Source organism: Phaethon aethereus, assembly GCF_964289735.1.
Source record: "Phaethon aethereus genome assembly, chromosome: 4".
Classification (NCBI taxonomy): Eukaryota; Metazoa; Chordata; class Aves; order Phaethontiformes; family Phaethontidae; genus Phaethon; species Phaethon aethereus.
Window position 1 is genome coordinate 30028566 of NC_138578.1, and position 127371 is coordinate 30155936.

The following is a 127371-nucleotide window of genomic DNA, read 5'->3' on the forward strand; positions in this document are numbered from 1 at the left end:
GCAGCGGTAGCCCAGGTGCTTCACTGAGATAAGAAGGATGGACACACATCCCCCTCGCAGAGTCATAGAAAAGGACAAGATGCTTCTGCTGAAATCCTTTCAAACCGTTTAACTCTCTCTCTGCTGAATACTTCTCTTCCTTCAGGCTGCTCCTACGTGTTGCAATTTGACAAACTTGTATGTTTGACAAAATTTTTTTATTTGACAAACTTGAAGTTTTTTTCTTTCTGCTTTTCACGTGAGAAGGAAAGTGCTTCACAAGAAATGATAACGCTACCCACCGCTGCAAAGGTTCAGTATCTTGTTATTTCAATTGCATGGCCTCCACAGGCACGTGGGGTCTGATACGTTGGATTTTGGACAAATGCAAGAACATGCAGGCCCAGCCCCAGGTGAGAAAATTAGAAAAGGTGTCCCATCCCTGGGAACATTCAAGGCCAGGTTGGACAGGGCTCTGAGCAACCTGATCTAGTTGAAGATGTCCCTGCTCATTGCAGGGGGGTTGGACTAGATGACCTTAAAGGTCCCTTCAAACCCAAACTATTCTATGATTCTATGTATAATCAGGAAATTACCAGAACATACAAAATCCCCACAAAACTTGACAAGATGGGATTTTTTTTTTTTAAGCTAGAAAAGAGCTTACTTGTTAAAGGCAGTCATTTTATAGCTGTATAATTATGCCTCTATTCATCTGCAGTAACTCCACCTAGTGACTTTCAGACACTCAATTCCATTTTGCCTTCACATCTAAGAAAACATTTCTTTTTAACACAAGATCCCTAATGCATGTTACCTTTCCCACTTTGAAGTCCTAGCAGAGGATCTTAACCAGATGGCTGTCAGACAAGGTCCATCATGTGGGAAGTGCTGACCTTGCCTGACTGCCTGACAGTAAAAAATAAAATGTTTTTCTTTCCAATTTTACAGCAAGAAAAGCGCCATGTTTTGGTTTTAAAGGTACCCCCACCCCCAAAGAACAAGGATATCTCTTTGGCAGTGATGACTCAGCCTAAAAACCTGACTGAAGAAGAAACGCTTCATAACTTTGTATTTTATTTCTTATGTTATGCTGCCACCATTGGGCCAATTTCATTTGCTCAGTCACAGCCCCATTACAGTTGAAGAGATCCATCTTTATGCCCCAAAGTATGAACCATTTTCACAGTATATCAAATTTAATTGGACATTAATAGTCATACTGCAGGATCAATTGCTTCCAAGTGCAAACCTCTGCATTAAAGAAAATAGAATAACTCAGAAATTGCTAACACAAGTTCAGAGCAGAAGGACCTTCACTGCAGCAAAGAGCAAGGAAGAGATGAAAGGTAAGGAGTCTAATACCTATTTACCTTTCCTTTTTTTTTTTTTTCCCCCAGCTACAATTATTAGAATTTAAAGATAAAAAAACCCCAACCTCTCAGGGAGTCATTCTTCTTGGGAATGAGCCACCCTACAGCTGCAATCACAAATTTTGGCAAAACTGAGCTCCTGAGTTATTCTTACCATTGTTTGTAAAGGCCTATTGGTAATAGTTACATTTGTACTGACACCTTGCCTAGCTCTGTGAAATCAGTACTTGTCAAAACAGACCCTGGGGCTTGCAGTTCTTTGTTGCAGATGACTAAAAATGAGAACATGTTATTATTAATTATGCATTATTCAGCAAGGGCTATGCCGTCTCTGTTACAAGCCAGGTGCAGTACGAAGTCTCATTCCAGTTCTGAGCTTGAGTTACTTCTCTGCAAAAATCAACTTATACCACGAGGAAGAAGTAAACCAGGTTGTCAGTCTAGAAACAAATGATGGCTCTATTAGCTGCCTCCTACCAACAAAGAAGAATTGGATCCCTTCTTCCTGCAACGACTTCGGCAAGGAAAGGACAAGCCCCCCAGTAAATTTTCTCTCAGCTTTTCTTCATAGGCAGATGGCATTTGTATTTTCCCTTTCATCTTCACAGAACAAGTTGTGAAGAACTGTTTCCAGCTCCTGCAAAGGAGCATTTTGATTGAAAACCTGGAAATTTTGATTGAAAACCAATCACATTCAGGAAAACACAATTTTCTTCCCATTTCTTTTTCACATCAAGGATTTCTATAATCACATGGTTTCCCTGTCCCTCCTTGCTGCATTGGCATGGTCAGGGCTAGAAGCACTGAGATACTCCACTTCAACTGAAAGGTGGATGTCAAGTGCTGGAAAAAGAATGGATGGCTGTGAATGTAAAGAGAGTTAACAGGACAAAGTTGCTGTTTGGGAGAGCAAAGTCTCTCGCAAAAAGACCTAAGTCTCAGAGAGTTCCGTTCTTCTCAAAGAGTTACACTGAGCCAGATGTGAAACACTGCCTTCATCCCGTCTCATTTGGTTTTTAACGTTTGCTACTCTCTGTTCCAAATTAACTGAAATCTTTTAGTAAGCAGACTGATTGAAGAAACACACAATTATTAAAAGAATTATATAATATATATTATTGAAAGAATGAACAGAACTAAGACATGCTCATAGCACACTGCCAGCTGAGATCAAACGCAGTGACTTCACCACCTCGGACGCAGACTGTTTACAATCTAGGCTTAGTGTAGGAGTGACGGTGGATTAAACAACAAGAAGCGATTAGCCCAAAAAGGTTTTTCCAGGCTGCTTTCTTTGGAAAAGAAATGGTATAACCAAATTGCTACAACTGGTACAAGCCTATTTAATTACAATGTCCTCTGGGCATAGGTATCACAGGGCAAATTAGATTCACCCTGAGAGTACTGCAACTTGAACACATTTGGAGTAGGTGCTTGCCTATGGCTTTATAGCACAACACAAAATATTGTGTAAATATTACTTCAGTTACTATATTGAATGGAGCTTTAACATGTGTAACGGGGAGGACCAAGGCACACAGCAACAAGAAGAGAGTGGCGGAGGATAAGTTTCTGTGTCAGATGATGGGAAGGATGAGGGTAAGGATGGCTGGCACTGTCTCTGACAGACTCTCGTTTCATTTTGCCTAACTAGCTATAGCTTCCTTTCACAGCTAGCTAAACAAGAACAAGATAAAAATCTATTCAGATTAGTAATTATGACACTATTAATAGCTGACAGATGAGTGTACAATGAACACCAGCATAGATATAAGGGCATTTCAAGTCTCTCTGAAATCAGCATGCAAGTGTTATCTGCAGATCTATTATGGAGACATGTCTGAAGCTGTTTCCAGATACCAGATTAATAAATGTATCTGTTAAACGGAACAGTTGCATTCATTCATCACTACGCACAACACAACAGGGCAACCGGAGAGGATGTGATTTTCCTGAACCAAAACACAGCAAAAACTGGCAGAGACACCCACCCCAGCAGAACTCTGTTATTTGATAGAGGCCCTGCAAAAGGGCAGCAGGGAAGCCCTCTGCAAGGGGGGAGGACCCCAGGGGCAAATACAAGCCATATTGTAATTGATGTCACTGCAAAAATAGCCCTAAATGAATGCAGGCAGTGGTTACAGACTTAAAAAAAACAAACAACAAACGACACATCAAAGGGGGACTTAGGTCAAAGTTAGGCATACTAAAACCTCTGACTGAAAACTGTATATTAAAACTAAGCTGTCTCTGCTTTGCTGTCTCCTAAAAAATTAATTCCTCTCATGCCTTGTCCTGTGTGGCTTTGAAGTCCCCCAGATACTCAGAACTGTACCCTGAGAACACCACAGCAGGGCTGAGCACCTAGACGTGTATCTCCCACATAAACTCATTCAGGATCCAGAAACTGCAAAGTTCCCTGAGGGATGTGATACAAAGAGCTTTCTGGGAGCACTTCATCCATCAGTCTACTAACAAAGATGATCTCCACCATTTCCACAGAAACTAAAACCCTGCAAGAAATTAAATCAAGAGAGAGCCCAAATAATACCGTGTTCATAGCCTAGTAGTTAGTGAAGCGTGAGAAGTGGTCCCTGCTGTAGAGAACGCCTCCATATTTTGGAGGCAAGTGAAAATGACTGTTAGTCTCCAAGGAAATTATATTAAGTACTAGACAGAGTAGAAAGCAAAGTGGCACTACACCCCAATTCTCCTAAGATGTCTTGAAAAACGTGCTCTGAGAATGTAGCCAGGCGACTGACTGTCTCTCAGCTACACCTCTCTGCCTCCGAAGAAGAGGTAATCTTTACCCAAAAGATACCCCAGCACACCTCGCCACTGAGACCACAGGGCATGAATACCATTACACAAACTCAGCTATGAGCAATTCCCTTTCTAAACCCACTGCATCTTTCCTCACCAGGTTCCCCATAACCTTTCCTTTTAAAGGGATTTTTCACCTTCTTAAAGGGACCTATTAATGTTAATTGGACCAATAAAAGCCAATTACTCTGCTCTGCCCCCCTTAAAGCATGTATTCCTTCTCCCCTGTGAGGTGGTTACATCATAAAAAGTGGATAAGACACTTGTGGGTAGGCTTGGGATACTGATTTCATTAGGAAGATGGAGGTGGGAAGTGCTCCCTTTGTGTGTGCAGGATTGATGTTGAGTTATTCGTGCTCACAACTGGGTCTGAAGTTGCTTTGGGGTCATTCCTGGTGTACCTACGTTAGTTTTAATTTCTCTCTTTAAATATCGGGGCAGGGGAGTTCAGGTTGTGCTTGTTAGAGTGGCTTGTTAGCTAGCGTAGGGTGATCTGAGGCTAGTTTCATGTATTCTACCTGACATATCCCTAGCCTGATCTGTTTGGTAAATATACATCCTTGCATTAGTTTAACCTTCAGTGTTAGGCTGCCTTGCCTGTGTAATCCCAGCCGCAAGGAGCCCCAAGCAGCTGAAAGCATGCAGCCAAAGCGAGCTGTCGGGGAGGCTCACGTGGAAGTGGAGAACATCTGTGGCAGGGATTATCTCCATCTGGTAAGAGGCTGTTTCGTCCTGCTTCCTAGCACTTCTGTGGACAGAAACCAGGGAGAAAAATTAATTTTTCTCCTACATCTCAAATGCCGTTTCCAGAGGGCCTTATGGCCTGCAACTTGACTTCTCTTCCCTGTAAGGAAAAGGGCAAATGGATCCTTGCTATAGGCACTTTGGACAGAAATAATTTTTAAAACAGCAAATTGGATGAAATCTTAACTTCTGCAGGCTTCTGCAAAATCTTGAGGTTTGTTTTTAAACTTTAAAAAAAATCAAACCCTCTTACCTTCCTGCTTGCTGAAGGACAGCATAAACAACTAATGCTTCAAATAGACAGAGGCACCAGACAGTTACATAAACCCAAACCGCCAGATTCCTGCATGTAGGAGTGTCTGCTCTCAATTCAGTCCTGCCTCTCTGCGCGTGTGCTGGGAAGTAGGTCTCCCTACCCTGAAGCGGTAGCAGCTAGCACAAAATGCCTGAACTTAAACTCGGGTGTTGAAGGCATTGAACAACGCGGCCTTGGGCTGTCTGGAGGCTTGAGCAAAGGGTCCTTTGTAACCAGGGGACCAAGTACTTGGGGTCAGCTGTGGATGAGGAAGAGCCACAAAGTTTTAAATCTTTACTATTTCAGTGAGCAGCTGGAAAGACCTTGAAGTGGAGCTCTAGGGATCAGCACGTACTCTCCTATCTTAGAGCTCTGAGTACTTCACTTGTAGACCTGAAGAAAGTGGAAAATTTATGGGGGGGAGTGTATCCTCATGACCTTAGGACAATTTTATGCCCTCAGCTCTATCTCTCATTAAACATCTGTCTGTAAGAGTACTCATCATGCTTGGGACTCTTTGATATCAAGGCAGAGGAAATACACACATTAACACCTACTGAAGTGGTGGTTTTGTGATTAGATTGGTGAAGCACATGACAGATCAAGCTAGTCTTCCCCCTAAAGAGCTATTCAGCCATTGAAGGGCCAGGGTTTCTCCCTGAGACCACTGCATACTCACAAATGAATGGGGTATCTCTCAGATTACAGAGATTTATGGTGTTCTGGAAGAGCACAATGAATTTTTACTTTTTTGGAGTTGAAGGATGTGGATTAACTGAGAAGACCCCTAGCTGAGCTCTGAGGTTAAATGGCTAGGCTGCTTTTTTCTGAAGTAGAAATAATGCTGCTGTTCTGAAAATGGCACCTGGAAAAAAAAAAAGAAAAAGAAACGGTGCTAAGGCTTCATTTCAGGAAATACAGGCAGGGATTAGAAGTGTCCAAGCTGAGGACATCTGCACTGCATTAATTAAATGGTACACCTGGAACCAAATTAATAGTGAAATATCTAGTGAGACAAACAGGTCTGAGGCAGGGTTGCCCTTCGTAATCATGTTTCTCTTGCATAAGATTGAGTTAAAAATAAAAACCAGTGCACATGTGTGGAGTTATCGGCCATGCTGGCACTTCCATGCCTGTAGCATCATGAAAAGTAGATGCGACTTCATCCCCTTTCAAACGGCACTGGGTGGCCTCGTGTCTTTGCTAATGCAGTGTAATAACACCTCATCCCAAGCTTGGGACGCAATCTCCTTCAGGCTGCTTCTGAGGTGCTTTGTATGCCAAGTCAGTTAACTTTACTGGGGAAGGCTTCAACCGGCAGGCACGGCGGATCTAAAGCAACTTGTGTAAAAGGCGATGCAGAGCTCGGCATGGGACCTGGCAACCAATAACCCCTAGTAAATGCGTTGGGGCGGTCAGTGACTTCAGGCAACCACCTCCTGCCGGTGACCCCACCGAGCGCAAACAGCCCATCCCCTGCCTGCACAGACGGGGCCATCGCTGTGTTTCCCTGAAACGACAGCCGGCTCTTTCCCCCTTCAGAAGGCCCTGGGCGGGGGCTGGCCGGCAGGACCAGGCCCTCACGCCTCGGTTTGCGGCGAAGCGGGTGGGGGCCGGGCGGCTCTGGGGCTGGGCGGCCGCGGGCGCGCAGGGGCGTTCGGCTGATGGAAGGCCGAGGCCGCGGCCTGTGTACAGTGCCGCCCGCCACCTGAGGCGACGACCAGGCGCCTGCCCCTCGGGCGGCAGTTTCGGCTCCCAGCCCGCTCCAGGTACGACTGGTTTTCATTTTACTTTATTTCAGCCAGACTTGAGCTCTCAAAGGGTGAGGCCCGCTATCGAGGACTCGGGAAGCAACTCCTCCGCCCGGCGGCAGCCTAAAAGCCCACCCTGGTCGCAGGCGGCCCGCTTCTTCCCGGGAGGTGCCTCTCGCTACCCCAGGCAGCACCGGGCGCCGCGGGAGCGCGTCCGCGGGCTGGGACGTGCGGAGACCGCGCCTCCCGAAATAACGGCGGGGGCGGAAGAGAGCCGGGAGGTTGGGACGGACGGACCTCCGGGTCGGGCAGGTCGACCGGGGGACGCCAAGCAGGGCCCTAGCGTTGGCCGGCGGCGCCGCGGCCACCACAGCCGGGATGTGCGGCGCCCCCCCAAACTGGCGGCCCCCGGCTCCGGACTCAGCCCCCGGCCCCCCAGTCCCGTCACCATGCCCCCCCAACAGGCGGCTGTCCCTTTAAATAGGGGCAGGGCCTTTCCGCCGCTCCGCATCGTGAGGCCGACACCGCCCCGCCCCGCCATTGGTTGTCGCTGGGGGAAAGCGGGCCGCCCCTGCCCGCAGCCATTGGCTGGGGGCGAAGCTGGGGTTCCCGGATGTAGGCACGTTCGGCGGTTATAAAGCGCCGGGGGAAGGCGGGAGCGGGCGCAGTTTGAATCGCGGCGGGTTGAGACAGGTCGGTGTTGTTGCTCGGCCTCCGTGCGTGAGGGACGTTCTCTTCCTCTGTCTGCCCCTGCGCGGCGCTGCGGTCCGTTTTGCGATGGTGAGGAGCCGCGGGGACCGGGGGCTGCTGGCGTGGCGGCGGGCGGCCTTGCCGCTGGTGGGGGTGGGGTGGTACGGATCGGGGTGGTGCGGCCGTTGGGGTGAGGTGGGAGCGCGCGCAAGGGAGGGGAGCGCGGCTGGCGCGCGCCGTTAGGTGCGTTACCTGCCGGGGGGGGGGGGGGGGGTCGTGGTCGCACGCGCACTGGTGCCGCCGGGGAGAGGGAGTGGCGGCCGCGCATGCGCCCGGGGAGCGGCCTGTGCCGCTAGGTGTAGCGGGCAGCGCGCACGCGCCCTGGTGTCGCCCGTGCCACCCAGCGGGAGGGAGGGGGAGGAGGGGAGCGCATGCGTGGCTGGAGCGCTGCCGCCGCGCGGGGCCGGCACGGGCCCCGAGCCGCCGTACCCCCTAGGTACGGCGCCTAGGAGGGACGGTGGCGGGCGTAGTGCCATTGGCGGCTGCTTCAGCGCTTCCGCACTTATTCTCTTTGCTAGGCTGGTGGTAAAGCTGGGAAGGACTCTGGAAAGACCAAGACCAAAGCAGTGTCCCGTTCTCAGCGGGCTGGGTTGCAGGTGAGCAGGGACTGGGGCATGGGCAAACGAAAGTCAGGTTGGCCTTCCATCTCTTGGTTGGTTGTACCTTGTGAAACCTGCACAGTCTGTCTTCTGTTGTCCAGAATGGTGTAGGGATCTGTTTGATCCTTGAGTGCCTTAATGTCTGGCTTGGCTCTTTTTAGACCTCTTGTATATCTGTGCAGGAGGGAAGAGAATTCCCTTGGGCTGTTGCTACTGCTTGTGGTTAGAACTGGGCATGTAAGTCGTTTGGATTCTCAAATGTTGGAATGTAGTTTAGTACCAGTTGTACTTCTGCCACTGGGATTCTGTTGCCCAGCATGTAGTTTACAGTAGTGGCTTTCTTTTTCTGTCTCTGTTGTCACAGCCTATTCATACTTCTATTATTTTCCAGTTCCCTGTTGGCCGCATCCACAGGCATCTGAAGTCTAGGACTACCAGCCATGGGCGTGTAGGAGCCACAGCTGCTGTGTATAGTGCTGCAATCCTGGAGTATTTGACAGCTGAGGTAAAGCTCCTGCAAGGGGTGCAAGCAAGTTGATGAACTCTGAAATGGCATAATGACCAGAACCTGCTGTATTTTGTGAGCTTGGACTGGGCTGTGAGCTCTTCACTTGCTTTGAGCTAGTTTTAAGTGCGTGCATCACTGGGAGACCATGAAATACGCATGGGACCTGCATTTTGTGCAGGTCAAGTAGTTGTTGCTTACAAGAAGGATGAAAGTGTGAAGTATTTTATAAAATGTGCCATTACAGCATGTCGTATCTGCTGTAAAACACTCTGGGGCGGGGGGTGACTAGATGCAGAGGTCCAAAGGAGAAACCCTCTCAAAAGAGGCATTGCTTGCTGTTTTGGTGTCACTAATATGGTGTTTGCTTGTAGAGAATAAAATAGCTACGGCCCTATGCAGCTGGTCTCACTTGACTTGTGTAACTGAGTTTAAAAATGGTCTTGTCCTCAGGTTCTTGAGCTGGCAGGAAATGCATCCAAAGACCTGAAGGTGAAACGTATCACTCCCCGTCACTTGCAGCTTGCAATTAGAGGAGATGAAGAATTGGACTCTCTCATTAAGGCAACAATTGCTGGTGGTGGTATGTAAATTGCTTACTGTTTGTGATGAGTTGGGTGGCAGGAATTCAAACAGGTGTAGAGGTTGCTTGATGCTGTCATTTTATTTGAAGTGCAAAGTTTAGGAAAATGGTTGATGAGAAATAACGTGGTCTTAATTGCTGCTCTTTCTTAGGTGTAATACCGCATATCCACAAGTCTCTCATTGGAAAGAAAGGACAACAGAAGACTGTCTAAAGCATACCAGGATTCCTTGTTATCTCAGGACTCTTAAGTACTTAATTGTCCAGTGTTGGTGATTCCAGTGGACTGTATCTGTGAAACACAATTTTGCCTTTTTGTAACTTTGAGAAGCTAAAGCTCCCTTGAGCTTTCTAACAAACCAAATTTCTGCATTGAAGTCTTAACCGTATTTAAGTGTTACCATGGCTTCAAAGAAGCTATTGTATTTGTAGTGGGTTTTGATTGAGCTGACTGTTTTTAGATTGGTTTAAGTAAAGGAAATGTTTGGTTTTGTACAGACTTTTCATCCACTAGAGTGGAAATATTCAATAAATGTTATATGAAGACTGATCTGTCTCTTGTCCACTAACTGAAAAAAGAGTTGTTCCCAGAATGTGACTGACAATCTTACCAGCTGTGCTTGGGCTACCTGGGAACAGAGTCCTGGAATACTGCAGTTAGTAAATACCATCAAGCGAAATGATGCATGGGCTTTTATCATGCAATGTTATGTTCCTTTAGCAGGGCAGGTGTAAGGCTGGTGCTATTCAAGTTGTACCTGATCTCAGCCTTTGTAGAGGGAAGGGATCTATCATATGGAAGGAAGAAGGTAATGGATGTTGAAAATCAACAACTTCAGCTGATTGTCTTTATGATAGAGCCTGACCCCTCTCACCCTTTCTTTTTCTAAAAGATCAGGGAGAGACACCTGTGAAAGCAGGGGCTATACTGCAGCAGCCTCTTGGCTCATGGTGCATGAACTTCAAGGAAGAGTCTAAAACCTGCTTCTAAAGAAGCAAATAGCTCGGTCCTGGTATAGTGCTTTCATGGGTGGGCTTCACCTCTGCTGGCTGCAGGGGTCTGTGTTGGCTTTCTGTTAGTCCAAAGCCCTGCAGTGATGAGGGGCCAAACTACACCATCAGGGTCAAGGATAGAGATGTGCCACACTGTAATCTGCTGCTATGAGGACACTAAAGGGGGTTCTGGTTACATCTCCACATCTTGTCTCTGCAAACCCATTCCTTGTGGAGAAGGCTTGCCCCTTGTGGTAAGGGAAACATCAGTGCTTGGGTGAGGCAAAACGTGCTGTCAAGCGTGCTCCCTGTGGCTGGGGGCAGCAAGCTCCATCCTCTCAGACCTGCTTCCCCAGTAGTGAAACACTTCAGATAAGGATGCTTCTGCACTGAACAAGCTCATGTGTCTCTGCAGCCTCTCAGGTAACAATCTCTGCTGCGGTGCTGGTGCTGGAAGGTGTTGGCCTAGATCCTAAACGTGGGTTAGGCCTGTGTTAACTGTGCTTGTCCCCTGGAGCTGTGGTGCTTTACTGGGGCAGCACCTGAGTGCTCTCCTCCTAGCAACACAGTCCTTGGCAGGATGTAATTGATGCTGCTAATTACAGCGAGCAGTTACAAGGTGCTAACAAGTACCTCAAAGCATAGGTAATGCACCGTAAAGAATGACAACGCGTGGGCTCTTCTCGCTTCTGGCGGGGTCCATACCGGCCGCCGCAGGCTGGGCCGGTGCGGTGCTCCCCGGGCCGCAGTGCAGCGTTAACACGCGGCCAGCCGCCCGCCCGGTACTTTTCCATCGCAGCCGGCTTCCCTCGGGCTGCTGCCAGGCGGCGGCGGGACCCCGCGGGGGAGCGGCGGCGCTCCCGGCCGGGACGAGCCCTACGCTGGCTGCTACGCGGCCCCTCGCCGGGACAGCGGCTGGAGCCCCGGGGCTGGCGGCGGGGCGGGCGGGGGCTCCCCGTGGCTGGGGCGGCGGCGCATGCGCGGCGGCGCCCCGGAAGCAGGCGCCTGGCCGGGCTGGCTGCCGGGGCCGAGGGCCGTGCTGGGGCTGCGGGTACTGCCGGCGCGGAGCGGCACGGCGGGATGAGCCTTGCGGAGTGAGGGAATCCTCCGCCCGCCCTCCGGCCCGCTCCGTTCCTCTCGCTGCCCCTCTGCCCCGCCCGGCTCCGCTCTGGCTTCAGGCCCATTCTCTCTGCGGTGCGGCGGGCGGAGGCGGCGGAAGGAGAAGCCCATGGAGGGGAACCGGGACGAGGCTGAGAAGTGTATCGGGATCGCGCGGGAGGCGCTGGAGGCCGGCAACCGCGACCGCGCCCTCCGCTTCCTCGGCAAGGCCCAGAAGCTCTACCCGACCGAGACGGCCCGAGGTGAAGCCCGGCCCACTCCCCGCGCCCTGCTGCCGCGGCCGCCCCTCCTCCCCTCTCCCGCTTGCCCGCTGCGCCCTCGGGACAAAGGGGGACCGCGGGGCGGGTGGGCGGGGGAGGGTCTCTTCACACTGGGGCGGCTGTTAGCCCGCGCGGCGGCCCCCGCAGGCTGAGGCGCTGAGGCGCGGGGAACCCAGCGGCGCGTCCTCGGCGCCGTGCGGGGACGGTGCTGCCCCTAAACCAGCCCGGGCTGGGGTCGCTGGCGGTGTGCGGGACTCGTCTGGGAAGCGATGGTTGAAGTGCCCAGGGGAGCGGCTGGGGCAGGCGGATTTCCACTGCCAGCGTATGCCTCCGGCGTCAGGCGCGGGGAGGAATGGGGTTACCTCCCTCCTCGGCAAAGGGGTTCGCTCTGGGCGAACCCCTCGCCTGCGGTTCCCCCCTCCCTTTGGCCATCAATGTCAGCGTAGCCATACAAGCATAGACCCGATTAACTGCAGGACTCCGCAGGCCCCAGGCCGAGACAGGCTGGTTTGGCCTCTCTTCTGTCACAGTGGATTACCCCTCGCTAACAGCTTGCAAGAAGAGCTGCTGCTCAAGACTGGGCAGTGTCTTCATCCTCTAACTTACTTGTGGTTTGGGTTTTCTCTTGTTTCATTTCCCGTCTGGTTGTATGGTAGCTACATAGGAATTGGCATACGGGTTTAACTTTCCTGGAGAAAATGGGATAGGTGGCTCGCCCTATGATTTAATTGGCCCTTCAGACACTGCTGTGGTAAAACTTGAAAAGCAATTAGCATCTTTCTAGCAAAATATGTTTAGAAATTATTTTTTAAAGGTACAATAGTAAGGTTTCAGTGTACGCAGAGCTGGTACCTTGTCGTGGAGTCTGTCACATAGTGTCAGAAGTCGGCTCGAAATACTTGAACGCAGCAGTGACTTGTTGCGTTCCTCTGGTTCTTGCTTACATTGGCTATACCATGGAAGGAATAGGAAAGACTTAAGTGCTCTGTACTGACTTGAAGGCCTCAGCATTTAGCATTTTTGGAAAATGACTTTGGGGTGAAAGCCTGACTGGAAGTGTTCTGTGCTGTGTTTTATTCTGTAGTGAAGCCCTCAAGTGAGGTGAGCAGATTCAGTGAACGTTTTCTGTCCTCTCTTATCTCCTGGCTACTTTTTAAATACGAACAATAAGTGAAGTTCTCATCAGTGCTTTTCTTTTTTATAGTATATAGTTTTTTGGGTGTGGGTTTTTTTTTTCTCCTGCAAGACAGGATGGATGTTACTGGTAAATCACCTGGAAGAAGGTAGTCATTGCTTTGGATCGAGAATGTGGCACTGTTTATATTCTTGCCATGTTAGATACCTATCTGAAATAAAAACAAGCAGAACTTTGCTGTATTCCCCTGAATTTCTGTGGGTTAAGAAGATGACATGCATGAAAATGAGCTTTTTGGAAGCTGTGTTGGTCAATATGCGGGAAGGCTGAGGGTTTCGACTCAGCTTCTTGCACCAAAGAGAGTGAAAATAGCTTTGTCTGTTTCACATAGCTTATAACCGTCTTATACCTCCAAGGTAAGAGTTACAGTAGCTCTCAGGAAAAAAAAAAATTTCCATCTGATTTATGGTTTGAGTGTTTGGGGTTCTTTTAAGTAGGACTGCTGCTACATAACTAGGATTGTAAAGTATTCAGTGCAAGAAATAGGTGGCTAATTAGGCTATTGTCTGTAGGACACTTGTTTCATTCACGGTGGAAATTAGCAAAGTATGTCACAAATGAGGTACAGATCTGGTGGAAAGAAGATGGTCTTGTGGTTATGGTAGTGGACTGTAATCTGGGGAATTGTGTACTGAAACTAAATGCTTCACAGAATTTCTCTGTGATGTTAAATAAGTCACTTCACTTGGTTTCCATTAGTGACGGCTAATTGTTTGTGTTTCATTTTTCAGGTATTCAGCTTGAAACAAGGGCCTGATTTGTGGAACTGGTGGGCAGTTAAAGCTCCATCTGAAGCTAATGAGAATTGCAGATGCCCTAATACCACTGAAAAAAATCAGGCCCTAGGCCTGATTTGAACTAGGTACTTAGAAATTAGGGGACTCTGTAAACTTGTAATATTTCTGTGCTTCAGTTTTCTAGCTGTGGAGGTTGGTAATTCTTTTCAACTCATCCCATTTCCTTCCAAAACACACAAACTCATTTAATATATTTTTTTGTTGTTGTTTTTTAAGTTTGAGGCTCTTAAATAGCCCTGTTAAAAGTGCAGTAAGCTGCAAGGACACAGGATTCCCTGTTTTCAGGACAGGAACTAGAAGGTGTGCAGTAGATTGGAACTGGAATTTTACACTGACAAAGAACAAACAAAGTTACTGCTTCATTATCTCATTGTCATCTAGCTAAATTAGTGGGGGGGGGGGGGTGTCGGCTTGGAACAAAACCAACCAGTAATTCACTAGATAATTAAAAATGTCATAGCACATAGCCAAGAGAAGGAAACAGTTAAGGTTGTGTGAACTCTCTTAGTTCTAACACAAATTCTTATTTTACAGTCATAATGTGTTGGGTTTATATGATGATGATAGGACAATATGGTGCAGCCCCAGTTGTCACTGTGCTTGCTTATTTTCTCTTCGAGGGGTGTGTTAGAAGGTAGTTTGTACCAATTTGTCACTGAAGACACAGATGCTTCATAGGTTGTATCTTTAGTATCAATTTGGGAACAATTGCCCACCATTTCACAAATGATGTTCCATCAGTAATGAAAGCAATGAGAACTGTAGCGCTGAATCTTTTACTGATGGGAGCTTCCTCCTCCTGATGTTATAGCGGGTTGTAAAAGGACAGAGAGCAGGTTTTAACTATTGTCTCTAAAACAATACCGTGTGTGGTTTGATTTTGGCGACATTTGCATTTAAAGTGCATTGAGGCTAGTTCAGTCCTCAGTGATGTTTAGTTTTGCTAAACAAAGCTTCTGCCTGAAATACGCTGACTGCAGCAGTGCTATTTTAAGGTTTTACTAGTGCGAAATGTAAGGTCAGTGCTTATTTAATGATACTTAGCTAGTGACTTCATAATAGCAGTGTTCATGTTGACATCACTCTTTGCTAGAAAATTGGTTTACAGTTCAGCTGCTGAAAATAATATTTGATTATGATTTTTGCTAATGATTCATCTTGCAACTGAATGGAAACTAATTGCTTGTCTGGAAAAGATTTGTAAGAGAGGATTTAAAGATAACAAAGGACAATATCTCCTTTTCAAACTTAGGTGTCATTCTTTTTGGAGTTGAATGCAGAACATGACGTTGACAGCTTTATTTTTCAGTGCTGCTTAAGATTTTCCTGCACTGTTTCTGATGTGGCCTGTAAAAATAAACTTTTCTTTTCAGGAGTATGTGAACTTAGTTTTTTAGGGTGGTGTTAGTGTGAGTTCTGAATTCTACAGTTCTTCCATTAGTGAAAGTGGGAGTCATGTTCAGTTCATAATGGAATGAAATGCAGTAGCTACACACAAGAGAGCCTTCAGACACATTTGGAGATAAGATTTGTTGTCTCACCTGCTAACAAAATAAGTCTTTGGTTCCTTGTATGTCCTATTTTAAAATACCTAGATGCACAGTGAAAGTTTTCTTTAATATGCTGTTAGTACTAGCAGCTCTAACAGCTGGTTTTACCACCAGCAGTTCATGGAAGAGTCAGTTGTTTCTGAATATCTGAACTGTATCTCTGATTTGAAGAGAACGATGGCCGCAGACCCTTTGTATGGTTTTCTTTTTCAACACAGAACAGTAGCATGTTTGTATATTCTGTGTCCTGCTATCTTAAGAAGTAAACACTTACGGATTTGAATTTTTTTTTTTTTGCAAGTGTCCTGCTCTGTGTTCTCAGGAGCGCAGCGCTGTTATGAGGATAGGAGGGCTGAGGAGGTAATTAAGGAGTAGTAATGTTGAGAGTATAGTGCAGCCAGACTGATTCATGAAAAGACTTACCAGCTAACCTTGCTATGAAACAGACACTGGATGTTAAAAATGCAAACTGTTGTCTATACCCATTTCTACCCATTTCTACCATTATTCTTACTACTGATTTTGCATAAGCATTACTGCAGGGATGGAAAATTTCTAGACTAGTACCAATATAAAGGCAGGATTTTCAAGACTGTTGAGTAAGCATTATTTCTAGAGGGTAAGTCAGGGTCACATGTTCAATAGGATGCCACATGATACCATTATTAAATATCTAATGTCACAGAACAGAAAAAGAATAATTTTGGGTTTTATTATCACTTGTCTGGAGCATGTTTGGACTGAAAATGCCTCATTCCGAGGGCACTGTCTGTTTAGATCTCTGTTCTTGGTTAGTTCTTAGCCTGCAGACACAGTCACCTTGTTGGAGTTGTTGATTACTTCATTTACCTCAGAACTTTGAATGCCATAACGGGTGGTATTAGAATAAACTGTTGCAAATATTTGGATATGTGCTTCAGCCATAATCCATAATGCAACTATAGCTCTCCTGTTTTCAGGACCTTAATTTCATTTGTAGTGAAAACATCTCCTAGATATACAACTCAGCATCTAAATGTTAGCCTTTTCTTTATTTCTGCAGTAAAAAGCTTGATGTGATCAATTGATGAATCTTGCTGAGGCAGGCATGAGCACAGGACCGGCACTGAAGTCAGCTGACTTTCTTGTTCAGACTGAGTTCTATTCATCTGCAGTACCTCAGACTGCTCTGGCCAGTGGGTCATAAGTGAATTAAGTAAAAGCAAATACTGGAGAGTTTTAAGAAGCATGTCTTAGGCAAGTGGTGGTTCTCCTTTTAAACAAAGCTCTGCTTTCTTTTCTTTCCTGTGCTCCTCTCAGATACAAGCTATGATGTGTAGAATCCCAGTTTGCTGCTGCTCTAAGAGGTACCATACTAGTCAGAGGAGAAATTTTTTAACTGGATTTAGGAGAAAATCCTTCAGGCTTCTTCTCACAACTTCTAGAAGAAAATGTTTTTTAACAGTAGAGCTATAACATGCTTTCACACTGAGTGGGATGTTTTTCTTTGGGAATTCTTATTAGGGCATTTTTTTAATGCAGATAGTAACTTTCAGTTGTTTGTGAAACAAATTTGGCTGATGTAGTTTGCCATCTTGCTCTGAAGAGATATCTTTTCAGGAAAGATAGATTATTTAATAATCTCTGATCCACATTATGCTTTGCGTGCAGTTCTTTAAGTTAGGATGGTAGTGTTTCTAATTTATTGTTAAGACGGATACCCCCAAAATACAGGCTTATATCCAGAAAGAAAAAGAAAATTTAGTGTCTGATTTATTAAAACTACTAAATTTGAGATCTGTTGGAACATGTAAGGAAAGAGGATTTCAAGATCTAGCTAAAGCATGCTAGCTTTCAAGATCCAAGTCTCAAGAGCTGGGTGTAGTTGGCTGGTCCTGACTTATCTGTGGCATTTAGCGGTAGTTTGAATTCCAGCTGGTATTGCCTCGAAGGGGTATAGAGCATCAGTTTGTGACCACTAATGGCTCAGGTTACAAATAGCTATGTACTGTAGCTACTGAAATCTGCTAGACATGGGCTTGGTCTCTGTATGGAATAATTTGCAGAACATTTAGAGTGTTAGATTAGTTCTTCTTTTCTATTTACAGTTGCTTATTCAGGTATTCTGATGTTTTCACCCCAAAGAATGGGTTCAGTGCCTCTAAAAATCGTCTAGAAATGAAGGACCTGGACAAATTCTCTCCAGTATTAAATCACCATGGCAGAGGTGGAGGAGAATCCACCACTACTTTTGAAACACTTTTCCATAGTTTTGCCACAAAAAGCTGTTCCTAGACTGGCTTCAGAAACGTTTGTGGTACAAAGAGGCGATCAATACGGAAGGAGGATGTAGCAGCTAGTCTTTTATAATGTGGTGCTCCCATTTAAGATACTTGAGAGCCCCAACTTAATTGCTAATGCCTATAATGATACCATGATTTACTGTTGTTTTATAGTTTTGTTGGAAGCTATTACGAAGAATGGAAGTACTGCTGGGGGAGGCGCTTACTGCCGAAAACCAGCCAGTAGCAATGATCAAAGTAAGCCCAATAGCACGAAGGAGAGCAATGCATCTGCTGCAGGTGAAAGTGGAAAAGGCTACACCAAAGACCAAATGGAAGGAGTATTCAGGTATGGACATGCTCAAATACATCATTTTTAATACATCTTTTCATTCTGTGTGTTGCGTACTTATGCTTTCAGCTTTAGCATCTAAAGCAACAGAAGATTCAAGGTTAGCTGGGAGGGGTTACTGGTACTGAACTGCGACTAAAAGGAAGAGGAGAGTTTCGCTGTTTTTAAACACAGCATAAGACACTGGCATTTTCTGTGAGAAGGATGATACTTATCTTTTATATAAAGTAACCTTGATGGTTTAAAAAGAAAATACTCAAAATAGGTATTACGTAAATATCATGCTAAATGGAAGGAGTGATGAAAATTCTATAGTACAACTTGTAGGACTGTGTTTCTGTTCTTAAATGTGTTTACACTCGTGACATCTAAGTTTACATTGCATGCTTGCTCCCAAAGTTTATTTTCAAGCTAATCTTGCTGTACAGGCTGGTCTTAGACCAGTGCGAAAACTGTTTCGTTCTGGAAGTACAAGTATCCGAGAAGCACTGAAGCACAGTCTAAGTTGCATTATAAACTCTGTCTAGACTTCACGCAGCGTGATAGTGTTAAGATGGGGTGACAATCAGGAAAGGAGGATGTGCGAAAAGAAACAAAAATCAATAAAAATGTCCTTTTGAGATGAGTGACTCCTAAGTCATGCTGTCATTACACACTTTTTGCTGTAGGAGTGAGAAAAATGTTGTTTGATATGTGCCTTGATGTCTGCTAAAGAAGTACAAATACAGCCACTCTAAAATTGCACACCCCAAAACTCACCTGTGTTTTCAGATAAGCCTGGCCCAAATATTTTCAAGGAGATCAAAGAAGGGAAATCAAGAGGTCCTCGTCTCCTAGTTTGTGTAGATTGGATGAACCGTTGTGCGAAACAGAAATTTGTGTGTGAATTTTGTTGTGTGAAATGTCTGTTGCTGTTGATATTATCTTGAGATCTTCTCCTGAAGTTCAAGAATCTGTTCAGCTGTGCTAACAGTAAGGAAAAGGCAGCTTTTCTTTGTTGATACAGCAGCTTTGCATTCAGGCAGGTAGACAGCAGCATCTCTGGCATGGTTATCCTCCTGGTGTTGCTATTTAGTATAGCTTTTCATTTACCATCATCTCTGCTTCATTAATGTTATTGCCCTTCATGATATATCTAAAGTAAAACCTGAACAAGTGTGTACACTTTTGGCCACCTTGAAATACTAGCTGTTAAAATCAATGCAAAATGTCTGTGTGCACACACGTGAGACAAAATATCCAGAAAGAAGTCCTCTGTAAAACGAGGCTTAGATCAAATTAAGACATGTAACACATTCTCAGAAAGCTGCTACAAGGAAGGCTGTATTACTGCCAGTATTCACTCACCTGTGACGTGCTGTTTTGAGCTGCAGTCTGCTTTGACATCAGGCTCCCTGCAAGTTCTCTTTTTTGTTTGTTTTACCAGAAAGTAATGTTGCCTACTTTTTCTTGAGTAAAATGATGCTGTAGAGCCAACTTTTCTCCATGATATGCTTTCATGATGTTTGGTATTGCTTCCTTGAAGGGATTCAATAGGTATCAGGTAAAATTAACCCAGTTTGAGATCAGAACCAGAGTTAGGGGTATTCATGGAAGTTGCACATTGATGATAATTTTGATGCAACATTGCTTCTTAATACCTATTTCAACAGTCTTTGTGAATATAAAATTTGGGTTTTTAAGGAGTACCCAGCTTTTGCAAATAAGCAGTTGAAACCAGGACAGTTTTACATACAACTTAAAAAATCAGCTCTTAAAACAGTATCTTGACCTTAGCTTGAGTGTAACTGCCATCCTTTAGTATAGCAGTTTATAAACCTTTGGAGAGAGACTGTGTTTTGGTTTAGATGTGCAGTAATCAACAGAGCAAGTCACCAGTTCTTGTTGGAAGTTTTGAAAAGTTTGTCATGTTGTCAGTTAGTGATATCAACACGCTACTTAGAAAATTTGTGGTTAAGAATTAAAAAATTTGTGCTTTTTGCCAAGGAGAACAAGATTAAATACAAACAGTGGGCTAAAACTTAATAGAAAAATATAACACATTTAGTGATGATAGCTGAGGGAAAGTTCATGTTTAAACCACAGTGAGAATGAGCTTTCTAGTTGGAAACATGACAGGCTGCATATGTTACTGCTTCAGTCAGGCCCCAGACTTTTCCAATTAAATGAAACACGCCCCTCTGGGGAGAGTGTACTTCAGAACAGAGCTTGTCACCACTGTATGCTTCTGCCATACCACAGTGAAATGGTTTTTGGACCTTTGGATTAGTTAAAGACATGCTGCGTGAAAAGAGGTGGTTTTAAATAGTGTTTCATGCCTGATTTTTAATTTTTTTTTTTCCTATAAGGAAAGAGATTTCTAGATAGCAAGGTAGCAAAATCTTAAATTTAAAAAAAAATCAGAATTCTACCATGAGTTTGACTCTGTCAAACAAGTTGGTTTTCTATACTTATGATTTGAAAGGTGGTCATTATCCTCAAGTATTCTTCCCTCTAGGAGTTCTTGGTTCTGTATTAGTAATTTAATATAGACTGAGGGAAAGCATTGCTGGTTTAACTACATATGCCGTTTCCAACCCTTTTTTGTAACCTCTACTGAGCAGTCAGGCAGGGGGACTGACCATGAGCTCTCTGACTTGATCACTGATTAGTATTCCTGGAGTTGTCCAGCTATCTTGAATTTGCTTGTGACAATACATTTAAGAAGCATAGGGAAGACATACTTGGAGCAGTATAACTAATTTTAACTGCATTAATTTTCATCAGGGTTACTCTAGTAATGTGGGTAGGTATGAGTACAAGCAAGCACCTCTGTGCTGTTTTTATTTTTTCCACATACACAGGGGACACTGATCACTAGCAAGCAACCATAACACTCCTGTAGAGCATTACATGAGCTTGCAAACAAGTTGCTCGACAGGGAGAAGCATAAGATGCAATGTCTTTCCACTGATTGCATAAGTGCTGGGTGATGCTCTGTTCTTTGTGGGAACTGTGCTAACTTTCAGTGTGACAGTTTGAAGCTTGAGATATCCAAAAGCACTTTGTTACTTTTGAATGTAAATGCTTTGAGAATACCATCTGTAGTACACGCATCTTTTTCTTCATGATGCTTATGTTGTCAGTGAGGGCTGGATCAAGTTGCCTTAACACTTTAGGTGACCTGCATATCAGAGATGTTGACAGGAGTCTAGCAGAAATAGATTAGGACCCAGAGTAGATTTACGTCTTTTTAGAGCAAGTGCCCTAGAAGTCTCTAGGCAATTGAAAACTGTCTGAGCAATGTCAACTTAAGATAGGTGCATGAGAATCATGCGCGTGACATGAAAGGAAGGTTTTGCTTTTGGATACTGTCGTCTTTGCTTTAAAGCAATTCCTTCACTGTTTGATGTAGGTTATTCGCATTTTTTGCTGAGATAAAGAAATAGAACATTTGTGTAAGAAAATTTCAACTTTTTTTCTTCTAACTCACTTAAAACAACTGAAGAAGTGCTGATTAGGATGACAGTTATCAGAGTTCTTAATTACTTTCAAACAAATTCTGTTCATCATATCTGCCTATTCATACCAAGTGTGCAGACCCTTTGGAAAGGCTTTGTGGACTAGCATGAAATTTTAAAAAAAAAAAAGGATGCTGTGTGTTAATCTTTCCCATTTCTTTTTATGCTGTGAAGTGTTTGTTATCTGTTGTCTACTATATGATTTTAAAAAAAAAAGTTTTGGAGATACAGATAGGTTGTACACTTTATACAGACTCCCTTTAAATGATCCTAACATTCATATGGTGTCTGATGTCTCTTAGTAAATAAGTGCTAGCATATGTTCCATATTACCTTTTTGACATCTGAAAGATAACTGCCATGATTACTAGTATGCTAAAGTTGGATTGCTGTCTTGAGAAAACTGTGGTGGAATACTGCTTTTCCTGCCTTGCCAATGCCTGCCCCTCGGAAGAGAGCACAAGAATGAAATTTTGTATTTGGATTTTTGAGCTAGAACCAAAACAAACCAATAGAGGCATGAGTTCTGTAGGAACCTTGCAAGGCAGGATTATATGACATCCAGTAGTGGTGAAGAATAATCAGCAACTTGATTTGAATTCACAGAGTAAACCAAAAAATTGCTTCTCTGCATTTCATGGATCAAACTAGAAGGAATGTAAGTTGTGTGACTGACTTTTCCCAGGCTGCCTGCTGAGACTTTTGCGATTTCAGCAAAGAGATAGAGCATTACTTTTTTAACATGGGGTCAAGAAGATAATTAACTGAAAGTGGAATAATAAAAGCAATCAACATGTGCTAAAATGAAAAAAAAAAAAAAAAGAAAAAAAGAAAAAAAAACAAAGCAAAGAAATCGGGGCATGCTGTTAATTAGGCTGATAGAACTACTGTGAACTGTGGAAATACCCAGTTGAATGGCTGAGAAAGTCAAGGTGGAAATCACAGTCATAGAGCCTGTCATGGAAAAACGGCACAGAAGATACGGTGGACTTTGTCAGAAAGCTTCTGCCTTTAATGTACAATTTTTATAGCTAAAATACAAGCTTAAACAAAATCTGGAGAAAAGTATGCTGATGTAAACACAGCCTTGACTATTTTATGTAATACATACAGGATAAACAAACTGACCAGGTACATCCAAGAGCAAGGTACTAAGACGAGCACCCTAATGTGTTGTTGAATCTATCAGTAAAACAGAGACCTGAAACTTCTGGTGCATTCATTTCAGAAACTAGGGGTATGCTGGTACCAGCTTGGGTTCCTCGACAACACTAGGACCTTCTCTTCCCAATCTAGAGCACTTTTTGCAGACCACACTTATGTCATCCAAACTGTGACTGGCACATTCCTAATTCAGCTGCAGGATGCCATTTGCATCAGGCCCTCTGGCATCTTTGGAAGCTTGACTTATGTAGGGAATGGTCTTCATTTTACTGTGCTTTTCTGCCAAACTCTGGGATCAGAAGTCAGTGTAGCTTCCTCTTGCTCAGTTCTTTGTCGCTAACATTCACGTTGCTGCTCACCGTGCTGCTCAGTTCAGATTGCCATTGGGAGAAATAATTGTGGCTCAAATCACAAGCTTTTGGAGATTGCAGTCGAAGTATTTGTCTTTTGGGCCATCCCTGTGCATGTAGACAGAGGCTTTGAAAGGCCCTTTGAAATACCTAGTTGTACTCAAAACTTCATGATTATGGATCACTACAGGTATTTGATACAGAAGTGCAAGCATCTCTGATAGGTTTTGTTAACCTGATAAAAGCTGTTGATGCTGACTTAATCTAAATTGTAGATTTGAAAAGTGAAACAAGAAGCACAGCAGAAGGATCACATTATTTTGTAGTCACAGGAGAACCAGTGGTGGTAGCCCCAGAATTTCTGCAGGTGAGAGCAGATGTTTCAGGACCTTCAGCCATCAGAGCATGGAGAGGAGCCCAGCATCAGGCAGAATGGGCTGTTACTGCAATTTGAAGCTGGCTGACCAAATGTACTGCGGTGGCTTGTCAGCTGCAAACTGGGATAGTGGAGCTTTGCAGGTTGTGACGAGATACGTCGTGTGGATGAATGTAGGCCATCATTTGCCCTCATGCTGTTTGAGAAGTCTATTCTCTAAAAGTCAGATATTATTTCAGGAACATCCAGCAATGTGCCTTCCTAAACAACCAGTAAATCTGTTAACCGGATGGACGGTGCCAATGTGCTGGCAGGGGACTAACAATTCAGTGAGGACAGAAATTAGCTAAACAACAGAAATAATTTGATAGTAATTCAGATACAGAAGTGATCCAGCCAGGAATGAAAAATGCAAGAAAAGCAGTTCACTGTCCTGGTTTCAGCTGGGATAGAGTTAATTTTCTTCCTAGTAGCTGGTATAGTGCTGTGTTTGGATTTAGGATGAGAATAGTGTTGATAACACACTGATGTTTTAGTTGTTGCTAAGCAGTGTTTACACCAAGTCAAGGACTTTTCAGCTTCTTATACTGCTGTACCAGCGAGGAGGCTGGGGGGGGGGCACAAGAGGCTGGGAGAGGACACAGCCAGGACAGCTGACCCAAACTGGCCAAAGGGATATTCCATACCATATGATGTCGTGCTCAGTAGATAAAACTAGGGGGAAGGCTGGCTGGGTGCCACTGCTTGGGAACTGGCTGGGCATCGATCGGCAGGTGGTGAGCAATTGCATTATTCATCACTTATTTTGTATATTATTATTTATTTTCCCTTCCTTTTCTGTCCTATTAAACTGTCTTTATCTCAACCCGTGAATTTTATACTTTTTTTTCCGATTCACTCACCCGTCTTACTGCAGGGGATTGGAGCAAGCTATTGGAGTTGTGTGCTATTTAGCTGCCTGATGGGATAAACCACAACATTCACAAAAAATATCATTCCACACCCCCCTGCCCCCCCCATTCTCTCCTCCCCCAATTAACAGTGAAAGCACCAAACTTCAAATAGGCCAGAAATAAACAACAACAACAAAAACAACTCAATACAAAAAGTCCATAAGCAAGTGATATGTAAATTGCAATTTTGAAAAGAAACATCTGTGTGGAGCTTACATACGCAAGAAAATTATCACTAGGGTCTACAGTGCCTTAAGTGCAGCAAAACCTAACACACAACAATTTGAAATGCAGCTTTCAGAAAGTTAGTTGTTCATGCTGCAAGACAGGGATTTCAGATTCGGTTAAAAGCGGTAAGTAACATCAATGATCGGTCTTTTCCAAAACCTCCACTGGTTTTACTCTTAATTTTTCCCAGCCTCTGCTGGCTGATGATGTGCAGCCTGCAAGAGGAGGCAAGTGGGAAGGGGATGGTTCCTTCTGTCCATCTGCCCTCCTGTGACAAATCTCCACAGGACAGTTCAGTGCTCCAGGCAAGGGAATCTGCTAGAGTGAGGATTGTCAGACATCAATCTGCTAGAGGCAAGGGTTGAGGAATATGTCCAAAAAGGCCTGCTTCTGCTGAGGGATGAGGATCAGGTTGTCTGGGGCTTCCAAGAGCTCCCAGCAGCTTGAGAAAAATCTCTCATCAGGACAGTGGTAGTTTGGAGGAAGAGGACTTAAGTCTTGAAGAATCTCTGTGCAAAGCCCATGATCCTCATCTCTTTAAGGTGGAGGCGGGATGTGGTACTCCAGTAGTGTTTGAGAAGCCTGGTGACTGCACAGCACATGTATGACCTGAGTATCTGGTGGGTTGCTCTGGTGATCCTGTACTGTTTGTCCTGCTATAAATTGACTTACCAGGTTGAGTTTGTGATGCATTAAAGTTTTGCCTCTCAGGAGTGCACCAAAAACACTGATAATTTTAATTGGAAAGCACCTTCTCACTGTTTGTCCCATCATCCCCAGTACAAAGCTGCTGCAGTACAAGTTTTAGTTAAAAACTTGCATAGACTTTGCTGAGGAGGGGAAAACTGAGTCTTTACCCTGTAATGATTGCCATGAATTGTGCTTGGTAAGGGACCTCCTAGCAGAAGGCAGTACCTCCCTCCCTGTAGGAAACTGCATTAACTAGATGCTAGCTGCTTCCAGTCCAGATGCTTTTTGCCTTGAAGTGGCAAAGCAATCTTATAAAACTATTGGCAGGGTGTAGCAAGGGCTTCATAGCACAAGGTCATTGCTGCAAATTCCAGGTTTAGGTATGGGGTTTGGCCCCCATGCATTTGTACAATCATTTCATGTATTTTCGCTTTAAAGCTTGATCTGCCTAATCCCAAGTCCTGCTGAACTCCGCAATGTATGTGCGTATTCCACATGATTCACCATGAAGTCACATGCAACAGTGCTCCTGAGGTTGCACATCAGAGTATTTGCAGCTTACGTTTGCTGCTGAGGTCTGTAAGAGCCAGCACTGACTTGGTTGAGATCTGAAGATGACAACAGGCTAAACAGTGGTTTAACAGCGCTGATCCTGTGCAGTAGAAAGGAGGGTAATGTAAATGATGTGGAGGATCGGTTACAGCTCTGTCGCAGGTGATGATGCTGTGAGCATGCCCATCCTGACCGGAACACACAAGGGAGAATAAAAGCCAGGGGTGGCTGTCACAAATTCACAAAGTGTTCTTTGAGACAGGACATTTAGCCTAGGGTAGTAGGTCAGTATGAGGGTGGTTTGGTATAAGATGTGCTTGAAAGATTAAATCATAGCTTCATACATTCAAACCAGGAATGTTGGAAGAGAGATGCTTGTGCATTTGTAGAATTTATTGTTTAACAAAGTAATCACTAGCAAAGCTTGCTAAGAGAAAGTAGAACTCTGTTATACCTCGGCTGAACACTTGTTTCTTGATAAAGAACAATAGCTCATTTGTGGGCAGGGTAGCTGTTGCAGGGAGGGTGATTACATTCATCCCTTGGGAGGGCAAGTGCTATATGACCCACCAGGCAGGTTTCTCCCTGTGCTTTCTCATCAGGAAGTAGCTCTGCTTTGATGCACTGGCTCTAAACAGATCATGGTGTTAGAAGCTGGTGGGTCATGTGCTGACTTGAACATCTTCTGATTGATACCCACTATTCCTTCTTTTCCCATGAAAGTTTCCCACTGGGAGACTTTCACTGGTTGTGAATGGGAAAAAAATTCTGGGCTGAGTTTTTGAGGGTTAGAAGAACAGGTTGGCATTTCTTGAGTTGCTGATTTTTTTTCCATTTTTCTCCTCTCTGCATCCTAGAGTTGTGAAATAAATGCATATCAGGTCTGCAAAGAAGTAAACTTTCATGTTTTGGGGGGTGGGGGTGTTCATGTTCATTACTTCCATGAGAAATGACCACATGTTGTTGGGGGAAAAAGTTGTTGAGGATGCATGATGCTTAAAAACACTTGAACAAACGTTTAACGCTACAGTTTTAACACTCATAAAATAACAACTTTGCTAGACATTGATGACTCACTACCTGATTTTATATCAACCAAAGTTCTGAAGAGTCTGGTCCACAAACAGGTAATTCAGATACTGAATTATTGAAGAGAACTTAGATTTGATGCCAAGATAGCAATTTATTGAAATAAAAACTTGATTTGATACTGTTACACTTTTAAATAAAGCTATCTGTTCTTGATACAGGTCATAAGTAATCCAAGTCTTGAGGCTAAGGATGAAGGAATCTGTACACTACCGAATTTTTTTCTTATTATACAAATTAGCAAACAAAAATTTCCAGTATTCAGAGTATAATTTAATGTATTTTCTTTCCATTCTTTCTTGATGATGGATTTACTGTGTTCTTTTTAGTTAGTTTTATCAGCTTCTTAACTGGAGCTTATTAAATGTTCCTTCAATATAATTAGCTATATTTATTTCACAGGATGTTCGTGTTGGCAGCTGCCTGCATACGTTCAATTCAGTGCTCTTGTGAGCATTACACCGAGACTTCCATAAAAGCTTGTGTTACTTGAACACAGGAAAAGAGATCCCTCAAATGAAACTTGATTTGATCAATCTGTGAACTATGAAGGACCACACACGATGGTGTGGTTGTGCTTCTGATGCTAGCATTCCCTTAATTACAGGGTACCCATTCTTCTTTCATGAAAATGCCAAAAGCTTGCTTACCCCCTTTTTTTCCACTTGGCTGCCCTGTGTATAGTCTTTGTAATGCTAAACCTATATTTACGTAGAAATCTGTGCATTTAAGAGAATGAGGACACAGTTACAGCCACGTGAAGAGACTCAAACAAAGCTTTTGAAATATTTATAGATGTAATTTCTGTTTCTTGCTCAGACCAGCCCTTTTCTTTTGGTGTGCACCAAATGTCAGCCGTACCTCATTTGTGCAATGCAAGTTTGTGATTTGGCCTTATTTTTCTAAGTTTCTGAATCCTTACCCAAGTAACTTGTTTGATTTTAAGGTGTCTTTATTGGTTTGGTCAGTTCTTCCTGCCCACATAAAATTAATGTTTTCTCTGTCCCCTGTAACTGCTCTTTCTTCTGAGAATTGTAAAAAAGCATACCAAATCATTACATCATTTCCAGATTTTGCTTTTCCTGTCTGGGTGAGAGTGCCTACAGGAAGAATATTTCCGAGTTTTCAGAGTTTTAAAAAATGCTACATTGAACATACTGGAGCTGTTATTCTTTCTTTGAATTTATGTAAACACTTACAGAAAGTTTGTCAAGATCCAGGTGCATTCCCAGCAGCAGAGGTGTTCTCACATGCCTTATTTCCTTGAAAAGGGAATGCTGGAATGGTGTTATAACTTGACTGTTGTTTGGGGAAAGGGAGATATTGTTTGGTTTGTTTTGTATCGTGCGTACCAAAGTGGATTTGCTGTTGACAGTCAAATCAGGCCTTCCTGCCTGCTAGCTCTGCGAAGTAAATTTGGAATCTTCATTTTATGCATTATTAATGGCAATATTCATATGAAATATGAGAAAGTGCTACAGTAATTGTGAACTGAAAACTTTTCTTACAGCTGTAGTAGTTCTACAGTAGAAGTGGTAAAATAAATGTATGTAGTGAGTAATTTTGAATACAGTAGTTTATTGTGCTCATCAGTGAGTTTATTATGAAAAATGGCATTCTTTGTTTCTAGAGTAGAATTTTTTTATATTGAAAGCGAGAGATGTAGTGTATTGCATCAGTGCAATGTATTACCTCATTTGCAGCTGTGTTCTAGTACTACTTTCACATATTTTTGTTTACAACATTTGACTTCATTTTCTTTTGCAGTATAAAGAAATGTAAAAATTATTATGAAGTCCTTGGGGTTTCAAAGGATGCAGGTGAAGATGACCTAAAGAAGGCCTATAGAAAACTTGCTTTGAAATTCCACCCAGACAAAAACCACGCACCTGGAGCAACAGAGGCTTTTAAAAGTAAAATACCATTTTTACTTAAAATTTCTTTTACAATTAAACTTTGTCAGATTAAAAGAAATTCATCTGCATTAGTCACTTGGCTTTTTACAAAATTGTCAGTGTGGTGTTTTATAGCTAATATTAAACTACATTTTTATCCAAGAAAATATTTGACCTTTAATATCTTAGCATATACCTAGAAGTACAGATAAATAATGTGGACTTTTGCAGTAGGGTTTGGTTTTAGAGGATTGACTAATTTTCAAGTACAGGGAATGAATACTTGATCTGTGAAACCAAATTGCACTTTTTTACTGTTGTTGACTTAATGTAGTAAATTGTTTTTTTTCAAGCTCAAGTATAGTAAAGATTCAAGACAGTTAAGATTCAAAGTAATACTTGATAGCAAAATGTGGTGTTTACTGAATCACGTGACATGCTAAGTTACCTTTTTCTTAGAATTCCTTATATGTGTGTAGTTTTACTACTTTTTTTCATACAAACACACTTGGGTTCAAACATGGCCTTATTAATAGTTGCCTTTGACCATTTCTTAGGTAAAATTTACAATCTGGCTTGATCTGATCTAAGGCTGCCAAGCTTAGCCCCTGCACAAGGGAAATTGTTGAGGAAAAGCATTGTAAAGAAAACTACAGCTTCATCTCAGACACAGATGAAGAAAAATGTGAATCTGTAAGAAATGATCATGCATAAATAAAAGATCTGATTGTGGTACATATTTTATTTTTTTTATGTGAGAGGTTTACATGCAGACATTTGAAAAAAATCAATCGGATAAACCTCTTCAATTGGGGGAGGGAAAAAAAAGAAAAAAAACCCTCCTGAGCAAGACTTCTTATACAGACTTTAAGGGGTAATTATAATAATATATTAACAATTCCAGATTAAAAGTTAATAGAACATAGCAGGAAAGTTGATTGCTAATTATTTTAATACAGCTATGTGATGGCTTTATCTAAAAAAGATATTATTCTTATAAACTTGTCTCCAGCCCTATGAATAAAAGAATTCTTCCTTGTTAATAGCATTTTAAATAATATTTAAAATGTTAGAAATCATATTCTTATTTAATCTTTTATTTTACATTAGCACTTTGTACAAGTTTGATTTCTTCAGCTTGATTTCACTTTCTGGTTCTTAACTAGATGAGTAAATGAACAGAAAATTTTGTAGGCCAATCTTGCTGACTAAAAATTATTTAATGAAATCTAGCATTTTTCTTGCATTGAAATTATTGTAGTCTTTTTGTACAGCTGAGTAAATTTATGATTTAGTTTACCTTTAAAAGCATCTGATAAGTTTCTAACATCCAGCTGAGAAAAGGAGTTTCATAATAATAGTTATTATTTCATAATAATGCTTTATTTTAAGGAAAGGTCACATTAGAAAACAGAATTGAATTTGATGTTAGGCAAGGTACTTAGAGCTACGTAGTACTACTCTTCTGTTGTATTCAGCAGTCTCCCTGAGGTTATATTTTAGATTTAAAAGTTTGTGCAAATATAATAACTTTTGATCTCTTGGAATCTCTTTTACCAACTTCATCAAAAGTCTTTCCTTTGAAACTTTTGAGCATTTTTTTTTCATTTTTTATGTCCTTTATTTAAAGAAAATTATATTTTAATCAAATCTGTTGTGAATTAGCACCAAATAATCAAAAACAAATAACAAATAGTCAATAAAGATTGCTGACCATACTGTGACAGTATGGTGTCTTCACTTCATGTGCAGTCAGCTGATTTATGTCTCCCAAAATTCTTAATTTTGGGGAAAATCTAAATTTTTACTATCAATTTTATCTTTGTGCTGAGTAACAGAGGAACCTTGTAGCAATGTTTCGTGTCAGTACTGTATATCATGCTCTCCCTGCAAATTATGAAGCTTCATTTCTTTGTGTTTTCTCCTCCACTTAAAGGAATTACTAATGATTATTTCTAAGGGTATCTTAAAAGGAACATAGCTAAGACTCATTAACTTTTTCTTAGATTGCATAATTAATGTTTTCAACATTATCCAAAGCCATAGTCTTATTCGCCTGTGTTGAGGTTATAGTGTTGCAGCTTTCATGACCTTTTGATGACTGATGGCTTTTTGACACTGAAAAACATAATCCCTGTGCCTTGTGCTGGTTGGCTGCAAAAGAAGCCTTTTGTTGGAGAGGCCTGGAGGAGAAAGAAGAAAGGAAAGCAGAAAGGGTTTCATGAAGATATGACTGAGTGAAGATTGTTCACTGAGTGCCAGCAGAAATTTTCCTTCAGTCTGCGAGAGCTGTATGTCTGTGCGGAGCAGCTAGGGTCAAAGCTTCTAAAGTCAGCAGAACTTGTGCTCTTTTCACACTGATTCTTTCTATGCTCACCTAACTCAGTTCTTCCCTTTCTGCTGTCAAAATTGAAGTTGTTCACTTGTGATAATGTAGCATGAACAGGGACAAGCGTCCCAGGCCAGGCACTCCAAACACTGAGGTCATACTGACAACCTTAGTAACACACATGTTCCTGTCATGCACGCATGTTGTACTCTTCATGTTACATCTTGCAAAACTTTGTTACGAATGTACTCCATAAAATATCTTAAGCAGCATATAAAAAATACATTCACACTCTTGTAGGCAATAAAGTTGATGCATTCAAAGAAGTGACCACGTATTAAATGAAACCAAAGAAACTGTACTGAGTCTATGATGTTTTAAGCTAGGCTGCTAGAGCAGATTGAACTTTGCAATTACCCAACTTCAAAGCTTTCATTGTAATGCTTGATGCTTTTTTGGTAACTGCAGTGAGGGAGAACATTTCCGCAGGTGTAGGTGTTCCCCTAGCAAAAGGAACAAAGCTCTCCTGCCTTCTGAATAGTGTTGGTAGGAAACTTTGTGGAAGCTATGCTAAGAAAAGTAGAGATGTTTCTGGACCTTGTTTTATTCTACTTGGCTAGTAACACACAGTAAAGGACATGATTTGCTGCCTGTTCTTGACTTGGAAATTGCAATTTTCATGCTAGAATAGCTCTTACCTTTCATTTATGGGAGTTGTCTTTTATTCCTTGCTTCAGAAATTGGAAATGCGTATGCTGTGCTGAGTAATCCAGAAAAACGAAAGCAGTATGACCTTACAGGCAGTGAAGAGCAAACATGCAATCACCCTAGCAACGGTAGATTCAACTTCCATAGAGGTTGTGAAGCAGATATTACTCCAGAGGATCTATTCAACATGTTTTTTGGAGGGGCCTTTCCAACAGGTATTTGTATACATCAGTATAATCATCGTGATACAGTGGTACTGCCCAGAGTGGCATCAGAGTTTGTGGCATTATAAAACAGTAAAAGTACTCCAACCTGCCTCTGACCCAACTCTTTAATCTGCATCATGGTTCATTTTTCCCCTAAGTGTTGCTAAATCCCAAAAATGTGAGTTCAGTTCTTTGGGGTTACTATGGTGATTCTGCAGTACATGAAATAACAAATTAGTTGCTTCAGAGCTTAAAATATTTATTTTAAGCAACTTTGAACTTGTAAGATATCCTAAAGTTCAGTTAGTTTATGTGTCATTGTGCAGTAATGTTAAATGCTTTATGTTTGTTGCTTCTATATTGACCTCTAAATAGTTGGGTTTTTTACATGATTTAAGTGTGGATGTTTTTTTCTTAGGTAGTGTACATTCATTTTCTAACGGTCGTGCTGGCTACAGTCATCCTAATCAGCACCGTCAGAGTGGACATGAGAGGGAGGAAGAGAGGGGTGATGTATGTTTAAGTGCCATTGACTTTAAATGGTGGATTGTGAAATTTGCTGGTAGTCGCTTTCAGTGATACGATTGTACAGGAGCTCTGTACTGTAGAGGAGCATTTGAACTTGCCAGTTACATATTTTAAAACTTTGGCGGGTGGTGGTCTTACTGACTGGTAAATAGGCATGCGAATTTGAGAAGATAATAGCCTGGGTTTGTAAATCTTCTGTTGTATGTAACTGTCTTACTAGCAACTGGCACTATTAGCCTAAATATGCCACTAATTCTGGTCGCTAATCCTTGTCTACATTTAGAATTTATTTGGGCTGAGGTAAGAATTGTACCCAAGGCTCAATATTTATCTATATGAATTATATGTAGTCCTGTATAATTATGTATCACTGTATAGATGAGACCAAATCATGGCGTACAACTGAATCCAGCTATTCATTTGGTATTTGCTTGTGGCTACATGTTAACCCATGAACTCTTGCAGCTTGAGTACTCGTAACACCACAGTGTTTGCAGTTACAGTTTTCCTGGCAGCTTTTGGTGCTTAAAACAGAAAGTCACACTTAGCATTACATCTTGTCAAATTTACCTCTTTACTTGATGCTGTTTTATGAAATACCTGAATCTGTTTTGTTCCTTAGGGAGGTTTCTCTATGTTCATTCAGCTGATGCCTATTATTGTGTTGATCCTTGTCTCCTTGTTGAGCCAGTTGATGGTATCTAACCCTCCCTATGCCTTATACCCAAGATCGTAAGTAATGTTTGATTACATTAGCTTCAAACAGGGGGGATGATGTTGTAATCACCCGCTCCCACTTAGAAGCATTTTAGAAAGCCTTCCATTAGTTGGTCCTTGATTTTCCACAGTGAGGAAAGGGAGGGAAGGTATAGACGAAGCAGAACAAAACTTGAAAGTTAGGTACTAAGAACATGCTGTGAGAATGTAATGGAGAAAAGAGGTCAGCAATACCTGGAGTTTAGGAGATCTTCTAATACAAGGCAGTGGGTCTGTGCAACGTAGCATGTTGCAAAGGTGTTTGCATCTCCAACATATTTAATTGAATCCTGAAACCTGCTAAGGCTTGTTATTCTTTTAGGGGTCATCTGTGCTGATAGCAAGTGAAATAATTGAAAGCAACTTTCTCATCCGTATTTACATTTTGAACTAGATGAGGGCTGGGGATATTGTCTATTCTTTGCTTCATTCTAGGTGGTGGTAAAATAGGTATCTCCATTTTCTTGCAAAGAATTCTAATAGTGAAACTTACCTGTTTTGTACAGTAGGGTATATAAATCTTTTTTTCCTTAAGAGAAATAAATAACTCTAATCAAGCATGCACCTAGCTAGTAGACTTACCCTACTCTACTACGTTTTAAGTAAAGGACCTTAGTTCTTTGCAGAGCTCTCAGGCCCACAACAGAAAGGTTTATTTTCTCTTATTTTTCAGAGTTCTGTATTTCCAGAGTGTGATGTTTTTCCCTTCTGCAACTAAGCTGTTGTGATGCATACAAACACTTCTCTGCCAAAATGTTTGTGCACAATCTTTGATTTTTAATCCACAGAATGCAGCAGGAAAATGGATTTGTCAGGGCTGGCAGAAAACACTTTAGAATGGAGATGCCTATACTGAGTTGCTACAGAATAGTGACCTGTTTTTCTTTCTGTAGAGTTTGAATGCAATTTTCTATTACCAAAGCTTACATTTGACTAAAGAGGTATGAAACAGGTGCCAAGTGGTTGTTTTTTTGAGATCAAGGGTTTAAGCAGAAGAAGTTTAATGTTCAGGTGAATGTAGTAATTTTAGTCTCTGGCAGATTATACAGCCATTCATTTCATTACTTCTCTTGAAATAGCAAATTCAGTGATGTGCTGTTGTTCTGTAATAGCAATATTATTTAAAAGTATATGTGGTGTAAAAAAAATCAAATATCTAGTCTCTTTCTCCCTTCTTCCTACTTTTTTGCAGAAGTACAGGGCAGACCATAAAAATGCAGACAGAAAACTTGGGTGTCATTTATTATGTCAACAAGGACTTTAGAAATGAATACAAAGGGGTGTCATTACAGAAAGTGGAAAAGAGTGTGGAAGAGGATTATGTGTCCAACATTCGTAATAACTGTTGGAAGGAGAGGCAACAAAGTAAGTTTGGTAATACGTGTAATTTCATGAAAGCATGCATTACTATAAAAAAAAGATTGCCTCAGGCAAGAATTAAGTGCTTGTATTATTAAAAAGTTTGAATGAGAAACCAAGTGTAAGGTTCCCTACTGTTTCTTACTTTTAAGTGTCCCCAGTGTCACTTAATTATTGTGTTTTACTCAGTGACCATCTGCAAATCATCAGCAATTTTAACCTGCTGCTCTATTATCTGTGACCATTTCTCAGGAAATTAAAGACTACAGTGAATTGATAGTGTAAAAGAAGTTGCTGTATGTTAAGGATGAAAGTTAAGAATTCTAATCTCTTCCACATTAAGTTATCATGGCAATATCTCATTTCCCTAGGTGCTTTTACATAGATAAATGAATAAACCAAAAGCTTTCTGGAGAAGGAAAAAGTAATCTGCCTTGGACCACAGTACATACAAACATTGCTTTTCCAGGTGACCAAGGACATACATGTCCTGTAAAACATCATAAGCTGTAAATCAGTCCTTAATCTTTTGCTAACGCTGAACAATTTTTTTCCTGGACTTGGTACCTTGGCTATATCAGACCTTAAAAACTGGGTTTTTTTTTAGTTTACCGTCTATTTTTCCCATCTAACTTAATATTATGCAAGGAGCTATTTTCTTTCAGAAGCCTAGAATTCACTGTTAACTATAAGGACACTAAATAGGATCGACCGTCTCTAAATCATCATCGATTTTAACCTGTTATTCTATTATCTGTGACTATTTTGTGAGCCTTTCATGTTCTGTCAGAACAGCACTGATAAAATGACATCAGTGTTGAAACCAGGTGGTTTCAACTTTTCACCTGGTAAACTTCAGTAATAGCTTACTGGATAAATAATTCGTTCGTGAACTGTCAGTAAACTGACCAGAAGCAAACAGAGTGCTCTTCTCTGAGTGAAATTGTGTCTTCCTGCACAGCTTTACTCTCTGCACTCCAGTGATGCCAAGCCTTTCAGCTGAGATGGCCCCTTAGCTTCTCCCAGTTGTACAAGACCGCCCGGCATCACAGCTAAGTCAAGTGCCTGAACAGGACTACACACGTTCACTGCAGTTGGTCTGTACCCATATAAATACAAACTGCGTTGCCCATGCAGAGCAGGCCCAATGCTTCTGGAGGCGTTACGCTCCTTACCCGTCGGTACACATTGCTTATGCACAAGTAGATCTCTACAGTTTTACAAATTTCCCACAAGAAAGACCTGTGGGCCAAAAACTCTGCTGGTGGGGTCACAAGTATGCAAGAGAAACACTGGTGCTTTGGGGGAAAACTTATTGCTTGGACTACTAGATTTGATAATTTTTCCCAGATTTTTCAGATAGAGGAAAGCATCAGAGAATTTTGGGGCATAATTCATAAGCAAATATAAAAACCTCTTGTATTTTTCCAAATAGGTTGTCCTTTGATCATCTTGAAATGTTTGAATATGTTCACTCTTTGTGATGGGAATACCTAATTTTTCATGTACAAGCGCTTGCTAGATGAATGATTGGTTATGTAAATATATAACCAAATATAATAAAATAGTTATGTATTATAATAGATTATATAATAAAATATTAAAAATAGTTTATGAAAATGATAGGTGGTTGTTAACAAAAAAATTAAGGCAATATGTCCACAATAAAAAGAGGACATATTATTTGTACTTTTTTTTTTTCAGCAAAGTGTAGATCTGGAAGGATAGTTTGCTTTTATTGACCTAGTCATTACAGTTAGATTTACTGGCATGTTATATTTGTGTTTCCTGTAATACATTTACATATCTTTGAAAAGTTTCAGTTGATACGCAGTTTCCACCTGGGCAAGGAGAGAGGAGAAAGAACACCTTTCCCATTTTTCAGCATTTATTCTTGACATGCTTACTTTTTAAAGCATGAACAGAGTCCTGAACAATGCAGAGAGGCTCACGCTTCTGTATGTACATACTTACTGGGAAAAATGTGATGACTAGAGTAACATCTGACCCTAATATAAAGAAGAAAAATAACCTGAAGATGGTGACTGTTATGTTGTTTGCTATTTGCAATTTATCAGGTTGTGAAACTACCCAAACTTCTTTTGAGAAAGCGGCCCCTAATAGATTTTCTCTATTGACAGAAACAGCTGATTTTGTGGTTTTACGGATTTAAAATATCTGTTGTGTGTTGGATCTCCTTCACAGTTAACATCTTGCCAGCGTTGACTGACATTTAAGAATGCCTTGCTAATCCATTTTGAGTTGAAGGGCTGAAAAAGATTTTATAGAATTAAAACGCTCAGCAATGTCAAGCTATTGAACACCAGTATAATACAGAGAGCTCTTTTATTAATACCTCTGAACACGGAGAGTCTGAAACAGCATCAGTTGAAGTAATGGGCTTAACATTCAGGATGGATTTTTGGGCACAGACAAGACACTAGAGCTGTCAATAATATGCAAGATCACTGAGTGTGGCCTATATTTGTATTGTTTAATGAGATCTGACAGAAGGGGGGGGGTTGTTTGTTTGTTTTTTAATCAGGTAGTGCTGTATGAAATATGAGGGTGCTGGAAGGCTGTTACAACTTCCGCTGCTCAAGAAGATGAAATGTTTGTGAAGATCCAGCAAAGGGAAGCCGAGGCAGTGCTGTTTAGGTGGCGTCTGTGGGTAGTTAGAATAGACAGAAGGAAAAAAGGGGCAAGGATTAAACCTGAGGTGTTTTGGACAGCTCTGAGAAGCATGTGCAAAGTACTCAGTTTTTAACCTGAAAAATTCTTTTCTCTTTTTTCCTTAAAGAAACAGACTTACTTTATACAGCAAAAGTATATCGAGATGACCGTCTCCGAAAGAAAGCAGACGCCATGTCCATGGACAACTGCAAAGAACTAGAACGGCTGACCAGCCTCTATCGAGGGGGATGAACTACAGTTATACACCTACATCTTTACGTATGCTGTTACATCTCTTGTAAATTAAGAAGAGATTTAGTTTTACCATGAATGCTGGAAAAGAGGGGTGGAAGTAAAACTCTACTGTGTAGCTGTTTCCAGAAACCTTATGCTGAAATATCATTTAATGGCTTCTTTACCTACCGTGAAATATAGGTAACCTTAATTGTCTAGATTTTACTTCAAAGCTTCTGTGAATTCTTTCAGCAGAGAGAATAGCTCAGAAAGGATGCTATACTTGTAGAGACTTAGTCATAGTCGTTCTCCTCTTAACATATTTGCCATGTAAATATCTGTGGAAAGAACACTTTGTGTATATACGAGTTAAATGACTTTCTATTTAAAATCCCAGAAATTTAGTTCCATACAACATTTTGTCTCACTGATGGAATAAATAGTATGATTACATCACTCCTATTCAGATGTCAAGTGTGTGGAGTTGAAACAAGAATTTTTAATATTTTATCTTTAACTCTATGTAAAATCTTCTAGGTTTACCAGCTTAGAGGAACTTGGTATTTTTAAATATAATGGCTTATATTCCTAAATATCTGTTGGGGTATATTGATCTAGTGTAGAGTAGCAGTTAGCTGTTGTAGTTTTTTAGCGTTTCTAAGCAGTGCTGAGAAAACGAAGAACTACACTAATGTCTTTTCAAAGTAAATATTTGCAAATGCTGTACAGACCATTATAAGCATTGCTTTTAGTACTTGCAACAGTTTACAGCAGCTCTACCATTTGGTATTCCAGTAGTAGTCAATCCACATGTATGGGTAACATGCATCCATAGCTTCCTTAATTTTAACTGGAAAGGTAGAGGAAAACATGCAATAGTAAAATCTTAATGCTCAAAAAAAGGCAACTATTTTTTCTTCCTGGGAGGCTTCCATTTTCTTACTATTTTTTTATTTCAGGCTAGGTCCCAACACTCATTCCTCAATGGGCACCACAAGTGGAACAGGGAAATATTGCTAAGGACAAGCTATGTGCCTTTCAACATTTTTGCCAACTATTTAAATGCTTTGCTAGTTTGCAGTATGGTCCTATGGTCAGAGCCTAACCACTTGTCCCGGTGCGGAAGAGGTGGGGTATGTATTTCTCTGGACGAGAATGTTGCTGCACTGACTTCCCAGAAAGGAGCAAATATACCGTTCGGCTCCTACATACAATAGCATGTAACTCAGTGGCCTGTACGTGGAAACTATATGTAGCCACACCTGCTGATGCAAAGAGGTGTTTTGAAGCAGCTAAGTACAATGTACTTAAAGTTTATCAAAAGTGGGTTGCAAATGTTTTTAGGTTCAGTAGCTGATGTTTTTACATTTTAACAGTGCTATGCAGAAGAATGTTTCTTGTATTTGAGAATGCCAGGTGGCTCATAATAAAGGCAGTATTTTTTGCTTGAGAAAACTGCTATCTTTGAACAATGCTATCAGTTTATGTAGAAACAAATTCTCCTCCTAAATTGAAAGTTTAAATACTTCACTTCATGGGAATTCCTTCTGATCTAGAGCAGGATTTGACTTTAGAAATACGCTAAATGCTATCGCTCTAAGTGACCCAAAAATCATTTTGCATATATGCCTTTTCTAAACCGTCCCACTGGAAATGTCCTCTGTTGAATTGGTGTGACATGAGAGGGACTAGCTGCAGGCTTTTAACTAAGCAGCTAGACCAGCATTCGAGGTAGACGTCAAAGCCTGAGGTACAAAGCAGAACTAAAAGCTGCTGAAACAAAACCAAAAAAGGGTTGCTGTACTGGATGTCCATACTAAGATTAGGAAAAGTGTGCAGAAGTAATGGAAAGGCACCCAAATGTTTGAAGTTTGCAGTAGAAATTTATGGAGAAAACATGATTCCCCAGATTTTGTAACTGTCCAGAATGTATTGTAATTATACTAATGAAAACAAGCTATCAAAGTACATACTGGTACTCCTGTGTTGTCGTCTTAATAGAAGAAAATTGTTCCAAAGGCTTTAACAAGTACTTAGCCTTCCCATTCACAAATGAATCTGAGCTTGCAGGTGATCTTTTTAGTTATGAGGAAGAAGGATATATAACACATTGTAAAATATCAGAACAGTGGAGTCAGTGAAGAGATGGTCTTAGCAAAGCTGCTTATAAGAATCGGATGGGTTACGTCTGCTCTGCGGTTACTTCTGCTGCGGCTGAGAAGCGGGTAAGGGGACGGGTGTTGAGCTGTGTTAGGTTGGCTAGATTGCTGTCAGTACCTCAGCAAACTGGAATAATGCAGTGGCTGTGCCCTGTGGCGACGTCCCAGCAGCTTAAAAGTGAGGCCTAGGCTGGATTGGATCATCTATTGCAATTGCCATTTTCAAAGAAGGAAACAGTATGTTTATACTGGTGGAAAAAATGCTACTTAGCGTTTAACAGATTAAATAGTTGCACGCTTTGGAGCATGCAGTAGTGTGCAGAAGGATGCTATTATTTCCTGTATCACGAAGATTAACCTGCTGTAAATACGGCCTGCAAATATTCTTTTAATATTCCAAGTGAGGGTTTCTCTGCTCATGATTGTTACTTTTTTCTCAAGTCTGAAGGTTTTTTCTTCAGAAATTTCATTCCTTCAAAAAAAACAGGGAAGATAATCTGCTGGAAAGTTCAGAACAAATTTTTTTACAAGCAAGATGCTAATTGAAGAGGGTGCAGTCCTTGAATCTTTTCAGATGACCTTTCTTCAGAAGGTAAAGTTCTCATTAAAGTAAGATATTGAAAAGAGGAGGGAAAACAAAACTGGTTTTGAACAGCCTGACTAAAAATCCCTCAACTTGTCTAGCTACCTAGAATTAGCTCCTTACTCTTTTTATTTAATTCTAGATTAAACACAGGTCATAACTATAAGTTCTGCAAAAAGTGAAAAATCTTAGCATGACACGTTGACATAGCATAACGATAAAGGGATATCTGCTGAAATACAACATTGATGTGTGTACTATTTATGGAGCATCCTGAGTCACAAGTGAATTCAGTGTTGAAATCTGATGAACACTTCCCTACAAAGTTCTCTTAACTGTTTAGGTAAAACAAGATTAAATTTGGATTTTTAACTTTTTTTTAGAGTCTTGATTCTTTTACGAGTTTCCAAGAAAAGGTAGAACATTATAGTCACTAAAATGTAACATATGCATTTAAATAGGCAGCAGAAACAAATTATATACATATTAAATATAATTTTGTAATGGATGCTGTAAAAAAACAGGAGGGCAATAATATGTTTTTTAAGGTTGGTTGTTCCATAAATTTCATTCATCCCCTAAACAGTTCTTATTCTTTCTTCTCATAGACCTGTCATAGAGAGCAGAAGGAAAAGGTAATAATAAAAATAAACGTTTTTGTTTTTAAAAAATCAGTTAATATACAAATTCCTGAAGCTGCAACTTTTGAAAGTGCTAGCTTCCCAGTTGTCTAAATCTGATTGATCGAGCGCAGGCAGTTTTGCCAGTGGAAGCTTGGTCATAATGATTCATGGTGAATGAATTCACCAGGAGCCCTGGTGCTGTGTCCCCCACCTACTGACAATTCACTATCACCTTGCACGTGCCGCTGATCTCGGTGCGTTGCTTTCCCCGTGCTCCTTTGTAAAGTGCTGTGTAGAGCCTGGAGAAAAAATACCGTGTAACAAATGTAAAATTTTGTGCCATATTGGGCGTATGATTGAGATACTTTTGGGAGCAAACAAGAGAAATGTAATACAGGAAAGAACTATGCCACTATAAACCCTCCTTCCCATACTGCTCCAGGATAACTGCGAGACTTCTCAGTCTGGCAGGAACTAGGTCTGAGTGTCAGATTTCTCCGGGTTTTTAGAAATAATATTAAAATACAACGTGTAGTTACGATGTTATCCTTAGCGCAGAATATACTTCTCCCATCAGTACTGGTTTGCGCTGCGTATAGAAAGGCTGTCATTGGAACTGGAGACAAACTTCCCATTCATATTAGCAATACAGAGGCCGTCTCATAGATGCTTTTGCATAGCTTTCAGTCATAGCCAGTGTGACAGGGAAGCAAGGAAAATCCATCCTTGACCATTATGCCTACAAATGATAAAAAGCCAGTTGCATTTTTAAACATTTGTAGTGTATGGTAGGGAATATTTTAATAAATGAGTGGCCCGAGGTTGTCCCAGGTAGCGTTTTCAAAATACTACCAGAAGCTCACACATGTGAATTCTATGGGAATCCCTTTAGGTAGCTCTCTAGTATGACCAAGTCCTTATCAAATTGCTGTGTCTGCATGGCTTGGATTGAGAAGGAGGTATGGATTCTCAATATTCAAATAAATGTGCCTTTCTGGATGAGCTTTTCCTCTGTTACTTGCAAAAAGGTGGCTTATCTCTGGTTGCTTTGGGCTTTTTTAAAACTTCATCAGACCTATACGTTCAGAAACATGAGCGATTTTCAGGTGAGCTTTTTTTTTTTTTTTTAATTCCAATATTGGCATCCAAACAAAACTTTCAGTCATCAACAGTGCTAGGCATGTAGCAGCTTTTTTAAGAGAAAAGGCACTTTGGAGGCTGAGCAGGGTGGGTTTGGGTTTTTTTAGATCTACCACTAGCGTCCTAAATTCTGATACAAGACTTCAAAAACAGATGCACGGTTACCATCGTTACACCGTGGGCATTTACTGGCCCAATCTGTTTTATTTCTACACCTTCGCTGTTAACAAATTACTGGCCTGCAGGCCCGTGGCTCGCCGGGCTAGATCCAAAAGCACGGGTACGCTTACGGGAAGGCGAGCATCACTGGAGGGGTAGAACTCGGTGTAACCGCACTCAGCAGAAACGGGCCGCGTTGGAAAAATTCCGTTCCTTTAACTTAAATTCTGTGCGTTTTGGTTTCGTTTTTTGTCTTGTTTCCCTCCAAGACCGTACTGCCGTTGCCAGTGGTGCCCGAAACCGAATCAGCCGCCGCCTCACCCGTCGGAGGGGGGAAGCCCGAGGGGCTGCAGCCGCGGGACAAGGCTCCCTTCCCCTCCCCAGCTCTGCCCTCGCCACTGACACCCCTTTTTCGCCCCGGCCCGGCGCCCGCCCTTTCCCCCCGCCGCCCAGCCGCAGCAGCGCATGCTCGGCGGCCGCCAGCGGGACCAATCCGGCGCTGCCTGGAGCGGGGCGGTGGCAGGGAAGCGTTTCCGGGGTGGGGAGGGCGGTGCGGCGTCATGTGATGGAGGCTTAAAGGGGAAGCGGCGGCTGCGGTGGAGCCGTGCGGGCGGGCGCCGAAAGTAGTGCCAGTGCAGGGTGCGCCGGCCGCGTGGACAGGTAGGGTAGGGTAGAGTAGGGTGGGGCGGGAAGTGCCCCCCACCCCCTGCGCGACGGTGGTCTCGGCACAGCCGCTGTCCCCTCCCGGGGCGGGTGGGGGCGGCCTCTACCATGGCAGCGGGGTGGGGGGAGGCGGCCGGGCCTCAGGGAGGGAGCGCTCCCGCCTGCCGCTCCCCTCCTTCGAGGCGGGGGCCACTCCCGCCGCGTCGCGGGTGACCGGACGCCCTCTCGTCTCGCAGGCCCGCGGAGGCGGTGGCGGCGCCGGCAGGCCCCCAGCCATGGCCGACGTGAGTGCGGCTCCCGCAGGGCGGTTGGGCGGCGGTTGGGGCGCGGGCGGCGGCCTGGGGCGGGGAAGGTGAGGTGCGGCCGAGCGTCGGGCCGGGTGCGTCCGGGGCGGCGGGGCGGGGGGAGCTGGGGCCCGGTGGGAAGGGAGAGCCGCGGGGGAGGGAGCCGCGGGACTGCACCCGGTGCCGCGGGGCGCAGGCAGCTCCTTCCGCCTGGTGCCTGTGGGAGACCAGTAACGTGCCGCCCGTCTCTGCCCGCAGGACCTGAAGAGGTTTCTGTACAAGAAGCTGCCGAGGTAACTGGCGCGGGGGCGCGGCGGGCCCGGCCCGGCGCGGGGGGTGTGGCGGCGGCGGCCCCTGCGCGCTGCAGCCGCCCACCGTAGCGGAGCCCACCGGGGCCGGCCGTCGGGCCGCTTTCAAATTCCGAAGGCGGTTATTATCTGAGCCCCGCCAGGCTGCGGGGAGCCGTTGGTTGCCAGCCCCATCCGCTGCTGGAGGGAGGCGGCGAACTCGGCGCACGGTTTTTGTCGTTCCAGTGAGCTGGAAGTAACTTGAGGTGAAGCCAGCTTAACCTTTCCCTCGCTCGTTTGGACTGACCTGAAGCGTGCTCCTCGCGTCGCGAAGAGGAGCGGAAAAACGCATTCCCCGTGACTCGATTGCCTAATGCTTGATAATTCCCTTTTTGGCAATTGCCGGTTATTAGCATAACGAAGCGGCTGCCGTCTGAGGTTATGTGCAAATACGGCAGAACTGGCACTCGTTAAGTGAGGGGTAACATACAGAGACTCCTGCGTGACTAATGGAATTTGATGAGGAGCATTACTCCTCTTTCTGAAGCTAAAAGTTCCATGCAATTTTCAGTGTTTTTATTTTATAGTTCTCTTTTTACTGCTCTGAGAGACCACCTGTACTAAAGAGAACAAGTCCCTTTCAATGAAATATTAAATTAGTGAAGGCATCATTTTTTTTCCATATTTTCCCCTTCCTTGCATATTTGTTCAGGAAGAAAGATCTTTGCTACTAATGGTTCTGTTTTTAAAATGGTGCCTCCTTTTCTTTTTTTTTTTTTTTCAGCATTGAAGGTCTTCATGCTATCGTAGTCTCAGATAGAGATGGTGTGCCTGTTATCAAAGGTAACTTCCAGCTCCTCGCTCTGCACTGTGACTGAAATCCTGGTTGAACAGCAGGGGGTGGAAAAGTGCAGCAGAACCTTCTCAGGTTATGCTCCATAGCTGAATATCCAAAACTGAAGAATTAAATTAGACTTCAAGTTTAATAGTTGGTTATATACCTCTTGAAGTTTATCCCTGTGTTTGTGTATATGCAATGTCCTCAATAATTGTGGGCCACAGAAATTTGCATCAGTGAATAGGGTTGGAGTGGTGTAAGGTGCTTGTATCTTCAAGTCACTCATGGGCTGATACAAAGTGCTAGAGGGAGCTTGCTGGTATTTTGTTGGCTTGGCTGGTCTGCGCTCAGAAGCACCTGCATCCAACTTTTACACGTTACTTAATTTAGTTTGCTTTTTGGTACTGTAATTTCTGTCGTATCTCTGCAGTCTTTGTTTAAGATGTTTTTATGTTGTAGGCAAACTTGTTGGAGAGTACTGATTAAAGTACTGCAGGTTTGTTTTGTTTGTTTTTAACATCCCAAAGTACTTAAATGCCTAGTAGAACTTGCACATCTTCACTTGTTTTCATTCAAGTGACTCTGTGCCAGTAATCAGTTCAAAGGCTGGAACTGGTGGAAACAGTGAGGGATGCAGAGCCAAAGTGACATAAGCACGGGCTGTGCATCGTAAAGGAAAAGACTGTTTCTTAGGCATGCTAGGGAGGACACTGGTATAATGAGCATTGATCACGAACAGAGTATTAAATGATGTACCGCTCACAAAAATTACCCTGTACTTGCTGCGGAAGGATGCAAGATATGTTATGTGTTCCCCAACACCAGCTCTGCTTTTGGCAGAGCACTGGGCTGGATAAGGAGTTGTGATGCAGTCACAGATACCATGTAAGAATAAGAATCTTCTTGTTTGTTCCAGTTGCCAACGATAATGCTCCAGAACATGCACTGCGACCTGGCTTTCTGTCCACCTTTGCCCTTGCCACAGATCAGGGCAGTAAACTAGGACTTTCTAAAAACAAAAGTATCATCTGCTATTACAACACGTACCAGGTGAGTAACCTAAGTGTGGCCTCTTCTCAGTGATCTGAGCTGTTCCTGAGCAAGGGAGAGGTGGTTTGAATTCTGCTAGATTTCCATTTGGCTGCTGTTGAAGTATCTGTGTTTTATTTCTCACACCGCTTAAATGGCTAAGCTGAACTTTCGCACTGTTTGTTAAGCTTCTCTTATAGTTCTCAAAACTGAGATTTACTGGTTGAAAATGGTGAATTTTTCTGAATGGGTAGTAATCGGGAATTTGCAGCAGGTGCTGCTCATATGCTCATCTGCCTTCAGAATCTGTTACAAAGGGTTTATGACAGTATTTGTTTGTCATTGGTGACACCTAAATTTAAATACACACATGCAGCCTGCTTCATAGCTGATCTTGCTGCTAGCATGACTTTGAGGTAAGAAAGCTTTGAAATGCCACTTGTATTTTTCACAAACTGGTTGTGTCCTGAAAGCCGTCATCTACTAAGTTTCTGCTGTGTCTCAATTTCTAGTGGTCTTGAGAGGTTTTTTTTATTGTGACTGCAGTAAACTGGCCAGCTGTTTAGCCTACAAAATCTAGCTTTGTTTGGAAAATAAATGGGTGAATGAGTTGGTTTACACACATTGAGTACATTGCTTTAATTCTCTTGATGCTACTAGTGTATTGTTGTGCTCAGGATTCCAGTTCTCAATTAATGGAAGAGGAGATACTGCTATATGCTGAAGAGTGTTTTAAAACAATAAACCTGCCTGCCCCTGTGTTGCCTGCGGAGAGCGTGGTTTTCGCAGGGTTTGTAGTAGGGTTGGATTTTGGGTAGATAACACTACAGGACATGGGAGGGAAATGCCAGGCTTTCCACGTGTGGCTTTCTGTACTGTGGTGTGAATTCTGTTGGTGTTTGTAACCATGAACCTGAAAAGTCAGTTCTGTGGCTCTTGCTCCTCCTTACCCTTTAAAGTGAAGAGGAGGCTTATTCCAGAAAGAATTCATGTGTCAGAGCTCAGACATCCAATGTGTTGGTTGCTGGCTGAAGGCTGTTCTCTCTCCTTGCAGGTGGTGCAGTTCAATCGCTTACCTTTGGTAGTAAGTTTCATTGCTAGCAGCAATGCCAATACTGGTATGTCTTCATGTGTGTTTGAAATGTTGCAGTATTTTAAGGCCCAGGTGTTTAAATAATTACCCAAATTATTATAAATAATTTTATATAATATATTTATAAAATACTATATAAAAGTATATTATTATATAGCACACAATAATAATATTATGATATAGTATATGTATACAATATATTATTATATATTTATAAATATATCTTTTATATAATATATATTTATAAAATATTATATTATTATATAATATAATAATATTATATATTATATACATACAGTATGTGTATATAATAATGTAGAAAATACATATTTATAAAATAAATATAAATAAAAAATAAATTACCCAAATTTACTTCAAGATATATTAACTTTGCTCCTGCTATGAATTTTGTCAGCATATTGTGAAGGGGAGAAGGAAGAGGTGTAAGCAAAAATTCATAGATTTCAGGTGACTTGCTGAAGTTGTTACTCTGTTAGAAGCCTTATTTCTCCAGTGATTATCCTTACCCTTGCTATGTGAGAGTGTTTGCTGCACTGGCAATGATTGTACTGCACAAACCAGTTGTCCAGTTTCTTTCCCTCAGTTCCAAGTTACGTTCCACAGTTAGGTGTGCAGCTTGGTCTTGCTACTTCTGTGGGGTGGGGAGATCCTTCAGGGAGGCACCCGGCCTTGTTCGTGAGAGTGTCCGCTGATGAGAGCGCAAGCAAAAGGAATTTAATTCTTGCCCAGCTGCTTGGGACTTGGTAGCCATGGGAGGCGAGCAGCAGCACGGAGGAGAGCTGCGCTGCACGGCCGTGCTGCTGTTGGTGCCGGGGGTGCAGGCACCCTGCCTGGGGGTGCTGCCCGCTGTTCCCATGGAGAGTGAGCACCTCAAGTGAAACATTTCATGTTTTGGAAAATGCTGCCTGTGACTTGGGGGCGGGGGCAGTTGCAAGGGTTTGGAGAGAGGCTTGTTAATTGTGTCGTTTGATGGGATGTTCTCTTTTCTCTTTCCAGGGTTGATTGTAAGTTTAGAGAAGGAGCTCACACCCCTGTTTGAAGAACTGAGGCAGGTTGTTGAAGTTTCTTAACCTGATGGTATAGCCAGAGTGCAGCATCCCTCTGCAGCCCAGTGGACACAAAGATTCAATAATCCTCAGTCAAATAACACGTCTCAGAAGAAATACCAGAGCTCCTTAGTATACTAAGTAAGAGTAAATTGTACATAGTACTGAATCTGAAATGATCTACTAGTGTGTTGTAGGTGGATGTTACTTTAGGCCACGCTTCTTGTATTGTGCAGTACTGGAGAGACCACCAAAATAGCTCCCATGGAGTTTAGCTCAGCCAGCTGAGCCACATCGGCATGATGCTGTTGGCTCAAATGAGCAACCCACAGATCTCTTGCTTTACAGGGAACCTGGCATGTGGTGGGGCTTATCCTCAGGCCAGCTACTATGTTGTATTGGAAAGCAGATCGTTGTGTAGTGTTATTAAAGATATGGTTGAAAGAAGATTGTGAGAGAAAGCTTACTAGCAGTGATGTGTCGGTACAATCAATAAATATCCCGACTGTCTTATGTGAGTGATACTTTGGCAAGGGGAATGCTACTAATCTGGACGCTAGCTGCATCCTGCTTCTATTAAGAAGAAAGCTATTTCTACGAAAGCTGTTGCTTTAGGGGTTTTCCTGATGCCCAGATAAAAGCACCCGAACAATGTCTCACTTCTTCATGGGTTTTTTGTGTAATATGGTTGTGAAAATCTCATGTCTTATAGTCTTTGTGTGGGTTCATCACTGGTGACACTCTCAGCTCATTTACCCTTAGGTTTTCCTAAGTAAATAAGTATAAATAAAATACAGTATTTTTAAATGACAGAGCCTGGTCCACTCTTCTGTTGCACCATGATACTCCACAGCACATCAGCTGTCCTGTGGAGAGAACAGGTCTCTTTAATGTTTTGTATATGTACAAAATCCAGGAGATGATTTACAGGCTGAAAACTAACCAGTAAGTCTCTCGATTGGGCAAGAGTCAATGCAGAGATGCAGAGGCTAGTGCTGACTGGCTTCCTGTTGCTGGGGTTCAACCCCATGCTCTCTGCCTCTCCTTGTTCCCTCCCCCATTCCCCTTGTGCTGGCTGCACCGAAGACCTCCAGCACTGAAACCAAAGCGCTGCTGGTATAAGGGAGAGGTCTTGGCAGGTCTCTGCCTCAGGCTGGGAAAGGGGGTGCCACTGCCCCCTCATTTATACCTTGCCCACCTTCAGCATCAGGCAGGATGGGAGGAGATGGTGGTGCTGGAAATGAGGGCTGGGAATTCTTGTCTCAAAAGTTCTCACAGAGATTTTGAAGTTGTCAGTCATCACTTTCCCATTTAAACTGAGCTCCTGTCTTGAGCTTTCCATTGCTGGTCATTACAGAAGCAGCTGGAAACAGAGCCCTGCGGTGTCTCGGTGTGTATTTCTGGCAAAAAGCATTTGTGTTCCACCATGGGCCTGACTCTTGCTGTTAGCTTCTGTTCCACTCGTCCCTTTGTAACTCTGCTTCCTAGGCCAGCCAAGCACCATTTTGTTTACTGCCTTCAGTTCGTGGCATCGCGTGCTGAACTTGCTTCTAATGGTTTGTAACAGCCTGTTCATGTGAAAAAGGGAAGGCTGCTTTTCTGGTTACACAGTGACACAGTTGCTGGAGAGTATCTGCTCTCTCTTCCCCTTATGCTGCTTCTCTCTTGCTCTCACAAACTCATCAAAGCTTCTTAACGAAATGGGAGATGCCAATTTCTTAAATGACTTCTTTAAGGGAAAAGAGAGGCTAGAGCTTTAACAGTACAGTATGGGAATACAGAAGACCTTTGGTAGTTTTGTAATGACATTTTATTCAGAAAACAGTCTGTATAAAAATATTTACAAATATTTTGAATTTCTAAGTTGCAATAAAATGCTATTGCCATGTTCAATTCTAGATTTTCTTTCTTCTTCCAGTATGTTTCCTCTCCAGTTTTCTCACAGTAGAGGCGTCTATTGAACACTGACCTGTGTCAGCAGTACTCAGCCCTGTGCCACACCCTTTTGCATAGTGGGAGAGGTTTGCTTACGCAGGAAGAGGCGCCCCTGCCCCAGCTCTTTCCCTCCCTCTCCAGAAGAATTAGGATTGTGCAGAGGGTCTTGCAGCTGGGTCAGCCTTGAGGTCAGGCCAAGCTGGTCTTGGGACCCTCCAGCGTGTCAAACCTTGCTTCCACAATGTAACATCTTTTTTGACTACAGCACCAAAGTACTGTGCTTCTGCTTCCCAACTCCATAGCAAGCTGCAATGCTGTTACACCTGTACGAGTCTTCCAAAATATAGATGGAAATTTACCTCAGGTTATGTAGAAGATGTATTATTTGAAATCCCTATTTTTAATGTACATGGTGCTTTTCTTTTACTGACCTTGTTTAATACAAAGCAAGCAGGGCTTAATTCTAGAACACAGTTCTGGGCAGAACCTTGTTCTGAGTTCTCCATGTGAAGTAGTACAAAATCCAGCCCATTTTCAAGGGGGACTTGTGAGGGGCCCACCATGGAATGTTACTAACCATGCTGGTGGCTGCCACAGGCAAAGGCACCCTGATGCCCAGGGCTCCTTGCTCCTTAGGGTCCCGTGGCTGCTCCATCATATGTGCACTGGGAACCAGCTGCCTGTTTCTCATCATCCTAGTTTGTGAACAGGTGTGCTTGCATGACGCTGCTCGCTGTTGCCTACATATGCCATTTGAAACAACTGTTCATGTGTAGCCATCACTGTGGTATAAACCTGAACCGTACAAAACCACATTTGACCAGAACTAAGTGTTACTCATCCATCACCTTGAAAAGGGCCTTGAAATATTCTCTGGATTGTAATATAGATCCTATTTACAAAAAGGTAATTACCTCTGTAATTTTTCTTTTGATTTAGAGCCTAAACAAAAGAAATATTTAATATTTTCAGAAAGGTGTGGTTTTAAATAACAGGTTCAAGGTTACAGAATATGCTGCTAATGGTTAGTTGTGATGGAGCTTGCAATAAATTATCAAGAGAGTGCTCTGAATGACCACAAAAGTTTTACACAGTGACTACTGTGATTAGTTAACAGGTGTTTGAATTGTGTGCATGACAGACCATGCATTTCAAACCAATGCTGATTTTGCAACCATCTCCACACGTGACTCAACAGCTCGAGAGCATTCAGTGGTACAAGTCCTTCGTGTGCAGAGCTGGAAGCAAGCGTCCATGTGCAAGTGTACACGTGTGCACGTGCCCTCTGTGAGTGATGGAGATGTGAAACCATCTTCTCATAAGCAATGCCTTCCTCTTGGCAAAGAGGCAATTCCTGCCAAGGGAGCAGAAGGACTGGGGGCACAGCTAGGAACTGAGGGTGGCGTTACGCTGCTCCAGTTGCTTCCGTATTTGTGACTAGAACAGAAAAAACATCCATTACTGTTTGTCTGCACGCATGGGGATGTGAGCGAGTATGACCAACCCAAATACCAATGTTTTTAAGGAAGTAACACTGTCAAGACTTTACATCATCTTCTCATTGCTTCCTTTGTGACCCAACACATGTGGTCTGTGCTGATGCTCCATATTGTTTAGCATCTACACAAATGACATCCTTAAAGATGGAAGTCATTTCTTCTTCTTAACGTGTATCTGTGTAGCATCCTGAAAATGCTAAAGTGGGTTTGCAGGCATATACATTATCTGAAAACTACATATTCCCGTCTAGTTGGCCTGGAAGCCAGAACAAGTACTCCCTTCTTGCAGATACTGGGAACTGTAGCACATGGGTCCTACAGCATTGGGGGGTTTATGATGGCAGTACCAAGGGTACTGCTGCCGGAGGCATACTGTCATGTAACACCGCACGTCATCTTACCACTTACCAGTTTCCATCGCAATATTTTAATCCACTCATCAGCTTCTATTCCAGTTTTTGCGCACAGGTAGTATGTCCTTAGTGGGAACACTAAGCTGCAAGTAAACAATTAAAACTATTCCTTAAATTGCAAGAACAACTGGTAGTTCTTCCTAGAACTGAACCCAGCTGGCCTGCTCCAGCAGGGCAGGGAGGCTGTGCTCCCATTCAGTCACCAGGCTTACAGCCAAGAACGGTTTAGTCATTTACAGCTCAGGGGGATGCTGCCCCAGGCCCATACGGACAAAAGACCCATATTTGGGCACAGAGGCAGTTACTGTGTCACCTGTAGCAATACCTGAACTGAGCGCCAGAAGTTCCATGGGTCTAGGTGACAACTACATGCTCTTACAGAATTAGGAAAATAAATGCCTACTACACATAGGCCTACTCCCTCCCTCCTCTCCAAGAAAAAACCCTTTTGCCAGCTGTAATTTGGCAAAGCCATGCAGGACTGACAGAGGCTGGCTGACAGAAAGAGACTCATGAATCAGAGGAAGATCAGGGTCGCAACCAGCAAAGCAGCCTTCAAAAGCACCCAGCCATTGCATTTCAAACTTCCCCGGCTATTGTGACCCTCCCAGCAAGGTGGAGAAAGCACAGCAACTTACCAGAAACAATTGACTCTTTCCTGGGAATAGTCAAATTGCACAGCTGAGCATTCAGTTAAGTCAAGTGCCCGAATCGGTTCTGTGGCCTCGAAAATAAAATGGTTTTAAAATGGGAACACATGAAAACAGAAGATAAGGCTAGCTTGGTTCCTCTAGACCTTTACAGGCACACTAGTTTTTTCCAGGCAGAGGTAAAATAGCTGTAACACTATAAACCCAAACTAGCAAATGTAACATCAGTGCTAATGTGAGATGAATTGAGCTAAATATAAAAAAAAAAAACAACAGGACAGATCAGATCTGGACAAACAACAGAGGAAAGCTCTACTGTGGGTAAGTCTGAGCTAGATGCAGACTGCCGAGGGTTTGGCTGATGCATTAGAATGTAACTGACACAGCAGCAAATCCAGTATTGTTTCCAGCGAAGGTTTATAGAGATAAGGGGATGATTGTAAGTCTTATCAGCCTAGCCAGCTGTTGGAGATTTAATTAATTCCTAAGTAAGTGCTTTAAAAGGATGAAGCTGGGTAGGGAGAAATGCAGAAAGAGTATTAAAGCAGTGCTTGTTGCAGTAGGAATGATGGCTCTGACTGTATGAGCAGTGTGTATATATCTAGGTTTCTTGAGACAGGCCCAGGAGTGCAAAGGTGTAGACTATCTGTGTTTAACTGTGACTCATCTCCCTTAAGAGTCTCATTCTCCCTCGGTGAGAGAGTCCTCCTTTGGTTTGTTTCAGCCACACACTGTTGAGCACCTCGGAAGAGGGAGCTGAAGTAGAACGGCTTGCTCTCTGCCCAGTCACCCTTAGCTGTTTCCCATGACCCTTCATCAGGTGTACGGAGCTGTTGGTTGCTTTCTCACCTTTCCTTATGTTTTCCTCTGTCTCAGAGGCTGTTAGTTATATACCATGTTAGCAGAAAGCCACTTGTGCTGAGGTGTGCTAACGAACACCATGCCAGGGCCAGAGGCAAGTTGCTTGCCTGTAGGTATCTGCAACCCCACAGCAACAACGGGAACACCAGGAAATGCTGGAGCTGCTGCCTAGGAAGAGGCCATATTCCTGACAAAGACACCTTCTTGCCTGGTAAGTCACAAATGCTACTCAAATGTTTGGAGTGCTGCCCTTTGAAATGTTATCTTGGAAACTTAATTCAAGTTGGCTTGAACTGAAATGAAAACTGATGGAAGGTCCCATAAACACATAACTGTTTATAAATGGTAACATTTGATGAGAGAGGGCAGTTGTGTCTGCTGTTGTATTAGAATCTGTTAGACACTTGAAATTGGGCTTGGCAGAGGTCCAGAGGTAAACAGTTTGGCTGTGTTTATAAAGGAACCTGAATGGAGGTATTGCCAAGAGTTGAGAAAATCTAGAGGTATTTCTTATCTTTACTCAGTTTAAGATAGAAATGGAACAGCAACTGTAAGGACACTGTTTTTCCCAGATGCAGCAGCTTAATCTATGGTAGAGTGCTAGGAAGGAAGACTTTTTTAAATGAATGGTTTTCTATCTATCTGTACTGTGTGACCAGTTGAAATAAAAGGATGAAATCAAGGAACGCAAAATATCCTACTAGTATTTGCAGAAATATTTTAATAGCACTGCTATCTGTTAGGTTGTGTGTCAAAGCTACCAATAAAAGCTGTGTTGTGCTGGTAGCTTAAAATTCACTGAACAAAGCAACCAAAAAATGCACCATAAACAACAATTCTGTCTAGTAGGCAAGACTGACAGAACACAGTAAATATTTTCCAGCTCTAAAACTTACTAGCTTTCTCTTGCTGAAGTCATCAGCAAAACTCTGACTTTATTTGAAAGGTTCAAGCCCTCTGACAGTATGGGAAGCTTTATCTTGGGAAGCTGCGATACAGATGCTAGAAGCCAGAGATAAGAGGAGGCTGCAGCTGCCTCTGTAAAGGTTTAAAGAGTAGAACTGATGTTTGCTACTTACTGTCTGGTCTTTGAAATACTTAAGTTCATTCCTATGCAGTGTAAACCACCTTGTCTTCCAATTCTGAAAGATCAAGAATGGATGGTAATTGTCTTGTGAGAATTTAGTGTAATGCTTCTTAAGAAGGAAAAATGTTTAAAGCTGTTGACTTGCTCCGATTTACAGTTGTGCTTTGCTGTTCCTCAAAACACAAATTGTTCCTCTCTGCAGGGGAATGCAGGTGGAGCTATTTCAGCTCTGCATTGTCTCTAGCTTCTGTGGGTGGTTGCAGAGTGGAAGCAAGGAGTAAGAGTTTTCCTTACCTTGACTATTTTGCCTTGTTTTATCAAATAGCCTTCTTTTGTACCAAGCTGTGAAGTAACAAGGAAAGGGATCGGGGTTAGACCGAGCTCTGCTTCTATTTCCCACATTCCCCTCTTTGCCTACATCAAAAATGGAAGAGCAGCTTGTTCTTGGGGAAACTTCCTAGGGCTGCTTGCCCTGTCCTCACTCTTGTGCTCCCCTCACACAGCTGGATCCACCACTAGGGTAAACACGGACCTACGCTCGCTCTAAAGGCAATCTCTTAGACCGCACCTCCCTCAGCAAGCTTCTGGCCTGCATCTTCTCAACAAAACGCAGCAAAACACTTGCAGTAACAGTTTATTTAGTGAAGTTAGATGGTTGCCTCAGTGCGTGTTGTAACCAGAAGCACCACCTGGGGTTTAGCTGACAGTGGAATTATCCACAGAAATCTCTCTTGAAATGGAAGCAGGGCGGAAAGTACTGTTTTACTTAGGCATACTCTTCTCTCAGCCACATGCTTTAGAGGAAAAACCTGTTACATTCAATGTGTTTACGGAAAAATTGTTTTTTGAACTGTTTCTTTGCCACTGTGAGTGACGCTGGGACCTTAGGACTCCTCAGATACTGAAACTCTGGGTAGGAACCTAGTGGTGGTGTGAGACTGCAGACTGCTGAAAACCAAATTCTTCCCAAGTTAATTACTACTTGCTCTTGAAAAAATATTGCCCTTCTGTTGGTTGTATGTGGAAGTAAAGTTTCTCTGGAGGTTAAATTGGAACTCAGCCATGAAGGGTTGGCTGTGAGACACATCAGAAGTGGTTCTTTTATCAACCTCATTAACCCATATTAATGTAACTCTTCCTTTTTCTCAAAAAATATAGTATGTAATTAAAATACTTTCCCCTCTGTTCTGGAGAAACCACCTGTCTTACTTAGCTGTAAGTTACTAGGGGTTTAAAGTCTCTAATTACTGTGAAAGTGAGTCACAGATGTCAGAACAGGTGGCCCAAATGGATATGAAAGATGTTCTCTTGTTTCTCACACCAGTAAGGCATAGCTTTTAACATGACACAGCTTTTTACTGTGCTCAAAATTACTAGGGCTGAAAGAGTGGAGGCTCTTTCATATCGCTCTATTTTGGGTTTAAGTCTGTGTCAGAATACAGCAAGCCATCTTCCTGCTTTAAGACAAGGTGATTCTAAAATAATAAAATCCAAGTGTGAAAATGTAAAAAAAATCTTTTGAATAATGTACCTATCAGGATGTAGATACTTCTATTAACTTGGCTGTAACTGCACTTCAGTTTGGGGTTTCTTTTTCCAAATGTGCCCCTGCCTGTCATGTACATTTTCAAATATTTTTTTCAAAAGGCCCCTTTTTAACCAACTTCGAAAGTCAGACATGCTCTTTCCTTCCTTCCAGTTAGGAAGGAGGCTGTATATTGCTAACCAGGCAAAATAATTCTAACAAACAAAGAAGACTGCAAAACTACTAAGTAGTAATGAGTTTATTTCTGTCAGGACTATTACCAGTTAGTAGTACCTAACCTAATCCTGTTATCCAATCCTCATATTCACTGAGTAAGACAATGTGGTAAATCCTGTAGCTGTTACTTGGTTTTGCTATTTGGTGTATTCCTCTCCTCACCTGTGGGGGGAGAGAGACAGACTTCCCACTGGCTGTAAAGGATGTTTGGCAAAACAAGGGCTTACTGTGCAACCTGGCATATGTATTGTTGCATACAAGCCTGACAAGTGCTGTCAGAAAGATGTGAAAAGTGTCGTGTTTGTTTTGTGTTCTGTGTGGTGTGAGGGTGGGGGGGGGAATGTTTGTTTGGGTGTTTTTATTTTTTATTGTTTTTAAATTCCTGATAATTCCTAGTTACTGCTAGGATGGTATCCTAAAAGGAAGGTAACAGGCGAATGAAAACCTTTCATGCATTCTTTGGATGGTCAGGCTCACCTAGGTCAGCTGCAGACAATGATTCCCCAGTGACAGCATTGATGGTCTCAGTAACAACAATTGTAAAAGGCTTTATTTGTCATGGGACTGTACTTAGCATGTCTGTGCGTGTTTTGCCTTGGTTGGCAAAGACTTTCTGTATTTACGAAGGGATGAATTACTGGTGTTATTCCACAGCTCGCTCCAGCAATTGCTTCTAAGCTCGAGCCAGGAGAAGCATCCCTCCCACCAGAACACAACACTTACTGAGGGAGCATTTGGAACAAGATCACTTTCGGTCCTTCCCGTCTGCATTGCCGTGTGAACGCGGACAGACTCATAAATGGAAGGTTCTTCCACTTTCCGTGGGTAGGGATGCTTCAACACAATTAAGGTTCCTGGAGAAAAAAAGAGCACGAGTAAGTCATCTGGCAAGACGGTCTCAGAAAATAACTGGCAGTAGCTGCCTGTTTGTTGAATGGTTAACTTTACCTTTTCTTAAAATAAAAAAGGCTTAAGAGCTAATAACCTCCCCAAGATCTCTGCAACACTCCCTGTAAGGGGTTTTCCTTGGAAGGGGGCAGGACTCAGGCCACACCGTGAGAAAACAATCAGATGCTATAAATGACTCTCCCATACTGACAAAACTAGACCAATATTTCTAACATGCATCATCTGAATAGTGTAGACTTTGTGAAGGGTATTTTCTACAAAAATACACACACAAACTACAGCGGGGCACTTGCTGCTGGATTCACTTGCCCAGTCTCACTTCTTTGTCTGTGTTGCTCAGAAGCCTCAATACCTTGGGCACCTGGACCTTGCCTAAATCCATTCCCTCATCCCTGTACTGTGGGAGTCAAATTTGTTCTCACATCTCTGAAAACAAGAGTGAAATCCCTTTTCACTTCTAAGCAGTAGGTAATTAAACCCCTTCTGCAATGCATGCTAAGTGCTAAGAGAGCAACAGAACAGGACCATCAGACAACCCTCAAAGGCAGGTGCCTCCCGTCCTGCTTGAACCTTCTTTCCAGTCGGGGAGTAACAGGTAATACAGAGCAAACTGAAACACAGATTTCACAGTCACAGCTGAAATGCTGACCTACACGTGACCTATGCTTCCATTGCATTCATGACTACAGACATTATCAGGCCTGTTTACATGCAACTGTGAAAACTGTAAAAATATGGTACCTTTTTAACACCTTTGAAGTTACTAGTGCTTGCACGGAACACATTTAATTCCCTTCCTGCGCAGGAGTCTGGCTGGGCGGGTAAGCAGTATGCTAGACTAGATACGAGGTCATAACAGTCATCCTGGTTTTGCCAACAATTCTTGCTGCATAAATCACTTAATCTGTCGGAGCTTTAGATACAGACTTCCTAACAGTAAGCCCACATTACCATCGCCTTTAACGGTTTTACCATAGCTCCTCCCAGTTAGTAACATTTTGGTTATAGCCATTCTTTGTTCTCCAAGTAAGCTCACATTTCTTGCACGTTCTCCACAAAAAGTGGCATTCTCAATAGTGAATCTATTACACTATTCACGACAGTGAAGAACCTACTTAAAATAGTAATTGCTACACCATCTACTCTCATTTTTTAAAAATAACGTCGCAGCATACCAAATGCTGCTCCATTTGCATTTGACGCTGATATTGTCAGCTCTTAAAGAGGAGGGATGCTAGGATTGGTAAGAACTTGGACTTGAAACCTACAGGTGATCAAGTAATTTAAAAGTGAAATAAATTTTAAAGTATGTTTTGTAATGGGAAGGGAAAAGGGAAGTGGAAAAATTGTATTTGAAATAGTCAACTGAAATCTGTTTGCAGGCATAAGGTATATATGCAAATGTGATATATTCAACTTGCAGTGAGTGAAAAGTCAAAATCAGTTTAATTCTCTCTGGCCTTGCATAAAATTAATGCTTTATAATGTAAAATGAAATTGAGAACAGGCCCATCACCAGTCTACAGAAACTACTCTTAACCTATTGCATAGAGTCAGAGTACCATCGTCTGTATGCCATGGATAAAGAGCCCTGTTGCAAAACCGGGAGGACTAGTTTAACATTTTGTACAATATTTATTTTCTAGTAAGTTCTCCATGTTTTTTTCTCCACAAAAGACACTTGTAGAGAATTATCTGGTAACTGTACAAAAGAACTAGTAAAAGCTGCACTATAACATGATTCTTCTTGCATGTTTGTACATGATATCTATTTCTAAGGAAGAATGAAAATTAGTCCCATTGTTGGAAATGTTAGCTTCAAGTGACTTTGGCTTTTTTGTCTGGGTAATGACTTAAAGTTTTTATAGGTTTTCAAAATAATTTAGGTAAAAACTGATAAACAAAGCAAACGGATAAGAATAACATGTTGACCTTGTCACTTTGAATAAAGATAAAAATATAGGAATGTGACAGTATATTGTTTTAACCTTGCTACTGAATAGATTCAGCTTGCCTGTTCGATAAACCATCTCACAGAACAAAGTAGCCCCAATTTCCTTTTAATTATCTGTAGTTCAGAAGGAAGTGTACACATGATTCTGTGATTACACTGCAGAAAAATAGATGTGAGTCCACGTAGCAATTTGGAGTGGTAAATTAAGCTGTAGTAAGACCGGATTTTCAGGGCTTGAAGCACAAACCCACAGCTGTCCCACTACAAAAGAACCACGGTGCTCCATGGACCAATTTGCAGGGGTGCAGGCCTGTGTGTTCAAGTACTGATCACAGAGAGTCTGGCGTGCCTCTTCAGAGACAAAGGCAGCTACAGTGAGACAAAGTTAAATGGAAGATAGTGGAAACCGTTATACATTGTATCTCGTGGGTCTCTGTCTTATAAAATCCTGTCCATAAGCAAGGAGATGAAAAATGCTATTTTGCTTTACGCTTTCATTCCTGATCTCACAGTGTTTCTACAGCAAATTGTTTGTAAGTATAACAAGGAACAAGGAAAACTGGTCCAACTGCTTTCTACTAATGCCCAAGCTAAACGTCGCTTGCTGCTTTTCATTGAAAGGAAGTGTGGCCTAAGAAATCAGACTCTGTTGCTGGCCTTTCTGCCAACCTGTTATGTGACCCTGTGTTGGGACGGTCATTCTGCCATGCTGACCAGTGGCTTAGAGTGGGCTCTGATGAGCCCCTGCCCGCTTTTTGGTGTAAATTGGTTACGATCCAGGAGAACTCTGACACCTGTGTCTGAAGGAGCTTTGCCTGAGTGCTAACTCCCTCTCTACTGCTAGCCATAGTAAGGTAAGGTGGAAAGTTTCTTGATGTGATGTTCAAATGGCTTTTCTTATTCTGTAGCATGTCCAACTTAAAGAGGTTTCACAGAGCCAGCAGAATCTGATTAGGGAGCTTTAAGGCGAGAAGTGAGCCCATCATTCAGCAGTGTTGATCCTGTCCACAGAGATCACATAACACCAATGTCTTGATTACTAATGTCTGTAACACATGCAGTGAAGACATGGGGAAATACAAGTTTTATGTCATCTGAAATCTTTACAGTGGTAGGCCTGTGAGTGCATGTCTGACTTCACAGGAAAAATACATTACCGGCACAAAAGATACATGCAGGAACTCTGTGTTTGAACCATGCTTAAAAGCAATTTAAAAAGCGAATGCTTTGAAAGATACAAGTGCCATATTAAGTGTACCACTGCATTTTTCTTGGGAAAAAAAAATTTGAAAAACAACCCTTGAATTCTCAAGTTAAAAGAGCACTGGTGCATATTTAGTGTGTGACGTATTAGTTATTGCATGTGCCAACTATCCTTTAACTGATCTCTTGCATACACATTTAGTACTACTCTACAAGTTATTTGCATACCCTTTCTACACAGGATACTGAACTTTTTGGCACTAACTTCTACTGACACATCTTCAACTCTTACATTTGAAGCTAAACCTAAAACTGGCATTATCATGATAACATGCATCTGTTTCTCCAGCAATTCTGGTCTGGTGGTGTTCAACTCACTTGTAGGAATCAAGTGGGCAGCATGTTGGCTGCTAAAGAAGCCTGTGCTTTTTCTCTCTTTTTCCTAAAACCAAGATAAATCACTGTGATGGCAGATGGCATCAGCAGGTTGATCCACTGTATACAGAAAGGGAGAAGTAATACAGGCCATGTTCCCTACAGGAAAGAGGAACATATCACCATAGACTTCTTCCTTGGATGAAGAATAGTGGTGCTAAACAACTTCAAGTCCCTCTCCATTTACTCTTACTGGGGTATTTCAACTTCATATACGAACATTTATTTCCTCACTAAACACCCTGCTTTGGATTTGCCCTTTTTGAGAAGGTGCTGTTCGTCTCAGTACATGTGTATTTTGAAATGCTTCCTTCCTTCTCTGAGAAATCAAAAGGAGATCATGTCCCTGGTTGGGAAAAACCCAGTAAGCTTACGTGTAGTTTGCCTTCAAAAACTTTCAAGTACTCTGAAGAGGAACATCTTAGATACCTGAGATTAATACGGATGTGAATTTCTGAAGAGGAACACTTCAGCAGTAGATCCATTTGATAACACATCGGAAGCTCCTTTTACTTAGATCACTGTGCAACATGACTACAAACATATTCATACAAACATATGGCTCTCCTTACCTGTTTCGCTTCCAATTAAAGGCTGATTTGCAAAATGCATGACTAATTCCTTCAAGCAAGAAAATTCATTAAATCCAAATTTGAATGAAGTTCCTGTATGTTCAACGTGGAAGTGTTTCACAGAATCTTTTCCCCTAAAATAAAAAAGGAAAATTTGTCAAGACATAAATGCCAAAGGCATTTGGTATGTACAACCCTGAAACAGCAGCTTCCGCTATAGGAAATCTGCCCGAGATCACAGGCTGACAATCACTGTCCTAGCAGTAATACCACTGCCATTACTGTCCCTCACTAATACTCAACACATCTGAGACTTGGATTTATTAAGAAAAATCTAGAGATGATAAAAGACTAGAAAGGCCAAATAAGTCAAATTAACTCTTGCGGCAATCAGTAAAAAGACTCACAAAGAAGGTTTCAGCCTTTTATCTAAGCAGGATGATATCCCTTCACTTGATGATGTCTTGATGGTGTACCTATATTACTCAGTATATGTCTTACTTTTCAGTTAACATCCCAATCTCATTGAAAATGTCTTCTGTTTCTATTTCAAAAATAGGCTGCCTCCTTTTTGCACCCAAACAGGGATTTAATAACCTAATTTTAGATACCTAAAGCTTTAGAATTTGTCTCCTTTGTCTCTGTACTCCAATGAATAGTTCCTCCATGGTGGGCACTGTCAAACATGAACCAGGGTCCTTTGTCTGTCAGGGAAGTAATAGCATTTGTTTATGAAAGCTGACGGTATTTAGAGAAGTGTGCAAGGCAATTATTTTGACTTCACAAGACAGTGAAACACTTTATTGCAAGTATCTCTTCTGTGAAAAAGTTACTTCTATTAAAGTTATTAGCATCCGAAATAGTCCAGAGAAAACTTTGCCTCAGTAAAAAAGTACGTAGCAAAAATACTGAAAATATGGTGAAGGGATTTATAATGTGTTTTCCATTTTTTTTTATTGCCACTTCCACAGGAGATTGTTATTTCAAATAGGTATTTAAACAAATATTTATTTTTGAACAGTACTTGTGTTATTGTAGAACATGCCTCTATTGACCTCCTGCATGTTTTGTGCTGCAGTCAGCCAAGACACAAGGTGTGCAAGCCAAGTGCAGGTGCCCTACAACAGCAAATAACTGCTATGACTCTGCTGCAGTGGCAGGGTTTTCACCTTTTCATCTAATTTCACAAGAAATACAATGTTGCAATGAGAGCAACTTCTACTCATTTCTTTTTTAAAGTTAACTAATTTATCTGGGAGATGGGTTTTCAGGCAATATGTGATCTCTCTTCTTACAGGTGTCAATAAAAAACTCAAGTGATATCTAAGCATTGTTTCCTTTTAAAACAAACTATAATAATGACTAAAGTTCCTTGTGGGGCAGAGGCAGAAAGTACAGTAAAAGCTATAGAAGACATTTTAGGAGACAAAGAAAATGGCAGCTAGAATTGCTGGAGTTATCCTTTCTACAAGGATAACTTGTATAACTTTGTATCAGAACAAAATTTAATTACTTATTCTAAAATTAAGTTTCAATAGTAGTCAAAAAATGGAAAGTAAAACTTAAAACAGTTGAAAATTATTAAAACATTTTAAAATCAAAATCAGTATTTCAAGGGAGCTGTACCACCAAAAAAATAATGCAACAGAAGAAAAGATCAAATTTCAGGCTGGGATATTCAGTTCATATAGTTTCTACATGGAGACAAAAGATTGGAATTGGTCTGAAGTAGACTTTTCTAGGTCTCCTAAGGCTAGAATTTATTAAAGCAGCAAATTTATTTTCATTAACTCACATTTAGCTTTTTTTCCCCATTAAAAGAACAACTATTTAAATATTATTACAGTAAGTTGTTTCCCAAGTACCCTTCAGGACACTTTATTTTTAAAAAAAATATACTTTTTAAAGATTGTCTGAGGTAGATTAATAATATGTTTACTTGTAATGTTTAGTTACATTTTTAAAGTCAAAAATATAAACCAGCAAGACAATGATTCATTTTAAAATTACTTTTTTTAAGGTAAGCTATTCCTTATAAATGCTACTATTATTTTTCCCAAGTTTTCCCACTCACTTTGGTCATTGCTACTCTGAATACTCATTTTCTAATATCACTTTCAGATCTGTCAGGCGTGCCCCCAAGCTCCTTGTATAAATGGCTGTCTATAGTGGTAATAATTTCAGCAGTGTATGTATAGGCACACTTGCTTCTGGGTCTTCTGTGAGAGATGAATGAAGCAATTCGTATTTGCCTTTTATACCTCTAGGCAACAGGGTACGTGCAAATTGCGCTTTCCTCAGTTCCCAGGTGACTACACTTCCAAATTTTAACAGCTCCTGGTATTGAATATGTAGAAAGTCACCATTTCAAGGGCATATGCTGTGTTCTTTACCTATCAGGGTTGTGAATAACTTGCACCATTTTACTGACCAAAGTGACTTTAGCTTAGAAAGTTATTGCGATTCAGCTGAGCTGTGGTCACTAACTGTTCAGAGGCTCAGTTCGAGGCAGAAATGAGCTTGAATGCACTAGCTTTAAAATTTCGCTGTAGAGGCTTAATATATCATACAGTTGCCAACGGCTAAGACCGTTTTTAGAGTCGGTTACCTCCACTCAGCTGACATGCAGATATTACCTTGTGTGTCTAACTGCGTATGTCTTCCATGTTGCCTCTCTAAAATATTGTGGCTTCTCTCCTTCTTGTGAGGTTCTTTAAATGTGATTCAGTAGTGAAGTACCCAGGCCAGGTGACCTGTGCTCTGTATTGGCTGCGTCCTGAACTGATGTAAATTGCTGTAACTGACTTCAAGGGGCCTGATGTCTGCCACTTGCAAAATATTGTTCAAATCAGTCATCCATTACTGGCTAGGACTGAGTCTTAGCCCAGAACGGAGGAGTAAAACCATCCCCAGTCAAATGCTAGATTGTCCCTCAGAGATGACAGTTCCTATACAGTGATCCAGAAAACGGTGAAGTTAGCGCCTATTAGCTGGTATATTTACTACTATCCTCATCACAAAACTTTTCCACTCCCATCAGCTGTTTCTTTAACTCTCACAACTGCCATACAGATTTTTTTTTTTATCATGCAGACTGAAAATCTACAGCCGATCCATGGAATGATGCTTTTCGCCAATAAGATTAATTCATAGTTTGGAAAAATGAGAACAATTTTCAAATCCAATCAAAATTTTTTTTTTTCTTCTTACAAAATGTGATTCAGCAGGATTATACCATTAGGAATATATATTAAAATAGTTTGAGCCCTAGGAAAAAATCAGCAGGTCATCTCAATGCACGAGACATACAAATAAACATGGGAGTAAGTGAAAATTTAAAAGCTGCTAGCTGTGCGGCATTATATAAATTCACTTCTGTCCATACCCTACCTTACAGAGAGGGAGTACAAATCTTCCCTTTCATTACTCTTCCTCAAGAGATAGCTTCCATCCTGCCCGTTGGAAAGCAGCAGCGCTTCTGCTGCATGTCGGGTAAGATTATCATGATACCACCTGGGAAGACACAAGGGGTTAATTCATCATTTGCTCAGCTCTTAACTGATAGCTTCTGCTGTGTTATGGAGCTGGCTTAAAGAAAAGAGGAAGGACTGCAATTAACACTGCTACAATTTTTGAGTTACCGTCCTTCTCACAGGCACACATACAAGAACTGTGCCCCTTTCAACACCCTCCTTTCGACATGCTCAGAAAACTATTTTTTGTTAACTACAAAGTTGGGTACAAACAGATGACGGTTTGCTGAACCTAAAAAACCCTGCAAATTCTACTTGCATGAGCAACCAATTACCAAGGTCTGTGCTGATAAGGTGAAAGCAATTTTGGGGGGTATGCATGAACCTTTGTCTATTTTCAGAATCTGTACTTCCTGACATATCTACATGCTTTGGTACACTTCCTCTTTTGGGGCAAACAAGCAACCCTTAAACTCCTCCCAAACTCTGTATTTCCCGCAACTCAGTTCATCTGCACCGCTAAGATCTGCAATTAAACACATTTGCCTAAGCTTAAAATTTTCACTTGAAGCATAACCTTTTTGGAAGAAGGAACAGGATGGGACAAAATTAACTGACAGAATTTGAAGTGAAAATGTAGGAAATCTTGCCATTGTGGCTGCTCGGCCATACATAGTCTGAGCAATGCAGGAAAACATTTAAAGGCCTGCTTCATTTAACTTCAGTTAAAACAAAGTTCATTAATTTTCTATATGAAAAATTCCACAAGGAATCCACAGAAAAAGATTCTGCAAAGAAAATGATGAAATGATGTTTACGGCTTTGTTTCCACCCAGAATGATTCACAATAAAAACACGTAATTTTTTTCAACAGAAGAGGATGTCATTAGAAATGATCCCAAGACTGAACACAAAAGAGTCACAGCTGTAAAAGGCTGGAGTGCTAATCCTGTAAGACATGCTGTGTGCAGATATTAATGGTAGTTATATACACAGACCAGAACCTCTGGTGCAAAAGGAGGAGGTGATACCATACCCAGGGCACAGCTTTGCAGGGAGCAAGCTTCTCCCTTTGTATGCAGAGTGGTGCCACATCTCCTTCCCTTTCCTTTAAACTATGTGTGCCTGTAGTATTGGGGTCAAAGTCTATTACGGTTTCAGCCACAGTTTGACTGAAAGCAGAAGTGTTGATCGTGGCACTTTCTGCCACTTGTATCATGGCAGTCTTCAACCTGAAATGAGGTGTAACTGTATACTCTTTCTCCTTATCTGTTCATCACAAGTTGCCACTAAACTTGGCATCTCACACAAAGTTTTAACTCTGAATTTAGACAGCTGCCTATTTGAAAGGCCAGCTGGCTGATAAATTGCTTTATGAGAGACTCCAGACTGTTAACCCTGTGGAAGACAAGATCCATGTGAAACTCAATACAGACATGGTATTGCCGCTTTGGTTCTAGAACATGCTCTGTGGACCATCTACACAGTAGAATAAAATAATGAATATTTAAAGATCAAAGTGTCATCCTCTGAAACACCTGTTAGCCAAAACCCACTTTGGGGATTAACTGCCCAAGTAAGTAACAGTCAAAGGTCAGATCTGTCCTGATGCAGTGAGGATCGTGTAAGCATGCACACTTGGCCAGGCATACAGCTGAGAAGACAACCCTGTGGTTGTTACTAGGTTGTTACTACTAGATACACTTCAGTTGAATTTAAGTATTTGTCAGAGGGGGAATATGTCTATTTATCTTGTTTAGAATAAATCTTTTAGGCAGTTCCTTGAAATTTGTGGGTAAATCAAGGTGGGAGACATGGCTTATTCAGCAAGATGCTGTAAAGGGCAGTCACCTTTAGCTTAAGTTTTGATTGTCTTCTGAGAGTTACCTAGGGGAGGAAACTGCTGATAGTTTATCAACATAAACTATCGAACTATAAACTGTAGTATTATCAGACATACTACTATATCTACTTTCTTCCCTTTTTAAAACAAGATATTAAGGAAATCAAAAGGCTTTACAAACACTCATCTGTTTGAAGCCCCTAGCAAGTCCTTCAAAAAGCGTAATTGTCTTAACTCTTTCATTTTGAACCATCTTTCATATTGGGCTGTTTCTGAAGGTCCTTCTAAAAGTCATCTTTATTTGACCCAACTTACAGTCTTGTATTCACCATAAAAAAAAACCAAAAATATGCCCTGTACTTTGACACGGCAGACTGAAAATTGCCAGTAGTGTAGAAATTGCCTGGGGTTCGCAACTCAGATTTCTCTGAAGAAACAGGAGGAAAAAAGGTAGAGGAAAGTCCTTCCCTGCTCCAGAGCCACTTCTGCTGGGTGCCCTTGGCCTTGCATGCCCTCCTGCCTCAAACACATACATAATTCTGGGAGGTTTTTCTTTTCTAATTATTTCATTTCTCATATAAAAAATCCTGCAGACTCCCCTTTTTTGGGTTCCTTATCGCCGCTTTGACTAGCAATCTGAGTTTCACAGTTTATAATTGCTGTCATTTATCCATTCTTGTTACTCTTTGTCCTAAATTACATTAAATCTCTTTATCCCATATGTGTAAGCATGTTTGTGTTGTCAGTGCATGTTGTTGAAGAATCACGCTATTCTTCCTGCTCTTCAGAGTGGAAGAGTCTGCTGGGCCCACAAAAGCATGTCTTAAGATGGGCACTCAGCCCTAGTGAGATTACCTTTGTTTCTCTTTGGAAAATAAAGCATTTTCAGAAATAAGCCTGTTCTTTAGATCAGATTGCACTCATGACAGCGTAGGAAGGGCTTTATTGACATTACTGTTAAAAGAAGGAGGAGAAAGAAATGTGACACACAATGCCCCAGAGAACCAGAACCCATTAGAGCATACAGCCTTGCCCTAAGGATCTGCCCACCCAGTCACCAGTGGGGTTCCCCTGTGGGGTAAACTGCTAGCTGCTGCAGTACAATCCGTGTCTATGCCAGCCAGCTGTACCATGATTAGCAGCTATGCTAATCATCACAACTCGAGAACACGACACATTTGCATTAAAATATCTTCTTTTATTAAGATCTCTGTGTAGTTAATGCAGTGACTAGACCTCCCTACACAGTGGTGATGATCAGGAGTATGTTACAGCAATGTTCAGGGTAGGAAACTCCCTCTTTAGAGAAGAACATCATCCTCAATGTTCATTTGTTCTTTTCCTTAACAACCCAAGATGTTGTTAATGAAATGTTAATGAAACTTCGTTTCTATGCCCTCTGCAGATCAGACAGCACTTAGGTATGGCACCTGTCATTTCTGATAATGCTGCTGACAAAGAAACCATATGGATATTTTCCAAAACATTTCTGCCTGTGTAAATAGGGGCTGATAAATAAATCTGTAGCTGGCATCAGATTAACTTTTTAACAATACCAGAATACACAAAGAACACAAACACTCATCTACAGTTAACACAAGGATGAATGTCGAGTGACTTGGATAATTCTCTTCTCAGCAATTTCTATGTGCAAACAGTGCTAGCGCCCAGTAGAAACACTCGTTTCTCTTCCTCATAAAAATGAAAGACAGCTACCGCCAGAAGAGAGGACAGCTAGAAGTTCTGACTGCCATTTGTTTTTACTGTCTGGAGTGAGAACTTTGAGCTACGCCCAGCTATCAGATAAATGCAGTGGGCAGAAGTCATGCTTATTTTTTGTGTCCTTACCAGATTATGTTCTCGGATAGCTATAGCCTGTATAGATTTAGAAACTGTGTATATGTTTGGCTTGCTTTTGTAAAGAGTCAGGCAATTCAAAGTTCCTTCTCTGAAGCAGGAAGGAGATTCTCAGTATTCAGGTGGGCGATCTCTCCACTCCCTTCCCAGAAGCTCCCTCCCCTGCCGCAGAAGGTGTAATACTGCTTGTGCTCCTCAGTGGGTGACTGTCCCTGTGGAAAGCACCTCGGTTGCCCAAGATGCAGACGCCAAGCAGAAACACAGCAAACCTAATTCATCTCTCGGCCACCTCTGAAAAGGAATGGAGATCCACATTAGGGGGTAGACGGTCCAGATGTGCTCTCAGTAGAACTTCACTCCAGCATTATTCAGAGCAGTTATTTACCCAGCGTTGTTTTGTGGTGTGGCTTTTTTTGTTGTTGTCGTAGATGTTGGCAGATTTTGTACTTTTTTTCATATTTAAAAAAATCTTATACCACGACGAGTTGAATTTTCTTATACTTCAAAGATGTATACTAGCCTCAAGGATGTATTCCCATTCTTAGGTTAGAGTAGCACACTGTACTGCTTGATGGATTGAGCAGGAAAGCACTGACTTACCTCCTTTAGCTGGATGCAATGCTGTTCATGTGCCTGTACCCCAAAAATGACTCTACAAAACAGTCTCATTGGTTCTCTAGTCTCTGCATGCTGGATTTCAGCAACTTCTAGATCGTATCTGTCAAGTTAGGGTTTTTTTTTTTAATTTTAATTTTTTTCCTAATATCAAAGCCTAAAAGCATTACCTATCATCTGAAAGTCACAAAGGGCTCTCTGTACCTCATGTCAGTGAAAGTGAAGTTTTGGTAATGTTTTTAATGGTGCATGAGTCAACAGAGCTCTAGAGAACCTACAAAAGGGTGAGAATGCTAAGACAGAAGTTACAGGTGGCATGCAATCAAAATTGGTATTTATTAGATATCCCTTCAACGTGTCACAGTGAAACACTTAATCACACACCTGTGTAAAGTACTTTCTTGGAATACAAAGGTGCTATTTCAGAGGAAAAATAATTTAAAAATAGAAACACGAGGAAGTAACATCAGTGTATCCAGCCTTAAAGTTCATGTCTTCTAACAGTAGGCTTTCACTAGTTCAGCTTCTGCTTTTCACTTCCATTTTCTCTCCCCCTCTCTCAGCTGCCTTATTCTGATTTTCATCCATTTCTTTTGCCCACTTTCTAGCTGTTGTAATTTTGCCCTTGTTTACACTAGAAATACAGATAAAGAAAAAAAAATTCTTATGACCTTTTGCCCTGTCCCAGTCATGCAAGTTCCACAATTCCACAGTTTTATCATCATCTGATCTAGGCCTGTGGCCTAATTTCTCTTATCTTACTAAAACTAAGCATGAAGTGTATTGTTCAGTCTTACAAATAACATCTGTCATGGTACTGCCAAAGCTGGAGCTGGAGGAAAATAAAAGCTGTGCTGCAAGGGATGACAAAGCGCACTCAGGCTGCAAAAGAAAAAAAGACTACAAAAACTTGTTTCCTCTTGCCCTGTTCCTTTTACCTCCAAAAGACAAACAGTGTCACCCAAGCTATGCTATGTTGGGACGGAAGCTGTGTTATCAGACCAGCCTATAATTAATTTGGATGACAAGATATTCCACATTCTCATCTCTTGCACAAATAACGTGAACTGCAAGGTGGAATTCCCCAATCTCACATTATTCGTCATCAGCTACATGAGTTTCACACTGCAGTGTGCACGCTGTCCTTTTAGCTGTAAAAGCAATAAATGCATATTGGAAAAAGGGTTGAATTCAGGAATAGCCAGAGACCTTCCAACAAGAACCACAATGACATTTTCCTTTTCCTTTAAGCCAAGATGCTTATGTCTCTTGACAAACTTCAGTGTTCCCTGTTAAATATTTTGGTAGATTTAGGGAAGAAGTTAATGAATGAGGTAACATGTTTTTAACAACATGTTCTGATTTTCATTCTCCTTTTCATTAGGCATTAGTTCCACCTATAAACACCTTGACAATAAAGCTGACAATAATCTGAATTTTCACTTTGAACTCTTGACTGTTTGACAAACCAAACTCTCCAAATAAATATAAGCCACCATCTTCCCTCAGACTGAATGAAATAGTTTTTTTTTTAAAAAAAAAAAGCCAAACCCATCACTCTTGCTTTCTTTTGTTGTGATGTAAAAGGTCAGAAAGTCCATCTTTACAAATCCTGAGGCTTTGGGAAAAAAAAAATACAATCTGACAAACAGCTGTAAATATATCTAGACCTTTCAGTGACTGCGATTGTCCCTGATGATAACTAGGATTGTTAAATCTTATTTCTTGATCATTTTTTTGTGACAGATGGGATACCTCTAGAGCAGGGGAAAAATAAAGATGGGGTTTAAATATATATTTTTTTTTTGCTCCCTCCCTCCTGCCTTGATTTCTGCAGCTCCAATATTCTCAGCGTAATTACAGAAGCATTAATCTAGAACAGTCCAGCAAACAGCAGGCCCTCCAAACATAGCAGAGAGTCAGATAGGTTTTATGCTGTACACCCGTCTACATTGCTGTCAACTTTCCATTTTGATGACCAGCTGAGCTTGGTAAGCTATGAGGGTACCCTGGTACCCAACCTCCTTCTTAAAAGTAAAAGGAAAAGTTCTTCCCACTTCATACTTCTTCAAACCTTCTCCAACTTCTTTGATTTTTGCACAGCAAAGCAGAAGCTCTAAAATAACCTGCTTTAAATTCCCCCCAAAGGTATGTGAATGTCAAAGTAGCTCGTCATCTGAATGACCCTTGACTCTGCTGGTCTTTATTATGGCAATGACATATATTCCTCACCAGAATTGGGTCTCAGTTGTGCTAGATACTACATCAGGTGCAAGTTTGAACGCAGCACTGTGGCAGCACCAGGGACTAAGTTTAGGATTAAAAAACCCCATGTGGTGGCTGAGAATTTAATGTTACGGTCTTGAGAGTGACACACTTACTTCTCACAGCTGAAAAAGTATTCACATTAAGTGTTCTTCTAGACTGTGCTACCAGAATGTTTGGTGTGTGAGGACTACTTTTTCATTTTTAGAAAAAAGGAAACAAAAAAAAATGGCTTTAGTACTAGCTGAAAAAAAGTGCTTTCCTTAATGATTTGAAGGGAATCTTTGATTGGCATTGCTTAGTCACCTTTACTGCATTTAACTCAACACGCTACCCTGAAGGAGATGCTTAATATTTTGTGGTAGGGTGAAAAGTTTAGGTTTTGAAATAAAGAAGCTACAGCTTTAAAAATGCGTATTTGTAGCCTTTCCTTCTCACTGGTACCGCATCAGGCTGCAGTCCTACAAGATCACCTGTAACAACAAACTCCTTGCCAACCAGCAAGGCTGTTTATAAGCACAGGTTACTGGCATAAATCAATTCAAGCCATATAGTCTAAATGAATAAAAGTCTGGTAATTGGGAATCATGCTTTCCACAGCAGCTGCAACTCTCCCCCCCCCGCCCCCGCAGATACTATTTTAGGATGAGTGTAATCTTACATCTGTAAGATGTAGTAAGATGTAAGATTAAGTAAAGGAAAAGTATATAATGGCCAGTCTGGGTATCACTGCAAAGTGACTTCATATTTGTTAGATGCTTCAGTAACAGGCATTTCATTAATGTGTTCTTCTAAATATGGGAAAATATCAGCAGTGTGGAGATAGTAATTCAAAGTCTCTTTGTAGCGCTCCAATTTGTTCACTAAGTGAATTAATCACAAAAATAAAAAAATGAGTTGGTCCTTATCCATGAGTACTCAGGAAGCAAAAAACCTTTACTTTTTTCATCTATTCTTTTTGAATGCAGAAGTGACACCAGAGCCTTTTTGCTTTGTCAATATCTTCACTGGCCTTTCTTCTGCTTTGTCTCCCCTTCACTTTGCTGCCAGTGATCCCTTCCTTCCTGGCCTCCCTGTGCCCACCTGTGCTGCTCCTCCAGCCGCATTTCTTCACGCCCACAGCAATGCTGCCGATGAAAAAGTAACCCAAGCCTTCCTCCTGTAGAAAGCAAATCTAACTGGCAGACAAAATGGGCGAGTCACATCAGACAGGGAGTGAAGGTCTGTTGCAACCTTCGGCCTTCCTTTTTGCTCCTTGGGTTTCGCTTTTGAGTGAGGGTGACGTCCTTATAATGGCTGTGAACCGTCCACTGCTCTCACTGCTGGCTGCTGCCTCCCAGGGCCCAGCAAAAAGTGGCCAGCATGGCGGCTGGGCTGGCAGCCCTCTGGGCCAGGGCCCAGGCCAAGCTATGAGGAGATGGCCGAAGGGACGGCACAGGCAGTTCTGAGGACAAGCTCTGGGTTTAGTGCTCCCTTGACAGGCAGGTAAGCGACACGCCACAACCTGACCGAAGTTTCAGTGTCGCAGCGTTTCCCCAAGTGAAGCTGTAGCCCCCTGCCTCTAACTCCGCTATATTTCAAACGCCTGCCTGCACGCTAGTTTTTCTATTATTTATTTCTCCCACTCACCTGTGGCACGCCAGCACCTTCTGTACACGGGAGCCTGCCGGCCTCTCAAAACCCGCCACAGGGACGAGGCGCTGGGCTTCTCTGAGGGGCTGCACACCATGCACGCAGCCCTTCGGCGGGCTCGTCAAAACAAACCCCAGTTTATCTTATTCCTCCCTTCATTACCAAACTCAGCAGCAAGAACCAGCAGCTCCCACCCTGTCAGCTCCCGTCGGAGTGGTCCGGCACCCCCCGACGGCGGCCATTTCGCGCGGGGGCCCCCGCGCCCCTCCGCCACCGCCGGGGTTGGGCGGGGTCCGCCATTTCGCGCGGGGACCCCCCGGCGCTGCCCCGACCGCCGCTTACCCGAGAGCTTCCAGCTCTTCGTCCAGCGGCGCGGCGGGACGCGGCTCCCGGCGCTGGGTCATCGTCCCGCCGCGGCTCTCCGCCTCCGCCCCGCCGGGGGACGACGGCTGCCCGCCGCCGCCTTCGCGGGCCGCTGAGGAAGTGCGCGGACGGGGCGGCGGCGGGGCGGCACCTCCCCGGGCGGCTGCCGTCCCGCCTCGCTGGCCCCGACCCCGACAGCGAGGAAGCGACCTCTCCCCGCGGCTTTTCGGTCATTTCTTTAACGTGCAGGCTTTAAAGAGATCATTCTGTCTCTGAGAAACAGTAAGAGGAACATAGTGTACAAGGTTGCTGAAAAGGTACTGCCAAACAGGGCGTGAGGTTGTGTCAGAGGACTGAGCTCTGCGGATGCCAAATTTCTCAGCGTTCGCTGGTGCCTGTCCTTCCGAGTCTTTAGGCGATCCGCTGCGTTCTACAGTTGTTCTTAGTCCCCAATTATTATATTGGGGCAGTAACTAGTATAGGTCTGGCAAATTCTTTACTAAACTTCTTTGACAAAAAGACAGGGCTCTAATGAAGAAGGAAAAAAAAAACCATATAAATGGCACAATGCTATTTTCCACTCACACACATTGATGTTTTCACCAGGTATCCAGTACTGAAAATAAGTTGTTTCCAGAAAAAACGATATTTAAAGAGGCCGGAGCAGCTACTTGTTTTCTCACAAGCAGTCATATGAACGCCACGCTCAGTATGGAGCCGAGAGTCATTTGGATCAGGCTCGTTAAAAGCCTACTGGTCTCGGGGAATCAGTTTTGGAAGAGCTTTTCTAGCCTCCCAAACGGGAAAAGCTTCACAGTTTCCATCTGTCATATCAAACTGTCCTGCTGTTTGAGCTCCTAATTGTGCTTTCCCTGGCTGCGAGGTGCTCTGCTCCTGCATTTGACTGCTCATCTTGGCAGCCCAACGTTCAGCTGTAGATACAGATTTTGCAAATAAGCTGAGGGTTTTTTTCCTTATTAGGGAACAAAATATTTTTTTTAATTAGGGGGATCTAGTGGTTAGTTTTTGACATCTCCACAGTTTGCTTGTATTTGCTGGATAGATGTTTATTATTATTGTTCTCCTGTTCTGCTTTGTTTTCAGCTCTGTTGAAAGGTTATTTTGTTTGTTTGTGTTATTGAAAGAGATGGAGAAGCAGTCATCAAAATTTCTGGGTTACAGAGGAAAAAGTGGAGAAAGAAAAATTAAGAGAATTCCAAACAATGAAGAGCCACAACTAAATTTTACTGAATTCTATTTACATCACAAGTTGACTTAAAAGTTCAGCATTGCACACTCAAAGGTGGTTTCCAGCCCTTCTGTACCCCATCATGTTTTGTGCACCAGTGTGTTGTGGTGGGAGAGGGTTCCCATCTGGCAGCAGATGCTTCCTCTTACTCTGCACCTGAGAGTGCAACGTTTCCTCTTCGTTCGCAGAAAAAAAAATAAAAGCAGAAATTGTGCTCTCGTGCAGCATGGATCAGCCTTCCCTTTAATGAAGTCTGCTTGATTTGGGTTTTTTAACATGTGACAGAAAGGCTACGGATTGCCAGCTTACATGTCCCAAAAGCCAACATAATTTAGTGTCCGGGTTTTGGTCCTTTTCCCAAGCACAAGCATCCCTGTCGCAGGACTTGGTTTCGTGTCCTTTTTGAGCACTGAGCAGAGCAGACCTGTAGATAGCAGCAGTGCTCTAGTGCTTGCTGCTCAGCCTGGAGCACTGCTGAGCACAAAGCACCCCGAAAGAAAAAGCAGAGTAAGGTGCCTTTCTGAAAATCAGTGGATAGTTTGGTTTTCTTTTCATGTCCTCCCATCTGTTAGTCATCATAAACCAAAGTGGGATTTAATGAAAAAAAAAAAGAAGTCTTGAAGTCTTGCTTAAATAACTGCACCATCTCATGAAAAAAACAAACAAACAAACAACCCACTGCCAAACCCTATTGTTTTAATTTCAGGTCATGACTAAACAGGAGGAAAACCATAGCCATCAAAATGGGGCGGGGATGTCCAATAACAACCGATTATATATGTGATTATCCCTCGTCTCCTCTGTTATTACAGAATGCTGTAATTACCAGCAGAATTTAAATTCCACTAAATGCTTTACATTGCAGCCACCAGGTCTCTCAGACTAGCAGGCGCTTTCTTTTAGGACGTTGCATTTGGAGATGATGTGCCTGTGTTTGGGCAGAAACTGTGAGATCGCCAGGCGAGGTTATGTTGCACGTGTCCTGCAAGTGTCAGGTCCCAGCATCACAATGGTTCTTCCAGGTTTTCAAGTTTTTACAGAGCAATTGCTTAAAACTATTTGAAAGTTTTAATTTTTTCAGATAGGTGCAATTTTGTACATGAGTTTCAAGATATATTAATGTAATAAAGGAGACCTTGGCTTAGATAGCTGTGTGAATAATAAAGCTGGTAAAGAGACATGATTGCTGCCAAAGTGTAGTTAAATAACCCCAGTTACTTGACAGAACTTGTCAGGAAAGAATTGAAACTTTAATTTCTTTCCTTTTACCATTTCACCTCGCTTTCTAATAATCTGAATAGACTCTAGATAGCTGTGAACCACCCAAACCCTAAAGGGAGTGGTTTCATCCAAATGAAAGGAACGGAAATATCACAAACCCAAACCCTATTGGGACGAGGGCCAGGCTTGGGACAGAGCCGTAGCTCATTGTGGGTTTGGAGCTGCGGGACGGGGTTCGTCACTGCACCGAGCAGCAGCGGGTGCGAGGCGACTGCAGGCGCGCTGTGATGGAGAGCCCTCGGCAGCTCCTACAGCTTCACTCTGCGGCCAGCAGGAAAGGTCGGTCTCTAGAGCGGAGTGGTCACCTGCAGGGCGCAGGTTTCCTATACGACACAGAGCTGCCAATTAGTTTGTTCCTTCTAAGGTAATTGCATCTAACAATTTGGCAGGGTCCAAGACCTCTAATCCCTGTCACACTCAGGTATGATCCTAGGGGATACCGCGAAACCCACTAAAACAACTACAGAAATCCTTCCGCTGCATTCACATGTGGTATACACACTAATATAGTCTTCTGCAGTTAACCTGGTTCTTCCCTTCTGAATGTGCCACAGATTGTCTTGGAATGTTTATTAAAATTTTTTTTTTGGTTGGAAAACATTTGACATACTGGATAGCAGCATAGTGATAAGTTTTCTTTGCAGATTTTGAGGCGCCTGAGGCATGTTTATTTAATGTGTTCCAAATTTCTGTGGTCAACACATTTTCAAAACATGCCAGCTGACCCTACATTGTCTGCAATCTATTCCGACAAGAAACACAGAACAGAGGTGAGAAAAGGCACGTGAAATTACCCAGGTTCTTAGGGAAAAGGGGCTTGAAGACAAGTTGGGCAAAAGGAAGGGTTGTTCCTCCCCCATTTTCTCCTACTGCTCGGGCTGGGCAGAGCCTCTGTACCTGAAGATCTCAGTAGTTGTGTTGCTGTGAAGGCTCATTCCCCAGACTTGGACTAGGACCACATCTCCACCTACATACGGCAAGAGATGCAACAGCCATGTCCTTCCAAGCCTTTGTAGAGTTTCCTGCCAAGTAGGATTGGCACAGCCATGTCACGTGCAAATATGATTACGTATGGCATCCCAGGGATATTTATTTAATAATTCAGCTTTATAAGTCTCTTAACTCTGCCCTTAGTAAAAAAACTCACATTTCCCCATACTCTTAAAGATGTGATTTTTGGGACCAAATATAGTTAGCATTTCTAACCATGTAACACTGTCTCCTCTTGTTTGTTCAGCTCTAGGGAATTGAGCTACCCCTTTAGGTGTAAGTAAAGGAAGATTTTTTTTCTGATTTGTGAACTTAAACAGGGACATGGAAATCAATACAGGAAGTTTCCCTTGATGTGTGTTGATTTTTTGCAGTCCTCACTTGCTGTGTACATAACCAAGAGCTGGGGTATGTATATTTTGAGATGATAGTGGGAGATTAAATGCTTCTAGTTAGAACAGCTGTGTTATTGCACGTGGTTCAGTTTTCACAGATTTAATAATGTGGATAATGATGTGAAGATTACGCATTAATGGTTGCAGTCCTACAAGGAAAACTTTCTAGGAACTTCCTCTGTTTAACGTGCGCGTTTGCTTGAAGCCTTCAACATATTTTTCTGGTCTCCTCAGACACAGCCAAAGTCTCTTTTAAAACTTCCTACTTTAGAGAAATTTTGTTCTCTCTAAATAGATGGTGTGTGTTGCAAATGCTTTTTCTATCCAGCCAAACCCCAAGATAATCTCAAGAAATAAACCCTAACATCTAGGAATTATCTTTAAATGAGAAAATGTGAGTTTCAGTGGCTGTTAGTGGCAGCATGCATGGGGAGGTGGAGGAGAGCAGGTCTTGTTGCCAAAGGCCAGGGCGAGGGATGCGGATGGAGCCAGGCAGCTCTTCTTGTAGGCTATGTGGTGCCTTGAGCCAAGTGACCTGCCAGCGGTCAGGTCCCTGTCCAAGACGTATCATGCCTGGCTGGCAAGTCTGTGCACTGCGACTACCTGGTAATTAAAGATGTAGAGAGGAGGAGGCTCTCTGGACTCCCTCAAATCTGGGTCTGTGCTGTAGCTATCTGGGGTAGGGAGCAACATCAGAGTTGGAGACCTGACTAGCCTCACACCTGGAGTCCCACCAGGGATTCCTGCTCCTCTCCCACTTGCTTGCTGAGGCCAACTCATAGCTCTGTCCTGCAGCAGAGCCCAGGGTCCCAGCTCCACATCTGTAACGAGTTGTGGCTCCCACCTGACCACAGGCTCTGGTTCAGATGACACTTGGGATTCCAATACCTATTTGACGTGCTTAAACTAGAGACTGCTAGTGCATCCAGAGCGTAACTGAATCCAGATGCCGGTGTCCAACGATATGCGACAGCATTGATGGAGATACAGCATATGCTTTTAGGCTTAGGAAAAAGTATCTTAAAATACAGAATTAAACTGCTTGAACTAGAAAGGAGGTTAGGGGAAAAAAGCTGAGAATAGTTTTACCTTACTTTAGTTTTGTGAAACTCTGTTTCTTGTGTGATCTTATTACAGCTCATCTACATAAGTTTTTTCTGTTCTCTCTCTTTTTTTTTTGGTCATTTTGAAATTTGCCACGATGTCTTTTTGCAGCTTCAAAGTCTAGGTTCAAATAACATATGAAATGCATGTGTGCACTCTCAAACTTGATAGCCCTGTCACTTTATGCAACTATTTATGGATACAGGGACAAACTTTATGAGTAGCACGGAGAGCTGAGTAGAAAGGAGCTAGGGAGAAAAATTACTTTACCCCAATAAAATTATGTTATGTCAGTAGCTCTACAAACATTTGAAAGTTGCATCATTTTGTGTTTTATGGTACCGTTGCTGCGTAAGCAGGACACTGAGAATCTGGGTCAAAAAGGGGATGTGAATTACTTTCTGAGGACAAGCATTACAATGGTAGTGCCTTTTCCTTGCTGGGGAAACATGGGTTAATACACTGCTCACATCTGTGTAATAGAAACCCAGAAGGCATCTTGCTGGAATGATGCATGCCAGGCATTTTCCAGAGCCCTGTCAAAAGCTCATTTCATTGCCAGTTGCTAATTTAAAGTTACATCCGTGGCAGGACAATTTTTTCTAAAATGGGTAAGTACATAACCTTAGAAAGGGTGCAAGTGCTTTATAATTAATATTTCATAGACACTAATGGGTTTAATTGGTGTTCAATGCACTGTGAATGCCCGGTATTGATGGCTGCTTCTCTTACCAGCGCATGGCATGAATGACCATGTGCAAGCCAGCAGCGGTTTCATCTTCCATTCCGTGTTGAGGCATTTCAGCGACTCTAAAAACCAATACTTTGTCACATTAACACCCAAGACCAGCCACCTATCAGGGTCCAGGTTATAAATAGAGATCCTCTCCAGAAGCCTAGTCTTACCTGAGCCATCCATCTGCGAGCGCGGCCAGGCGTAATCCTTGCATGCTCATGACTGGGCGCTTGCAGTGGATCTCTCCTGCAAAGGCGAGGGAGGAGAGGTCGCACATGTTGCCGTGCACGGTGCGCTCTCCCGGCTTGAAGAGGTGAGAGCATGTGCTCTCTTGGTTTTGCTTAGCAGAAAGTCGTGCTTGGGTCATCTTTGGAAGACTGTGTGAAAGGAGGATGGGGCATGGGAGGCAGGCAACCATGCTATGTTCTCCTCCAGAGCCTTCGAAACACGCCAGCATTATTCTGCCAGAACTGACACTTTTCTGTGTTTAAACTGCAAATATTGCGTGTTTTTTTGCAAGGCAAGTGCGTTCGGCCAAGTAGCATAGTAGGTGGTATTAAAAAATCCCGCATGACCGCGCCGCTTCCCCATAGCTATTTATTGTACCATGGACTACAACAGCTGCACTGGGCTTCCACGTGACATACATGTCTGGTCTGTGCCAACATATCAGTCGGCCCGTCAAGTCCTCTTATTTATATTGCGACTTTCATAGCAGCAATCTCACCCCGCTTCACATGTTATAATTAGACCTTGAAAACCAGTTCAGATAAACATAACTCAAATGTTAAAAATCTCCAAACTGATTGACATAAACAAGTAAGGTAGCGAGGGGCTGGGGAGTTTGGTTTTGATGTGTCCTTGCCAGCATGACTTTGGCATAGTGGTCCAGCTCTGTTTTGAACAAAATGCAGCTTTCATGTAGCGGTTTCACTTGGCAGCAAAAAAAGTTTCCCCCCTTGGCTAAACTGAAGGCAGTTAGCTGTGCAAGGAAGGAATATTGCGTGGTGTATTTGCAGAGTAGTGGTCATCTTCTTTGGTTACGTTGTCTTACAGCAGAGTAGGGTTCACTCGTATTTATCTCTTGCAAAGTTGGTATAGCTCAGACCTTGTCAACACTGTGGATGTGCCCCAAGTATTGCCACTGATCTAACTTCATTGCAGATAGCCAAAACTAATTGAAAGACGGTTTTATCCCACAATATAGATGACTGAAATATAAGCTGTAATTGAACAAAGAGAGAATTTGTGTAGGACCTGAGAATAAACTAGTGAGGATTCTTCTGGTTGAAGAGGAAGAATTGAGGAAATTGAGATGTGAGACGTAGATCTGATACTGTAAAGAAAATGGAGGCACCTCTTAGAAACATGGGGGTTGCGTTGTTATTGTGGCCTGAATTGATTTCAGGAAGTTAAAGAATCTCCCCTTTGGACTCCGAAATTCAATGTGCACATGTATTCAGTAGATAACTCTGCTTTCTTTCCCACTCCTGACAGACTCTAAGATGTAATACCTGGAATTGGAATTTGGGAGCTTTTGTTGGCCACCTTTATTTCTTGGCATTTCTGCAATTTTTACATTTTGTGCATGACACAGGTTGGAGGGGGAGTGAGTTATGAGTGGGCTCCCAGGAAATCCTAACTTTGAGACAAGAAGTTCATGAGGTGCTAGCTCTCAACATCATTATTTTTAAGGACGTTAAAATTTGATGAACTTCTTCCTTGCTTTGAAAGCATTTGATAGTCCAGGAGTCTGTTTGTCAGAGGTGGAATTAAAACAAAAAAATACGGTCTGTAATCTATTGGGAAGCGTAATCATGCATGAAGGTGAAAAAACCCCACTTAGATCCAGGAAATTTTAGTTATTTAAACTATGTTTCTTGTCAATAATAACCCAGATCTCTGCAGCCTTAAAAAAACCATAGGTTGTCACTCCAGCCAGTGCTGGCCAAAGTAAATGTGCTGTACCCAGAGAAAGCATTTTATTAACTGGTGTAAAAAATATATATTGCACACATACAAGTTTACTACAAAAAGTGTAAGAGCCTCATGTACTAAACAGAAGACTTCTCTGCCTTATTTCCGTAGGGATTGTAAGATCCTGCCCGTAGGAATCATCCTGGCAGTCCTGAGAGCCAGATACAAGTCACGCTCTAATATAAGCAACAAACATAGGCAGAAGCAAAGAGGCTCGCTCCAGAGCTGCCGGGGCCCGTAGCACTTCGCCACGTAAATGGTGCTTTTTCACTTGATAGACCCATAAACGTGCCATCCGAGGGTTTCACGGGGTGTGCCAGTGTCAGACCTGGATCTGTGAGCTTTCGTGCTCGTTGAGTGGTTCAAAACTGCGCACACAACGGCACCGAATATTGGAGATACATAGTCAGAAGTCTGGATGAGCTGCGTGCTTTGGTAAGGCCAAGCAACCCGCGCCGCAGCTGGGAGCAGAACCCGGGTACTTTTACAAGCGTATCCCTCTCTGTATTCACTAATGAAAGTTTGCAAAGCACTGGCAATGAGAAGTGTGAATGAGGTTGAAGCTATTTTTAAATTGCTAAAATCAAGCTTAGTTGTTTAGGAAATGCTGCTGAAATTCTTAGGTTTTTTTAGTGCAGGTGTAATAGCAGTCCTGAGGCTGACAGGAATGAAGCTCTGTAAATGAAAAGTCCACTGAATGAAACCGCTCTGAATAAAAAAATGCAGAATCGGTGTAGAGATCTTAGAACAGAACAAAATGTTTATCTGCTTCAAGTAGTGAGGATTTTTTGACTTCTGTATTGGTCGCAAGTCGCGTCAGAGTGTTTCTGGCAAAGCTGCAGACAAAGAATTTATAGCACTTCAATCTGGATATAACAAAAAGTATAGCCCCACGAAGCAGAACAGCATTTAATCTGTGGCATATTTTAAAAGTGATAAAAATTCATTTTAATAACAGATGCGTGTTCATAATCACGTTCGTCAAAGGAGAGCTGCACAGCCAGCATACCTTGGAGATGTCTCAGCTGCGCACAAATAGGGATCACGCTCAGCATCTCCAGAAAAAAAAAACCTGTGGAGTCAGATGCGGGGGCGGAGGTGGGAGTTGGTGCCAAGAAGGAAAATGTCACTTTGATTCTTTGTCTGCTATCATGGTTACAAGAACTAACCTAGGCAGCAGCAGCCCCTCGTTAGCACTGTGAAAAACAAGCTTTTGCTTGGGTGATTCAAGGTGAAAACTTGGAATTCAAGGTGAAAACTGGTTTCGGGGGTTATGAGTGACCAGTTCGGCTCACGTTTTTGTGCTGCGTCGCGCTGTGGTGAGCGGGCTCGACTGGCCGCTCTGTGCTACCAGTGCGGGGTTAAGTACAAGAAGTTTCCTTTAGGATCTAAAGTACAGGGACTGTAAACTATCCTCCTTGCAAACTAAGCAGCCTGAAACCAGAAAACGCCCTATTTTTCTGCCCTGCTCATAAATTCCAGTTTTCTTTAACATTAGAAGTGTATAGAAATAAACTACATTGAAGCTGAGCTGTCTCAGGGATGTCCAAGCACAAACACATATGCCACTGGTGAGCAACAGCAGCAGGGGAGGAAAGAGGAAATCTTAGACATGGGGAAAACTGCAAGGAAAATAAAGCCTGCATCAGTTCTTTCATGATCAAAACCCTTGGCTTCAGGGAGCCCTTGTATTGCCAGGCTGATAAATAGATTTTTCTTATTACAGTTCTTTACCTTGTGAAGAAGTAGAGTCCACAGCAAAGTGGCTGTGAAAATTGCCTTTGAAGCCTGCTGCGAAAATGGGGAGAAGATGACTAGGACTGAGATATTTTGGGAAGATATCCCATACTTCCAGAATATTATTGAACATGCATTGTGATCAAACCAAGGCAAAGCAAGCTGGTGCTGCGGCAGCTTACTTGGAGAAGTGGGCTAAGAAGGTGTCCTTCAGAGAGCTCTTCCCAAAAGCTCTCCCACTGTTTGTACACCGAGAAGCAAGGGCCTCACATGAAACTGGGCTTGATTTTGCCTGCCTTGGTGATCTTCTACTAAAGAGCTTGGAGTGCGAAATTAGCAGGGGAAGAGGGTGCTGTTAAGTGAATCAAGCCAGGAGGCACAGCTTGCAAAATGTCATTCACAAGAAGCAGTGGCCATATGCCCTTCTGAATGAGTGGCCGCGCAGAGAGACGAGTAGCAATTATAGTGCTTTCCAGCGATACCTGAATCTAGTATTGCTTTTGTAAGAGCAGAAATAGCCCAAGTTAGTCAAATGGTAATAATTCCATAAGCCATAGGTAAGTTTTGCACTGTGAGGGCAGTCCCATGCACTCCTCCATGTCCACTGCTGCAGGCGAAAAGGGGCTCCCAAATCCGATCTTACCCTCAAGAACAGTTGACTCTAGCCTTTCCGGCCGTGCGAGGGGCTCTAAAGGCGTGACAAAAAGTAGCTGCAGAGTATTTAATCTGCATGCTGGGGTGCTGCTGAGAAGTCCAGCTCCCTGCAGAGCAGTGGAGTCGGAAAGGAAACTCTTCCTGTGGGAATCGTAGCAAGTAGGTAGGCTGCTGTGTCCGTCGCATGCCTTCAGAAAAAAATACAGTATCCTGGGTGGAAAAAATAGGACAAAGTGCCCTTCCTTCCCTAGCAAGGAGGGCTGCTCAAGCATTACTAGACCAGATGGGAAGAAGCTCCCCTAAGCCAGTTACGTGCTTGCAAATCCCCTGTTTGTATCAGAGATTCTTCCCTGCTTATATTTATTTCAAAGGTTTCATTTGGGAATAGAGAATTGTAATTTATTTATAGGGAAGAAAGAAGTCAACATGCGAAGCTCATATTTCAAATTCTCACTGATTTCACTGCTGAAAAGCCCTATTCAGAGTCAGCTGAAAATACTCGCCTTTAATGTGCGTTGGGAAGAAAATAAACATACGACTGAGCGATGCACATCCAGGAGGTTTTCTCACACAACCATTTCTATTTCCCTCTCATTTGAACAGGAATACGTTTTGAACTGCCATCTTAAAAGCCCTGTGGTTGGATTTTTGGGTGATAACATGAACCACCCCTCTACTTCTGGCACAGCCACGAGCCTTGCCAGGGCAAGGCAGTTTGCCTTTGCGTGGCATTTCCCCATCTGTAAGACAGGGATGCCAACTCCAACCTCATCTGCTGAGTGCTGCGGACTGGCGGGCACTCTATGTGTTTATTACGCTTCATGTAATAATGCAAAATGCTGTGATCGGATACTGAAGCGAAGAACCTTGTGGACTCAAGCAAAACACGAGAAACGGGCTGTAAAGGCGGGGCGGGGGGGAGAGAGAGGGAGAAAAATCGGTTCTTTTAATCTTCCCGACCTCTGCTCCAGGGCAGCCCGCTGCTGAGGACAGCTGAAGGAGATAGACTGAATCAGCACGTCTCTCAGCTGCTTTGGCCACTCGCCCTCCTTGCCCACAATTTGGGCTTCCCTGGCTATCGCTCGGTCCGTATTTATACCGCGCTCCCCAGATACTGCAGTGGTCGCTGTGGTATAAATACTGCTGGACAGCTATATATCACTCTCGTCGCTGAGAGGTCTGAGCATGGTACAAATACGGTGTAGGCATGGCTTTCTGCGGTGGAAGGGAGGGTTTTGGGCTGCTTTCTGAGGCCAAGACTTCTTCCATCACTGAACTCCTGCCTTGGGACTTTGTGCCTGCATGTGCACTGAGGGAGGTTGTGGTAAACTTGGGGCAAACCTCTTTTCTTAAGGACAGCGTTGTTTTGAGCCGTGCCACGGTAGACATGAACCGTAAGGCTTGCTGCTCCCGTAGCATCTCTGCACTGCAGGAGAGCACAGGGCGTCGCGGGCCTGCGACCATAGCTATTTATTTTTCAGGCTGAAACCAGCTCCCCCCCCGGGTGGTGCAGAGCACAGGCTTGGGGCAGTCCTGCTCCGTCCGCCTCTGCAAGCCCACGCCTGGGCTTGAGCGGGGAAACCAGTCGCGGTCAGCCCAGGAGGGAGGTCACAGGCTGCTGGAGGGGCGACGGTGGTGGTCATGGTCAGGATGAGGGGGTTTAAGCAGAAGGTACCCTGCTTTTAGCTGCATGGCCACTGGTTTTCACACTTGGCAGGTTCAGGGTATGGAGAGATCAGTAGCACAGGGAAGTTTAAACAACTAAGGTGCACGCTGTGCTGAGCGTCTCATCTTAATTTGTTTCATTTTCTAGAAAAAAAAAAAACACCATCTTTTTCCATTATGATACGTGTGGGACTTGGAATAGCTTTTTCAAAATGGTTGGGCTACTCTAGGAGTCTCTACATAGGAAAACGTGTAACATTTATAACAGAGTTAGAGGAGAAGAAATAATATAGGGTTCTGCTTTAAATCTTCTGAAGTGTCCCCAAGGGAGGAGAATATGAAATACTGATTTTATTCTGGAAGAAAGTTTCAACATCAGAGCTGTCAGACGTGACAATTCAGGAGGTTGATTCTGCCTTCATCAGCTAAAAGCCTGACGTTCTCCCCTCCCACATCACTAAATTTGTTTGATTGGATCTGTTAATTTAGTTAAGCAATTACACAGTGGAAGCAAGGAACGGAGGCTATTTTTAGTGAAGCTAATTAATTGTTGAAAAAGCTAAAATTTGTTCTGGTGCTTCAATTATGAAGCCAAATGCAAAACTGCAGGAGTAAATCATCCATTTGATTTTGCACTGAGGCGTCTGTGGGGGCAAGTTGGAGAATGGTATTTTAATTTCTGCTCTCTGAGCTCCTTTTGAGGGGACATAATCACCTGCTATTTTGTGAGTAATCCTGAACATAATTTAAGTATAGTTATATGGAATAAACTAAGTCTAAAGGGAGTGGAATGAGAGTAGAGGTAGCAATAACAGTTTGTACTGTCTGTGGGGGGTATGAAAGGGCGCTGAAACTCTTCCAGGCATTACCTAAAGGGTCATCTACTAAGCAATTGCTCTGAACGCCTTCCCTTCTACTTGGGGTAGCATTGCAGCTGTCCAGATGAGCTGTAAAGGTGGTCTGTCACCTAAGTTTAAAGACCAGATTTAAATTTCTGCAGATGAGGTGAGCACATGATACCTGAAGCCAGAGGAGAGGAAAAATGCAATTGTCTGTCTTGGCAGGGATTTGTCCAACAGCAACAGAGTTGCCCGGTTTTTCTTATCACCTAGTCTGGATTTTTCTTATTTTTTAACAAGGAGAGAAACACAGCCAGCAGTTGTGCTCTTTGTGCAGTTCTCATATCACAGCATCCTCGCCTGATCCCAGCATCCTATTAGCGGGAAGAGAAAATAAAGGATGCATACTGCAGACCAAACATACGTAACGTGGCTGATGCTGTTCTTGCCTTTGCATCCAGACCTCCGAGCTGCCTTGCTTCGGGCCATGGGAAGTGAGTGGAAAGAATGAGAGGTTCAGAGGGACTTGGGGACTAGCCAGGGACTTTTGGTTTGCCTTTTTAAGGAAGGGTGAACAGCCCTGCTTGCAGCAGGCTGTGCCCCTAAGTTTTCCACGAAGGCAGGATAAAGCGTACCTTTTGAGTCAAGCCACCCTAAAGTCATTCATCGAAAACAGTGCAAGCACAGCTTTGCCGAGGAGAGGGAAATGCATGACTCTCTTCCTCCTGCACATAAATTTTCTTAGAAGAAACTACCTGACAGGCATTTCAAGAGGGTGTCCAGGAAAGAGCAGCGAGCGGGTGCCAGCGTGGGATTCTCCGCATTGCTTCCCGCCGGTCAGCGGGGCTCGCCGGAGCCTGTCTTTCTCCCTTGCTCCCCAGTAAAGGCTGCACGGGTCGGCATCTACAGAGGGAGCCCAGGAGTTTCCCTCCCGCAGCCCTGCTGAGTTGAGTTGGCCGAAGGGGCCCGTGTTTGGAGAGAAAGAGCAGGAGGAACTGGAATCAAAAAGACTTTTTGGCTCCGTCACAGTTTTACAGTAGAGTACATCTTTTGCTTTTAAAAAAAAGGTGGTAACATTTTTACCTCTTCTACCTTCTATTTTTAGCTTTAAAAATCAGTCTTTTCCCCTAACTGAAAAACATTGAGACTTTTTTTTTTTGGCATTGAAATATTTTCTTCCAAATGTCTTCCCTCTGGCTCTGCTTGCCCTGCGGGCTCACACCTCATCGAGATCCTGCAAACATCTGTGGCCACGCTGGCTTGCACCGACCACATTTTGAACTGTTAGCATAGTCCAGGCCTCCTGAAACCAAGAGTAAGGTGTTCTCCGTGGCTTGTGTGGACACACAGCGTAAAACAACAAAACCAAAACCTTTGAGCATTTTGGTGGCACTAAGAAAATAATAGTAGCATGAGAGGAAGAAAAGGAGGTAAGGGCAGAAAATGCTCTTCCAAACACACTCCTTTTTCTTACTTTTCTAACTTCTTCACCAACTGTTTCACTGTATTTTAAATGCTTTTACCACTTACACTCAAAGCAGTAGCGAAGGAGAAGAATTGTTACTGAAAGAAAAATGCAGGCAATGGCACACTTTTATTTTAACTAAGCATCAGAAAACTAATTTGTTCCTCATTACTTTAGGGTGGATAAAATATATCTAATTCTGAAACTGTTGAATAGAAAAATTATGTGCCATTGATTTGTGCTTTGAGATACCACTGGGGGAAGAAACCTTTGAGATACCACATGGGGAAAGAGCCTTTAAGTCACTGAAGCTTTCTCAGGTGAGGGGCAGAAATTATGTTCCGGAGATGTGTTGCCCTAGATGCCAGCAGAGCAAAGATGGATGAGAGCAGCCCCAGGTACCAAAGCAACGCACCAGCTCGCTCAGGGGGCTTGGGTGCTGGAAGCAGGTTGTGAGCTGGGGGGACACGTGAGGGCAAGGGAAGGCTTGAGTGTTTTCTTCCAGCATAGGACGTGCACCACCAAACTTGCAAGCAAATGTGCAGGAGCCCAGAAGCTAGCGGAAGAGCAATTACAGGTAAGAACTAAAAGTACTGAAGAAGGAATAATGGAAGAAAGAGAAAAACTGGAGTGAAGATATGATAGGCAGACGGCAAAAAAAAGGAAGCTCAGAGCCTAGTTGTAGTCCTAGCAAGTACTTGTCTGGACTATATTTAAATAGCTTTCAGTATCTGTGGGTCACGGTATAAACAGCTGCTCCTCCCCAAGGCTAATGTCGTTGAGGAGAAAAACAAAATGGGAATTTGTAAACGCATGTCAGTCTGGGGGTTCCTAATGCAACCTATATGTTAAGAATATCAGATGGATTTGCTTCTGGGTTTGAGTAGGGGTTAGTATTGCCGTCTCTAGAATGGCAGTGGGGAATATACGTTTTCATTTGAATGAGAATAAAAATCTCAATCTCAGGCTTAGCTAAAATGATATACCCGTTTAATCTTAATGCTAAGCATCTCTGGAGCAGCACAAAGTCTGCAGTAGAGGAACTGGGCCTCCACTGCAAATCTGTAGCTTAAAAAATGACGTTGTTTAACAAAGAAGTGCCCGTGCGGGTGCATACCTGTAAGTGTATCCGAGAGGAGGAAAACACCAGTAGGCAGGGGCCGTGGGAAGCTGTGTGCGGTGGGTACAGGCATACTGGCCTGCCTGCAAGCTGCTGCCTGCATGCCGGGCAGGCAGTAAGCTGGTGGATATTTGGAACATGAGAATTTGCTGGTTTTAAAGTTTACGTGTCCAAAATGGACTGTGCCTTGGAAAACACAGGGACAACACAAAGCTTTCTTGCTTGCATGGTTGGGAAGCAGGACAGGGATGGCGTTGGCTCAACACGACGCAAAAACAGTGCCCGTCATTCTCCACGTCATGCTGCAGAAGGACCGATCTGGGTGGAACGGTCACTTCCAACAGACAGACGTGACCTGACCCTCTTGCTTTTCTCAATAGCCGAAGCGCGAATAGCTCATTTCCAATGTTTTACGGGCTGGAGCGAAAGGTTGAAGGGTTTCAGAAACATGAGGGGGCCAGAGGTACTCAGGCTCTGTCAGCAGTCTGGTCTGGAGGCCACCGACAGCCATGGTGTAAGGGATGCAGAGGGCGAACGCAAGAGGCGTACGATGGCAGCGGGCAAAGCAAGCTGGGAAGACCCTACTCGACGCTTGTTACCCCGAACATCTACCCGTGTTGGAGAATTTTGTCGCAAGTGGGTGCGAGGATGCACAGCAGCACCTCAGCCGAGGTCCTTGCCCCTCAAGGAGAAAGCGAGGCTCGGAGTTTGGAGGAACCAGCTCTCTCTACGGGTCATTTCAACCCAATAGCTGCCAGGTCTGTGCGACCATCCTCCAAGATGCCACTGCCACTGAGCTCCCCGGGGACGGGGCTCGTGTGATATTTAGGGAGCAGAGTATCGCCTTTCCTCGGAGCTCAGTCTGGCAAGGCATAGGAGGTGATCCAAGCAGAGGAATTTCAGCCTCCAAGGCCTGTCTGCCCTGTGGGGGTATTTCTGTTTGGATGAACTGGCGTATAGAAGGGTAATATGTTGGCATATAAGCAGACATGTTACAACGTCGTAGGAAAATTAAGGTCAAAGGGGGCCTCTGGAGATCATCTAGTCCAACCTCCATCCATAAGGCTGTGCAGCTATCAAGGGCCCTTGTATGAGGTTTTCAAAACAGTTTTTGTCAGCGCAGTAACTGCATCGTAATTACCTCATTATATAGCCATAGAAAGCAAGGATGATGATAAAAACTGGGAGGAACAAGAAGACAAAATTACATCAGAGCTCTTAACTCTTAATCCCTGGAAACGTTTGAGTCAAACCAGAACTTTGGATCCCTAAAGTTACCCACCAATATGTGTGGGTTTGCATCTAATCTTTTGGTTAAGTATTCAAAATGTGTTGTGTATTCAAAATCAGTTATGTGGTCAGAAAGCACACTGCCTTAATGAGTTAAATAGTGCTTGTTCACACTGGATTTGCAGACCTTATTTTCCAAATAGTGAGGATGATGTGGAAGAACGCTATTTTTTTTGGTGAGAATAGTGAAAGCGTAATTGCAGAACCTTGCACCGTGAATAATACGATTATTTTGGGAAAGAACTGAGGGTCAAACAGCCTTTTAAGACAGGAAATGTGAGACAACGAATAGCCAGTACTGTCCATAGCATACGACACAAGAAGAAAATATTATTAAGGAAGTCTTGCAGAAACGTCTTTCAACATAACCCTTCTCTGTTTGTATACACATACAGTCACACATCCTTTTCTAAGACTTGTGTGTTTGCGGTGTAGTACAAGCTTTGTTGCTGATAAATTAAATGTCTGGGTTTTTTTGGTAATTCGTACTCCATTGTCTATCATGAATCCTGTTAATCTGACTGGGATGCTGATACCTGAAGGAGCGCATTGCCTTTGTGTGTAAAGCAGCAGGGCTGTGCATGATGTCATACGGTTTAATGGAGACATCAGTGATGTGAGGAGCCAGAGTATGGCGGCTGGAGCAGAAGAAGGCTCGGCACGGCACAGCACAGCGCTGAAAGCAGATTGGTGGGGGGGGGGGGGAAAAAAAGGACTCAGAAAAAAATAACCTGAGCAACAACCAAATGTAATTCAGACAAGCCCAGTGCAGACCGTTGTGCCCCTCCAGTGGCTAATCCACTACAGAGGTTAAGAAGAGCTGCCTGCTGCATGACTTACCCAGAACTGTCGCAGCAGGATCGAGCATCCATCCACCTAAATCCCTAAGACGACCTCTGCGTTACGTGCTTTGATAGCCCTGAGGCCAGCGCATCAACCCCCTTCCCTTCTGCACAGCGCTATTCACCCAGCAGGAGAAATGTTTTGGGTTTTTTTTTTTTAAAAAAAAAAAAAAATTAAAAAAAAAAATTACACTCTAACAGGGAGCACAAAGTACTCCCCGGGGAGCCGCAAGTGCGGGATAGAAATGTGCCGAGGAGGAGAGGGCTGCCGCCCCGTTCCCCCATATTCTCTCTTGCCTGCTCAACGACTCTATGCCGGTGAGCATTTTGCTCCCTGAGAAAGCAGGTGGTTTGAGATATAAATTAAAGTTTGGATACCTAATAGCGCGTCCATAGCCCACCATGCAGCGAGGAAAAAGGTAGCCTCAGATTTGGGTAGCTAGCCGTTTAAGCAAGGACTGTAGTAAGCTCTGTGATGGTATCAGCAGGTAGCTCTGATTTATGTGTGGCATAACCGGTGTGGTTTCTCCCCGGGGGGATATCTGGACCTAAAAATAAACATGGCACAGTTCGTGTTTTTCGCAAGATGGCACAAATACTTTTCAAATTACTCTGTTCGCTAGAAAACAATTGTGCTTCGCCCTCTGACGAGCGCCAGCACCTGCTGCCTTCTGAAGTTTATTTGCAGCGTGAATCATCGGCAGGGCCTTGAAGTCCCATCGGTCCATGTTAGGCTCTGGAGACCTGGAACGCACGGAGACCTGGCCTTTTATGGACTCCACCTGGAAGCCCGTCTGAATCTTTGTTTTGTTCCTTGCCCTACATCCCTCCCATGGGGAGGGAATATAACCCTCATACCCCAACGATGGAGGACCTGCTGCTGTGGTTGCGGTTTCTGTTTGCTCAAGGGCAGTGGGCACTTCCTACGGTTCTACCCGTCTAGGTGCTGAGGACCCAGCTTTCCAGCTTGTCGTCTCGCTGTGCAGAAGCCAAGTACCAAGCGGTCTTTGCCACTCTGTGGTCCGTAAAGGAAACGAATGAAACGTGATGACATCCATGATCTAAAAGAGCAGTGAAAGAATGTTTCTGTATAGAGACATATAAGCTTTTCTCATCAAAAACGTGGCAAAAGCTGGGCTATCCTGTTGCTTTCAGAGGACTTGTACGTGTAACACATTATTCCCCAAACTGCCAGTGGCTTTGCAGCATGGTCTTTAATTCTTTCTGTGTGCGTTTGACCATCTTTAAAAATTATTTACAACATAGAGCTATAAGGATCATAAACGTCTCTACCTCAGAGCTGCAGAAACGTAATACTTCTAAATGCCCTTGGATGTGAACAACGCTGTACGGTAGGCACTAAATGTTGTCATAGTAGCATATACTCAGCTAGCCCGGCCTGTTGAACAACGAGGGGCATGTTAAAAAAAAATATTTTGGTACCATGAGTTCCTTAGGAAAGGGAGTGGAAAGCAAGCCACGATGTGGCATGGTTTCCCAGGCTGTAGGGAGAAAAACTGCATAAACTCCACGTGTTTGTGTGTCTGTCTGTGGCTGTTTGCATAGGCAGTAAATTCTGGGTTTCCTGTGCGTGAAGAGCGCGCGTACGAGGGAGCAGGGTGCCGAGATACCAAAGCTGACGCCAGATAAGCTAGCTCTGGAGTCAGAAGCAATACAGCCGCCATACCGAAGCACTGTTCTGGAGGTAACTGCCTTGGCCGAGACACGTGTGGTTGCAGTCTGATACGGTCCTTGCTGCTGGGCTCTGTGCTGCTGCCCAGCAAGGTCGGGAGGTGCAAGTATCCGTAAGGATCAGGGGGTCTCACCCTGCACTGCCCTGCACGGGGTGGGCATGTTCTGGGTGTCCTTGCGTATCTCTCGTTACGCACGCTGGTCCCGTGTCCAAAGCCAGAGCCTCTCAAATAGCTCCCCGAGAGCCGTACGTGCACCCTGCGCTCCTGCACTGAGACAAGACAGCTGCAACTCGTCTCTCTTCCCCTTCGCCGCCTACGGCAGCGAGGCACGGCTGGCAAAGGTTTAGCTCTCCTTAAAATTCCCGAATGTCTTCTGCCTTGAATGAATGTGACCCATCTAGACCTCGATTAGACGTCTACCACCCCCAATCCTCTTGTGCACGGCATTTCAACGTGATTGACTTAAACCTTGAGGGCTTCGAACCTGCTCTTCCTGACATGGATTAGTGCTGCTAAAATACGGGCACAACAGATGTCTCTTCTGTCCCACAGGTGCCCATGTGCCCCTTAGGTGCCCCCGAGCGCATCTCCCTTGCTGCCATTTAGCAAGGGACTTTGCAAGGTCCCTGCAAGACGCTGGCCGCGTCTCAGAGAACTACTGGAACGATGCAGTTAAGCACTAGCTCGTTCAAAGTGTGATTGTACCGTGTAGCATTGCAAACGCCTAAACTGAACATAAGCCTTAAGTTACAGCTGGGAAACAAGAGGGTGTTGGAGAAATCTGCAATAACCCCGATTTTTCTGTGAGTTCCCATGGAAGGGGGCAGGTATCAGACCAGTTTGAAAAAGTTCAAATAAAGCAAGTTGCCATCCTTAGTCAGCAAAAGCAAAAGGAGCCTGGCTTTGCCTCGCTGTAAGCAAAAGTCAAGCATCTGGGCAGAGGTCGCTTCTAATCCCTCCGTGGGAAACGATGCCTTCTGTCTCTTAAAGTATCTTATGGAAAGTTTTAAAGCAACTGAGCAAAGGACTCTAATTTAGGACCAGCACAGCAGAAGTATAGTGACCGGTTGATGAAGGCTGCAAGAAGCCTCACTGGGACCTTCTGGCTAGAAATGTTTCATCTGCCCCTCTTCTGTGCCAGTGCACAAGCAGACCACACGAAGAGGCCAAGCACAGCCTGGCCGCGTCCAAGAGCAGCCATGTTCACAGTCTTCATCCCACACTGCCGGTGTTCAAACCGGAACGGGTCCTGCTCCTCTCTAAAGATGCAGAGATGGGTTTTCTGGATTGAATTCTTGATCATGGAAATGTGCAGGAAGCTTCAGAATCTGAGAAAATTGTATTTTGCCTGAATACAACATAGGGTGTTGCAGTCTGCTGCTCAAACCAGCAGAACAGGCTTATTTTCTTCTAGTGGTTTCAACAAAGCTATGTTTCTTTTCTCTTCTACGCTTAATTGAAAATTACAAAGGGAGGAACTGGGTCAGATAAATTAAAGCTAAACTTAAAATGAAATGTCCTCAGAGCTGCCTGTTTGATGCCTGCAGTTTTAGCAGGACTTGTGCCAGGTTTACTTTCTCTCCTCACCACCTCCATTTCAGCCCCTCAAATCTTTTGCTGGAGCTCTTCTGTGAGGTTAGGACTCTGATTTTTCAGCACCTATCCCAGCTGGGACCCTGTCCTGAATGGAGCCTTTGGCAGGGACCACAGTATAGGCAAGGACAACTACAGGAGAGTACCTGTTCCGCTTAAAATAGCGAAGATGCTTGATTTCGGAGGTCTATTAACTTGCCAATTGCGCATCTGATCTGCAGAGATACTACAGGAGTTTGATGCGCTGCCATTAGGTTAATAACCTGTAATAGGTGTGAGACAAAAAGGAACAGAAAATCCTATGTGGTGTTTCGCAAAATGCCAAGTCTGCATTTTGGGCATCACAAAAATTGGAGCTATTTGAAGCCCGGATTTTAGTTGGGTGCCTTTAGTTTGGCAGTAAAACTCTTCTCAAATTCCACTCCTGATCGGGGTCCAATGAGGTGTTTCAAATTAAATATTGAAATTCTGAAATCAGGTCTCTTCTTCTAGGCTGCCTTCAAGTACAGGAGGTGAATTTTACCAGGATGCTGGTAAAGTTAGCTGCTTCTAGCTCAGGGCTCTGTGAATGTCTAATGAAGGTCAGGATATTCTCCCTGGTGGTTATCCATGCTGCTTGTCGGATGTAATGAGAGATTAGGGAAAGCACAGGGTCTGTTCTGCTCCACGTGCTAAACCAAGAGCGGTGAAGGTATCCTGCCAGGTATTTCCTCCCATCTGGCAGCTCTGAGAGCGCGCTCTATGGAGAGCTCGCTTTCCATATAGGAAGGTCACATGAACTTCACACTTACTAGATTCTGTTAGCCAATTTTTGACATCCTTCCTGATGGCTCTACTGCATGGCTAGCTTGAGCTCTTCATCCTTCATTAGCAGTGATAATGATGTTCATTTTCACTCTTTGCCCCCCGTCGCTGCGAAAAAGCCTTGACCCTGTAGATGCCTGATGACTGCTCAGCCTGCACGACTTACGCTTTTGTGCAAACACAGTGCACATACTTATCCTGCAGATTAAAGCACTCTGAAATAACTTACTGCTTAGACAGTTTGCCTGAGAAATTAGGCAGGTGTCTTTAGCACCTGTAGGCACTAAACAGGACTGGGTAAAATAAATCCAACTTCAAAGATAAAACAAATAATTCCGCTTTTATACTGACTTAGCTGAAACTTGCCTGGGGAATATTTTGAAGTCAGACTCTCACCAAAATGGGCCTTATTTTTAAAGGGATACTTTATATTTGTGCTTTGTACTTAACCGTGCATTTTAGCAAAGCCCCACAGCTGCATTGTAACTTTGCAGTGACAGCAGTAGAGTCAGTGTTGTGTTTTGGTTTGTGGATTATTTTTCAGTGCCAGCTTTTATTAAAAAAATTACCTGTGATTTAATAGTAGAATCTGAGAGTGACCACCGGAGGCTCCAAACCAGAATGTCTATCGACACTGTTTTCAAAAATCTGATTAATTTTGAATTTTAAGTGTTTGGGATTGGCAATACGGTTACTTTTTAATCTAGTGCCAAGAATTTAACATGGACCTTGTCTGAGGTGTCGCTACGAATTACCGACAGTATGATGACCTTTGGCTTGCTTTTACCACACTTTCATGTCTTAAATCGATACTGATCAAAGACAGAAGCTGCCCACAGCAGCTGGACTAGGACAGCAATTAGCCTTAGGATTGGAGGATCCTCTAGAAAACCTCAACAATTCAGGGCTTTTATTTTTGAGTTTCTGCATTAGAGTTTTTTTCCAATGCTCCAGCTTCTCTAGTGGAAACTTTTGCAAGTGACCATTGAAGTACGTGGCTGTCCTGAAAACATCTGTTGATCTTTATACATTGCCTCTATAAATAGCCAGTGCAGCTATCGCATCCTCACCTTAACGCTTATGTCAGCATTAATGTGACAAAAAATAAAGTGTCTGTGGATGATACCAAGTTCTTAAGGCAAAAAAAGTTGGATGACTGACTTCACCTTCCTATCTTCTACTGAGACATGTTTTAGTCACGTCCAGTTGGCAAGGTATGACGGGGATTATTGCTATGGTACACTGCACTTAAAATTAGGCTGAGGAAAGCTGTTTAAAATGCTTGATCAATACAAATCCAGCCTGGCACCTTGCCATGTTCTTTCGTTTAGAACCTTGAAATCCTCTTCTGCTTTTGGGAGGCGAGATAATGTCCAGCTGGGAGGAAATCTCCATCTTGTGCCAGGAGCACAATGCTGGAGCAGCGCTGCAGGTTGTTCAGCAGGTGGAGTGAGCCTTTGATTTTGCTTTCGTGCTGGTGTAAATCCGGAGATAGGCTGTAAAGTCAGCAGGCCAGCTGTCCTCTGGTCAAAATGGGAGAAGGTTCGCTTTGTACAGATGTCAGGGTCACCCGATCAGTGGGAAGTGCCCAGATACGAGCCCAGGACCTAGTTTTATTTCTCTGGTTTTGCAAATTAAAAAAATCAGACAAACTTTTTGTTACAAGGACATTGCCTTCTCTCTCGGTGTTTTACTTTATGTACCCAAGCAACCGTAAGTTATTTTAAAAGTGAATTTTTATTAACAAGTCTGCTCTTTTGTTCTGCCTCGCTGACCAGTCATTACAGCCATAAAGTACTGACAACCACTTGGCATTAAAGCAGGTCAGACAATGCGTATTCTGGTAGGTCAGCGATCGGTCAGGAAATGATAACCTTATTCTCTCAGGGGTTATTGATGTTCATAACCAGGGAAACGCTCTGCACAGGGACAGCAGCAAGGTTATGCATTTGCAGAAAACTTTGTAAAGCACTATCGGGAATATGAATAGCTCTGCTGACTTTTCTTATTGCTAATGGGGGGTGGTTCCCCCTAAAACAAAGACACGGTATTCGACTTAAGTCATATACTGTATCATCCTCTGATAAGCGCAAAAGAAAAAGCTATTTCTTCAATTTTCAGTGCTTTCCATTTTGAGATGCTCTTTTAACACAGCTGCATTTTTAATATGTTCTCCCTAAGTACTTGTTCACTACTTCTAGTGCTTAATTTATAAACGTGATATCTGAAAATAAAACCTGTGCAGAATGTAGTAGAGGACAGGTCTTCATCCCTTGCGTGCTGTGACCGTATTGAATTTTCAGCTGCCCAACCATTTCCTGAGTAACAAAGCTTGGGAACCAAACTAATTTGTTAAAAAGGAGAATGTCATGAGCTTCCTCCACACTCGTACCCAGAGACGTCTCTGCGAAAGCCCAGTGTGACTTTTCTTCAGAGGGCATTAATGCATGCGGGGGCGAGAAAACTTTTGTACATGTATCTATGTCTTGTCTGTTTGGCTTTTGTGCCAACTTCAAAGCCATCTGCCCTGGGGTAGAAAAGCCTGCCTAACAGACGAAGGCAGCTGCCATGAAAGTTTTTGCATGCTGATCTCTCAGCTACTTCTCCCGTAACCTTGGGTGACCATCTTTTCTAGGTAAAGAGAGAGAACATGAACCCCTGGGTTAGGATCTGATAAATCGTGCCTTTCCCCTAAACATGCATGATTAGTTGTATCGCTCCCGGCAAGCAACGGACTAAATCAAGTAACTTGAGAGCCTGGCTGCGTACATTAGAGACGGGTATTGGTCTGCTCAGCTCAATCTATGGGCTATACTCTCTCCGCTGCTGCACAGCTCTTCTCGGGTTGCCATCAAATGCCCGTAACAGCTTTTTGCTCTATCTGATCCCTAAAAACAACTGTGCAGCCCAAACAGGATATGCGTTAACTAGGGCTTTATTGTCAAGTGGTGCTTGACTTCAGCCCGAATCACTTTAAGTGCCCACCCTCTTCAGCCTATTCACAGGAGGAGGTATGGAGGCTTCAGCTGAGAGCAGTGATTTGTCCAGGAAGGTCAGCAATGTGCTTCCTTTTATCAGCCAATGATAGAAAATTGTTACTCTATGCTCTCTGCTTGCTTCATATTCCCTTCATATGACTTACTGCTTTGGAAAGTCGACTGGCTCAGACTGCTGGTGTGCCAGAATAAGCCCTTCATGGACTCATCTTTTTCCAGCACAGAGATGAACACGCACTAGTTGAATGCATTTGAACCAGGCCTCAGGAGTTCATTCAAGCTAAATATATCATTGCAGTGCTGTTCTAGGTGTCAGGCACTAAGCTTATATATGACTGCTTTTTTCCCCATACAAACCCACTTGAACATTTTCATCAGGTTTGCCACCGTTCACAAAATCAGCCCAAAGCACAAACTGGTTTTCATTTGCCTTCCCTTTAACTACACAGGCTCAGCAAGACCACTGATCCCAGTTCAGATGGAGCTATTCATCTGGCAGATCTTTTTGCTGAAACCCAGCAGTGGGTTTCTAGTACATCACGTACCTCTCAGAGTCCCTAAAAAAGACTCAGGGCAGCAGTCCCTCTGGAAACCCCATTTGGTTTTCCTCGTAAATGGGAAGCAGGGCAGTTATGTTGTGGCCAGAGGGGGAAGTTTGTGCTACGAGCCTTTATGCACCAACGTGACTCGTCTGAAGAAAGAAGCTCATTACCGTAGGCTAATGATAGAGCAACTGGGACTTTAGGTGGCTTGAATTCGCCCTTTGTTGGCTGTACAAGGAGCCTGCGCTCCCAGTCTGAGCAGCTCAACCAAGTTCCTGGCGTGAAGTGGGATTAGTGAACCTCAACATTTGGCCAGAGAGGCATTAAAGTGGAGGAGTCTCCCTGGAGTCTCTTCAGCCTTAAAAATTAATCTGGGAGATTTCTAAGGGCATGATACCTGTTTATTTTGAATCAGGTGATTTTGGATTTAGGGGGTTGGAGACATTGCTGCTGTTGTCTTTGTTTTCTGTTCTTTAAGGTTTAGGGAAGAGTCTTATTCTAGAAGGATTTTGTCCCATCTGTGCTTAGTCCTGGTGGGGTCAGGAAACAAGAATGAAAATATGTAAAGTAATTGTAAAGGGATAAAACTCGGGTAAAGTTTCAGTTTTCCAGTCTTCTAGAACATATAGCAGCAGGTGAGAAACTGCTTGTGTGAAAAAATCTAGGCTTTTTTTTTTTTTAGCCTTTTTCATATCACAAATGCTAAAACAAACCAAAAAATCACAAGGAGCACATTCTTGGGTTTTGCCCTTGAGGGTCTTCGCTGTTGCAGAGGGGACTGCGACGTGGTGATGAGATGAAAAAGCTCACACAACAGTACCTAAAGGCAAGATATTCCAGCCCAACTTAACCTCTCTGCTTTTGCGGATGAACAGTATCTATCCCAGCTAGCCAATTTAAAGCTAGCTCAAGCACCTCTGTGCTACGTGCTACCCTGCAGCCACAAGCTAATATAGTTGTTACTCGTGTCACTGCGTATCAATCTTTCGTGTCACCTAGGCTTGTACTAATAGTATAGGAAAGAAAACAATTACTACACTGTGGCCAAATAAAATTTTCATCTGGCTACTTGTTTACTGAATGCTTCATACCTATTTGTTAACTTGGATTAAATTCAGCAAATAAAGTTGGAAAGAGAGGAAGAGAACAAGTGGTTGGTGTTTAAGTTTTCTGAAACAGAGGGGGTTTTGGTTTTGTTTTCCTAATCTCGATTCACAGGGAGGCTTGGAAACCATTCACGGACAGGAGGGGGAAGTCTCTCCCTCTCATTTCTTCCAACCTAGAGGCTTACCCAGAGCATAAGACGATCCACGCTCCGTTGCGTCATTCCCCGGCCGCGGTGTGCCGGTGCGGGCAGAAGGGTAGGAAGCCGCCCGGCAACCGCAAGAGCCTCTGGGCAGCAGAAGCTCGTTTGGAGGAAGAGCGTTGCCCCGTGGAGTCGGTTTGGCCCAGGGCTCTGGGTCTGAGGCACGGAAACACCCTGCGGTGCCCACCCCCGGGCTGTACGGGGAGCCCATCGCCCCGGTGGGTTTCAACGCCAGCCCTCTTCGCTGAGGAGCTACGCGCAAACGTGCTCCGGCCAGAAAGGAGAGAAATAAATTAGCATTTTGGCAGAGTGGTCTCCACAGCAGCAGGTATTTGCCCCAAATTCCCCCTGCCTCATTACCGGGATGAGCAGTTTATGAACCGAGAACCTCCACGAAGGCAGGACTGGAGGACGAGGTTGGCGCGTGCTGCGGAGGGGAGGATTCACAGGAGGGTGTCGGGGGAGATGCGGTCAGTGTCCGCCTGGCCCGGGGATCTGAATCACAGGGATTTCAGAGAGCTCATCGCTTCCCAGGAAGCGCTCAACACCTCGCAGGATCAGGCCTGCGTGCTCGGCGCAGAGAGCCCCGCTAAACCCCACGCTCCCGGCTGCTGAAACACCACCCGCGTTTTCAAAATGCGGCGGTCAAGGGAAAGAGTAGACCTAGTCAGAGAACCTTGGAGTGCTTGGAGAAGAGAGAACAGCCAATTTTTATGTTTAAAATATTCCTGTTCTTCACAAATAGCTGTTGATTAAAGGAACTGTGGGAAACACGGGACTATACAAGCAAAAACCTAGCATAGCTATAGACAGATGTTGTATGTTTTACATACATGCTATAGCGTAATATCTGTCTATGTAAAACGTAACTATAGATATGTTTTGTATGTTATTTTGTATGTTACAGATATAGTATGTTTTGAGGCTAAAGCTTGAAATTGCAGTTTAGTGACTATTGCATTTATACTTCTGCATGACAAGAACTGCCCAGCTGATGAAGGATGTGTCCAGGGGCTTGCAGTTTTCTAGAGGGTAAATTAACTCAGTGCACAACAATTAGGACAAAGTAAAAAAAAAAAACCAAACCCAAAACCAAAAAACACAACAACAACAGACCGGTTGTTGACACTGCTTTTTGAACAAACAGTACTAAGATGAGAGAGATTTTTTTACATTGCAAGTGATGCAAGTAGTTTTGCTCTGATTAGATACAGACGTGCCTATTCTTGGGGAGGACAGCTAAGGTTGGGCAGGCTATGCTTGTATGCATCTCTGTTAAAAGTGTACATTTGACTATAAGCTCTTCTGGACAGGTTGTCCTCCTGTGCTACAACAGAGAAATGCCATTTCTCTACGTTAAAACTGTGTTGAAGTTTGTGTAACAACTCTTACTATTTCTGTTTCTGAGGCTAGCTATTAAGAACTGGTGTTTTATATATCTTCTTCAAAGTATAGACATGAAAATTTTTATAACTTTCAATTATATATACTGCAGAAAAGCATGTAAAACTTTTGGAAGATAAGATTACAGAATAATAAATAAACTTACATAAATAACCTTTTCTTACCTCAGTTGTCCAGCTGAATGTGGGGGGTTACTTTACACAAGTAAGGATTTCTCATCTCAGTGAGCTTTGGCAGGATCAAGGACAAAATTCAAAATAAAAAAAAAAAGTAGTCCAATTTAAATAAATCCCTTGCTCTTGTATTACTAGGCTTCAGCCAAGCTATCATTTTCCAGACTCATAAAACTGTCATGTCATTAGCGTTTTGGGATGGTCTCCTTATAAATCTGACCTTTACAATGGATTTTACACCTGGGTTTAAAAATCTCATTCTTACTTTGCCCCGCAGTTGCCTCGTGTACTGACTAAAGGGGTTTGTCAGATGGGAGCTGGTTGGATTTATAATTCCTCATTATGTAGCCAGCTTCTCACCTGTAATTCCCTAATTTGTAAGCTAAACGAGCTGGTGGAGAAACATATACAAAAGTATATATGTGACCTTAATTCCGGGCAGGCGGGCCACATGCGGTTCATAACGGTGTTTATTGAGCTCCCCTATATATAGAAACTCCAGCCCGAGCAAGGCTTCACTCCGAGGGCTGCTTGATCCTCCTTTTCATCGCCATGTGGTGGGAGGCACTTTAGCTGGCTTTTACTGTAAGCCCGGGGAGAAATACCCCCAAGACGTCCGCCGCACTCACTTCGGCTCGGTGACCAAACATAGACCCCGCGGCAGGTGGGTGTGCGTAACGAAGGGGGATCGCTTTTCACGTGGCCCTCCGAACATTATTTATCGAATGCTGTGAGCAAATTAATCCAAATCTGACGCTGGCAGCTCTCCACAGCATGGCAATTTCATGTTACGGTCTCACCATACCAGATTCACAATTTACAGCTTGGGCGCACATTCATGTGTAGGAGCTCTTCTGTGTCAACAAATTGCTGCCAGAGCTTAAAACACCTCTGTGAAGCAGTTGATTGCATGAAGGGATGGTATTATCCAACATAAAATCTGGCCTCACTGTTTACGTTTCTAAGTCTAAAGCAAGTGAAAAACAATGGTATCACTTCATGTTTTCATGTGATGACCCCTGGCCAGTTAAAAATAGATTTAAAAAAAAAATTCATAAAAATACATTTCATAAAAATCTATTAATAAAAATAACAAACGAACTAGGAGAAAAATAATTAAAAGTATTAAATTATAATATATATTTTAAAATATAACATGAAACACAATAAAAATATAATAAAATATAATCCAGTTACATTCACATTGCTTCAAGAAACCATTCCTTGTTTTCCCATGTCCAAACACCCTGAACTATGAAGAAGAGAGGTTTTGAGCCTGAACCTTTCAGCTCAGGTCTACCTCTAAATAATCAGTTTTGTGTAATTTTAATGAATGGTCATAAATCAGCTCTCTTGTCCCCCCACTAGCTTGGCTGATAACACCTCAAGGAAAGGTCACGGTTTCGGGTTTTGTGGCAATCGTCCCCGCAGTTCCAATAGTCAGATACATCTGCCGTTCTCAGGTTACCCGATAGTACTGTACAAAGAATAGGGTCACTGTGGAAAGTTCATTTCCAAAGGCAGGCCCGTGATGGGAGGCTTGAGCAGACCCAGCGTCCTCGGAGAGGTGGTCCTTGTGGACGAGTGACCTCAAGAGACCGGGGGAAGGAGCAGCAAAGTTGAGATCAGTCAGTGTAACGTCAGTTCCTGGAGGAATACTGGCATAAACGTGCAATCTGTAGGCTCTTAAAAGGTAACGAGCAGCCAGCATGAGTTTGGTAGGGTTTATTCTGATGAGTCCCTCTAAATTCCTTCTAAAATAGGGCAGTGGGCTGTGCAGAGAGCACAGAAATGGCGTTTGGCTTTGGTATGGCACGATACTCTTCTTTTAGCCAGCTAGGGCAGCACTGTAGAGGTGAAATTAGGAGGTGAGAAATGACTGCTTGGGTCATGCTTGAAGGTCAGTTACAAATACTGCATCATTTGTATTAGTAGTGAACTTACGGGGGTCAACACAGTTGCGTTTGTTCGGTATTTTCATTAGTAACTGGAGGATGAATGGAAAAGGTGCTCGCAGTTAGGGCCTGAGCTGAAGGACACGGTCATGCCAACATGAAAACGGTGGATGTGACTCAGGGGTGTATGAGCAGGGCACAAAGTCATCCCTCCCCTCTCTTCACCAGCGGCGAGGCTCCACCTTGCATCTTGTGGCCACTTCTTTGCACTGCACGTAGAGATGTGCTAATGGAAGTCCGAAGAGCAGTGATGGGAGATCTAGCAGGTGCATCCCACGGGTAAAGGTTACGTGAATTAGGGCTGTTAGGCCTACCGAAAAGATGGGAGAGTGAAGGAAACACAGCGGCCACCCTTAGATATGGAAAAAGCTGCAGCATAGAGACTGGGAATCATCTCCTCTTCTACCTGTGGCAGAAATAATGGCTTTACAGCAAGCAGGAGTCAGGCAGACCTGATGGTATATGGATAATCATGTACCAGGGGAGATGGCCTGGGGAAGCAGTGAAGCCTCTGCAAGCAGAAATTTGTCAGGACAGGCTGGACAGGCACTTGTCAGGATGTTCGCGAAGGCAATAAAGTGTTTATAAATAGTCTTATTCAACATGTTCCCGCAGTTTGCATGCGCTATTGCTGTCCGTGTGTAATAGCCACCAGAATATTCTCTTGTATCAGTGACATTGTAGACACCGTTTAACCTGACATATGCAAAATTCAGCAAGTATTTAATTTATTTTGTCTGAGTAGCAGACTCCCCATATAAATACATGAACTCATATTTAGACTGTATTTGCGGCACGACTGAAAAGTACCGAAGAAATCTAAGCTCGTTCTGGGATTACGTTCCTGCCTGTTTGCTTTGGCATGAGATTTTGGGGTCTGGAAGAGAAGGATGGGTAGCGAGGGGGAGGATCAGTTTTAAAAATATATGCATCTTCTGCAGACCTTGTAAGGCATCCAGTGGGAGCTGCTTATAGCAGGTTTTTTTTGTCATTTAACAAGCGCTTCAGCCACCGATTCTCACAGGGGCTCGGTTACATGGGAGCGTACCGCAGAGCGTAAGGCCATGTCCAGAACATGGTCCCATCTCAACCTGGAAGGAAAAGTGGCCTCCCAGTCGGAGGGCCACACCAAGACCTGTGAACACTGCAAGCCCAAGCATTCGGGTTAGGTCTTGAAAACCACCCAGCTCCGGAGTTTCTTTCCTTAACAGTGGGTCTGACTTTCACTGAAATGAGAGGTCTGCCAGGAAGGAGCCCACATATGGTTTAAATTTGCAGGTTGAGTGTTTAGAAGAGTCCCTCAATCTCTCCAGCAGGCTCAGGATGGAAAAGAAACAATCCCCTCGGCTGGTGTAGTCTTCTGTGTGCGAGAAGGTGTTGGGTTTTACTTAGGACTCAGTACTTTGTCTGCCAGACCCTTGCTAAATCCCAGAAGAGACACCATTTTAGTGCAAGCTCCGAAAATCTCATTTTATTTCCACTTGAGTTTGTTAGGTAGTTTCCATACTAAAGCACATTTGTGGGTATTGTACTTTCTTTCAATATATCTGGTAGCACTTGGAGATTTATAACGTGTGCTGGGCTTCGCTGTTTATTGCTAAACCACAAGTACCCTTCTCCTTTCCCAAAGTGGCTTTTGCTGCCTCCTTCTCAAGCACTGTTCCTGAGGGCAGATCACAGTACTGGTTTTAATTTTCCTTTCTGCTTAACACACACATCTAAACTCTTGCCAAGTATTTACTTGCTTTGATTTCAAAGACAAGAAAGACGATGTCTACCGCAAAGCTCATTTTGACAATGCACAACGTTATCAAAAAACTACTGAGAGAGAAACTGAATCCAGCAGTATTCAAATACTCTTCAAAAGAGACTAATCGGCCAAAATTAAAGCTTCTTTCTACAACTGTATCAGTCTTCATCTCTCTCTGAACCTATAGTGAAACAAAGTCTTTTGCTGTGTGCACAGAATGCAGCAGAATCCTTCTGCTGTTTCCTTATTTTCTGCAAAAGCCATCATTTCTTTCCATGTGCTAAGCATAACCTCTCCTGCAGGCCATCATAGTTACTGGAACTGTGTCTGTTTTCTCTGTGCAAATAATATGCTGATTTTCCTTCTGTATCGGCCTGACTTTATTAACTTCTTTGTGATTTTTATTCCAGCTTCAGTGTTTAAAAACTGGGACTCAACACCGTAAGAACTGAAATATGTATCATGGTATTAACATTTCTTAATGTTAATTAAAGAAATTGATGTTTTCGCTAGTCAGAGAAAGCTCAGCTAAATCCTTCCCCTCCTGCTATTCCTCTACCAGTTACTCACTTTCCTGTCCATGTCTTGTGTAAAGGAAAAAACCCCCTATGCTGCCTTCTGCAGCATGGTCTCCTATGCAGAGTATAGTTACAGCCTCCCTAACCTCATCTTAAGGTCTTTATTCTGCTTTTAAAGTCCCTCTTCTCAAATCCCTTTTAAATCACACTTCCCTGCTGCTTCCTTGAGTGATGGTTTTTAAGGTGCACAGATAATTCAGCCCGTCTGAATTTTTTCCATCACCTTTACCTGTCTGATCTAACCTTACATTAGCAAAAGGCAGAATGTGGTTAAACAGCATGTGTTGTCATTTTGAACAGTAAGAGCTTAAAAGTAGAGTACCTGTTACACTAGGAAAGGCATTCAACGTACAGATTTTATATGGTTGTCAGGACAGCTTCAGTAACACTTCCTGACAGATTTGGATGCAGAAATCTTAGACATCGATAGCTTTAGTGAGTGAGAGAGATTTAAAGGCGGAAAACACAAAAGAGTAATTGGTGTTAATGAATGCCTCAACAGAACATTCCTAGGAGCATAAGGATAACATGCATTTGTTACTGATATCCAACGTTATTAAGTAAAATCGCATTGATCTGATTATTAATCAACAGTGATGCTTTGCTAGAGTAGAGTGAGAAATTGCTATTTGCAAGAACACGTGACGAAGCCAAGTTTTCCCTTGTGCTTTTGGTTGGGAGCAAACAGGTCTATCACTACTTTAGCTTGGTGTAGGGTTTGTCTGGCAACAGTAATAGATACAGAAAATCTTCTTTTAAAAAACATCCACACCTTTGCAAAGCTGTTGAAGAACTTTGATCCTTTGTAGGCAGCCCTACGGGGGAGCGGTCCTGGGGAGTCAGTCCCTAGGTTCAAGCAGTGCACCCAAGCTTCAAAGACAATGTATGAGGGTTATTAGGCACCTCTGAGGCAGGCTGTACAAAAGCCGACATTAAGGTAGCTAAGAGGAAAGGCTGAGGAGAAGGAATTAAGCCTAAACCCCCGTGGAATTTTACACTTTGCTCTGGGCCAGACTCACAGCAAAGCATCTCTGAGGGGCTGGCACCGTGTCAGGGCAGAAATTTCTGATACCAAAAAAAAAAAAAAAAGAGGACAGAGGAGGAAATCCTGCTCATTTTTTTTCCCACTCCTCCAACACACATACAGTGATTATTGGAGCACTTAAGCTGGATGTTACAGACTCATTTTTTTCAATGGGTATTAGGATTTGGGTGGCTCTGTACATGGTAGCAACACCTTAGTGCCATGGGAAATACGCTGATCTGAGTGCCTAAGGCAGGCAGGCCTCCGGGCTAGCTGTGACCGAAAGTGGGGAAGAACAAGTGTGGGTTTTATGTATTTTTTTCACTGGGGGCATAAATTCCCCGTGGTGGAGACATAGTCATGTTATAAACATACACGTACAAGTGCTCCATTATGGTCTCAGCCTCAGTTGTGAGAATCATTGCCTGGTTTTGTAAGATTGAGCAGATTCAGTTCAAGATATCACCAAAGGAAAATGACATCTCTGGACTATAGCTGGAAAGTAGACCGTGGAAATAGATAAATAAAGACTCAAGTTTCGATGCTCATTTTGGTGGGGATCTTGGCAGGAGTGTATGAACAACTGTTACAACTTAAAAAACCCCCACCAAACAAAACACTTTTAATTGTGTAGGTTTCACAAGCAAAGAGCTGATTTATTGGGCATTTCTTAATGCAGGAAAACCAAGCACTAGTGGGGAGAGTAAGGTATGAGAGACTGACACCCAAGACTCTGGTTTGGGGGATCAGAGGGTGGGGGTAGTGAGAATGTGGGGTGGAAATCTTGTTTGAGAGGAGGCATCTGATAGAAGAGAGGCAGAGCAGGAGGCAGGGACACTGCAGTTGAAACCAAGAGCTCTCTTTAATAAGGTGCTAAAAATGTTGTCTTTCTCTAGTAATATCATGGTTTTGCTATGGATGCTTGGGACAGAGGGGCAAGTCTAAAATGGGGGGACACAGACACACATCATAAGACCTGGTGAAGTTCTGTTTAGGGAACGCTGATGCCATTTACCACAGCTCTGCGGAGGACTGCGCAGTCGCTGCGTGTAGAAGGGGAGTTGAAGCTACGTGAACCTGGGCTAAGGAAGGATTAAGGCTGGGCAGGCCTAGTACTCCCGGGAGCTCTGGTGCTCAGCTTCTCAGTAAAAGCACGCTGGAGGTAGGGCAGCCTCAAGAGGGATGGGAACCACGCAGTTATCCCTGCCGCATGGGGAGAGCCTTGCTGCGCTTGACCTGACTTGCTCCAAACCCTCCAAGTTTTGGAGGATGTGGTGTTCTGTTAAAATATCAGCTGGTGCTTTAGCAACAGTTTTCACACTGTCACTCTGCAGCCAAAGAAACTGCTGCAGAACTAGGTAGGGTACTAAGAGCTGGAGACACCCCACTTGTTCCCTCCCGAGAAGAAAAGAAACTATTAGCCAAAATGGGATATGAAGCCTGCCATTGCTGCAGGGACCCTCCCAAGCCACTGCTTGGGCTCAGTTAAGGGAGGGAGGCCACTTTTCCCAGTGATAGTGGGAACACCACAACCTCATGAGGAGGACAGCAGCAGAGCTATGGGGTAGGGTGAGGAGCTGGGGCCACCTTGGAGCTGGGAGCACTGGGAAACCCTTATTTTAGCATGGACGGTGCTGGAGAGAGGTCTGGGATGGCCTCTGCTTCACCTCTTGGTCCCTGCCTCCTCATGGCCTCCCTGGGAGTGCCACAGGCCACCAATGCACGCAGCTGTAGGGGCACAGATCCTGGTACTTGCTTTGGGCTTTTCCACAGCCCTCTCCTGCTGAATGTCCGATGTTACCAGCCCAATGCTGGTTTCTTCGCTCAAGTGCGCAGAGGCTCATTTGGGGTTTTTTTAAGCTATAGCTGTAGGCTGTTATGTGCACTGTATACCTGAGGACTGCTCCCCAACATTGCTCGCTTTCCTCCATTTCTCTTCCCCAGTGTTTAACAGCTCACCTTTTCCTTCCATGGCTCTGGTGTGTGATCATGGGGGGACCGCTCAGTAAAGTCCTCAGCCACCAAAGGTCAGGCGTGCCATAGACATGCCTGTTAACAGGTCTTAGGTGCTGGTTCTGTCGAAAACGGCGTTTCCTTGAAGAAGGCAGCACGGTGGCTCTCCGGGCCACCGTGAAGGCGCAGGGCCAAGCTGGCACACAACGGGGCGTCCCTCTGCAATGGCACCTGCTGCGAGCGGGGACAGAGCGCTCAGAGGTGTAGGTTAAGGAAGGAAAAATAAGTTGTTTATCTACTGCTGCGTGTGGGACGATGGTGCATTTGGCATAAGCAAGCCTGCGGGCTCAGCCAGTGCCCCGGGAGCTGCCTCTCGGTGCCGGTGCTGAGCGGCAGCAGCATCTCTGCAGGTGCAGGGGCTGCTCCCCCCTTCCGATGGCCGGCGGGGCGCCGTTTCTCCGGCAAACACGGACGTTTAATATAGGATTTTGTTCAAGTGACGCCGGCTCTATGTATAGTCTGCGCCCGGGACCGGCCAAGTGACGCTCAATTTCAGAAAAACCCGGAGCGACCCGAGTCCGTCCCGGGATCCCTCGCCAGGGCGACCGGCCACCCTCCTCCCGGCGACCAGGCGGGCCCCCCCTGTCCCGCGGGGCTGGCTGCCGTGCGGGGGGAGCGGGGCCCGGCCCGAGCGGGGAGCCGGCGCGCCAGGCGAGGGAAGGGAGGGCAGGACAGGGGTGGGCGGCTCGCTGTCCCCCCCCCCGCCGTCCCCACAGCCCTGCCCGTCCCTGCCGGCACGTGCCTGCCCGCCCCCTCGGGCCACTGCCGCGCCCCGACGGCCCCGGCATGGACGCGCCCGGCCAGCCGCCCGCCGGCCACCCGGCCGGCCTCGGGGGCACGGAGGCGGAACGGGGCCCAAGCCCGGAGGCAGCCGCCAAGAAGGAGGAGGAGGAGGTGGCGGCGTACGTGGAGATCCGCGGCTCGCCGCCGGGGCCGGAGGAGAGCTGCCAGCCCCCAGAGCTGGCCCCGGCCAGCGACGCGGAGCGAGCGGCCGGTCCCGGACCGGAAAGCGGAGCTGGCGGGACCGGCGATGTTGGCGGGGCCGCCGGACCAGCATCCTTGGAGCACGGGCGGGATCGCCTGCCTTCCCCGGGCGCGGCGGCTCCGGCGGGATGCGGCGCTGACTCTGGGCCCGTCCCCGGCTCCGGGGGGGCGGCGGGGAGCGGCGGGCGGCCAGAGGCGGGGGGCTGCCCGGAGTCCTCCTCCTCCTCCTGCCCTTCGCCGGTGACCAAGGCGGGCGGCTTTCCCGCAATGGGCGATCCGGTGTCGACGGAGGGCAAAACCTCCTCGTCCTCCTTCGGCTACGAAAGCGAGGAGGAGGAGGACGAGGACGCGGGGGGCAAGGCGGCCCCCCCGGACATCCTCCCCGGCGGCGGCGGCGGCGGCGGCGACGAGGCGCACTACATCAGTACGCAGGAGATCCAGCTGAGCGAGGTGGACCACGACATGGACTTCGACGCGGGGCTGGCCGCCCGCTGGGACTTCGAGGACAACAACGTGATCTACTCCTTCGTGGACTACGCCTCCTTCGGGAGCGACGAGACCCCGGGGGACACGCCGACGGAGGAGGAGGAGGAGAATAGCTGCTACCTTAGCACGACCACCAGCGACCCCAACAACCAGACGGACAGCATCGACAACACCAGCAGCACGGAGATCGTCAGCCTTACCTCCGAACACGACACCCCCGGCGGGGACAAGCGCGCCAGCCCGGGGGAAAGCCGGTCCCGGCAGCCCGGCCGCCCCGGCGGCAGCCCGGCCGCCCAGCTTCTCCTATCAATCAAAGCCGCTTCCCCGGCTATAAATGAGTCTAGCAACGTGCGCGGAAAGCAAAACACTATTTACGCTGCCAAGCATGAAGGCGACATGAGCCTCCGTGTCCCCGCGGCTCCTGAACGCAACGCGAGTTTAAAACCGGACGCGGTCCGCGACCACGCGAAAAAATTCACTGCGGTCCCCGCGCGGCTGCAGCCCCGGTGCGGGGCCGGCAGGGCGGGGGAGCACTCGAGCGGCGCCTCCAGCGCCGTCAGCGAGCTGGATGATGCCGACAAAGAAGTACGAAACCTGACGGCCAGAGCTTTCCGCAGCCTGGCGTACCCCTACTTCGACACCCTGCGCCCCGGCTCCCGCGCCTCCTCCGCCTCCCTGCCCGACAATGCGCTGGGCATCAGCCGCTGGTCCACCTACCTGGACCTCAAGTGCGGCGGCCTGGGACCGAGAGCCGAGCCCAGCCTGCTGCGCTCCGGCCGGTCGCAGACTAAAGCCCTCGAGTTCGTCGTCAGCAAGCTCGACGGGGAGATCGCCCACGTCGAGGCGCCGCGGCGGCTGCGGGCGGGCTCCCGGGTGGTGACCCTCCTGGACCTCGGCGATGCTCCCGAGGCCGGGCAGCCCCCCGAGGCGGGCGGCGGCGAGCCGGCGGCGGAGGGCGGCGGGTGGGGGCCCAGCAAGAAGTCCAAGTTCGCCTCCAGCCTCCTCAAGAACGTAATCTCCAAGAAGATGCAGCTGGAGCACGAGTTCAAGATGGAGCGGGGCGAGATCACCGACACCTCGTACACCGGGCTGACCGCCGGCCGGGAGCCGGAGTCCGCCGCCGGCGGCGGCCGGGAGCGGCAGCGGGAGGGCAGCGTGCAGCGGCAGAGCTCCCGGCACTCGGAGGGCGGCTCGGACAGCACGGCGGCGACGGCGGAGGAGGCGGCGGGCGAGGGGGCCGGCGGTGGCCGGTCGCCGGCCTCCAAGGCGTCGACGCCCCGCGAGGGGAGCCGCAGCCTGGACCGAGCGCTGTCGGAGGAGCCGTGCGAGGTGAAGCGCAGCGCCTCGGAGGCCATCAAGGCCACCTTCCTCCGCAGCCAGAACAGCGCCTTCAGGTCCTGGAAAGAGCGGGAGGCGGAGAGGAAGGAGGAGAGGGCGCCCGTCGGCAAGCTGAAGCTCTCCCCCAGGCACGACTGGCGGGCCGACCTGGGTGAGATCTCCGCCGGCAAGTCCACCAAGATGTCCCGCCTGTTCGTCCCCGCCATCCAGCACACCCCCCGCGAGAAGGAGCCCGGCAAGCGGGCGACCAAGTGCTCCGCCGCCGCCTCCTCCTCCTCGCCCCTCGCCGCCAAGCCCAAAGCCCCCGAGATCAAAATCAGCCTGGGCAGCCCGCAACAGCCCCGGGAGGCCGCCTTCAGCATCGCCCAGCTGTTGACGCCGCAGATCGCGGGCCGGCCGCCGGAGGAGGCCCGGGGCCAGCAGCAGCCCAAGCCGCCCAGGGCCGGCGACAGCCCCGACAAGGTGCCGCAGTTCCTGGTGCGGGACGTGAGGGACGGCAAGCACAGAGCCCAGGGACCCCTCCACCAGGTGCGGGACGTGCGGAAGCTCATCAAGAGCTCCTACAGCTGCGACTCGGGGGATAACAGCAGTGACAAAGGGAGCGTCGCCTCTGACCAGGGCGGTCCGGACCAGAAGCCGCGGCAGCAGCTGGTCATCGCCGGCGTCCCCCGGTCCCTCTCCCCCGTGGTCATCACCTGCCAGGCGGTCGGCCACGCCAGCACCAAGCCCACCGAGGCGGGGGCCAAGGCGGCGGGCCGGGCGCCGGCCTGCCCCCCGGAGGGCACCGTCCTGGTGCACCGCACCTCGGGGCGGCTGCCGGTGGCCACCATCGCCCCCAACAAGAGCGACCCGCGCCAGCCGGCCGTGCTGAAGATCGTCTCCAAATCCGCCGCGCCCTGGCGGCACCAGCCCCCGCCGCCGCCCGCCGAGAGGGCCCGGGGGCCGGAGGAGGACCCGCGGGAGGAGGGCAAGGCGGCGCCGGTGCAAAACGCGCTGGAGAAGCTGACGGCGGCGGTGCGGAGCATGGAGGAGCTGTACAGCTTCAACAAGCGCGAGTGGAAGCGCAAGAGCGACCCGCTGCCCATCACCGACAGCCACGTCCTCTCCCTCATCGCCAGCCAGGAGCGGGGCGCCGGGCCCCGGCCGAACCCCCCCGCCGCCGCCGCCGCCGCTCCCCCCCCGCCACCGCCGGCGGATAAGGCGGAGGAGCCGTCGGGCAAAGGGCCGGGCAGCGAGCGGCTGCCCCGCCGCCCCTCCAGCAACGCCGCCGACAAGGTCTCGGCCAAGGCGGCCGCCTTCGAGAACCTGGCCCGGCAGCGGCAGCGCGGTCCGCCGCCCCCCCGCGCCCTCCTCACCCTCCGCGGGGGAACCGGGGCCCCCGCCCCGGGCAAGCCCCCCGCCGAGGGCGGCCTGCGGTGCCAGGCGCCGCAGCGCTCCCCTCGCCTGCCTGCGGGCGGCGGCGGCGATACGGAGCGCGGCGCGGACTGCGGGAACTACCTGGCCCTGCCGCTGAGGGCGGCCGCCGAGCCCGACTCACCCCCCTCCCCGGTGCCGGGGGCGGGCGGCGGCGTCCGTCCCAGCCCGGTGTCGGCGGCGGCGGCGGCGGCGCTGTGCAGCCTGCAGCCCTTCGGCACCGCCAAGCGCCCCGGCAGCCCCGGGCCCCCTTCCGAGCCACCGCCCGCTGAGGAGCCGCCCCCCGCCGCCGCCACCGCCCCGCCACCCGCCGAGGGTCCGCCCGCTGCCCTCTACCGCCCGCCGCTGCCCTTCGCCGCGCTGCCCGGGGCCGCGCCGCCGCCGCTGCTCTGCTTCTCGCCCTCCGTGCCCGCCGCGGCGGCAGCGGCCGAGCCCTTCCCGCAGACGCAGCGCAAGGTGCTGCTGGACGTGAGCACCGGGCAGTACTACCTGGTGGACACGCCGGTGCAGCAGCCCCTCAAGCGGCGCCTCTTCGACCCCGAGACCGGGCAGTACGTGGAGGTGCCGGTGCCTCAGCAGCCGGCCGTCGCCCCCGTCCCGTTGCCGCTCTCGCCCTTGGCCCTCAACGCCGGGGCCTACGGTGCCACGTACATGCTCTACCCCGGCCTTCTGCCCGCCGCCACCGTGCTGCCCGCCGGCACCCTGCCGCGCCCGCTGTCCCACCCGAGCAGCGATGCTAGCGCCCCGGCCGAGCCCAGCAGCCCAGCAGCGGCAGAGGCGGCTTTCACTGAGAGCCCCTACTACGTGGCTACCAGTAAGGCCCCACCACCATCACGGCGTGGGGCAGCTGAGGCGAAGCCGGTCATCAGCATCACGGCACCAGCCACTGGCCCACGGATCGTCGCGCCGCCCTCCTTCGATGGCACCACCATGCGCTTCGTGGTAGAGCACCGGTGAAGAGTGCGGGTGAGTGGGGTCAGGCCGTTAGGCATGGTAGTTACCAGCGATGGTTAAGGGCCGAACAGGTTACCCACCAAATCAGAGCTGTGCCACAGCTTCTCCCTGAGCGGGGTAAGTAACGGCCCAGGGTCCACAGGCGGGCCCTCACCGGGACTTAAAATACAGGTGTAAGATAGAAACGCAAAGGTTACGCATGCCTATCAGTGCCGTTCGGTGTCCCTTGGAGCAGGTAAATAACAGGTTTTTTTAGCTCGGAAGCAGTTGCAGTAGAAGCCCATATTTGCACGGGGGACCCAATCTTAGTGGGGTCCCATCGCTCCCGGTGAGGGGAGTGTGGCCAGGCACCTCCTCTGGACCCACCTTACAAGCCATGAAACAACCCCTCCGCCTTGTCAGCATGTCCCCGATTCCTCACGTCTCGCCTCTTCCTCCTAAGGGGATGAGAGTGCCTGTCTCTCTGCCCTGAACCCCTGCTTCTCCCCATCCTCGGTAAGAGTGGGAGAGGGGTCTGATGGAGGCAAACCTTTATTTCAGGTCCTTGTTAATGGGACGGGGGAGCGGGATACATGGGTGAGACCCTGGTGTGCTCCCCCAGTGCCGTGGGGCTGCTGGCAGGGGCAGGGGTGCCCGCAGCTGCCTACGCTGCAGGAGCTCCAGCAGAGCCCACGGGCACCGCTGCAAATCACGATTTCGCACGGCTACTCCGAGCTTGGCCCGCCGCAGTCCCGCCAGTGTCCGGTTACCTAGGGCTGTAACCCAGGGCCAGCCTCCAAATTCAGGGATGTGCGTGCAGGGGCATTGAGTGCCTGGTCTGGAGCAAGGAGGAGGGCGCGGGGCTGGGTGTATGGCACGCGTCAAAACCAGGGTGCAGGATGTCTTGCGCAAAGTAACCAAGGAATGATGACATTTCATCTTAAAGTACCTAAAGTGTTAAGAAAGGTGCTTCGGGGTGGGTGTTGCTGCTCCTTTTGCCTCTCGCATTAAAACACACAGCTCAGCTTTTATCAAGTGCAATATTAGGCAGATCCAGCAAAGTCTTCTGTGACTTACCAAAGAGCTGTAGAGTTTGTTCTTGGTGTATATCAAGAGGCAAAGAGAAGGGGCAGCGACAGTCGGAGGTTTGGGTTTGTCACCAGTTTGTGCGGAGTTTTGTTTAGTCACATGCGTGACTCTGTAAATCTTTTCTTCCAGCATTTGGGTTATCTTTTTTTTTGCTCCTGTAGTTCTTTTACTTTGCATCATCTACTGCTGCGTAGTAGATTATTTGTTGAATGAAACCTTACTGAAATGATTTATATACTTACTTCTTCTCTGCTTGTAAATATTTTATCTTGAAAGTGCCATTCTTTTATCCTGGATATAAAATGAAGTTGTTTTCATTGGACTTTATGGGGTCGCTCCGGACAGGCAAAGGACCAACTTAAGTTAAGCTGTGCTACTCGAGATGATCTTGTCGGTAAAGTCTTGATTGAGTATCTAGATGAAATGTCAAAAGGTATTTGTTTTTTTTTTTTTTCATTTGGTCTATAGGCCAAATTCAGACTGCTAGCACAAGGAATTTGTAAGATTTCAGCTAAGGGACTTCCTGATTTTGAAAAGGTGCAGTATATAGTACACGTATTTCTATCTTACAGCAGCTATTTAAACAAAAAGCTCTGGCTTTTCTTGTATCACTCTTTAAAAGGGTCTCGCTCTTTCTTACCGGTGACCTTAACTGCACCAATGCTCTGCTTTTTTGCGCTACATTGGAGCTCTACCATTGTGAGGCAGGTGTGGAAGCTGCCCAAAAGATCAGCGGTGCAGAAACTTTCGTACTTGTTACAGAAGGTCATCCAGCAGTTGGAAGACTTCATTTTTTTACCATTAAATGATGCCAAGATGCATGTTGTCTAATATAGACACCCTCCCTGCCGTCTCAGACCTGCTGAGGTGGGCGTCCTGCCGGTGTGTAATGGATGTGGTGTGGGGTTTCTTTCCTTGACCTGTTCTGAAAGTCAGGAAAACCATTTTAAATGCGTGCTGCAAGATGCCTTTAGCTTCTCATCAGACTTTGGTTATTCATGTAGCTCTCAGTGGAAAATAAGATATATGCCAGAGGGGAATTGCATTTAGAGCTCTCACCTTCTTTCCCACTATTCTGTTCCATCCTTGTACCTGCTCAGCATTTTCATTCACCTTTCATGTCCCTGTGGATGATTTTTTCTCCTCTTCTCTTTATTATCTGCTTTTTTTGTTTGTTTGTTTTCCCTTCTTTTTCTATATCTCTTTCATCTTTCTCTTCCTCTCATTGAATGCGCTTGCTTGGGCTACTGTTTTTCCCCTAACAAGAACAGGAATATAATTTCATATGAATCGGAGGGTGAACTGTTAATCATTTTTTCATTCCAATTGCTTTCACATCAGATCAGGGGGGTTTTGAATTGCAGTAATGCTGTGCAGATCCTAAAATGGATTTTCAACCAGGCAGATTTCATCTCATGAGTATGGGGTTTGAGTAAAATGCTGTCCTTTCAGGTCCCCTTTTTCTTTAACTAGCCCAAATAAGCTGAATGAATGCTCTTTCTTTCCGCTCCTGTATTTCTTTCTGCGCTGCACATAGTATCTTCCTCCTTTTTTAATTTTTTTCACATCTTTGTTCACAAGCTGTGCCAAGGACGGCTCCCTCTTGGTCTCTGTCACCTCTGGAGATCAGCGTGACAGAGCCGACTCGGAGCTTTGCTGGTGGCGCGGTGCCCGCGGCGCTGTTGGCACCGAGTCCCTGCACATCTGCTGCTCTTCTAGCACTGCTTTCTGTGGCTGGTGCTCCTTTCTGCACCACCAACGGGGTAAAATCGATCCTATCCGTTTGGATTCTGGCAAAATCCAGGATGCCATTTCTGAACAATTCTTAAATATTTGATATACAGCAAATATAAGAGAATATGTTTCTGAGAGGTGTCAGGAGGTCACTTTTCTCCCTCCTCTTCTTCCGTCACAGTAGTCGGGGACCTTGCTGTTGCCTGCTGCACTTCTTGCCTGCTGCACAGTTCTTGCCTGCTGCACTTCTTCCTTCATACAGAAAAAAAAAAAGATGCTAATTTTCAGTTGTAGTAAACTTGCCGTGTCTGCCTGCATCCGAGTCCAGACAGCGCAGAGCTGTGGCGAGCGGTCTGCCTGAAGGGAGCTCATCCCCAGCCGGAATGACTGAAAATGTGTTTTCAACTTTCATATCTATTCCCACACTATTTGCTGGGGAGTTTCCGCCTTATGTTGGGTAAATAAATGAGAAAATAACATGTAGCAAAGTAGAAAGTAACTGTAGTGGATTGTACTGCCAGTATTAGAAGGGTGTTTCTCCTTGCTCTGTTCAAACATGCGCTTGAACTGAAGCCACCTTATAGTTACGGGAATACAGGGGACATTTATTTTTGTGGTGAAAGTAGGCTAAGTCACATGTGAGCAGCTCTGACACCAAAGTGTGCAAATATACTTATTAGTTGTAAGTGTTTCTTCCTATCTGCCGTCAGACAATCTATGCCTGCCTTTAAATAGTAATTTTGTGTGGATAGCACATACGAATGATTTTTTTAAAGGCTCATAAATTGATATTTTTAAACTCTGTTTTAGTTGTGCCCGATTCATAAAAATGTATATTCTACATTATTAAGTCAAAAAGTCAACCTACAGGGAAATATGCAGTACGTAGGACTTACGACGATGCCTTCGCTGTGAATTTAGTAAAGCACGCGTCCAATTTTAGTGGGAAATACAGGGATATTCCAAGAACTAAAAGGGCTTCAGCATCTGATCTAGTAAATCGGTCTACAAATGGAAATAAGCTCATGCTTATGAGCCTTTAAAAAAATCATGCTTATTTCCTACCGAGGAAACTTTTAAATAGTCCTTTAACCTTGGTACAATGGAAGTTAATGGATCGCTTTGCCCTCTTTGCACCCATGCGTGGGGCGCTCCCCAGGACCCGTCCGTGGGGAGCCGTGGGGTTGTAAGGCACCGCACGTTTCACACCTTGAGCAGCAATGATCGGTTCTGCTCAAAATATAAGGCTGCCCGACCACTGGGTTTAAAAAGTTGGGTGCTGTTGTCTGATGCTTGGCAGTAGCTTAGGAAATTAGTAGCAAGAATGGCCTGACAACAAAGGAGATACTATGCACTTCTCTGGAGTAGTAAAGAATGCTCAGATGGTTGTGGCAGCTGTCTAACAATCTGCTTTTTATTAATGATGCTTTTCTGTTTGTTTTGTGTGTTTTTTTTTTTTACAGGGATAAGGAGGAAGAATCATGCTCCTTTAATCTGAAATACACTTGGTAACTCTAAACATTCATCCTAAAAACTGCTTCTACAGTTTTCTCATTTTTTTGCTTCATCATACAAAACAAGTATGTAAGTTTCTTGTTTTCTCCTAAATACCCCCCAGTTTTGGAGTACGCATACATTTCATTACGCAAGCAATGCTAAATTACTGCATTATTTTCTGCAAATTTGTTGTTATTTTGAAGCCAGTCTGGAGGCTTCAGGCGTTGCCTCTGTGCTGGTGGCTGGCGGTAGTAGTGCCGCTACTGTTGTGTGTAAGACGCAGGCTGTAAATGCAGCAGTGGATCGGTGCACAGCTTCGTGTGGGTCCCTGGGACGTGTTGCCATGATCCGGTGCGGCCCTGCAACTCTTTTAAAAAAAAAGATAAAGCCCTCAGCTCTCTCCCAGTGCAGTAGATGAGGGTCTTCCCCTCAGGTTTCGGGGACAATCTGCGATCAGATGTCTGTTTTGTACTCTGTACTTCTGCACTCGGAATTGCAAACGGAGAGATCAGTAGTGTTTATTAGGTTTATCTTTAGTGTTTATTTTTTGGCATGGTTCAAAATGGATTGTGTAAATGTCAGAAAACACATTTGATTGCTTTCGGTTTCTCTTTGCTTCTCTGTACTGTGTTGAACATCACAAGTTGCCTTAATTATGACAGTGTTTCAATACTGGAAAGCCAGAAATTGAATGTAATATTTTTCGATCCTGGTTCAAAAGGAGAGGACGGCATTTATTTTTCTTTAAGACTGCAGTCTATTCTTCCTTAAACTGCAACACTGCTGAAAACATAACTCTAGTGATTTCCCCTGTGAGAGGAGTTTTCTAACGTTACAGCCCCAATTATAAGTGGTAATTTCTTTAGCTGTTGTGTGGCAGGTTTATTTGAGGGCTCTATCCAACACTATCTGTATTTACTAAGAAAGTATTTTGCTTTTGAACAAGAAAATGTAAGATTACTCAAAATGCAGTGATATGTATGTCCGTATGTCAAACTCCGCTTAAACGGATTCTTTTTTTGCCAGCAACCAGTATGTCTCCACAAAAGAGAATCGTTAGTACAACTACACTACAGTAGTGTGTTCCCTGCCCAAAATTTTAGTTCAGTGAAGCACTTTGGGAAGCCAATAAATGTAAGATCAAGCCTAAATTATTTAGCATAAAGCTTTCTTGAGGTAACGGGTTGGAAATTTAAAACCTAAATGCAAAACCCAAAAGTCTGTACTTAAGCATATTCCCACCGGCAGCATTTTCCTGGGCCTGTTCTCAAGGTTTCCTGCTGCTAAGGAAGTTTTCAGGGTTTTCCGTTCTTAAAGAAAGCCCCAGGTTTTCATTTTCCTGAGTAACTCACAAGATACAGAAAACGCAGCTACAACTGTCTTTAACCATACGTGTGAGATTGTATTTCAATGCAGTTTATTTGTTTACAGGCACAAATTGAAATTGCCCTCAGGATGAAATGCACTGCAAGTATACAGATAGTGAGTGATTTAACATGTATCTTCTCATTTATCTTCATCGTTGTGGAAATCCAGTGAAAAATTACTATTCTAACCCTTTCCAAAGAGCTTGGTGTGCCCGGCTAGAGCATATAGTGCATAAGCTTAATCCCCGCGCTCTTCGGTTTTACGGTCTGCAGTTACAAGCTTTCACTTCCTACCGGGATTCGGGCTGAATGCCTCTTAAAGAAAATTAATGCTTCTTCACCGTTTTCATGACTGGTAAGTCCGTGGACGTTACGAGTAGAGTATCGGTGTTAAACGAAACAGTACTTCAGACTGCAGGACAGTGCAGGTACCAGAGTAGATCGTCCACTGTGACGTAGACGTGCACGGTACGTACATTATAGTACTGGCATCTCTGTTTAAAAATGTTTTGTCCTATCTTTTCCTATATCGGTGCTCAGAGCAAAGTTTCACGGTGCAGTTTACAAGGTACTGGTTTGCACACACAAACTCAGGGTTTACAGTTTCACCTGGTGTACTTGAAAGGCAAAAAAATGCGCAGAAAACGAAGTGCCCAGGATTTCAGCGTGTATTTGTTGGAAGAGAACTTTGCAGGTTTTTTTTTCTAACTGTGGAGATGAAAGCAATAAAACGAGGCAATGCCAACAGCTATCTATTTTCTCAGGGGAGATTTCTTCAGTGGAATGTGTCAATCCTAATGTCAAAGACTGTGTGCTTAATTTTGTCTATTACTAAAGAGACTCCGTGTTTGCATCGAGGGGTCTGTTTTGCAAGGAGCTTCGCTTCGCAGACCCAGTCCAGCAAAGCCTTCACATACGTCTCTAACTTTAAATACCTAAGCAGATTCCTGGGGACTTCAGTGGAAGCGCAGTCTCTTTTGGGTTTTTTTACCCAGCAACGCTTTGCTGAACTTGGCCCCAGAGCGCCGTGTGCCTTGCAGACCCGAGTCCCGGGTTCTTCACTTTGTACGTATAAAACCGGAGCTCTGGGCTTGAGTCTAGCCGGATCCAGCAGATAGTGCCATGAAAAAAGAAATCGCCAGAAAAAAAATCTGTTAATATGGTGCTCCTCCGTGTATACCCAGCGGTGAATTTCTCCAGCTGATGGGGTGATGTGTAACCACATATCTTGGATTAGAGTCAAGCCCTCCGTGTCAGGGTTCACAAGCCGCTAGTATTATATGTTTCACGGTGCGGTCATAGTACGTTACAGCTGAGATTCACCGGGCGTGCAAAGCAGGGCAAAATCCTGTGCACCACTCGAGTTCCCTCCCAGCCATCGGGTCCGCGCCCGCCCGCCGGCCACTTCCGTGCGTTTCGGGTCCGGATCCGATTCGAAGCTGGAGCGGGACTGGAGCGATGCACAAATGTCGTTCTGGCCTGTTGCAGCAGGGTTGGTTTCACTCAGATAAATTTAATCCTTGCTGAATCGCTTGGTGAATGATTTAAAATGTATTTACGGGTTGTGTGGGTTTTTTTCTTCTTCCCTTGTCTGCATTCAAAGCTGCCTTTACTCTCTAGGTTGATGGCCAAAGTGTCATTCCTTATGCTTATAAATTACCGTTAACTTGTGGCTAGCTGAGAACACATACTTTAAAAATGCTTGTGGTTTTTTCCCCTTTTTCTGTTTTTTTTTTTCTTTTTTTTTTTCTCTTTTCTTTTTCCTCCCTTTTTTAAGGGGGTGGATTATCAGTGTAAAGATATTTAAAAGTGCAAATGTGAAGTAATGATAATGATTGTTAAGAGGATGTGGGTGGTATGTCTGATGAGAGAGCCGTGGGCTATAAGGCAAAGGGGAAAATGCCGTGAACGTGTTGTGTTGGTGATTGTTGCCTGGGGGTGGGTGGGAAATGAAAAAAGAAGATCTATAACTGGAGAAAAATGGACTCTTTGAGCTGCTCTCAACGTAGACGACACTGTGGCAAGTGCGTAGCCGAAGCCCGAAGCGATCCCACCACAGGATGCCGTGAGCCTGGGATTGAAGGGACAGCGGAGTCGCTCTGAGAATTGCACTAGCAGCGTGTTGCACGTCGGGAACGCTTCAGTACGTCATGACCACGCAAGAACGGACTGAAACCGCTGAGTACCAAAGTTTGTAACTGAGTGAGTTAGCATTTGTATTATGTTGGGGGTTTTTTTGAATGTTATGATTAATAAAATGTATTTTTCAGTAAAAGGCACACTGCAACTAAGCCTGCAGTTCCCTGCTTGGTCGTTTGTTTGCGAAGTTACCTTCACTGTTGTGCAGAACAAGTGATAACAGAGGCATTACTTGGTTCAACATGTAAACCGTAACAGAAGAAAAGATTTCACTGGAGAGCAGATCCAAAACTCTGCACACAGACTCTCTGGGAGTTTATCCCAGTGTTGTAAGTCTCTTTCTGACCTGATCTTACTGTTTATTCTGCCATCTTAGAACAAAAGGAAGTTGAGGGCATTGCTTCATTTGACACTCTTTATTTTTTTTCCCCAGACGTAGCTTAAATGAAAAGGAAGTTTGCAGACAACACCAGGTTGGGAGTGTTGATCTGCTGGAGGACAGGAGGGTTCTGCAGAGGGATCTGGACAGGCTGGATCGATGGGCAGAGGTCAACTGTATGAGGTTCAACAAGGCAAGTGCTGGGTCCTGCACTTTGGCCACAACAACCCCATGCAACGCTACAGGCTTGGGGAGGAGTGGCTGGAGAGCTGCCTAGTGGAAAAGGACCTCAGGGTGCTGGTTGACAGCCGGCTGAATATGAGCCGGCAGTGTGCCCAGGTGGCCAAGAAGGCCAACAGCGTCCTGGCCTGTATCAGGAATAGTGTGGCCAGCAAGAGCAGGGAAGTGATTGTGCCCCTGTACTCGGCACTGGTGAGGCAGCACCTTGAATACAGTGTTCAGTTTTGGGGCCCCTCACTACAAGAAGGATGCTGAGGTGCTGGAGCATGTCCAGAGAAGGGCAACAAAGCTGGTGAGGGGCCTGGAGCACAAGGCTTATGGGGAGCGGTTGAGGGAACTGGGGTTGTTTAGTCTGGAGAAGAGGAGGCTGAGGGGAGACCTTATCGCTCTCTACAACTACCTGAAAGGGGGTTGTGGTGAGGTGGGTGTTGGTCTCTTCTCCCAAGTAACTAGCAATAGGACGAGAGGAAATGGCCTCAAGTTGCACTAGGGGAGGTTTAGATTGGATATTAGGGAAAATTTCTTTACTGAGAGAGTGGTCAAGCATTGGAACAGGCTGCCCAGGGAGGCGGTGGAGTCACCATCTCTGGATGTGTTCAAAAACCACGTAGATGTGGCACTTTGGGACATGGTTTAGTGGGCATGGTGGTGTTGGGTTGATGGTTGGACTTGATGATCTTGAAGGTCTTTTCCAACCTTAATGATTCTGTGGTTCTGTGAAAAAAGAGCTCCCCAGTTTCAATGGACTAACTTTGACTGGTATATGGGTTTGGGTATCCAAACAATTGCATCTTTGTTGTAATGTGTTCCAAGGGCGCAATTGGTGGGGTGAATAACTTTTTTCTGTTCATTCTCTTATGTTATTTTCATTGTCTAATATTGTGATAAGATCAAAAATAGGATCACTTTATTAGTGGGTAGCAGGATTGCTTGAATTATTGCTAGGAATAACCTTTTGCTGCTTTCATGTGTTCCTTCTACCTTAATGAAGATTGAGTAGCTTTCTGATGTTAAGTCAAGTCCAAACGTTTAAAAAAGCACAAGTCAAACGCTGAAAAAATAAAAAAGTGGACTTGAAAACTAGAAGATTGGTTTTGCAGTTTAAAAGAACACTTTCATTTCTTAGTTTAAGTATGTAAGGGGCACATTATAATGATCTTCCTTTTAATCACGTGCCCTAGACGCTTAAAGGAAAAGAGATTCCAAGTAATACCATAGGAAGACATCTACTGTGAATTTGCCTAAAGACCAAAAGGTCTTCCTACCTTGCTGGAAGCACAAGTTTACTGGTTAAAACAGTGGTTTGGTGTTTGTGACATTCTTTCTCTTTTTCTGGATTCTTTGAAATTTGTACCTTAGCATGGCGTTTAGAGTAGATGTCATCAGTGACTTCACTGCCACTGTATAGTTAGTGATTCCTATACACAGATACAAATGGATTAATTGGCAGACCCAAAAGGCTTGAGAGGAATGAGTAATAGAAGGTGAAAGGAAGAACTGGGACAAGGAGGGGATGAACTGGGGAGAGTGCAGCCACGCAGGCTTAGCTCAAGAGGATCGAGCTGGGTGACCGCAGGAGATCAAAGGATGACCACAAGAGAACCAAAGCAATAGTGGGTGTGTAGGGCGGAGAGAAAGGCCTTGGACCGCTTTGTTCAAACAGGAGTCGTCAGAAATTGCAAAGGGACCTGAGGTTGTCAACAGGAAAATTTGGGAACTGCTTCTTTACTTTTCTCCAAGAAGAGCTCCTAGAGCCTGATTTCAGTGGACCTCTGTAATGAGCTCATCACAGCACTGCTGGTTTCTCACAGTAGGTGGACATTTTACGCTGAAACCTCTACAAAAGAGAGGTCAAAAGCAAGTATGCTGAGAGACATGAACTCTAACCTTTCCCTAAGGGACCCGGTCTTGCAGCCAGTGTTTGTCCAACAGCAATGTGCCTCACGCTGCGAGAATCCACTGAAATTAAAGTGAGAGAGTTTCTTAGGATAACTTAAATTGAACTGAAAAGTCAGGTGATGTATCTCTGGGGTTTTCAAGGATTGGTGAAGGAAATTTTATGAGCTTCTAAATAGTCTTTAAAAATCTAAAGTTTCTAAATAGTCTTTAAAACATCACTGGTAGGAGTGATGAGACCAAAAGGTGGAAATGCAGCACTTTTTGTCAGACAGAGTGGGAACAAAGCAAAATGAGAAGTAGATAATCCCCTGATGTCAAATCAAAGCTAGCTATCCAGGATAAAACAAAGTACTTCTTAAAAAAAAAAAAAAAAAAGGCAAACACTTATTTTAGAATTACTGTCATCTTAGATTGTTGCTATTGAGACCAAGTAATCTGCTTGCCAAACCCAGGCTGTATCCCTAGTCTATCCTGCTGGTTTATTTTTGAGGTACTTATCATCTAGTTACCAAATTGGAACCTGATGCTGCAGAATAGTGCCTGCCAGCCCAGCTCTGCCACTGCCCCTCTTTCCACGGACCTCTGGTGGTGGAAAAACCTTGCTCAACCAGGACTTCTGTTATTTTGCTATTTTTAACAAATCCTCCTGTCTTCTAAGGTACAATTGCAGCATGCATTATATGGGCTTGTAACTCCTAAAGCGTATCTGCACTTAAGAACTGCATTTCCTTCTAAGCTGTGTAGCCAGACAAATTCTCTACCAGATGTTCTCAGTAAGTCAGAGTTGACTTCATAAGTAACATGTATTTATTGGAAGTCTGGGCTAAGTATTTTACAGGCTGTTGCGTGTGTGTTAACCCTAGCACCTTTCACCAAGCATCAATTAATTTTATGAAAAGTAAGATAATTAAAATTATGATCTTGTTCCCACTAACAAAGGGAAAGGAAAATGCTTACAGCATGATTGCAGGCTGTTCTGAGATCATGCTGATGTACACCCATGCAGCTCTGGTTGATAGCCCTTACTGCTAGGAAAGAATACATTCTACCAGCAGTTATTTATGGTCAAGTGTTACAAAAATAATGGCGTTTAGTTCCCATATCTGCTACCCTGTACTGCACTGATGGCCTAATTCATAACCTCATGAGGAGGTCTGCCTTCCTCAGCCACTGATCTTTATATTTCCCTGTGCTTTCTGCACCAGAATATGTTTAGCAGTGGAGTGAGAAACTGAATCCTGGCATTTGAAGATTTTGAAGAGTGAATGAAAAATACCGTAAAAATTAGCACCCCTTGAAAGTTTAAGGGGAAAGTTTCAAAATCTCTGTTGCAAGTGGGTTGCTTTTCAGATTCAGCTAGATTATCATTCCACTATTCTTTCTGTCGCTGCCGATTAGAAAGGACTGATCATTTGTTTGCGTCTCTTAACTTCACGTATGAATTATTGTTTAATTGCTGATTATTTAAAAGTACACGTAATAGCCACCATTAAAGATGTATGTTGCGTGTTTGTGATGACCCCCCACTGACTCGATAAACAGAGTGTTTGCTTTGGTTGTAACCCTAAGTGTGTTTTCACTTCAAATGCGGGCTTAAGCAATGTATTCATTTCACCTTATTTTTAGCAGATTGTCAGTTTTGTTGTTTCCGTAGCTATGGAGCCCACGTAAGGAAGCCGGGGCCTTCCATTACCCAGCTGTTGGGCTAAACCCCTCCTGGAATCCCCATTATGTCCAGCTGTTAGGGTCAGATAGCTTCAGAAGCAAGCGTGTTGCTGCCGTACCAGGGGCTATCCACGAGGACGCGTGTCCCTTCTGAGGGAGCAGGAGGGCCTCAGAGGCTCTGCTTGATTTACTTTCAAGGGGTGTTGTCAAAGTTGTGGAAGCCCCAAAATTGCCCTTGCAGGCTGGTTGTCCCATTTGGAAAGACCGGCTTTCAGTAGTGCAGGTGGGCACACGCCGTTTTCCTCGACAAGCTGTGCCAGGGCTTGAGGAGTAAATAAAACAGCAAGAAGACGCAGATCGGTGTCGCTGGGAGACTTGACGTATTTATGTTGAACGGACCTGCGCATTTCACTTGAGAGAGAAGCACACCTGGCGTTGTTGGCCAGATACTTGGCAATAGCCGGATTATCTTTTGTAATCAGAAAATATTTTATGTTACGCTTTTTTAAAAGTGAGCACTGATGTTACATTGGTTTTATGTGCCGAAGGGCCCCGTTTTATGGGCACACGTTCAGAAGGTTCTTAGATTTGATAAATTTGAGAAGGGGGAAAGCCTCACAGTGGGATTGCTGGTGTCAGACACAGATCATACAGATACAAATGGCGTTAGCTAGAACCTTTTTGTTCTGATTTTGGGTTGCGAAGTCATGGGCGAGCCTGGCAGACCGTTGATGCAAATTAGGATGTGGAGTTGAGGTCGTCATCTCTTGGTATCTCAATTCTCTACGAGTGAAGTAGTGATGATAGCTATTTCTTTGTGCCGTGCTTTGTCCACCTTCTATATTTAGGCCGTCAGATCGCTGCAGGAGGAGGCAGCCACTTTCTAGGTGTGTGAATACTCAGCTCTGATCTTATTTTTTTTTAGATGACACAAATAGCAAGCAGTAATAACAAACGTAAAAGCTTGTCTTCAGTTTCAGCTCCTAAAACAGTAGTGGAGGTACCAAACGGTGTCTACAAAATCGAGGGTGCAGACTTTGAGCGTGGGTATTGAGGGGAAGAGACAGCTTTGTGGGAGCCTTGCTGAAAGAAGAAGGACTGTGTTTGGGGAGAAGGAGGGGAGGTCTGGAAGGGAGGAAGGAGAAACTGCCCCTCGTGGAGGGAGGAGGAATGCCTGGGGATGGGGTGTTGTGTAAAATCTTTGGCAGAGGGCATTTAAGGCTGAGGCTCAGGAGCAGGTTTGCTCTCAGTGCTGGCCACGTTATTTTACAGGGTGGGGTCACTGCCGGCAGTGTTGGTATCGCTTTGGCCTTAGCTCACTTCTGGTAAGTGTCGACGCTGAAGAGGGGTGCCTAGGTCTTACCTCTCCTCTGGGCAGAGGATTTGGGCGGGCACCTCCGGCACGTTGTGCATCCTGCTTGGGGTCTACACCACCCTCTGGAGAAACCCCCATCTCCTGACTAGAGGGGGAGCCCAGGACAAGTGGGCATCCGACTAGCATTATTGGTTCCTATGGGGTGATGAATTAAACGGTTCCTCTTGCCCCTATCTGCACCATTCCTTCCACAACAAGAGGCTTTCCCAACCCAGAAGGTAACGGAAAAAAACCAAGACGGAAAACAAAACAGATTTTTCACACTGTATTTCTACCTGTTTTATTTATGCTTTGACTAGAAGTATGACAGCATTTTCAGGAAAGACAACAAACAGGCTGTTTCATCCCGTTGATAGTTTGATTTTTGCAAATTTCTGCACTCGTTTTTTTACAACACAAAAGAATTTGGATTTTTTTTTTTTTTATTCTTGTACTACTATTTTTTTATTTTTTATGACAATCTATGAGTTTTACCGCCTGGTCTTGTTTTTTGAAAAACAATTCTTTTTGGCTTTTTATTTTAATTTTCTGTGACCAGCACTCACCCACCTTGTCCTCTAAAAATTAAATCAGATGGATCATGTCAGAGATCAGCTGAGCTGGGATGAGGTATATTCTTTCTTAATCTGCAATGCTGTTGTAAAACTTTTTTTTTTTTTTTACTCAGTTCCTATGAAGACACTGCTTGAACGAGCGAAAAGGTATAAGTCATTTTAATCAGAAGACTTGTATGAGTAGTGGCTACTTTTTTGCGTGGAAATATGAACCTAACTAACGTAGAATAAAATGTTCTGGCTCTGCACAGGCTTTGCTAGACTGTGCATTCAAAATGGATTTCTTCCAGGACCTTTTCCTTCATCACAGTTCAGAATTGCCTTAATGAGT

At 44.4% G+C, this 127371-nt stretch overlaps 4 protein-coding genes across 4 annotated transcripts; 3 read left to right on the forward strand and 1 right to left on the reverse strand.

Annotated features, from left to right (window-relative positions):
• Positions 1–11544: 11544 nt before the first annotated feature.
• DNAJB14 (DnaJ heat shock protein family (Hsp40) member B14) lies at positions 11545–37537 on the forward strand (the record flags this gene model as incomplete). Its single annotated transcript, XM_081999146.1, has 8 exons — positions 11545–11756; positions 17752–17926; positions 28599–28744; positions 31793–31978; positions 32388–32482; positions 33120–33229; positions 34446–34618; positions 37413–37537. Exons 1-8 carry the CDS (start codon positions 11624–11626, stop codon positions 37535–37537), a joined length of 1143 nt encoding a protein of 380 aa, XP_081855272.1. The 5' UTR covers positions 11545–11623.
• Positions 37538–43121: 5584 nt separating this feature from the next.
• LAMTOR3 (late endosomal/lysosomal adaptor, MAPK and MTOR activator 3) lies at positions 43122–47468 on the forward strand (the record flags this gene model as incomplete). Its single annotated transcript, XM_081998882.1, has 6 exons — positions 43122–43130; positions 43389–43423; positions 44202–44260; positions 45172–45305; positions 46339–46402; positions 47395–47468. The coding sequence occupies 6 exons, from the start codon at positions 43122–43124 to the stop codon at positions 47466–47468; spliced, it is 375 nt and encodes a 124-aa protein (XP_081855008.1).
• Positions 47469–50765: 3297 nt separating this feature from the next.
• Positions 50766–72813, reverse strand: DAPP1 (dual adaptor of phosphotyrosine and 3-phosphoinositides 1; the record flags this gene model as incomplete). Its single annotated transcript, XM_081999676.1, has 9 exons — positions 50766–50816; positions 51287–51374; positions 51930–52015; positions 53882–53944; positions 54184–54231; positions 56375–56505; positions 60725–60858; positions 64115–64237; positions 72752–72813. The coding sequence occupies 9 exons, from the start codon at positions 72811–72813 to the stop codon at positions 50766–50768; spliced, it is 786 nt and encodes a 261-aa protein (XP_081855802.1).
• A 35868-nt stretch (positions 72814–108681) lies between these two features.
• On the forward strand, positions 108682–113126 carry LOC309404726 (uncharacterized protein C4orf54 homolog; the record flags this gene model as incomplete). The annotated part of the gene is made up of 1 exon (XM_081999272.1): positions 108682–113126. The coding sequence occupies exon 1, from the start codon at positions 108735–108737 to the stop codon at positions 113124–113126; it is 4392 nt and encodes a 1463-aa protein (XP_081855398.1). The 5' UTR covers positions 108682–108734.
• Positions 113127–127371: the final 14245 nt, after the last annotated feature.